We start from the raw sequence: 143,293 nt of genomic DNA, 5'->3' as shown, positions 1-143,293 counted from the left end.
CACACATCTGCAGATCCTCTGAACACATTCTTAGAGCTCACGCTGCTTGTATCCCTACACACTTTTCTTTGACGGCTGTCGTGCCCACAAATCCAGGCAGATAGCTTACATCTTGACACAAGCAGTTTTGAACAATTCTCCCTCTTTGCATTTTTGGCCAAAAGTTTGGGTCACAGGAGGGTGACTCATGGGCTCACAAGGAGGCCTTTGGGTCATCACTGATGTCGTGCAAGGCTGAGCGGGTAACCGGCTTCAGACATCAGTGGGTTAGGTTTTGACATCCACCCCTTCTGTCTCGTGCCAGGCTACAGGATCAGGAGTGCGCTGGCTTTTATCTCCTGTCTCCTGGCCCATTGCAGCCAGTGTGTGTGGAGCGTGGGGGGAAGCATGGCTTCATGGGACCATGGGATCTCTGGGGAGGGAGCATGAGGGAATTGGCAGGCCAGGCCTAGGAGAAAATCAGAATTGGGACGGGACGTGTACGGGACGCGTGGGGGAGAGGAATGCGAGGGCGCTGCTGGTAGAGCGGGCGGGACAAGGGGCGCCTCCACAGGCACCTCGTGAGTGGCGAGTGCTCACTGGCGCCTCGCAGGGCGGGACACTGGGCCTCGAGAGGCAGAGGCCAGGGAGAGCACAGACACTGCTAGCTGTGCTGGGCATGTCGGAGGGAGGAGGAAAACATTTGACAGGGCACCTCTACAGGAAGTGCCAGCTGTTATAGCAGCCACCTTGGCGCTCTTGGGGTCTAGGACTGTCCTTTCAACACAGTAACCACTGTCGTGTCTGATCAGGCTTGAAATATCTAGTCCACAGCTAGTCACCTAGAGAACATTACTTGAAAATTTATTTGTAGATAATAGTTTTCCTTTCATATGATACCTATATGTTCAGAAAGTATGATGAAGATTTCTGCAATATAAACAGGAGGCAAAGGCTTGTTGATCTGTACCCAGGAATCAAGTGCTACCTCAGAGGTTATTGTTTTAAAAAACTACCAAGTGACATATGAACATATTTGTTGCTTGAGATGACCATCCCAGATTTCTCGGGGGAGATTTCTGTGTCATGTTGGCTTCTAGAAGGACACACTTGGTGGCCCCACGCCAGGAATTGGGTCTGGAAGGTCATGCTTTCTGCTGAACTGTCATCATCAGTTGGACAACACTGAGTGTTATCCAAGATGAAATGTGGAAGCCAAGGTCTGGGCAACCCAGAAGAGCCCCGTGGGAGCTGCGGCACACTCCTCTGAGGCCCACGGTGCTCGCGTGGTCCTGGGTGAAGCCAACGGGGAGAGGGCAAGGTGGGGGCTGGATGCATGGCAGAGTGTGGGGTGGGACAGAGCCCCTTAGCAGGGCCCAGGGGAGCAGGCACTCATGTGTTTGGGGTATGGAACAGTGGGGTGCACCTGTCACCGTGTCCGTGCTTTGTCAGGGCCTGGCTCTCCTCTCCACAGAGTCCGCCCCACCCCTGGGTGACCGACTCCTCCTGGCTCCTCATGGCTGCTGTGTGCTGTACAGCAGTCCTCAGTGTTAGTCACCGTCTGTCTCTGGGGTTGTGAGTCGGCCTCGTCATGGGCCCCAGCCTGGGTGGCGGCGTGATGGAGGGGCGAGCCCAGCACACACTGGGGCCCCCATCAGGAGCCAGCATCTCACGTACTCTGTTCACAATAAATACTGATGGAGAGGACTAACCAGTGACACTTTGACTTCTCTGTCTAATTGACACAATAGTTGGCAATAACCAGCAGTCGGTAGTTTTACTGGTAATTTCCAAGACTCTCCACATGCAGGAAAGGAAGCCAAAGTACCAAGTGTCAGCATGTCAGGGCTCAGGGGTTATCGATTCAGCATTCCTCCATGAAGAGGACCAGAAAGGACCGTGAAAGGGTACAGAGTCTACTTCACTGTCACTGAAGGATCCAGTAATGAAGGTGGTACAAGTAATCAAAGTTAGAGATAATAACGGAGTAATGACTAGACACCATGGCTGTAGTGGAGAGAGCAAGGCCTTTCCCGAAGGGGTTGTGGCTGACCACGTCCGCTGCTCCCTCAGCGGGGCTGGAGAAAAGACAGGCGGGAACAGCTACCTCTTTTCACTTCTGAATGCTTTAACAAAGTTTGACATCAAAGCTACTGGGAAAAAATTGTGTCACTGTGGAGCTGGGGAAAATGTTTTGTCACCAAGAGGAAATTGGCTTAGAAATAGTCAAGGGTTGTGATAAATGGACATTTCTTTTTGTTGGAAAAGTTAAACAGTGGAGTTCCCAGGGACCAGGGCTGGAACAACTTTTGTTTCACACCTTAATGAATGGTCTGCAAAAGGAAAAGACTGCTGGGATTTTCACATCTCAGCTTGCACAGCCCCTTGGGTACAGAATTGTGACAGGCCAGTCGTCAGCATAAGTTGCATAGAGATCGCCCACTGTGTGGCGGCGCAAGACAGATTAGGAATGAAGGGCGTCTCGTGTTGTGTTGTTCTACAAGAGACCCCGAACGACGAAAGTGTGTACTAGAAAGCACATAAAGGGGGAAGGCCGCGGAGCTCCCGCTCGGCAGCCCTTCAGCCGTGCCCGTGGTTCCCGTCCACAGACGAGCGCCAAAGGCAGCCTCCAGGCTGGCCTTCCTGAGAGGTCAGAGCCCTCCAGCGTGCTCTCCAGCCGGCGAGCCCTGCACGCTGCGGCTGCGTGTCTGTTGCCTCCGTGGGAGCCACGATGCTGCCTGTCTTTGATGTGTGAATTTTGTCCTCCACCCCCCCCCCCCGAGAGTTTCTGTGCCTGTCTGTAGGGGTAGCACACACCTCCGGGAACATTCTAGAGATGGGGCTGCTGGCCCCCGTGCAGCTGCGGTTTGCTCTGCTCTCCCTTGTGGCAGCACTGCCGCGTCTACCCGTATTCCCAGCCGCAGGAGCCGAGCGAGGCCCGACGGGGCCGCAGGGGACACGCCTGGTTGTGCATGTGGTCGTTACGCTTCAGCACAATGGATTAGTACGTCTTTGCAATGACCTTTGCGTTGATTTTACCTTTACGCTGGGAGGTCACTGTATATTTTGCAATCATGTCTGTGGGGCGGGGGCCAGGGGCCGGGCGGGGGGCTGCCTGTCTTCTGTACTCCTCTTGTCTGGTTTGGTAGCGCAAATTTTGTGATTTTGCACTCTTTTTCAAAGAGCCTTTCCCCTGCTCAAATGTAAGAGTTTGAGTCCCCCAAAATTTGAATCCAGTGACGCTGAAGTTAGTGGGAAGAGCTGGATAGAGATGTTTCAGCCAGGAATTAAGGTGGGAAACAGTTCTTTACAGTCCATGAATTTTTTTGTTTTTTAAATAGAGCATCTGGATGTAGGGATCCTCCAGTGTCTTCAGCTTCATTTCTGGAAGAAGGGCTAGAGGCAGAGAGAGGCAAAGAGAAGCAGGGTCGAGGCTCGAGGCAGGAACAGCCCTTCACTGTTAGTGAATCAGCAGTGTGCCAGGAGGTGGAGAACCCATTTCCATAGTCCCACAGAGAGAAGCCAGGGCCTGCACGGCCCGCCCCAGAGACCACAGAAACTCTCGCTGTGGGCACAAAGCTCCAGATGGCCTGGTTCCAGGCTGGCCAGAGAAGGAACGCCGGCCAGCTCTCGGACCCTCCAGCTACATACCCACGTGGGGCAGCATTGCTGACCTGAACATCTTCACACAGACAGCTCACAGAGGCAGGCCAGGCCGCATGCCGAGACGGTGGCCTGAGCGCTCACATCCTTTCTGCCTGCAAGCTGCTGTCGGTCCCTGAGAGATGCTTGTGGTTGGTATCCAGCGTGGGAGAGTCATATGACCGGCCAAATCCCCGTGTGTTGTTAATGCTGGGACTTGATTTTGCGGAAGCAGTGAAGGTGAGATGTGTTTGATCACAGATGATTACTTCTTTAGAAAAACCTCCTGAAACAGAAGTTGCAAATGATAACTGCCATGTCATAAGCATAGACAGTTGACTAGACCTATTTGAATTTTATTACACATGCTTGAATGTTATGGGTGACTACACACACTTGCATTTATAAGTTGTTCCATGTATACACACTGAGCCTCAGCAAAAGCATTTCAGATACACTCTGTTTTATCTGCCACTTTGTGAGAGTCTCTCACATGTGCACACTTGTGTGCTCATCTGGGATTTACACAGATGAGTAAGATGCCTGATACCAGGGCCATCCACATAAAAAAACAAATACACTGCACTGAGAGAGAGTCTGGAGCCTTTTTCCATGGAGTTTTCTTAGAGTTTTGCCAAGGGCCTGGGGAATCTCGTGCTAATTGAGTTTGGAAGGAAGCTATCAAGGGGGCATCAGAATATTTTTATCAATTTATACTGGGATGCTTGGCTTCATTATGGGCAATCTTTCAAATGCCTGATTGAATTCATCGCAGGTCTTGTTTGTGAAAACATCTTACATCCTGGGAAAATATCCCCAAATATGTTGTTTTTCTTTGTTCTCCACTGAGCCATGCAAAGTTAAACAGAACTTACAAAGAGAAGAACAGGAAAACAACCAGTCTGAGTAAACCCCTCCTGGACATAGCGGGCCTCTGCTGGGCTCGCTCCGCGCCGGCCAGGGCCGACGGCCTTGCTGCTCCTGGCACGTTGCGTGGCCTTCCTCCTGGCTGTCCATCCTCTGACATAGCGTTCAAGTGCCACAGTAGTCAGAAACATGAATTCCAGCCCTTGGAAATGGCCTCCGTCTCAGTCTGGGCAGAGCCGCCTTCCTGCTCCCCACTCTCAGCCCGGGGCATGACTGCAGACCACCCAGGCACGGGGAGGCCGCCCCGCCGGGCAGCCCACTGGCCTGCCGCCTTCCACACCATGCACTCTGCCGCTGCTGGCCTGGGGAAATGCCCAGTCTGGAAAAAGAGTTTACTTTAGGTACTTAATCAAGTGGCAAGCTTTTCTTTTTACTCTTTAGATGTCAGAATAAAGATCTGACTTGAGAATGATGGAACTAGAACTAAGTTTCAGAGACTTTTCAGTTTACAGGTGACACCCCCAAGTCTCAGGCCCCTTTTGCCTCACCATGGCTTCCCAGTCCTGACAAAGGAAGTGGCTTTTCTTAGTGTGTCTTCAAAATGCCCCCGAAGTTCTGCTGTGGAAGGGGCCGGGGAAGGGTAGCAAAGAGAGGGTGCCCTCCGGGTCCCCATAGAGCAGACCCCTTTTGCAGACTTCATCCTCACACAGACATGTGGGCGGGGTGCATCAGGCTTGAGTCAGGGAAGCCACCCCACCTCCACCCTCCCCTCAGGGCGTTCAGATGGACACAGGGCTGTGAGAGTGGCCGGGCTCCGTGGGAGCACCCCTCACCACAGCTGGCTGGGACGTGACATGCGACATGCACATTCCAAGCTCACGTGCTCATGTAACTGGCACGAACACCGATCAGCCGGAACCTGGCCATCTAGTCGGGCTGTAGTGAAGGCTGCGTGCCTGGCAGGGAGGCTTCCCCACGCCGAGGGGTCACGGCCCCTGCTGAGTGCTGCTTCTCGCCGTCTCCCCTCCCCAACCCCACCGCGGTCATCACACGGGTCCAAGTGGTATTTTAAGTACTAAAGTGGCTATAGAACACTCACTGTGTGAGGTACCCGTCGTCCCCTGAAAGTCGCTTCACAGCCTTTCAGGGCAGTTAGGCCCCAGGCCCTGAAGCAGCCAGGCCTGGGGGAATTCTGTCTCGCCGTGTCTTCCTGCTGGTCAGTGGTGAGGCCACGCAGGATGCTTTGTGACGTGCGCTAAGTCACTTCCCCCGTGATGTCCTCTGTGTTTCTGGGCCGCAACTGCTGCTCAGTACCCACGTCCCGGAGGCCCACGGTAGTGGCGACGCACACCGCGGACTTCTTAGGGTGGAAATGCACCAGTGTTTTCTTGCCTGTGTCCACCATAGGTTCCTTTCCATTCTGACTCCTGCTGCATTTGTGCCAGTGAAGCCTGACCAGGGCCCAGATGCCCCCAAGGTGGGGTGGCGATGATGAAGGGCCACAGAGCTGCCCGCCTAGTAAACATTAAGTATGAAGTTAGTGCCCAGATACACTAACAGCTTGACATTCTCTTTATAATGTAAAATTTCGTAACAGTTAGGTGTAAGACATGGGTGAGGAAACCGTGTAGCAACAAAATAAGGGCCTAACAGAAAAGGACGGAAGACGGTGGCTCCTTGGCGGGGTGAGCAGAGCGTTGGGGTGTAGGGGGAGGCCTAACTGGCTTTCCTGCTGAACTCTGATTCCCTGTGTCGCTATTCCGTAATCGAAACTAACTGAAGAGAGATGCAAGGTCATGGCATACAGACAGCCAGCATGGCCCCGCGGCTCGTGAGCCATGCGGCAGGAGTGGGCTCAGCTCGCCTGTGGTCTGAGGTCCAAGCTAAAGCCACAGGTCGTGGCCAGTCAGGAGCCAGAGGTTGGGACTGAGTGAGAGGATCTGTGAGCGCTAGGATGAGGCCTCCGCTCCTGATTCAGATGGGACAAAATGGGGCTGCAATTCTTCACTTCCTCGCAATTGAAATTGGACTCCTGGCTGGAGGATTCAAGTTTGAGTGTCCGGTGGGATTTCTTCCTCCGTGTGACCTGCCTCTCCCCAGGGTGAACCGAGGTGCTCCAGCAGCAGGGCAGCCAGGAAGCTGCCTCCCCTGGCCGAGCGACACTGGCCGACCGTGCAGCATGCTGGATTCTTCAGGGGGTGGGGACAGGTGGACTTGGAAAACTGGAAACTGTCTCCCTTTGGAGGACCTGGGGTGGGGGGCATAGTCCTTCGTCTCAGAGGCTTTCCTCCCCCCCAATCAGTTACCCCAGCAGCCACGTCCTCACCCCAATTCCTAGGAATCCCATCTCTCTCCTGTTGACCAGTCATCCTGCCCCTGTGGAATACCTGGCCCATTTCTTCAGTAAATTAAAATCTTTCCAAAAGATAGAACCATGCTGACATCAAGGGGCTTCTGCTCTGTCACCTGCAGAGCTTTGTGGCCTGAGGCAAGGGCGCACTCTGGAGAGGGGGCTGGAAAACTGCCAGGAGGCGCCATAGAGCGAGGTGAATGTAGTGAGGCCAGTGTGAAGCAGTGGTCAGTGGCATCAGTGGCAGCTAGTTCTTGGCCTGCCAACCCACCTGAGTTCATGAGCGGGGCAGCGGGCGCAGGAAGGCTACCTGAGAGTCCGCCTGGACAGATGAGGGGATGCCAGGTGGCAGGGCAGAGACCTGGGCCTGGTTTCCTCTCCTCACTGATCCTCCCACAGAGGGGACCTCGGCCTGTGTGTTCTGTCAAGGTGGGGAAACAGTTTCCCAACTCTAGAACATGGTGTGAGAACTGTCACTTTCTTCGTGTAAAGGGGAAACCATCTTGGACTGAGGCCGTGTCCATGTGGGTCGTAAGGGTGGCTCTCTGTGGTTGGTCTACCAGCCCAGGGCCTGTCTCTGGTGGGGGGCTGGACATGGAGCTAGATGAAGAGCAAAACACACAGGCCTTGCTGGGGTCTGAGCTCAGGGCTCAGCTCCTCTTTGCGCCCCACTGTTGCCACAAGCCAGCAAAATCACGCCCCGCATTCCCCTGAGGGGGACGGTCATTGTGTCCAGGATGCTACAGAGCACGCTTTCTGCAGCACGCCAGCCATTCAGGGGCCTCTGGCAGCCCCACAGAGGCAAGCTGGTCATCGCAGGCCTCGCCTGAGGGGTCAGCAGATCCCGGCCAGCCTGTCCAGATGGTGTCCTATCCCTGAGTGTCGCAATGACATGAAAAGAAACCATGCTTTGTGTTGGCTGATCTGAAAGTGGAGCGCTGTTGTGGGGGTAAATATAGAAAACTTATCAGGTTACTAATCTGCCATTGAACGTAGGCCTCAAAGGAAAGTCACCATCAAGCTTGTCACACCTGTTTCCAAAGGCTGCCACAGATAGAGCTTATGACTGACAGACACACCTGCCTGCACCTGGTCACTCCCTGGGGTTTTGCCTTCTTTGTCTTTTGAGAATGATGTCGGCTGACTTCATCATAACTGATGATACAGAACACAGTCATGATTCCTGATCTGTTGTGTCACTGACATTATCCGTGCTTTAAAAAGTAATATGTACTAGGGCTATTGGAAATGATCTACTTTACCTGCAGCTGACTAGTCATGTTTTTAAATCGATAAATAAGAATAAGCATTCATTTATGTCAGACTGTCTCGCTTATGTAGAGCAATCTTTTTAAGCATGTTCCATTAAAAGTCCCTGAAGTGGCTTTGAGTAGTCCATCCCAGATTCTCTAAATAGCCTCAGCTTTACTGACAATGTGTGATTATTGTCTGCTACATAAAACTACGTACCATCATTTAAAAATATGAAATCACTTTCCAGACTTAGGAGCCGACCGTCTCCTTGCCTTCAGCCTTTACTTCTCAGTCTGTTTTGCAGACCTGGGTCTCAAATTCAAATGTGCTTTGTGGCTTGTAATTATTAAGCTTGATCTCATATGTCTGCCACTTACTAATGGTGCCAGGGCTGAGCACAGTAGAAAGACAAACAGTTACGAGTTTAGGGATTAGTCACCCTACAGATAGATTTTAATGAACATTTCTGGGTGATGAGCAATTGCTATATTTTGAACAGAACATTTACCTTAACACGTAAGTGTAGAGACTTGATTAAGTGTTCGAGACATTTGAACTAAATGGTTCTGCTTGCGGCACGTCGACCTTCGGCTGGTGCTGGCCTCAGTCATGGTGAAGTGTCCCTCACTGGTCAGTCTCACAGGATGCAGAGAATCACGTCACAGGCTTGCTGCGGCCCACGCTCAGCCTGGACGTGCTTGCCGGGAGCGTCCACTAGAAGGCTGCTGCCCTCGCAGCCCCTGGACACACACCCTGCGCTCTCAGGGGAGTCGTGTGCACGAGCCACCTTCGGAATGGAGCTCCTGCCTGAGTCCTGGGAACTCTGTGGGGGCCGGGGGACTCCCTGCTCTACCAAACGCCTCTTTATGTGATCCTTCGTGGGTAGCTGCGGCCTCCTGGCATTCGTCCTCACTTTGATGTGGAACTCAGTTCTGCTCTGTCTTGCTGCTCAGACCATCCCAGTGTGGACCACAGCACCAGAGCCCAGGGAGGCTGCCTGGCTTTACTCTCCTAAATCACCCAGCGTACTCATTTCCAGCCTCCTAGCGAGGACTTCCCTCCAGCCCTGCCTGCTGAGCAGTTAGACGACATTTGACACCGTCTGCATTCAACTCCAGGAGCCCCTGACCTCCTGAATGATTTTTCTTTTTTCACTTTGAATGCATTAAGGTTCATTCTTTGTGTAACAACACTCTGGGGGTGCACACGTGTGAAGCGTCACATGTCCCAAGTCACAGCACCCACAGAATAGCTCCCGTGCCCCGAGATGCGTACACACTGGGCTTCCCCTGTGGCTCGTCTGCGCAGCCCTCACGATCTCTCGCGGTCCCTGCGTTGTTGTCTAATGGCCGTAGATGGGCTGGTGGGTGCTTGCTGGCACTGAACAGCATGCGCGTGTCAGTCGTGTCTGCTCCATGGCTTCCCACCCGTTTCTTCTTGCTGATGAAGAACACGCTGTCGCGGGGCCGGCTCTCCACCGACTTACACGCTCACGGGGGAGGGACAGCCTGGCCCCTCCAGGGCAGACAGTCATGACGAGGGCTGCTGTAAACACTCGCGGGCAGATGTGTCCGTGGAACTTCTCAGATCTGTGGAGCAAATCCCTAGGAGAGGAACCACTGGCTCCTGTGGGCAGGGTGTGTTTAATTGGGCTGTGAGTGGCTGAGGCATCCTCCAAGTGGCCACGCCAGGTAGCACGTTGTCCAGCAGTGGCTGCTGTCCGCTTGCTAGGTGGTAGCCGTTCTGGGCAGAGTCTCTCAGTGGCTGTTTCCACCGGCAATTACTTAATGCCAGCTGACACCAAAACCCCTTCATGGGCCTAGTTGCCATCTGTCTTCTTTGATGAGGTCTCCATTCTTCTAGTTGACCATTTTCTAATTGGGCTTTTGGTTTTCTCTTTGCTCATTTGTTTCTGTGCAGAGTCCTTTGTATATTTTGGATAACAGTGCTTTATCTGATATATGTTTTGCTAAGATATTTTTGTCTCAGTCCGTGGCATATCTTTTCATTTCTTTTAGCAATGTCTTTACAGAGCGATGTTTCAGCAGAATCCAGCTTAGTAGCGTTTTGTTTTTTTTTTCATGTATTAGGCTTTTGGTGCAGCAGGTGATCTTCACCACACCCAGGGTCACCTAGCTTTTCTCCTGTGTTTTCTTTGTGAAGTTTTATCACTTGGCATTTTCCACTTCAGGTTATGATCTATCCTGAGTCAATGTTTGTGAAAAGTGGGAGGTCTGTTTCTAGGTTAAATATTTTTACAGATAGACATCCAACCTTTCCAGCATTGTTTGAAAAAATTATACTTTCTCCATTGAGTGCCCTTTGCTTTTTAGTCAGAGTTCACTTGACTGGACTTGTGGGGTCTAGCTCTGTGCTCTGCTTTTTGTTCTGTTCTACACAGGTATTTTCTTTCTTTGTGGATTCCCCCCCCCCCAAAGACCCTGTTTTCTTGATTACCTGATTAAAGCGGCTACTGTCAGCTCTTTGATTTTGTTGTTCTTAAGTGTTAACAGTGGATATTTTAGGCCCTTCGTTTTCCACACAGATGTTACAGTTCGTCAGTATGTACAGAGTGGCTTGCTGGGGTTTTGAATGACATCGATGAATTATGGGTCAGATTAGAAAGAATCGGCATCTTGACAACATCACTTCTAATCCTTGAACTCAGACTACCCCTCCATTTACCTACAGGGTCTTTCGTTAGCGGTCCAGTTTTGTGTTTAGATCTGGTCAGTGTATGACTAAGTATGTCTGTTTGTTTTGGTGTTGTTACAGATAGCATTACTTAAATTTATGTTCTGTTTTGCTGTGTGCATGTTGGATCTTAAGCCTAGACTTACTCACTGATTAGTCACATAAGAGTTTTTTTTTTTTTTGTCCACTCTTTGAGGTTTTCTACAGACAGTCGTGCGTTCTGTGAACACGGGCATTTTTATTTCTTCCTTGTCATCTGACCCTCTTTCCTTCCTGCCTTCATTGCTCAGTTCAGGCTGGTAGCAGGCCCATGGCTTGTAAACTGCACACCAGCCTCACAGTCAGGAGGCGGGATCTCAGATGCCAGCCTCCAGCCAAATCCCCACACGGTGGAAGAGATGAGTTGGTGGGACGAGATCGCGCTCTTGGGTCTGCTTTTCCTAAGTCTGCTAACTCCGTTATGACCATTATGGCCTGGTCATCTCCCAGGGGCCATGTGTCCTCATGCCACTAACCCAGGCATGAGGGTCAGCCTATAAATTGTGGGCTGTGCGAACATTCAGTCATAATGTTATAATCCAAAAAGTCCACATTGTGACTATCAATTAAATAGGTTAATTCCTCATAAGCATTGAGTGAGCACCTGTTCTATATAATTAAACACTGGATGTTATCATTGGACCTAATTTTCAAGTACTCTTTCAACTAGAGAGAAAGCAGAAGAAATCAGGAAGAAGGCCGTCACGTTTCCTTACTTGTTGACTCTCAGCACCGTTACTTCCAAGCTGTGTGAATAAAGCAGGTGCTTAGCCTCTGTCTATCCCAGTCTTCTAGCCTATGAAATGGGCATAAAAATCCCACCTATTGCTGGTGTTACTGTGAGATTCAAAGAGGTCTGTTGATGTAAGCGTCAGAAGAACACTGCACATAGCCACGCTTGGTGCGTCCTAGCTTCGTAACAGCTTCTGCTCGAGACTCAGAGGCAGGCAGTGTTGGCCTGGGCCTGGACGCGGCCATCTTGTTTCTTCCTCTGTGCACCTGCCATGCTGGGGCGTAGGAAGAGCGCACACAGGGCGAAGCTGCACTGGGCACAGCGCTACCAGAAGCCTCAGCTGCCCTCGGGACCCGGGATCAGTGGGTCAGGGCAGCTCAGTGCCTGCACCGGTGCTCTCATGACAGGGTGCAGTGTGTGGGGGCCACTAGGGGGAGGTTCATGGACGTATCTTGCTGCGCCCTGGGCTGTGCAGAGGTCAGCTCATTTGGGCCAGGCGCATTCTGTGTTCTCATCCTGCAGTGCTGGGCACGGTGCTCCTGGCTCCTGCTCTGGGGTGACGACTCCACCTCCCCGCCACAGTACAGCCAGCGGGGATCAGAGACCAGCGACGACACACACAGCTCACGGCTTCCTGACTGGAGGGTGTACTGGCCACCCCTGCTCAGACCACATGGGCCTACACCACAAGAGGCCCGGCCTCTGCTGTCAGACCTTGGGGAGCATAGTGGAAGCATGGTAACTGGTGGGGGGAGCTCCAGAGCTCTTTTTTCTGAGTCTTTTTGGCATGTAATTGTTCAAAGTACTTATAATGTTAATAGAGGTTTAGAAGGGGGCAGGCAGGAGAGAGGCAGCGGGATGTGGAGCCATTATTTTAGGAAGTACATGAGATGGGGCAATTATTGAAGAGGATTTGTACAGAGAGAGAGCCTTGCTGCGGCAGAGAAAGCCCAGGGAAGGAGTCAGTGTCACTGAGGAACACGGAGGGGCCCACAGTGTCACTGACACAAAGCAGTTAAGACGAGACCTGAAAAGAGGTCACGCTGTGTGTTAGTAAGACGCTAAAGCCTTGCCACAAATCTGGGTGGGAGTTCAGTATTTAGCAGGGTATTGTGCTATTCAGAATGATTACAAAGGGGGAAAAAACTTGTAATTTATCTTTAAAGTGAATTCAAAATCCTTATCAGAAGTTCAAGATTTTGATACTAAAAAATTCTATTTTATCACAGTTCCCTACTTATCTGCATGGCACAATTTACTTCCTCTCTGACTATTCAGGATAAATCTTGATTCTTTGGAAAGAAGAATAAACACAGACATGGTTATGTGCTTTGAAAAGAGTCAGTTCTGTTTCCAGCACACCCACTGACGCCCTGTGCCACACACCGGCTTCCATAGCTGACGCTCTCATTGTATCCAGTGAAAGTCAGGGTGGGCTCAAGGAAAGAGTGAAACTTTCAGAATGAACATTTGCTGTTGATTAGAATGTGTCAGATACATGTGAGGGGAGCAGGGAGGGTGAAGGGGTTGTTGGGCGATCTATTAATAAGAAACAGTTTAATGCAAGAGATCACTAAAGCTTGGCTAATTCGTGAGCCAAAACCCACACATTCTTAGCTTTCCCCCCGGCCTCGACCCACTCTCTACACACTCGGTGCAGGAACTGGAACATTATTCTTTGAAAGCAAAACCAGTGTTTAGAAAATCTGAAATGGAGCTAACAGCACAGCATCTAAAAGTCACACAGGATGTTATTTTAAGCTGTAATGCAGAAATGTCAGTTCATTTGATAGCTTTATTTGTTACATGTGGATTCCAGGAAAGAATGTTATATACATTTTTGCCTTACAGAGACTGTAACAGGGGATTTTCACTGTTGGGGAAGATTGAGGTCCATCAGAGACAGAACCACTGCATGTCAGTCACAGATTTAAATTTAACGAAAGAGCTGCGGTCTTGGGCCGTAAGGACCTTCATGTTTAGTTGACCGGACACTGGTCAAGGGCAGCCTGCAAATGCCAAGGTCCGCACTGCTCCCGCGGAAGTGTGTTACCTTTTCTCTTTGCACTTCATTACCAACTTTTGATTTCTTCCAAAAAGTCAAATCAGAAGGCTAATTGGTGACCTTCATCTAACTGTTTAGCCGCTATAGAAGGGGGATGGAATGTGAAGTTTTAGATCACTGCCACGTGCTTTCAGGTTCTCAGCAGCCTGCAGGTTATACACCTTGCTTGGTACAAAGTGGAGGGGAAGGAGGAAAATCAGTTGCATTTTGTGTTGGTCCCACAGATAAGCAGAAAACTCTTTTGGACACAACACTGTAAAACAAAACAGTCCTTTGCTCTTTTCTCGGATTGGTTTCCCAAGGAAAAAGCAAAGTGAGGAAGCCCTGCATTGTACCGGCTGAGAAATTAGGAAGGCCTGTGGCTCTCGCGTGGCGAGAGCTGATGTGCCCACAGGTGCCATCGGAGAGTGTGTGCTGGGGGCCCGACCCGACAGCACCGGCACTGGTGCCTGGCCCACACCTGGGGTGCTAGGCTGACTTAAGACACTTGGGTGATGGTTGAAATAACTAGACGTGCCGTCGGTGGGAGGAGGCTAGCAGCTTATTTAAAATAGAGCCACTTGTCACTAGATAAAATGTTCATCTAAAGAATCCTCGTGACGAGCGAACACAGGCTTGAAATGACAGTGAACTAGTTAGTAACAAATTTACTGTCCGGAGAGAGATTGTTTCTGTTGTGCTCATAAATCCAACTCCAGACAGACGAATTTCCAATCCTGTCTCGTGAAATGGTGGTGTCGGAGCCATAATTTACAGAGGGGGTGAAAGGCAGTGTGCTCGGGGAGCAGGCTGCCCTAGGGCCCGCGGCTGTGACCCCACCTGAGGGAGCACCCGTAAAACTGTCTTCCCTGGTTTGGAGTTGTGTTAAGGCAGCGGGGACTAATTTACGATAGGAATTTGGGAGAAGAGACAGTCTATCAAAATAAATGTATCTCTCCTATTTTTTTATTCTAAGAGGAAGCAAGCTGTTTTATGGATTTCCCTGGAATCCTTAAAAATAGCAGGAAGAGAACGTTTCCATCACTCGTGGCATGTGTTAGCCCTGCAGCTTGGACTGTCAGAGGCGCACAGAGGCCACACCCCGCAGGCTGGTGGGGGGCAAGGGGGAGCCACCATGCCTCTGCCCTTCTCCCCCGCTGGGCTCCTCTGGCTGGGGACTGAGCCCGTGTGGGTTCTGAGAGTCGCTCAGAGGGGGATGGCGCGCATGGCCACCTGCCGTCCTCCTCACACGGGAGGCGTGCGGCACAGTCCTCGGCCGCCCCGCTTCAACTGTCACCTCTGCCGGGGAAGCCCTGTCTTTCCTCTCCCCTCTCCTCGTCAAACTGAATCCTGTGCTCTGGGAAGCTTCAGAAGATAGCTAAGTCTGGAGTTCCAGCCCCTTCCCTGCTGAGGCACACGGTGGGAGAGCAGTCACCCATGTTTGATTCTGAGTGAATTTTGAACACTGAGGAGCGTGCAGGCCACTCGCCCCCTCACTCCCTCCCCATCCCTCGACCATCAGGGCTCACACCAACCATCTCACTCCACGGGAAGCAAGTGTGCTGGGTAAATTTGTGGACAGTATTTGGCAGATTTAGATCTTTTGGGAAAATAAGGAGGGAAAGCATGTTCATAGTGATGGTAAATTCACTTTGGGATGATTTGAGAATCTTTCTCATTGGTCATTAAGATCTTTTAAGTCCCAGCCCTCCCCGCTGATTACCGCAGGACAGCCCTCTGCGCCCCTTCCTTTATTTCTTGCCAAAGAACAAAATCAGACCCGCTGTGATCATCCTTTCTCATTTTCCCAAACAACCATTGTCTTTTCAGGAATATGGATCATGAAGGAGCGAAGAAAGCCTCTGTTCCGCTCAGAGTTCTCCTCCTCTGTGACTGAAATCTTAGTTCCACAGCTACAACTCCCTTTTCACACGGGATCTGTGGTCATGATTTGGCTCACTCGTGATTTTGAAAGTTTTTATGGGGGGGGGTGGTAATACGTTGATATTTTTAAGTGTCACTGGTGTCGCCGCTATGTTTTGCGATCCCTAAACTCTTGACCACGAATTCTTTCTGCTTCACACAACCCGTTCAGCTCCTGGTGAAGTTTCCTGTTTGTTCTGTGTTTTCTGATGAATGTTTTCCTGGTGGGTGTGTTTGAGTTCCTGGCTTTTCCTGCAAGGGCGCATTGTGTGCAGCAAGGAGAGGCTCCCTACCAACGTTGTGGTCCAGTGTCCAAGCGCCAACTTCCCCGAGGCAATTAGTGTGGTATTTAAAATACTCCCTTTCTCTCTGTCGAACCTCTGAGGAAAAGTTCAGTGAATATGGAAAAGATAACTGCTGGCATATTACATGACGTGTTTTTGTTTACTCTGGTCATTTGTTTTTCGTACAATGACAGTGAGATGATAGAAGAAAATGAATTCTGACTACTTCCTATTTTCAACTTCTCTGCTTTCAAGTTTTGCCTCATGAGCTTCCCCTTGCGGCCCCTTTGGAACATTCAGCCTGACTTTATCTTGAACTCAAACAAAAATTCATAAGTAATTACTAATTACTTATCAGTAATAACAGTAAAATAATTTGCTACCTGCAGTTAGGACAGGAGGGCAGAATTTCAATCTACAGAATCATATTATTTTCTGCCTAAATGCACACATAAAACATATCACTGCTTTTAGAGTATTTAAAATTACACATATTTACAGCAAAATGATCTTGGCACCCTAGTGCAGTGCAGAGGTTGCGGGGCCTGAACGCCGGTGGTCACGGAAGGGCTCGCCCTGCGTCAGTCGCACTGATTGACAGGACCCAAGTCATCCAGACCCACAGGTCAGGTCCTGCGATTTTCGGAGATGGGTCACATTAGGTCTTGACCTGTCAGCGTGGGAACTGCTGCAGCGTTGTGCTGTCAGGGTGCAAGACCGCTCTCGGCATCGCTGGGACCGCTCAGTCTGCTCAGCTGACAGGAGCACTCGATGACACCAGCACGTGCCGCCTGGTGTGGCACTGGGGTTCCTGGCCACTGAACCCCGGGTAGCAAAGGGACGAGGGCGCGCTAAAGGGCTTATGTGGGCGTTTGGTGGGAGCCACCTGTTGCCAGACCATGTGCTAGTCTCAGGGAGGCACCCCGGGGGCTTACGCAATACAGGGCAATGCTCTGTCAGCAAGACAGCATAGTTCCAAAAAAGAACAATTTTGCTTTCATTAGAGAGGCACACAATGAAGTTAAGAGCCCCTCTCAGTATTTGCTGGGTGTGCATTTGGACAAGGTCAGACGCATCCAGCCGAGACAGGCAGGGCCGGGCTGCCTGCAGGTCCTGGCACGGGCCAGGCCCACTGTGCAGGCGGGGCTGCTGGGCCTGATCCCCGCTGTCTTCTGTCCCGAGACCCACCCCCACCTCAATCTTACCTACTGTTTCCGCAACTCACTTCACATACCAGCTCTGCTTCAAGTATTTCTTCACCCTCCTGACTGAATTAGTGCCCTGTCATTTGAGACACCGAGTCTCGCTGCAGTGACCCCTGTTACTAGTGTGACCTCCATCCTGTGCACCACTGCAGGGAACCAGCGTGAAAGTGACACTCAGGCCTTCCTGTTCCCGGAGACGCCACAACCGCATCCTGCTCCCTTCCCTGGACAGTGGACTGCTGCAGCCCGCTCAGATCCTGGCTGTTTCCTGCGCTGCCTGTTTAACATTTGCCCATGAGTGTGGTGTGGTGGTGCATTGCAGTTGATAGGTCATCTCTCAACTTTCCTAACTCGACTCTATAGACGCGAGTCTATTCCCGCCTCTCGCTGTGGGTGAGGTGCAGCAAAGCCAGGATGTAGCCTGAGACGGGTTGTACTGACAGATTGGAACTTTGGAAGCTTCTATAACCATCCTTCTCGAAGTCGTTTTCTGACTTTAAGCATAAGACAGACACTTTGATGTTCAGATTGAATTGCCAAGTGGCTTGTTTATTGGCATCATCACCTTCGTGAATCTACACTACCAGACTCTGTGGAAACCTGCGCAGCCCGAGGCGAGCGGTCTCTCTCCACACGGCTTCTGGCACGGGTTCCACCTGTGTCATCCGCCTCTTTCATCCTGTGAGCTAATATCATTTGCCCCATTGCCTCATCAGGCCGCCTTTCGGTAGAGATTATTTCAATATGTCACACTTCACAAAAAATAACCGATCCTGGAAAGCTGGGGTTTTTTGCGTTAGTTTCCTCCAAAATTGCTTTGTAGATTAGGTCATAAAGATTTCCTAAAACTAAATCAGACACATTCGATTTTGTATGGTTATAATTTCTTTGTTTTAGATAAATATTATCTATAGCGAGATGAATGTTTTAAATTATTTTATGATGTCTTGAAAAATTATGTACACTGTAACATCAGAAACAATTTTGAGTTCTCCAACTGATCTCAGAGGTTAGGCCTTGATGTTTTCCCCCATTACTCCATTTTCCGCCTGAACTTTCCAGTGAGACCAACATCTCTAAGCAATTATCAGGGGGAATGTAATGTCTAGTTTGCTTCTAACGTCTTTCTTTAGTCCTGGTACATATTTATGCCACACACCTATGGAAGCTATAATGGCAATACTGTTGATTTTAAACTTTGAAATTATTCTCACAGGAGAATAATTTCAAGCATATTTACCGAATCTTCCAAGATGCTTACATTTGATGTTACCAAAAACAAGCCCAAATCTTTGCATGAAATGTAATTCATACAACAGTCATTCAACAATAGTCTAAGACTCATTACTGTTGCAGATAGCAAATAAGTACTCTCCACATCAGGTCTTACCCATTGGTAAGGCCAAAAGCCTGCTTCCCCGTGACCATTGCTCAGTTAACACCATCGACTTTCTGCCCCTGGCTCCACCCCCTCCCCCTGGTAACCATCATCTCCTTATCACACAGCTTAAAGTTTGTTTTTGGTTTTGTGTGTTAGTTTTTATTCTCCACATGTGAGTGAAGTAATACCGGATTTGCCTTTCTTTGTTTGACTTAATTCATTTAGCAAAGACCCCCATTTCCATCCACGTGGTTGCCAGTGGCAGAATTTCCTTTTCGTCATGTTGAGACGTAGCCCGTTGTCTGTGAACATCCCATCTCCCTTCTCCATCACCCATCTATGGTCCGTAGGTGCTTGGGTGGCTGCAGGCCTCGGTGCTCGTGCTCGTGCACTGAACACAGAACTGCCCATAGCTCCGTGAATTTGTTTGAAAAGGTGCATTGAATAATGGTTTTCACTACTGTCTTCTTACTTTTCAAATTCATACTCTTATTTAAAGTATGAATTCATAACTCCCATCATAATCCCATATGACTTTATCCCAGTTCCCCAACGAGAAAAATGTGTGTGTATTCCTGTGGTGATCAGATGCTGTGTACATTATTTTGGTGGCAGAAAAATTAATCATGGTGGCTCCCTTTCTGGCTAGAAACAGTTCCCACTCATGGGTGGTGAAGCCAGGCAGCTGTTGGTACCAAGTGATCTGGGATGCCCCTGCACAATGAGGTGGGAATTTGGAATTTAGGCTGGTGAAATGAGTGGCCCCTCCACCTATAGAAGCCATGTCCCAAGGTCGTAGACCTGCCAGAGATGAGTCTAAGGCAGCCAGACCCTGTTACAGAGAGGACAGCTCCGGCCAGCGAGGAGAGGGGATTCTCAGGAAGCAGCAGCAGCCGATGCACTGGCACAGAGACAGCAGCCCAGACAGAGGAGGGCGCCTGGCCACGCCCCCAGCCCCCAGAGCTGGCGCTTTGCTTTCTGACCCTGAGATGCTTGGGGCCTGCCCCTCCTGTCCATAAAAGAGTCTTCCACTCTCTGTCGAAGTTTCCTAGACAAGCTTGAATACATTTTGGTTCATTAAAACCTAGTAATCCTGAGAGGTATTTCATAGAAATCAAAAGAGTGAAAGAGATTCTTGTCAAAGTTTCATCTGAAATCACCAGATGCAAAGTTTGTGACTAACAAGACATACACACTTAAAGCTGAAAAGGAAATTTTCAACCTGAACCTGCATTGGCCTAGTAGAAAATCATGAGTCCCTTTCCCCACATGCCAGAGCGACTGCAGGAAACTCACAAACATCTTGCCATACTGAGGCCCAAACCAGAGCATGTATGAAGCTTGAGTTTGGTGGACAGCACACTTTTTCACTCGAGGTAAAAATTTCCTGTTTGTTCCTGGGCTGTAATGTTTCCTGCGCATGTTCTCATTCATTCAAAATTCAGAATATTTGTATGTGTTATGATCTTTCTGATTGTGAGGAACAAAAGCCCCACCCTTGAAATGGCGTAGACAGAAGAAGGGTCCGTGGCTCCCACGGAAGGCCCTCCAGCGCTAGCCCTAACACTCACCAGGCATCTCTCCCTCTCTCTCTGCTCTTCCCAGAATGCCACCTTGGGGAGCCTCTTATAGCTTGTGTCCTGCTGGTAAAATTGTTGGCAATAGGGAAACGTCTCAGTTTCAGTCTTTGCAGAACATTTCTTCCCCTGCTGGCCAAAGTTCAAGCTGTGTGGCCAGGCACAGAATTCTCTGAGTGGCTAATTATGGGTTCCCTGTCCACTAGTGGTGTCCCACAAAGTATAAATTGGGGGATGGGAGAGGTGGGTAGTTTCTGAGGAAAACCCGGGTGTTTTTACCATGAGGAGAAAGCAGAGTGTCGAGAGGCTGAGCAAAGTTAGTGCTTGTATTTACCCAGCAGCCTTAGGAAGCTCCATTAGCTTGTAGGACCTGGCTGGCGAGGGTGCGCTATGCCCAGCATGCGAGTAAGCGTGTCCTCTGTCCATGGGTCCACACGTTCAGGACTCACACTCTTGGAGTCTTAGAAACAGCGGCCTTTTGTGTGCTAGGATTCCGAGTGCAGAATATTTTCCAAAACCTCCTTCCCATCAGCTGACACAGAATTGAATATTTCAGGTCCCAGGGCTCCTGGAGTTTTCCCGTTTTATTTCCCTTGGAGTGGTAGCACCCTAAGCTGCTTAAGAGCTGATGCCCTTGCAGATTACTGGGTGGCTAGTGATGAAACAGTGTCTGAGGGGCAGTGGCAAGGGAGATGGAACATTAGATGATTGCTGTTGGCATGCCATCAAAGGGTTGCGTGGTCTAGCTTGCAGTCATCTCTGCTCTAACTCATCTTTTGTGAATCTCCAACGCCAGTGGAAAAATACAGAATTATTATGATGGATATAAGAAAAGACAAAAATGAATTTCTTACTCATAGATGTTGAAAGAAATTAAGGGATTTCAAGTGCCAAGCCACCAGGAAGACAAGATACGATAACTCTCCATCAGTGGGTGGGGGAAGACTGGACGTCAAACCAAGATAATGTTATTATCTCCGCAAGGCTTGCTGGTAGGAAATGCTCATTTCCATGACAGTTGTGAGATCGTGACAGATATTATTAGGTTTAAGTGCAAAGAAGCCATGTTTCATTGAAGGGAGTTGAATGAAAGCCTACAATGTACTGCGCCTGGTAGGGGCCAGGCACCGGTCCAGGTGAGACACTGGTGTAGAAGACACTAGCAGCTTCGCCGGCATTGCCCTGCTGCTAGTGGGGCCGGACGGTAACACGTACTTGAGTAAAATTTGTAGAAATTGCTAAATGCCAAGGGGGATAAGTGTGGAGTAAAGACCAGAGACACTGGGGGCTGAGGGATGGCCAGGCATTGCTTTAAATAGGGTTCACTTGCTTGGGAAGGTGACATTCAGGCAGACGCGTGAAACTGGTGTGGGAAGGGGGCGCCTGGGTGTGGGCGGGAACAGTGAGACGTGTCCAGCCAGGTGCATTGGGGGGGGTTCAGCAGTGGCCATGAGTCCGTGCGCTGGGCTGAAAACAGGGAGCAAACCACCATCTATTTTCTGCCAAAATATGCCACTACAAATTGGCGACTTCCTGGGCCATTCAAAATGTTTAGCTACAGCGGTTTATAAAACGTGATTTGCTTTGTAACTGTGAGTAGGTCCGCAGAGTCTGAGCTGTGAGGTAGTGGGGCTAGATTGTTTAACCGATTGCAAGTTCCTCCGACTAAGATTCGCATTTGTAAATACACGTGCGCTCTCTCCTCCGTGTGTGTTGGAGGCTTGTTAACCCGGCTGCTGGCAGGGCCACCCTGTGCAGCCATAGCAGCAGCAGCCTGGGGCCATGACTGAGGACAGGCCCGCAGCCCCGGGCAAACAAGCCACAGGTGGGTGTGGGGTTCAGCCTCTCGCTGTCACGCTCTTGCCCCCACGGCCTGAGCTCGATCCCCAGCCGGGGGGTGACCCACATGGCGCAGCGACCTCTCCTGTCTCCCGGCTGCTCCCCTCAGCAGTGCATTTCAGTAGACCCATCTGTCTCTGGTGAATCCTCTCACACCCACACCTTTGGCCTGTACCCCAGTTCCTGTATGCATGAATAAATCTGAAAAAAAAAAAAAATCCCAAATATACAGACTTCCCAGTGGAATTTGTTGAGAACATGTTGAAGTGAAGTCCAGGTCAGAAGGGATGGGGAAAGGTCCGTGTTGGTCTTGCTGCTCATTTGCGAGGCAGCCTCTGCCCAGCCAGGGTTCACACAGAGAAGAGGCTTGATCAGACCAGAGAACTTGCTTCTTACTGACAAACACATTGATTTGAGTTCACCGGACAGCTGTCATTATCTGCATGATCGTTTCTTTCCAAACATTCATCAGTCAACAAGCGTTGTGGACGGAGATCAGGTGTTTGGGGGGACTAATAATAGAAGCAGAAAATAAGAGTCTTCACCCCTGTAAACTGCAGAGCAGTTCCGGCTTTCTGCGCTGTGTATTCCCAGCCCTGCACCGCTAAGCGACACAGCGGCTTTCTTGAGGTGAAGCGAGCCCTCAGAGAAGGGCCCTGGCTCCGCGAGGGAGGTGGCACCAGACAGCAGGTGTGTGGAAGGGTGTGAGACATCCCACAGGGGCCTTCTGGGAGGTGAAAATGAGTAGCTTTTCATTCATGAAATTTCAATCGTCCACTGCCTGTTTCGAAGCCGTTATTTCCTTCTCGAGGTCTGAATATTTGCTCAGTCAGTGTTACCATTTTTAATTGTTTTTCTTTCTTATTATCCTGATATTTTACTACGTAAAACAAAAACAGCAATGAGCAGTACATATTTGAGTCATGCTAGAGTGTGTCACTAAGACGTAAAAATACCGCAATATAATGAAAGTGTGCAAGCCCCGCCCCAGCGCAGTCCTGAGCCCCGCGTCCCGGGTCACATCGGGACGTCGTGTGCCTGTGTGTATCCAGCTGTGCACATGCAACTCGGACACATGTGTCGTCGCTGCTAGCTGTACCATTTGGAGACACCTGCATGTGGTGCTGTTTCTTGGTCACCAGCTCACTTTCGCTGTTAACTGTTAACCCACACCCTCCTATTCAGTCTGTCGCTTCAACATGAAGGGGCTCCCTGGAGGCTTATCGGGTCAGCTGCCGCCCTGCCCATCTGCTGTGCCCAGGGAGGCAGGGGGTCTTGTGCAGCATGAGTAGCGGGACCTTTGCCCGTGCCTCTGCAAGTGCAGGGGGAGGCCGTTCTCAGAGAGACGCGTCTGACGGGGCGCCTGGGCTTCCAGTCCAGTGCCTGTCCGCTCAGGCAGACGTCCTCTTCATTGCGTTGTACAGCTGCCTCCTGAAGGTAGCTCTCACAGCGCTAACATTGTCCCAACACTTGCTCTACCCCTACATAGCCCTCCAGTGTCTGGACCCTGTCTCCACAACCCAGCGCACACCACAGACCCTGCACCTGGGTCTGAGGCAGCGCAGGCCCACGGGCTGGCGCTCCCTGTCCGAGCGTGATGGATGGACCAAAGGAGGGCAGTGCTGGCATTGGGAGCCCTGCAGAGATGGACACGTGCTTGTGCTATATGTCTTTCCCAGTAAGAGATACTGTGGGCACTGGAGCCAGCTGTCCTTGCAGGAGCGTTGAGGGACTGTTGCCTCCTGGGGCCTGAGGGAGGTGAGCAGCCCGTTGCCTCAGTGCATGGACGGTGGGACAGGAAGGGCTGTGTCCATATACAGGGAGGCACTGCCCCAGGGCACCTGTCTGCAGAATTGCAGGTTTTGCCTGAAAGTTATTGTTTTTAGTACTGCTGGTGTCACTGTGATTTATGGACATGTATAAAGCTATAAAAATAGCTGAATATAATGAATCCACATGGATCGACTCACGACCACCAGGTTTCCTTCACACAGCTCCTTCTGTCCCTCCTTGGTCATTGTGAAGCAACGCTAGCCATATATCCTGCAGTGTGTCCTTTAGAAGCAAAGGGCTCTTAGATATAATACCGCGGCGTATAATACTCTCAGTGAGTTTCTGTTCCTCAGATACTGCTATGTGAAGAAGGTGTCCTTGTCATTTATTTGTTTACCCTAAGGTACGATGACAATGGAAAAGAGAAGTAAATGTTTATTTTCTTCTCCTTTATATATTTTTTCAAAAGAATAAGGTGAATACTTTGTGTAGCCTCAAAGAGAGAGACATTGTGGCTATGTGCACTGATAATCTTTAAATATTGTTAGGAATGGATAGATACTAATCTGTTTTTTGAATTTCCATGTGATGCTGTTATTTCCCTTACATTGCAGTTTTTTCCCTTGTTTCCTGATTGATCAGACACATTCATTTGCCCAGAAAAGTAGTCTTTTATCCTTTCCCTGCCCTCTGACCTGTCCAGATAGTATCTGAGTATTCTGTACCAAGAAGTTACAGGTAGCCTTTTTTTTTTGGCAAAAATCCCTGAATCCTTTCAGGAGGAAGTTAGTAGTGATGCTGAGAACTTCAAGTCCAGCATAGAGGAGTGGTGTGTACACAGACTCATGGATTTTAGACTGGTTTCTTCTTTCTCCAACACTAAAAATCCTGGTCTCCCGCACAAATGCAGTGGACAATCCCATAGAAGCCATGGAATTGTCTCAGAATAATATTATCAACCCCATCACCAGCAATCTCATTCTTGGAAATGGTTAAACAGTAATTACTTCATTGTTATGTAAAATACTTCTATAATTGCATAATCATTGCTATAAAAAATGTAGTTGATATCCGTGGTCACTTCACAGGAATCCTATTCCCATTTCATTTTATGGATATATTTTCATTCTATTGAGTAATCTTTTACTTAAATAAATAATATTGTGTTATCAAATGCCTTTTCTCCCGTGTCTGGAGATCTTATTTTTCTTCTCCTTAGCTTCATTATACTGATTTTTACTTATTTTTCGGGGAAAAATAAGATGCAAAGGAAGGATATTAGTTAAACCAAAATTACTGATGCCCTAAGTTTATGCTTACAAATAAACCCCTCCTAGTCGTGGGGTTTATATGTTGCAGCATAATATGTCACTGCTCGTAGCCGCAATATCTCTCTTTGAAGACTATTATGTAGTCACTTTAGCAGGTAGTCCATGTTTAGTTCTCCTTTAACTATCTCCTAATCATAGTGATTATCTAAATCTCGTTTTCTGATACACTTCTAAGTGCTTATGTAATAATGCTCTTATTTATTGCTTCTCACAAACCATGTTGTCTGCCATCTTAGACCACACTTACCTCTAGACTGAAGGATTTTTTTCCCCATAATTCAGTAGACTATATTAGGGTTTCATCTATTGTAGGTCAGCTCTCTCCCCTGCATATAACTTTATAATCTGCAGCTTCAAAACTTTTTAGTTTGTTCAGGTTATTGTCAAACAGATTCTTAAATTATTTTTAGTATTTGTTCATAGCTTGGTTCCTTCTTTGGGGAAAACTATTATAAGTTTGTTGGATCTTCTTTCCCCTATCTTCTATATTGATCATTTTTCTTGATCTATTTTTATCTCTTCCCTTATTTATTTTTGATTTATTTAACATCCTTCCTTTGCATCTTATTTTTTCCCCTAAAATCCTTCATGCTGCTCTTCTTGTTACTTCCAGTTAAATCTTCATTTTTAAATGTTTTCTTTTAGTGCCTTTCTTTTCAAATATTTTTCTTTAAACGTATTAGAAGTTTTTCTATTGATAGTTTATGATATTTTATGACTTAATTTTAATTTTTATTTCCTTTGGCATGTTGTGAAATATTGCTACTATTTTTATGTGTTTACTGGGCAATGGTTTTTGGCTTGCTTATAGTGTTAATATTTTAGTCCTTTTTCTCTTTTTTCCCATATTGTGTTTAAATAGAATTGGGACACAGTGTTTTTGTTGCCCATTTTTACAGCAAATATGCCTTTTTTTTGGTACTAAAGAAATGGTTGGCCAAATGACTTTTCTATCTTCATTGTTCTTGACTCCCCTTGTATTGTGTTTCCAGAGTGATTTTCAAAATGATCTCATGTTTCTGAGACTGGCTTCCTCCCTTTACTCATTTTTAGCCAGACTTTTTCTCTCTGTGTCCCTGTTATTCCTGGACTGTTCACTTTGGATTCTGCTCCTGTGTCTTCTCACTGGGAAACTCTATTCTTTCATCTGGAGCCCGCAGAGCCCATCCCCTTCTGGTTCCTTCTACTATATTCTATTGGCTGTGTTCTCTCCAACAGAACCTGAGAGAAATTTGGAGCTGTCTTGTTCCAAGAGCCCTATTATTTTCCCTTAATGTCCTGTTTCAGAGACACTGATATTATGTAGGTCTTCAGCAATTCCATTCACCTTGTTGCCTAATTTTAGTACACATGTTTCTGTTTCCTGGTTTTGTTGTCCTAGTGTTTTCCTTTTGGTTTTGAGTAAAAGGGTTTTTAAAAGTATGCTGTCATTCTTTCTAGACTCTACCTTCAAATTTTTACCTCTGGCGTTTTTGAGTAACATTATACCCTTTTGTTGGAATTGCTTTGTTTAAAGTTCTATCTCAAGACATAGAACACAGGATAAAGTCAAAATAGAATGAGTGAGGAGGGAAGCACCTCGTTGCAACTGATTTAGAAAGAACCAGTGGTAATTGGTTATCTGTGTAACATTGTTAAGGCAGTGGACATTTACAATCACCAAAGGGGGGTTAAGTACTGAGATCCATAGATTTTGTTCTATGTGTTTTTCTTTTTGTTCAGATAACCAGACAACATTTGAGAATAAGATACGTAGTAAATGAGATTAAATGTTGTTCATTTCTATTCTTCCTGCTCATTCATTGAATCGTTTGCAACATCATGTACTTGCCTATGTTTGTGAGTGGCTTGTTACAGATTTTACAGTGGACTGAAAAGTCGCTTGGGCAACCTCTGCATAGACTCTGACAAAGAGGACTCCTTGGGTGTGGTTGGTAAAGGGGAGCATTTTGATTTTTTTGTTTTTGTTTTTGAGGAGGTGATACAATCTTAGTTGCAATTTGTAATTTGAAAAGTACTGCAACCTCTTCATGGAAAAAGTAGGTGATTTCTTTTGTTGTGTAGCGATTATCCAGTAACACTGATACAGGGAAAGTCTTTGACATTTTTCTCCGAAGTGGATTCTTTTGTACAAGTTTCTAGCACTTCCTCTTTTCTTAGCATTGGTCAGTGTGCATTACTGCCATCTACTGCAATAATGTGAAACTCTGCTCATCTTCCAGACTAATCATAACTGTAGAAGATGATCGATTAAAAAAAAATACTTGCAGTTAGTAGGAATTGTTCTCTGTTCAGAGAATATTATCACGGTATGTTGCAATTTCCATCCTCCATGTGTGGATTTCCTTAGAGGCATTCCTCGGAGTTATTTCCTTAGAGGTATTCTGACATTAATTGCCCACAGAAAAAGAGAAGTAGCTAACCAGTCTGCTATGTTTAGAAAGTGCTTTACAAATGAGGGATAGAGCATATACAAATTAACTAATAATTAGTGGCCTTAGGCTGTGTTTATACTCAGCTAAACAGAATGATGAGTATTGGAGGCTAATAATACAGCTTTCTATCAGAACTTGCAAGTGTAGGATTTGTTAGTGGATGACCTAGAATTACTCAAGCATAGGAGGACAACCGGGTAATTCAGTGAATTTATTCGCCCTTTCATGTTAGAAAGAGTCTGCTGGCAGACTCTTTCTAGTGAATTTATTCGCCCTTTCATGTTAGAAAGAGTCACTGGCCCCAGTGCTACATCTAGGGCTAAGTGGAGGGGACAATTATGTTCAATATTATAGAACAAAAGAGTAGTTTTCAAAATTTGAATAAAGTTATTAATGCTAAGATCACAGTCAAATACATTTTAATAAGTAAAAGGCAAATTGATGAAACTGTCAGATTTCATGTCTCGTGCATGAAGACACAGCACGGGCATAGGAGCACAAGGCTAACCGCCGTGGACTGCGGAGCAGCTCGTCTGTCCCGGGAGCCCACATTTCATCCTGGACACATGCAAATCTGCTCATACGTCCTTCACACTAATAACTAAAAATAGCATTGTGTGGATTTCAAAAACACCAATCAGCACAATACGAAACTCAATTGAGCCTACTTTTACTCAGATTTCTTGATAATTTAATAAGTGGCCAAAGTGTACATATACTTAAAAATGATTTCATGTCCAGTTTTCCTGGAATCAGATATCCCCTCAGCTCCCACATACTGAGCACTGCCTTGAACTAATTAGGGTTACTACTGTGATTCCAAGTGACTATTAATTTACTGAATAAATTGAACAAATCAAATTAAGTAAATGTCCAAATTAAGTTAGTAACAGGACAACTTGCTGATTGCTAGATCATTCTTTTTGTTTGCCACTTCCTTTTCTTTGATCCACAGTGATTGCATTTTTGTATCACATATTCCTGTATTTTATGGTTTCCATCTTTCATCAGCAAATTAACGTTGTAGAAGTGCCCATACCTTCTTGACAAACAGCATGTTTTCTGTTTCCAGGCCCTGTGGGATCTTAAGGATCACCTTCAGACTGTCGGTTGGGCTTCTCGTCACTGCAGTTCACACACAGGAGCAAGGTAGGCTATCAACATCACTAACTCAGCTGGGAAGAAAAGTGCCACCAGGAAGATTGGAAAGTTGCTTTCGTGTGGAGATGATGTTGTTTTGGAATGTGGCAGGGCACTGTTTAGTGTGTTCTTTGGTTCTCTGTTAAATAATCGTTCGCTTTCCAAGGAGCTTTGCTGTGTTAGGCAGAGCTGCAGTGTGTGTGCTCATGGCTTGTATTCTTGGGCTTCTTCGTGAGTCTTGGTGTGGCCAAGTCATTTTTCCTGTCTCCTCACGGAAGATAGTGTGAGGCCCTGGTGCATTCAGCAGAGGCACCTGGTTTTCTCTGCAGGTCTCTGCCTGTCCTGGGCGCTTCCCGCGGTGCCATCACTGAGCACCTGACAGCAGATGAGGTGGGCTGCCCCTCATGCAGGCTGATCTTGACATGAGGTTGTTGACTGCTTTGAGGGCATGAGTCATGAGATGGGAGTGAGAAGTAGTGGGTAATACAGGGAGAGAACCTAGTAAGCCTGGCACCTAGCAAGCATTCAATGGAGTCTAGCAATTGTCACTGTTATGATCGCCACATATTCCAACCGTTAACTGTGAAATTCCCAAGTGGACTGAAGTTTGATTTCGCGACTTTTCATACCTCCAAACTGGTTTTTTTTGTTTTTGTTTTTGTTTTGCCTTGTGTCCTGCTCCTGAAACATCAAAAGGTAAGATATACTTTAAATATATATATGTATATTTATTAATACATTGAAGAGCTGGGGTGCAGGCTACATGTGCAGGGGGCTAGAGGGGAGACACCAGAGACAGAGTGGGGGTCAAAACAGGCGAGCTAACTGAAATGCACTGCTGAGAGGAGCCTGGGGGCAGGAGAGGTCTGCTGTGCCAAGTGGGTCACTTCCTGACCTGGGATCAAACTCGTGCTGCAGCAGCTGCGGACAGCTTCACAGTGCTGAGACTTCAGCCCTGCGACACCAGGGAAGCCCCAGGTAAGATATACTTTTTTATTTTTTACTTTTTAATCTGTGCCACAGTTTGTGTTACCAAGTTTTCCCAAGTGCATTCGTCCGTTCGGATAGGAGTGAGTGCCGGTGTATGGCCGCCTCCGCTTGTGATGTCGCTGCTTTAAATGATCCCATCATTTCTGAGTGTTCAATCGCCAGACTTTCGATCATTTCCCCACTGGAGTAGTGTTTGTTTTGGAAATTGCAGTGGTAGCGGGGTGGAAGTCAGCCTTCCTGTTGCTGCAGGCTGGGGCTCCTAGAATATTTTGCCCAACTCCTGTGGCTTCCAAATCTTAGCAGTTCATAGTTAATTAAAACCAACAAGCCAGCCAACCACCACCCCCCTCCATAAAAATAACAGCCAAAAGAGGCATTTAAAAAATGCGCATTGCTGAAGAGCCTCCCTGTGAGGTTCTGTCAAGGCCAGCAGCCAGTCTCCAGCCTCCTGCTGGAGCATGTGGAGCAGTGCCCTGCTGCAGAGCTGGCTGGGCTGGCGGCAGGGTGGTAGCCACTGGTCCACAGGAGCTCAAGTTGCTTTGCTGCTTGTAATGAGATTTCTTGCAATGAACCTCACTCAAGAGCTGAACATACTACTGCCCTCGCTGCCAAGTGTAAGGCTCTCCGCAACGCTGAGCCTTGAGAGAGCTTGCAGACTTAGCAAGTGCCTGGAACCAGCAGCGGCCATGATCACACAGGGGAAGATCCAGTGCGACACCCTGGGAGTTAATTCCAGTTTCATTTCTACCTACATTTCTACCTACGGCTGCCCCCGTGCTCGGGCGGGGAACAGCTTGTCCGACCACACACATGCTTGTTATTCGCACGTGTCTTATGGGCTGGGTTCAAGCTGGAGGGATGGGATGACCAGTAACTCTCCCTCACTTGGGTGGCAGGTACCAAGAATTGGCAATGACCGACAAGTGTGATATTCTGGGAGCTGCCTGGAAGGTGCTGAGTGGGAGTGGGGAGCTCCTACTGCCTTCCTCTCATGGCTACTGTGTTGCCCGTGGGGTCAGGGCAGAAGGGAGAGGCTGAAACTCTGGCAGGGGTCAAAGAGAAGGTGCTGCTTTTCATGTCAAGAAATGCCTTAACATGCCCACAGCTCCAGTGCCGACTTCCATTTATTACAAATTGTTCACAGCATAATGGCCGTCGCTCACCGTTGCTCTAGGGCCGAGTGAGGCTCACCAGCAGCCCACACACCCACGGAGGTGTGGGAACAGGCAGAATGGAGGGCCAGTGAGCTGGCTGCTGTGGGGAGAGGAGGCCTGCATGCGTGTCTTTCCCAAGGGTGGAGGCTTTCTGTGTCCATGTACGGGACGAGACGATGTTGGGAGCTATAGTAACATCTCCTCAAGCTGACTGCCATGCTTGTGTTTCTCCTGGCCTAAACTGGGTTTCAAAGGCAGAGAGTCTTCCGACCTGCTTGTATACTGTTAAGTGTGCTTCTGAGGAAAGAAACGGACAGAAGTCGCCTCTAGAGTTGGTGTGCCCAGGGCGGTACATCTCACCAGTTCCGGCATCTGGGACTGGGGTGAGGCCTAGGTTGGTGGGATTCTGCAGCATCCGAGGACAGCGCAGTGGAGGGAGGCTCATCACAGTGAGTCCCTCCTGGCGGGAAGCTGGAGTCTGAGGGTTGAGGCCTGGCACTGGGCTGCCAGCCCCTCTGCGCAAGCCCCTGGGCCATCTCACACCCCCAGAGCACCTGCAGGCCTCGAAGGACACTGCTTTTAGTCGCTCTGGTGGCCTCAGAGGCCTGTTCCCTAGAGCCACGGGGACCTTGGTGTTCATGTGGGCATGCACCCTTTGCTGGGGCAGAGGGCGGGGTAATGTGTGAGCCTCGAGGGGCCCTCTCTCAGGATGCCCTTGGGCTGAGCACTCTGTGACAGGGTGATTGGAGAGGAGCTAGGGGTACTTGGCCCTGGGGTACTTCAGCACTGGTCTGCCTGCCCCTCACAGAGAGCTCTTGCTCTTCTGCCCACAGGACTCTAAGCCATGCTTTAAAGTAGCAGATTCAATATGTAAAATCTTAACTAGGAGAAAAGTCTTCCATTTTTCTGACCGGCAAATTGGAATAAAGCCCCTTCGGTACAATGCAACTCTGAGCCCCGCAGCCTGGTGAGAAGGCTCTGTGTGCGTGCCCTCCACGAGTGCCTGGGTGCTCCCTGTTTTGTGTGTTCCTCCATATCTACTCCAGGGAGCACTTTTAAAAGGCCCCCAAATTTCTTTGTGAAATGTCTTCCTTAGGGGAGCTCAGGAAACTCAAAGTCTGGCAAGCGTGCCAGAGGGTTCCAAAATACTTCTGAAAATGCAGAGTTTCATAGCAGACAGACTGACAGATGGGACGGAGAAAGACCTCGCTGCACATTCACACTAGGACCTGCCCTCTGTAGGGAAAAGGAAAGTGTCACTTGCAGTCTTCCACCTGGTGGGCGCAGGCGGTGCTGCTCAGGTGTGCAAGCTGAGGAACCTGGTACCATGGGCCTGGGGTGGTGCCCGCTGCCTGCTTTGCTTTAGCCCGGCCTTCGTGTGTGGGGGTGGGGAGAAATGCAATTGCTTGATCAGCCCGCACACCCGCCCCCTTGCTCTGGAAACCTCCACACGCTCGCTCGCTCGCAGTACAAACCTTTCCAAGCCTGGCGCCAGCCTGGGACAGCTGGTCTCCGCAGTCCTTCCCTGCTTCTCCAGCCACTGCCGCTGGCGCCCCCAAGCGCCCTGCGCCAGCGTGCCCCAGTCCCTGGCTCCCCCAGCTTCTTCCGACCTTCCCAAGGCGGACAGACCAGAGCAGCGCCCTCCGACTGGCTCACAGGAGGATTTCCCGGGAACTGCTGCAGGCTGGGAGGCTGGAGCCTGGCAGGACCTCTGGACTGCCGCCTGCACTATCAGCCTGGGGCTTTCTCCCCACCGGGCAGTCCAGACTCTCAGTGCAAAGCTCAGCGGGGTGTTCTGGTCCTTCCCTCCCTCCCTCCCGGGGGCTGCAGGCAGCTGCTGGGCTGGACTGTGGAGGCTGCAAAGTCACCTGGAGGGAGCACAGGACCCTTCCCCTGGCCTGCACTTCTCCCCACGTGCCCCCAGCCGGTCCAGGCAGCCTACCCAGCCGGTGCACTCCTCCTGCCAGTGGGAGCTCAGATGCTGGCTGGAACTCTCCAGGGCTTTCTCCAGCAGGCTGGGTGCAAGGACCGGGTGGCCAGAGTTCAGTCCACCTCTGGAGCCCTCCGAAATGGGAGCCGGAGTTCCTCTGGGCCAGTCCCATTTTCTGGGTGTTGTGAGGCAGAGGAAGGGCAGGGAAGGAAGGAGGGAGGGGGCTCTGCAGAAAGAGCGGCTGGAGGGGCGGGGGCGGGGCTGGGGGTGACAGGAACCTTTTCACTCTTTGTCGCTCTTGAATTGGGGGCGGAGGGAAAAAACTCACTTGGAAGCTATAAAAAGCAAAGGGGGCGGAGGTGAAGCGCAGAGGAGAGGGACGGTGTGCGGGCAGCCAGCATCTGCGGAGGGAGCTGCTGCCTGCGGGCAACCTGGAGCTCCGCTGCCTGCGCGGACCGACGCACGGGAGCGGGACCGCGGCTCACCTCCCCCGGCGCCAAGGGCCGGTCTGGGGGCGGTTCCTGGTCGCCTCGCTGGTGCCCCGTGAAGTTGAAGCAGAAGGAGCGGAGAAGGAGAGGAGAAAAGCCACTGCGGCCAGAGGAGAAAGGAGTGTGGACCCGGCCAGCCCAGCGGAGGAGCGGGCTTTGCGGAGCCGCGGGGCAGGACGCGGGGGGCAAGCGAGCGGGAAGCGCCGGCCCTGGGGCTGGGTCTTCTCGCCCCTCGGGTCACGCCTCCTTGGCGAGCAGGCGCCTGGCCTTTGATTGCTTCCAGGGACTGCAGAACTTCCTGCCCTGCCGGAGGCGCGGGTCTGAGGGCGCACTCCCTCCTGGGCTGAGGCTGAGACTGAGTCTGCGGGGTGCTGGGCCGAGGCCAAGTGGTCGGGGGACAGCCTGCGCCCACAGTCTGAGCGAGAGGCCCCAGTTGGGGTCCTGCCGTGGAACAGCACCCCTCCAGGCTGTGCGCCTCCCCCGGGACCCTCGCGGGCGATGGCGGTGCAGATGCGGAACAAGGACTCATCCCGCTGCCTGCTCCTACTGGCCGCGGTGCTGATGGTGGAGAGCTCCCAGCTCGGCAGCTCGCGGGCCAAGCTCAACTCCATCAAGGCCTCCCTGGGCGGGGAGACGCCTGCCCAGGCCGCCAATCGATCTGCGGGCTTATACCCAGGACTGGCTTTCAGCGGCAGTAAGAAGGGCAAAAACCTGGGGCAGGTAGGAAAACACCCCCAAAACTGGTCAGCCAGGACAGGTAGGGGACCCGCGCTCTGCTCCCCTCTGGCGCTCCGCATGTGGCTGTCTGCCTGCCTTTGCGAGCATCCCCAGGAGGGGCAGGGCTGCTGGGGCCTGGCAGAACTGAGGGCTGGGGGTGGTGGCCCAGGGGGTGCCAGTCAGGGCGGGAGGCGAGGGTTTCTTCTGTCCGGTGCTGGTGGGAAGGTGGCTGTCTCCACATTTGCCGATAGCTAACACCTCAGGGCTGAGACGCGCAGCGCTGAGGCAGGTGCTTTGTATTTATGTAAACTTCACAACCCAGAGTGAGGCTTTTACCCCCATTCTGCAAACAGAGAAATGGAGGCATTGGCAGAAGCACCATCTGGCGGCTGTGGCTGAGCAGGATCCAGTTCAGCCAGTTCGCCCCAGCTCTGGGGGTTTCAGAATTACATTCCTTTGCCTGGCAGAAAGTCCTGTCAGGTTCTCTCCTAGTCACTTCCTCCCTTCAGAAAAGGTCCTCAGAAAACTCCACAAGGCCCCCTGCCCACGCCTGTAGGCTGTCAGTAGGTCAGCAGAAGGAGCGAAGGAGCAAGATGAGGCAGCGACACTGGACACTGGGTGTCAGCTACCGGGGTGCAGGCCACTTAGCTGAGGGGATGCTGGCGGTTTGGAGAGGGCGCATTTCTTGGGAGTCCCTAGCAGCAAGCTCCGCTGTCAGCGGCCAGGAGAGGGGGCCTGCGGGCACCGGGAACCACCACAGCTCCCCCTTCTGCTCCCTGGTGGGAAACCAGTTTGCCAGAAGGCAGTGCAAGGAAGGCAGGGCACAGGGTGAGCCTGGGGGGCAGGCCGCTGTCCCTCACACGTGGCTTCCAGCCGTCCTCACACCTGGCCCCGGCCGTCCTCCACCCGCCCCGCGCCCTCGCAGACCGCACAGGGCAGGCTGGGGGCACTGCCGGTCCTGTCTGCTTGGCCCCTGCTGCCCTCGCAGGGGAAGAATTTTGCCACAGGGACGCCTAGACAGGTCCACTGTTGCCACTGGCCTCCAGAGAGCACCGGGGGCACTCGCAGGGCTCTCTGGGCTCTGAGCGCCTAGGCAGAGTGCTCACCCCCGCAGGCTCACACACTGGCGCTGCCCACACGTGCACGCCCACCACATCTGCGCGCCTCCGCACCCTTTCCTCTCCCTGGGCACAGCCTGGCATCTCCAGGAGAACGGACTTGACATGTCTGTCAGAAACCCTCCTGAGCGGGGCCGCCCAGGCCCATCGGGTTTTGCTCCGCTGCTTGGATCCCAGTTCCGCCTCGTCAGTTGTCACATCGCTCAGTGTTTTGTTTTGTCCTGGGCAGAGGGGTGGACTGGACGATTGTGAGGTTCCTTTCGATTCTGTTCTACAAGTTTCTGTAAAGGGCTTCCTATTTGTGTCACAACTGGGTCAGAATTCCACATGTCCCTCAGGCCATGGGTCTGCCGGCTCCTAGCTGCCAGGACCACCCGAGCCCCGACTGCCTCCATGGATGGCGGGCCGTGCGGGGCGACACGATTGAGCGCGCGCCTGTGTCCTCCCCAAGTACCTGCTCCCGAAAGAAGCTCCAGCTATTTGTCGCCTGCACGTTGGAAGTGCATTCATGTCGCATTACCCAGAGGTGAATTTTCTCTTTTGAAAGTTGAGTTTCTTGTGAGTTCTCAGTAAGTTGGTGCCCCTACGGAATTATTTCCTTCTGTTTACTTAACCGTAATACCAGGTGCTTAAAATCTGAGGGTGGGTTTGTGCGAGACCTGTAACGCTCAGAGGTCACAACCGTCAACTCCAGCAGCGAGTTGAGTCGCAGGCAGGCTGGGCCAGGAGGAGCCATCTTGTGTCTGTCCTGCCTTCTCGCCCGGTCAGCAGGGAGCTAAAATGGGTGCTGCTGTAAAGAAACAGAAGCATCGCCCTTCTCTGAAGTAGGAGTTGTTTGAATGTGTATGGGTTTCTTTATCTTTGTTCCACTCTTTGGGTGGGTCCCAGAAATTCTTAGTTCTCTGCTCAGTGATGGAATGGAAATGAGAAAGACTGTTCAGAAGAGGTCTCTTCCTTTCGTAGGGAGAACTCTGGAACTGAGATGTGGCACAGCTGAGTTTTTAGCCATCCTAATAGAAAGATAGGGTTGCTCGAGAAGACGGGAGCCAGCACCGGCCACCCCGACACGGCCGGGTCCAGCGGCCTCGGCTCCCCTTCCCAGTCCCCGGTGCTGCTGAAGCCGGCGCCTTCGGCGGCCGAGGAGCCCGAAACCATGGTGTACTTTCTGGCAGAGGGTTGGGACTGTGTTTTATTCTTCTGTGAAAATGCTACAATTCCTTCTGTTTCTTACTTACTTTTAAGCTAGAGAATTTAAATTAAAATGTGACTGCCATTGCAAAGAACCAACTGAAGAAGAATACACATTCATAAAAATCTACCACAGGGAGACTGGTCTAAGCGACCCAGTGCTCTGTGACGTGCCCGATTGGCTTGATTTCATTTCTTATGGGGGGACGATTCTTACACAGGGACGCTAGCTCTCTCTAGACAAAGTGGGTTATTTGAATTTCAGGGAAGATTTAGAGCCCCATAGAGAAAAGTGGTCTCGGAGCCGTGACGACCTCCATCTTTCGGCTTGCTTTGGGAAACCCGGTTGTGGGTTATGCCAGAAACCGACTTCCAAAGTTAAACGTGGTGGTGACTCCCCTGTGCGGGGGTCTGTACTGCAGCCCCTAGTGATTTTGCTCGCTTGCTCACATTCTAACTAGCGTTTGCAGCTTTGCGGTGGGTTTTAAATAGGCTGCGTGTACAAGTGCACACGGAAAAACTAAGTGGCGGGCTCATTCACATAGTTTTCAGTACACATATTTTTAGTATTTTAAAGACACTGTTTTAAACATAAATTATCTAAATCAGATTTAATTGTAAGCAAAACCTTCAGTATCACATGCACAGAAGTATTCCGAGTAAATGACCTGGTGTTTGAAATCATCTGGAATTTGAAGTCATGCTTCACGCACCACCTCAAAAACAAGTTTTATAAAACCCGAACAATTTATAAATCAGTCCACTTCTACAGTTCACACTAGTATGTGTGTGAATGAGAATCCTTTGGGCTTGCTTCTTCGATGGCTTCTCTGAGCCGTTGCTCCTTGCGTTGTCTCTGAGACAAGCAGATGAGTTTGAATGTGTTGCTGGAGGACTCTGAACAGTTTCTGTGAGTTGGCAGTATAGCAGCAGGTCAGCCTCCTGCCTTGTCTCCCAAAAGGAGCTGAGTGTTGCTTCACGCAAATTCAGGTTTCATGATTTTCTAATGCTTGGACCCTGAAGGACAGTGCTTGGGTGTTGCGACACTGTGTAAGAGGAATGCTTGCACAGATGAAGCGGCTGTGGCGGTCAGTGTACGCTTTTCCTTTCCTAAACGCGGGGTTCCGTTTGCACGCGCGCACCGTGAGCGTGCTCCTGGAATCAACCAGAAGCCCAGTTTCCTGGAGGCGATTTCTACACTTTATCTTAGATTATCCCTGAGTTCTCTGATGCCCCCAGCTCCCTCTGTTAGGGAGCACGTCTCTGCCACCTCCTCTACACAGCAGCCGTCACCACATGTCCCTGGGAGAGCGACTCATTTTTAATACTGACAGGTCCAAAATACAAAGGTTTTGAAACAGCTGACATAGAGGTTCCTTCTTCCTCACTGTGGCTAGTGGAGAAGTCACAGCTGACCCGAGTGCAAGGCCACCTTGTGAAGAGGGAGAAAAGTGTCGTCATGCTAATCTGAGGACTAGCACCCACTGGTTATTTGTAAAAAGGAGCACGAGCAGGGGACTTTATACTGGAAATCGCTCCAGCTGTGGCTTTGACCCTACAGCTCTTCAGCAGGCGCTCCCACACCAACTCCTTCCCAGGACGTTTCAAATGTTAGCGTTTAACGTTGAGAAAGCAGAGGAAGGGAGGGTAAGCGGCTCTGGCTTGCCGGGAGCGCCGTGGCGGGCCCGCTCTCCCCTGTCCAGCCACTGCACGTGGGCCCGAAAACAGTGTGTTCGTGACACAGGACTGCTGATCCTCGGTGCAGTCACCCCTCAGGCCGGGGGCTAGTCCTCCTGCAGTTCACACTAGTATGCCCATGCTTTGGGTTTGATGTAACAGCAGAATTAGAATCTTCTGTCTGGTTCCCTGGCTGCCCTTTCAAAAGTCATTTTACTTGATTAGACCTGTAGTCATTTGTTATCATTTATAAAAAGGAGATAAGTCTGCTCCTAATTATTTCTTTGATCACTGAAAAGATCTCTGCAGTATGTGTGTCTGTGTGTGCCGTCTACTGAGGCATTAAAAAAAAAATCTGAAGCAATGCCCAAAAGGAAACACAATAATAACAATAGATTTTTAGATTGTGTAGGGCTGCTTTACGACTGCAAAGAAAATTTCGATAAGAAATGTGGAAAGATAATGTACTGTTCAAGGGAGGAAAAAGTAAATTTTTCTTATTGGTTTCACTGTTGCTGGGACTAGAGAACAAAGATATATTTTTCTCTTACTTTGGGGTTTCTTTAAAACAAAAATAAATCAGTCTCACAAATGAAGACATCAAGTGATAACTGACGTCTGGGAGGTTTGGGGTTTTATTGTTCTGTTTGTTTCATAGAAGCATCTGTCCGTAAAAAGGCAGGTCACTGGCCAAATATTTTACCAAGTGGCTTCCCAGAGAGTCTCTGTGCTAGCAGTCTGGGGTCCCACCCCACTTCTTTGGGTACAAGTTCAGGTGGGAAGGGCAGAGTAATGCCGGCATCCGGTTGCTTGTCCGTAGAGAGGAGCTCACTCCGTAAGTGTTGTTTCTGTGATGGTGAAATGAATACTGAAGCTTTAAGGGTACTTTCCATATCCTGTCTAAATTCTTGTATTTTAACTCAATCAGTTTGTGTAGCACTTGAAAAATAGGTTTGTTATCCTAACACAGATTCTATAAGCATTGAAACTATATGGATAAGTTGTACTTATGGGATTTTAATACTAGTTTAGATTTATCTATGTATTTATCGAAATAAAATCAGCAAGAGCACAAAAGTAATAAATTAAGTCTTAATTCTTTCTCCTCCACAGTCAAGTAGGATGATTGTACATCAGGGGTACTTTTACCTAGATTACTTAACTATATCAAGTCTAATTAAATGGGTTGATTCTGTTTCTTTGTTAGAACTTGGTATACAGAGTAGCTTCAGTGCAGTATTTCATAATTAGAAATTTTAACTGCCTTACCGTGACTATCATGAAGGAGAATTGGAAAACCAAATTGGCAATCACGGTAAAGCACCAGTGAGGAGGGTGACGCGTGAAAGCGGGGAAGCCGCCCAGACAGCTCCCATGATGGCAGCAGCCCAGTCTTGGCCTCGTAAGGAACGGGCGCTCGCGCTGCCTGAGGCCCGCCAGGCCTGTTTTCCTGCACAGCTGCAGCAGTGAGAGGCAGGACCCCTGCCACGCCACACGCTTCCTTCCTTTGAGCGTAGTCTTTGACCCTCTTGACAGCCCCCCGAAGCAAGTCTCATTATCACCCTAATCTGTACAGACAGTGGTGTCTTTTCTACAAGCTCACACAGTAAGTTGCCTGAGACAGAGAGGTTAAGCAGTCTGTACAAAGTCACACAGCAGGAAGTGGGGGATTGCGGCCAATATCCAAGCCGGGAAGGCAGAGTCTGCGCAGACTGAGGAGACACCGGGGTCCCTCGTGTTCTCTGATGACGGGGTGTGCACTCTGCCTCCCTGTATACAACAAAGCCCAGGCCCCTGCACCTCTGAGCTGCCCGCCCAAGTGCGCTAGGATGTCGTGGATGCAGATGACCTTGTTGCCATCTCTGACTCAGCACGCCTTCCTGCCAGGCTGCTTTGTAATCATCGAGGAGAATGCATGCACACAGGCACGTGCACGAGCATACACTTCCTCCCCCTTAAAGCACAGTGTTGTCCCGTGTAGAAGAGAGGTGTGCTCTTGCGTGAATCTTGGCCCCCTCCCTGGCCCAGGCCCACCCCCTAGCTGAGTGCCACCCAGTGTCCACTACGGTAGTGAGACTCAGAGGCCCTCCCGGCGGCCTCTCCACCCTGGCTTTCGGTGGGTGGGCTAGAGTCCCTCACGCTGATGGTGTGAAGGAGACCGTGCAAGTTAATGGTAGCGCTCGCTCTTGCCTCTCCCTACTCTACCCCGTCTGCCTCTCTGGACCAGATCACCTGGAAGCAGCAGGAAAAAGCCCTAAATTTCTGCTTGCCGCAGATGTGACAGGTCCTTGGAACACTTAATCTTCTTTTTCTTCTTTTAATCTGTAAACTGGTATAACTATATTGAGAACAACCAAAAAAGTCCTGATACCCACCTGTTTTGTCAACAGGGAGGTAGGCCGCACCCCGGTCACACAAGAGAAGTGAGGTTGGTGGTCCAGGCTACCTCGGAAGTGGCACTGAGCCTTCCCACCACCCTGGGCCCCGGCCACTAAAGGGACGTGGCATGGACGGGGAAGGGAGTGACCCAGTGACAGCCAGGCCAGAAATGCAAGCCCAGGCCGGGCGTGGGAAACGAGCGTACATGCCAGTGCACGTTCGCTTTCCTTGAACTGGACGTTAGTGTCCAGGGGCCACAGGTCACTGCTGTCCTGCAGAAAGAAAGCCAGATGCATGAATTTGAATGAGAGTGAGGTTACACAGGATAGTGCCCCGGCATGGCCATCCTGGGAGTGGTCACGGTGGCCACGGCAACACCAGCGGTTGAACCGCGGACACCAAAAGCGCTGGGCACGTGCTGGGCCGCTGTCGGCTATGCCAGCTGGATGCCGCCGCGTTACGGGAGCCCGGGAAGCCAGGCTAGTGGTCGAAACGGCCTCCGGCTTCTCCCCTGGGGGCCTTGTTTGTTGCTCAAGCGCAGCCGTCTGATGAGAACCTGTGAGCATCTAGTGCGTTCGCTCACCAAACAGCACGTGTTAGTCTAGGACCATAGCAGGGCATTATTGGTGTGACGTGCTAGGTACCAGCAAGTAAAGTGGCTCTGCTCTTCCGAAATGAGCCTTTGTTGATCTTTCTGTGGAAAGTCCTTACTATTTACTATCAACCAGAAAGCGTTCAATATTTGAGTATTTGATTAAATATTCCACTTAATAACTGAGCGCGGTTATCCTTCCAGACACGGAGCTTTAGAGAGCCGAGCGCGCCTGTCTCGCCTGTAAGCTTCGGGATGGGTAGGGCAGCTGGCTGGCCAGGGCTGGAGGAGCGCCCGGGCGCGCTTCGCTGCCTCGGCTCCTGCCACTGCGCTTCCTCCACGGGCAGGTGCGGGGGCTTCCGCGGGCTGGCGCCTGCCTCTGCTTTTGGGGAGCCTCTAGACCACAGAGCTCGTCCGCTGTCACGTCTCTCCTAGCGGCGCCATCACCAAGACCCGCTGATGACAAAGCTGATAGGAGAGGCAGACCGCAGGAGGTGCCAGGGACACGTGGAGTGAGAGCTCCTTAGCCGGGCTGTCCAGACCTGATGCCGCAGAACCACGGTCACGCGACAGCAGTGTCCGGGTGACCAGAGCAGAGGAGCGCTCGCTCACTTGTCGGCCCTGATGCTTCCTGACCCAACTGGCAGGAAGCTGGGCTGGGGCTCCCAGGAGGGCGGGAGCACACGAGAAAGGGAGAGAGTCGTGTCCAGCCACTGGGAGTGCGGTGCGGACCTTGGTCCATTGCCGTCCAGGACAGCGGCCAACAGCTAAAGCAGCTGGAAAAGTCTCGAGCGGAGACTGTTCCACACTGTGACCGGCACACAGGCACGCACATGCGCACACAGCCCAAACGGTGTCAGAATGTGCTCCAGATACTTGGTGCGGCGCAGCCTTTTTGTTCTGTATGCTCCATTGCTCGCTTGTTCTCTGTTCTTTCTCCACTTTCCTCCTTCTGTCATGACATACTGAATCAGATTATCCAAGCCTGTGGTGTGGAGACCATGGCGGGTTAGGCCCCAGCCGAACGCAGCAGGGTCCCATGTGGGACTCAGACCCGCAGCCCAGCGTCCCATGGACTGGCCTTGGGGAAGGCGGCTGCTGCCCAGAGCCGCTCACCTGCAGGCGGGAGGCAGCCTGGCATGCCTCTCCCAGAATACAGCGGTGTTTATTTGCAGTGACTCTTCTGGAGGCCGTTTCATGGAAAACAAAAGACCTTTCCACCCTGAGTTGGAAGGGCCAGTCCACTTGGACACAAAGATGGGTTAATCTCCTTGAATGGGGTGATTCTGCAGTCACAGATTCACATTCTAATCTCCATAAATGGTCTTTCTGTATCGGCGGACAGACTGAAAGTGGAAGTATTTTTGTTTTGATTGTCTGAATTTCCCAAGGAATTTCGGTACCAGCAGTTAACGGCCACACTTCCGATGACAACTCGGTCTTTCAGGTCTCTCCAGGCCACAAGCCCACGCCCACCTGGGCCGGATGGTGCGGCCTCCCTGCTGCTGTGCAGCTTGCGCTGCCTGAATCAGCCGGGGGCGTAAGAGGCCCAGCGCAGAAGTCGGCGGCATAGATTCTAATGCCCTAAAACTGAACCTCGAGGTCCCATTCAGGACACGTCTTGGGTTATGGGGATCAGAGCAGCTAGCCCGGGGAAATGGTCAGTGGGAAAGCCAGGTTGTGTGGGCGAGACGCTCTTTGCAGTGGACAGTGGCAGAGGAACTCCTCCAGGGGAAGGTGGGTGTTTCCCCCGCGCTGAGAGCGTGTCCCCGGACAGCTCAGCAGGCATCTCCTGGTGGACACGTGTGCAGGAACCCTCGGGCCTCTGTCGGGCGGGCACGGCCCTACTTGCCATCCTTCTCCTGAGTGTTTGTCCTCTAGCTGGCCAGCTCTGGCTTCCGCCTGAGTACAATCTCTTGCACTGCTGACCGCCATCCCTGGTCACTGCCCTGCGTCAGCCAGGACTAGTAGTGCCTGGCAGTTGAACATGTGTCCAAATGAGCTGCCTGCTTGCTCCATAGCATCTCTGTCAGGCTCTTCTCTGTCCCAGCTGCATCCCTGGGCCCGGAGTCTCAGTCGCTGGGGCTGACGCACCCACTGCCCTGCTCGTTTGGGGCTGCTTGGTGCAGGCAGTGGTGCAGCCAGCCTTTCAAAGCTATCGGTCAGTGCTGGGCAGCGGCTCGAAGAAGCCAGTCCGAGGCTGTTCATGATCCATGGCAAGAGTCAGTCAGCTGTGCATAAACCCTTGGGTCAGCTGCTTGCCCCTGTGCACCCCCATGTTAGGTGGGCGCAGGCACACAGCTTAGAGTTAGGCCTTGCTGCAGACAGCCCCACGACAGGCACCACGCACCAGGGGTCACACTGAACCCGGAGTTTGGGAGGCCCAGCTGTCCCGGCACGCCTGTGTCCACTGTATGCTGGAGCTGGGGCGCTAAATGTCTGCCTTTCTGTGATGCAGACCAAGGAGCCGCACTTGCGTTGAGCCTCTCTTGGTCACCTTCACTTTGACCATGTGAAGAACGGAATGTTGTGTACGTGCTGGATGTGTGGCAGGAATACGAGTCACCAGTGCCTGTGTCACAACAGTCCTCATTACAGAGGGCAGGGTCGATCATTTTGGTCACTTCAGGGACTGGAGTCTGAGTCCTTCGGTGGATATTGGGCTGACTGGGTGAGGAAGACTTATCCATAAATAGTCAAGAAAGGTCTGGGACGCCCCATTCATCAGGATGTTCATGGGGTGAAGAAGCTCTACCTTTTCTAGTCCGTGTATTTTGGAAGGAATCGTCTTCCTGCTCAGCACGCGCTCCCTGTTCCCCAAGCAATTCTGGCCCCCCCAAAAAAACACTTTGTGTCAAGAGGCAAGCTGAGGAGAGTGAAAGCGGGCGGGCAAGGCTGTGCGGCCTCGCGGACTGGCGGCAGGCATGCCCCAGGCGGGCCAGGCCTTCCCCCAGGTAGGGCGAGGGACAGACAGGCGATTATGGCAAACAAAGGCGTCTGATAAGTTTAGACACCTGTTTGTAATTGTGTCCAGATTTTTTTCAACAGTGTTCCAAAATGAAATATTGTCATTGAGATTGAGCTTTGGAAACTAACTTCCCAACTACCTTACCTGTTTATTCGGAGATAAGTCAGTAACCCTATACAGTGCTAGCCACAGTGCCGAGCAAGCAACATTCAAAGTACGTGGTTTTGCGTTCACCCCTGTCAAAGAAATGCACCGTTGCTCCTTCACATATGCTGGAAATGTCTGAGAGCGCTTCTGAGCCCCGGAATCAGCACTGTAGCTAAGTTTTTAAGGTGGAAACCTTTCGTTGGGCTTATAGATTCACCACTAAAAAAAAAACTTGTCATTGGGTCTGTTCCATGAGAACCTGTTCAGAATTAGGAGCTTGGTTGCTGTCTCAGAGGCACAGTGCACAGGCAGCTGTTGGGAGGGAGATCCAGCAGACGTTCCCACCCAAAGCCACGCTCTTCCTGCAAGCAGAGGCGGGAGCGAGTTCTCCCCAGCGCCGCTCCCTAGGGTGCAGGCTGATGGCCCGGGGGTGCCACGTGCCACTCGTGGGCTAACGCGCAGGCAGCCCCGCCAGACCTTCTATACCGAAACAGAACATAGCCCATTAAAATTTCAGGCCAAGGGCTAAACTAGTAAAAATACTCTTGCGATTGCTGGAATTAATACAATGCTCCCAAGATGTTCTTCGGAAATCCCTTTACACTTCCCTGCTCTCTGGTGTCTCCTGCCCTTATCTTCCCAACACTTTTCTGGAGGAAATGACTTTTTAACAAAAAGAATCTGACAGTTATATTGGCCACAGGGCCTGGCCACACCAGCTGCCACGCATCGTGGCCAGGTTTTAGTCTCTGCTTGTTCTCGCTGTCCACAGTGCAGTGACCAGCACACAGGTCCCCGGCCAGACCATCCGCACTGCTGGGCAAAATTGGACTGTGTGTGCTGGGGGTTTTCTTGGTGGAAAACACAGCTTTCCATACAAAAAGAACTGTTTGATGGCCTGGCACTTAAATTAAGTGAGACCCAAAACTGCTCTAGTTTTTAGCAGACCTCAATAAACAGGGTAGCCCAACCTCACCAGTAATTTTTTTTTTTTTTTTTTTTTAAGTTCACTTCTGGAGAAAGAGACTAACTAGAGAGAATGTTCTGATGGGAGGGCCAAGATGTTCTGAATTTTCAAGGACTATTTCAAGTGTCCTAGGGAATCAAAGCACAGAGGGCGAGCAGAGGGCCCGTTGTTGATTTCAGGTCCACAGGATCAGACTGAAGAACTGGACGCCCAAAGGACAGCCCATGCCAACACTGCAATGCTCACTGTAGGGGTGGAAGGTGGGGAGCCCGCAGCAGGGGAGCTGATGGGGAGCCCTGTGACCCATCACAGCCCCAAAAGGGCCAGCGGGCCAGCCCCGTCGTGGCGCTCCCTGAACCCTGGAGGAAGCCAGCTGCGAGGCGCCCGAGGCCCCCAGCAGCGCTGGCCTAGAAGCATCAAGGCGCCGGGCCGAGGCCCCTGGCAGCGCCAGTGTAGTGGGATTTCTGCAAGGCGGGGTGCTTGACCCTCCTCGGGATTTCTGCCATGAACCTCACGTGCCATCTGTCTTCTGAGTATCCACGCACGGAGCTCTCGTGTGGTATTGGAGGGAGGGAGGCAGCAAAGACGCGCTAGGCCTCTCTGGGTCCCGACGGCGCAGCTTCTAGCTCAGGACTGGCTGGTGACACTGTGCGGGTGAGTCAAGTAGGAAGATCGCGAAGTTGCTTTTTCTTTCATTTGTAAAGGTGAATGAAATTGTTTGCCCCGTACTGGCATTTTATTTTGTTTGGCTGTAGGGATCTGCCAGCTTGTTAGAACTGTGCCTGCACTTTTTAGAAGCATTAGCAAAGTCCTTGCTTCATGTCTTGGAAAGAAACCCAGTTTCCATAGTCTCCAAGGGGAATAGACTATAAATGCCCATTGCTGGGCAATCAAACATGTAAGAGATCTGATCATCACTAATGGCCACTAAGGGGGACGGGGTGCACACAGGACTCAGGGAGAGTATGTGGGAGATGCAGCCTGACCCCACATAGCATAGGAGTGAGGGCTTACATTTCCCCAGATGTCAGTTTTAGGGGGACATAGAATGCAGATCCTCCTCATTGTCCAGCAGATCCGGGACTGCACCCCGCTTGCTGGAGCTAGCTTTCCACTCATGTCTAGCAGTCAAGGTGGGCCCGGCAGCTCATTGTGCGGCCACAAGAGAGAGGGGCAGCCTCCCCAGCCCCCCACCCCCGTGGTCTGACTGCGGCAGACCCAGCAGCGGGCCACAGAGCATGTCTGGAATGTCCACATGCTCAACACCTGGAATTTTCTGGGAGCGCTAGTCATACTTCATCAGTCACCAGCATGAAAAGCCAAATGCCGAACGGAGGGGAAACTTCTGAGGCAATTCTGGAGCGGGCAGTAGGCCCTACGTGTCATCTCTCAGACATAAGCCTTTAATCCCCTCTTCCTAAAATTGTTTATTTTAAAATGTGAGAATGGCTCAGGATGTCACAGTGGAGCTGTGAGCTTTCTCTTTAAAGAACCCATCCTTCAAACCATCTTCGGCCAACGACTGGCATAGCATGTGCAGCCCAGCTGTGCCCCGCTGCCCCGGCCAGCCTGCCGGTCTGGCCCCCAGGTGTCGGGCCTGGCCCTCGCTGAAACCCCAACACTGCCAGGCCCCCTCTGGGTGGTTAGCTGGGCGGGGAAGACAGGTACGGGTTGGCGTGAGGGTGCCCATGAGGGGCCCACAGCCCCCCACCCCTCACCGGGGCCAGGGTCTGGGAGTCCGGGCCACTCTGCTTTGGCGTCCTATTCACGTTTCCGTCCCTCACCCCTGCGAATCCTGGGTGCTTCTCTGAGACGTAAGCCGCAGGCCACAAGCGGGTGGGAAGGGCACCGTGGGCCCAAAGCCGGGCTGCGCCCTCAAGAGGGCAGCGGCTTCGAGTCCGGAGTCCTCGGAGCCTCAAGCCTGGGAGCCCAGACAGGCACAGGCACGTTGCAGCATTGACAAAAACTGTGAAAGTAAAAGGAGATTTCAGAAATGCAGGCACAGGGAAATCTAGTGGCCGTTCCTTCTGCATAGTCTTCTACATAATCACTTCAGTCTCACCAGAAGGATTTCTCGGTGCAGGCCCAGATGTTTTGAAGCAGCAGTCGTTCAGAGAGAGCTTCCCCATTCCTTTGCAAGCCAGTAACGCTGCCCTGTAGCTTGCGGCTGGTGAGGAGCCTGGCGAGGTAGCAGCAGTGCCACTGGGAATGAGGAGAAGTGGCTCAGTGAGAGCCTCAGGGTGCTTGCCCACGCCCCATGCGCCTGCCCCCGCTCCTTCTTTCCCAGCCCCGTGGCCTCTGGCGGCTCAGCCTGGCGGCCAGTGTCCTCCGGTCTGTTTTAGTTCGCTCTGGCACTTAGCTGCGTGGCTTCCTTCCAGTCCCTGTGATGTGAGTCTGAACTTCCAGCCTCTCTGACTTCCGGGTCCCCTCAGGGCCCTTCCATTTGCCCACGGGGCAGAATCTCCTCTCTCACTGCCCAGACAGGTCTCCCTGGTGCGACAGTGTGGCCGTCCTGAGTGTTCTCCAGGTCAGTGTCCAGAGCTCCTTCTACTTGTAGTCCTCAGGAGAAGGTCCAGGCTGCCTTCCAGAACGGCAGCAGAGCCCGCGGCCTGGCCAGCAGGCTCAGCTTTCCCTCGTGGGCGAGCCTCTGTGGGGGAGGCTGTCCGCGCGCATGCGCTGTGAGGTCGCAGTTTTAGCCGTGTCTCCTGCTAGTAGTGAAGGTGAGTGATATCTTTGCCCCATCTTCCATTTTCTCTTTCACGATCATGGTGTCAAAAAGTGTTTATGAAATCTACCCCTCATCACTGAAGGGCACCATGAAAAGGCCCGAGTGGGGCCTTGGGAGGAGCAGTCACGCTCAGCGACAGGGACCCACTGTATTGAGGTCTTTCTGCCAGCGCCATTCACCTCGATGGAAGACAGAGTGGGAGACAGGTTCTGGTTTTCAAAAAGGGAAGGCTTGCTCCATGGAATAACTGTGGCACTGATTTGGGACTTCATTCCAGAGCAAGGTCTGTTTCTCAGGAAAACAGACAATCTCAAGACACCATACAGCTTCACTCAGAATATGTGACGGTGAGAAAAGTAATTGTCAGCCACAGCCTCTGGAGTGGTCTCAGTACCAAACTTGGCCCTGGACACCTGCAGTCGGCCCCTCTGTGACGTTGGGGCCACGGCCTTACCCAGCACTACCGGCGGCAGCGCCACATTTACACGCCTGCCAGCGCGCACGCTCTAGCTCCGTAATGTCCCGAACGCCCACCTAGCATTCCTGCTAACGGATTCTTCTCACTGACTGGCCGGCTCAGAGCCTGCTCCTTCTCCAGCTCCATATTCTACATGCTCAACTGAAAAAGCCTTGGACTCTTCTTGGCCTCTTTCTCCCCCACTTTCACACTCAGCCCACGAGGAAGGAGCCTTACTTCAGTCTGCAGGACAGAGAGGGCCAGAAAAGACTTTAGTAAGGTGCCATTTCACAGCCTCACAGACAGTGACTTGGGAGTCAGCACAGAGCTGAGCGCCAGGCACGCCTGGCAGTGCAAAGCACCCTGGGGGGCCGTGCTTCGCCATGTGGGGAGTGCTGCTGTGGAGTCGAGGAGGCGGGGTCTCAGTGCGCATTCAGAGCAGTGGGATTTGGGCTTTCTGGAGACCAGTGCAATCACCAAGTCAGCCGCAGGAAAGTTGCTGGAGCGGCATCTATTGCACACACCCCATAAAAACAAAAACACTTTGTAAATCCTGTTCTTTGTTAGTAAGGCTGGGATTCCTCAAGCATTTTTTAAATGACTAGACAACATCAAAATCCATATTCTAGCCATGTTTTCTTGACACTTTCCAAATGTTTTTAAGGTCTCCTCTCTGTCTCTGCACACACAGCCAGCAGGAGGGCTGTGCAGACGGCGAGGAGGACCTGTCAGAGCCGACGAGATGTTCTCTCGCTTCTGGCACTGAGATGGGACTTAGCTCCCAGCTGAGATATCAGACAAGTTTGCTCTACCAGGACCCTTTCAAGAGCAAGAACTTTGCACCCATGCAATCTGATACAGTTCCCACTCTGTTGATCACAACCGCCCTTTTGTCACGAGGCCTAAGTGGTTCCCCTTTAATGTCACTCATGCCACCAATGTAATGCTGCACACAGACATCTGAAGATGAGTGCATTTTATGTTAGCAACTGAAAGTGTGTTCTAAATTGTACCTCAGTCTGTAATTCCACTTGCAGGAGGCAGTAATTATACCTCAACAGAAATGAAAAACACAAAGGTATATTAATTGATGCCATAGTACTGAAAAGTCAAACAGTAAAGCAGACCACTAGCCAGTGGAATTACAGACTGAGGTACAATTTAAATTGAGACATACCTCACTGAGGAGAGAAAATTTAAAAAACAGTATTGTAATAATGAAATACCCATGTGGGAGAAAAACTGATGCTACACCACCACCTTGCACATAGGAGAATTTGAATGGCTAGTGTATAAAAAAGGGAATATGTGAGTATGAGTATCTGTATAGATGTGTTATATATGAATTTGTATTATGCACACACACACACACAAGTTTAGTCTAAGACACAGTAACTGTTTTTCAAATCTTGGGTAAGAGTGTATTTTCAAAGCAAGGAACAAAACCAAGAGGAAAAAAAAGTTGGCGACATTAAAAGGCAGAGTGCTGGTCTACCAGTGACACCCCGAGGGAGGCGGCAAGTTCCGCTGGGAGCTGGATCCACACACAGCTGCCATCCCCACTGGGGTGAGGATCCAGAATGTTTAACATGTTCTTAACAGGGAGTAAAAGGGAGGTAAGCAATCCAGTAAAAGCGTGTCAAACACCCAAGCAGGCATTAGACCGAAGGGTAATTAAAGGGCCAATAAATATCTGAGATTCTTTTGCCTTGGTCTTACTAATAAAGAGAATGCAAATGAAGATGTTGACCTTCCATGTCATAACATTGGATCACCCGAAATTACCAACTTTGACAGTACAGCTGTGAAGAATCTACGGAAATGTAATACACTGCCAATGGCATTCCTGTTTTCTGGCAACATCTCGCGCTCACCTAGTCCTCTAGTCTGAGTGTAGCCCAGAAAGTGCCCGCTGGTGTGGACCAGATCGGTGCCTGCGTGCTGTGTGCACGTGTGCAGTATGGGTAGTTTCATGCACCCTGGAGAGTGGACCGTATACAAAATCCAGGATGTACAATTTTTACAGTATTTATTCTCCAGACTGTTCACATGAATGGACACAGCAGCATGTAATGTATGAAGAGGGCCATGGCAACACAGAGAAACAGCCAGAGAAACAGCCCAGTTCATCAACAAAGGAATCTCTATACAAATTAGGCAGTCACTACCTGGAGCGTGACAGGACAGTGATGAGAAATAAATGAACTGTAACTAGAAGTGAGGGAAGCTTTGAAATAGAATGCTGGTGATAGAATCTTCTGGATCCAGCTCTTAGTGTTGGTACAGCTTTCACCAGTTCCCCCACCATGCTTTCAGGCTGAGCCCAGCCCACTCGCATGCATCCATCCCTATGCGTATTTTAATCCCATTCACCAAAAATAAATAAATAAATAAATTGTTGCAGAATTGTTCTCCTGGGAATGCAGTAACCTTATTGGCTCCTTGGTTCCTTGCTGGTAAAATAGTTGCTAATTCTTAAACTGTAGTAAAATAGGTTGGGCTCTCTTTAAATCTGCATTTAAACGTTTCTTGCCACCATATTACTTAAAAGGGATGTGAGATTGTCAGCAGTTCAGCTTTGGGTGTGTTTTATGATTGGAGAATGTGGTAAAAGTGATTTTTGTTATTTAAAATGGTGCGTGATACTTGGCCAGCAGTTTCCTGTGATAAAGATGTTCCAGGTGGGTGATTTACTCTCCGCTTTAAGAGAATAATAGAAAATTACTATTGCTAATTTATAACATAAAAAGCTGCCTTCTGTCCACAGACTCCTGGGTAGGTGTAATGTCATTTTTGGAGTTAGTGGGTTTGGTGTGGGCTCACTCTGGGAAAGGTTTCCCCAGAGCTCCCCTTTCACGGCACGCGATGAGTTTCTCTACCAGATAGAGGTGTCAGTTACATTTAAAGAGCAGGTTTATTAGAAAAGGGACATAAAAATCAAAGACATTGGCATAGGCACAAGCGGGCAGAAAGAGCTACCCTCAAAGGGACAGTTTTGTTGCGAGGCCTACAAGGTCGCAGGCGGGCGGCCTGAGGAGAGCGGCCTCACTGAGGGGGCCAGTGAGAAGCCCCGGCAGGTGCAGGTAACGGCAGGAAGGAGGCTGGGATGCCCTGCAGAGGGAGAGCGATGGTGGGAAGGACACTCGCATAGACACAGGTGGGTGGCGGAGCGGAGACTGCGCTGATACCGGCTTCTTCTCTTTGGGAGGGCTCATCTCGTGAGCCTGGGTCTGTTGGCCTTGAATAAAGTGCGTAGAGTCCAGAGTGACAGGAGATGCCACCTGGGTTCAATCTCCATATCTTTTTTTTTTTAAGATTTATTTATTATGCATATAGAGTTGGGACACAGGCCAGAGGTGCAGGGGCAGTGAGAGGATTCGCCAGAGACAGGGCAGGGAGCAGAACAGGCCGACTGATGAAATACACTGCTGAGGGGAGCAGCGGGCGGGTCAGGAGAGGTCTGCCGCGCCATGTGGGTCACCTCCTGGGTGGGGATATAACTCATAATGAAGTGGCTCTAGCTTCTTAGTGCTGCGCTTTAACCTGCTGATTAAATATCCACATCTGTGCCTTCTGGTCTCAACTAGACAGTCCCAGCCACCTCTGATGCTGCTGGGGTCTTGCTCTTGGTGATGTGGGGCCTGCAGAGCCCAGTTCCTGCAGCGGGGTTACTGGTTGTTAATCGCTCCCTCCACCTCCAGCTCTGGGCATTGTGTGAGCCAGGGTTCTGGTCTCATGGTGCCTCCTTTCCGGTTTCTCTGTTCTTACCCTCCGTCAGGTTCAGAAAGCTTCAGAAGTCTAAAAGGTCAAAACTCTTTTCATAAAGACGTCACTTGCCTTTTTCCATGTGTTTACCTCATCACTGCTGCAGATGATTCTGATGCAGCTGCTGGTGCCTCGTCGGGGCTGTGGGGCTGTGGGGCTGTGCTGACCGGCAGCCGCCCCATCCGCACACGAGGCAGAAGGCAGACGCAGCCCCTGCAGCCAAAGGTGCCGCTTCCCCTGAGAGCACCCTTGGTGGCTGGGCGGCGAACGCAGTAAACCTGACTGCAGAACAGAGGCCCCCAGAGAGGGAGGACGGGCAGGGGACCAGTGTGCTGGCCCGGGCTTGGGGGGAGCCCATGGTACTGGGCCCGGGCTGGGGGGCACATGCTTTTGATGAGGTGTGAGCCTGTACCCCGAGTCACACGCAGTATCTTAAGGGGACCAACATGGGCCTCTGCCAAGTAGGAGGTAAGGACACAGCTGTCATCAGATTCTGTGTGCCGAGAGGGTGTGGGCCAAGCTCGCGCGGGTGTCTGGAGTGACTGCACACCGAGCTGGAGTTGAATGAACTGCTCTTTGTAAGGAACACTAGGACACTTTTTTTTTTTAAATTTAATCTGGTTCTTCTCTATAGGTCTAGATTTTCTAATTTCCCAAGATAAATTTGAGCGCAAGATAGGCTGTGTGTGGCCTGGATACAGAGATTTAATCACTTCCCCAATTTCAAAAGGGCGACCCTGGAGGAGAGGCTGGGAGGCTAGTGGGGTGAAAGGCTGGTCTCCCCTCAGGCCGCAGCTGTGCACCCAGCTACCTGCAGACCTTGAGTCCTGAGGGGCGGGTGGGGTGGGGATGCGAGTCCCGGAATACCTGAAATAGGTGTGCTTAACTTACCTGTCTTTTGACACCAGTCTGAGGTTTCGGTGTGCTTAGCTGAGTAATATTCACAGCGTAGAACAAAGCTGGCTAGCTGTCCCTCCCTTCAAGCTGCGCATCTATGTGAAAGCAGATTTTCTTTACTTCGCTGCAGTAACTGTCTGAAGAGACTACATGCAGAAGCAGGTAAGGCAGGCCAGCTGCCTAAGGCAGACGGACAGTTTCAGAAATGCAGAATACCGCCATTCTTCTGTGGTTTCCCTCTGTTTTTGAAAATAGTCATCTTTTCATGAACACAGAATAGAGTTACTATTTTCTAAGTGAGTCAAATAATTTGTTTTCTAAAGCTTACACCTCTCGAAGGTCAGTATGGAGAGACAACAGACGGCATCTTGGGGGCTCTCAGGCGCTAGACTCAACAGACTGAGAGTGAATGTCTAAGAAGCAAAGTCTTGGTCTTTTTCTTTCAGAGCTTAGGGGCAAAGTAAACAGGAAACTGTCAGCAGGTTGAGAAGCTAACAGAGGTGCAGAAGCAATTTGATTCTTTCTCTTTAGCTTAAGGTTAACCCTTCTCTCCTATTAAAGTTGGACCCCGCAAGCCTTTACATAGTGTTCATTGAGGACCTTCTGTGTGACACGCATTATGTTGGAACTGGGAATACAGAAAAAAAGACAAATGCTTCTGTCCTTGCAAAGGAAATTCAAATACTGGCTTTTTCTTCAGCTGCTCACAGTAAAAGACTGTGTGAGCTCAGATGTGTCCTTAGCAGGTTTCACCTTCAGAACAGGAATCAGTTTGTGACCTATTTTATTGCCTAACCCCTCGATGCATGGCTAGGTGACCAATGACTGACCTTCACTTTGCAGTGGCTTCACTAGCCATTTTATAGTTTTAAGTGGATGGCGCCTCAGTGTCAGCGCAGTAACCTAACCCCTGAGAGCAGCCTCCTTGCTTGTTCCTACCTTGAGGGGAGACAGCCTAATGGTAGATAAATCATTTACCATTTAGGGGGAGAAAAAACCCACAGGCATTTCAGGGTTTTTCTGTTTGTTTGTTTGTATGTATGAAAAGCAGCTAATTTAAGGCTATAAAGGGACGGTCAGTTTCACGGATGGCAAAATGCTCTGAGACCCTTAGAGGACAATAAATCCTTTTGAAGTACAAATTTGAGGAATTGAGAAACTGTCACCTGGGGCCAAATTCTTATTCCCTGTAACCGGAGAAGAATTCCCACAGAATCACAGAGGAACCTCCATTAGCCAAAGAGCCTAGAATTGCTTTTTGGGAAAGGAAAAATGCCTCATTCCACTTGGAGAGGGATGCAAGACTGTCCCTTCCAGTGCTGTCTCAGCAGGCCTCGCATATTTCATACAGTGACTTCCTAAAAACCATCCTGTCCCTGCGCCCTCCCCCAGCTGCAAGGCCCTTGTTGACACATGATTTCATACATTTTTTCTGAAACGAAATTTTGTTTTTCCCTTGCTCTGCCCCTTCCAGCTGCACGGCCCTACCCACTCTGTGTGGTAATTAATACATATGTTTAGAATAAGAGTCATCTTCTCCCTCCCCCTCAGCTGCCTGCTCCTGCCCTTTGTGGTTTTTCTCAGCTATTAACCACTTCGGTCACCCAGGCCTCTTTCCCAGCCGCGCTGTGGGCTGGCTCTCCTGCTCCTACATGGCCAGGCCGCCTTCCCTGGCCATGCTCCTTCCCCTGGGCTCTTCCTAGTCTGCTGCTTCGTCTTCAGTCCTCGGCACATGATACGGTGGGCGCTGGCACGTTGTGATGCTGTAGTGTGGAAACAGAAGGGCTTTAATTTTTTCCCTCTGTACTTGAAGCTGGCAGATAGCTGCCTCTTGCATGGATCCTTCCCTGGGTCACTCCCTGATGTTGAAAATCTAAATCTATGGGCCCTCCCTGGTGCCTCATCAGGTTAGGACACAGCGCTGCAAGCTGGCCATAGCCACTTCAGTGCAAGGTGGATCCCCAGCCCCGGAGGTGACCCACAGGGCCCAGCAGACCTCCCTGACCTGCCCGCTGCTCCCCTCAGCAGTGTACTTCGTCCATCTGCCTGTTCTGCTCCCCACTCTGTCACTGGTGAATCCTCTCACCACCCCTGCACCTCTGACCTGCACTCCAGTTTTGTATGCGCAAGTAAATAGACCTTTAAGAAAAGAAAAGCTAGGTCTGTGAAAGAGTTTCATTGTGAAGACATCTTGGTTCCTCTGTTAGCAACACCCACGAGATTCATGTTTGTTTCATTCATCAGGGTGACAACTTCCCTGTGATTTGGCAGTTTATGAAAAGACATTACAAATAACTATTTCTGATCAAAGAGTAATAGGCTGATGATTTCTGCCACACAAGTTTTAACACAGTCATTTCTACATACATTACAAAAATCTCTACTCGCTGAAAAATCAGGTCTAGGAAGCTCAGATTGCTGTTCCTGACTGGGGTGTCCTTATGTTACAGGGTACCCCAATGTGAATTGGGTTGCCTGTCTGTGGGTCTTCACCTGCGCGCTTACGATGCAGTCGTATTATGGACACACTCAAAAAGGTTAAATAATGGATTTATTTATAAGGAGAAAGGTAAAGGAATAACCCAGGGAAAGAGGGAGAGAAACACAGGTTAACTAGGATGTCCTACCAGTTCTGCTGACCTGGACTCCACCGGCAGCTGAAAACTGACTGAGCGCCAAAACGATCAGCTGCGAACCACCAGGTCCCCCCAGAGCCCACGTGTCCGGTTTTATCCCAACCTGGCTGCTCGGCTCCGCCCTCACGTCCCGGCGTGCTTCTCCTTGGTACCGATGGCATTTGGAGTTCCGCCATCTGGAGTGGGGGCGGAGTCCATGAAACCTGTACCTGTTACACCTGTTACAGGTCCTGGCCTCCTGTAAAAGAATTTGACGAGGCAGCAAAATAAAGTTCTTCATTTACGCAGAAGCACCAGGGAGGCAGTGCCAAAGTAGCGGTTTTCAGGTGGGTTTCCCAGGGGAGCAGGAAGGGCCCCTTAGGGGTTCCTTTATTGGGGTGTTGGCGGAGTTCTGTGGTCGTGGGCAGTCACAGGAGGCAGCAGGGGTACCAGGCGATGGCTACCGGCACGTGCCAGGATGGGCTCTGCAGCCGCCTCCTCAGGAAGGTCATCGGTTGGTCGATTTGGGGCTCTTGGTGCCTCAGCCGCTGGGCAGAGCAATCCGCTGCGAGAGGGGGAAGAACAAGCAGCTGTTGGTCAGGACCTGCTGAGGTTGGTCTGGTGAGATGGGCCCACAGGCGGCTCGGACGCTGGGGCCACGGGGCTTGGGGCCGGTACCGTAAGCTACCTCCGGCTGCTCAGGGCCGTTGCCTGGCGTGCCGTTTTCCCAGAACGTCAGAAGCAGTGCAGGCCTAACTGGATACTACTAGCCTGCAGCATAGAGAACGTGGTGTGCGTGCAGGTGTGGGCTTTCAAAACTGCAAGTCAGACACAGTGTACCACCGTGACTCACACGAGCACTGCTGGCTGGCACAACGGCTGCTGCTCCCGTACGTGACCTGACGTCATCCTGCAGGCCTCAGGCCTTCCTGGACTGGCCAGGACAACAATCTTCGCAGGGCTTCACCGGCTCCTGGGTTTTCTCTCATTTACTCTCCTGAATCCTGTGGTCAGTGTCGCCCCCGTCAACCTAAAAGATCATACACGTTTCACCCTTGCAGGCCCCGTGTCTACACAGCCACGGGCAGAAAGGAGGGTAATAAATTCCCCAGAATGAGTGAATACAGAACCATAAGTCCTTTAAAATCCCCCTCAGCCCTGAATTTAATTCTGTGTTGTTTCTCAACTTGTCAGCCTAACTTTTAGGGGGGAGTCCTGATTCGAGACCTATTTTCCTTTGATCCTTTTTATCAGCACTAAAACCTAAGTAGGGGAATAACTACTTTCCCACTTGAGAGGGCATCTGAGTGGGGTGCATCGGGTGAGGCGGGTCAGGAGATGATGCAGGGGTTGAGCGTGGGACCCCAGCTCTCGTTCTGATCATTGCTATTTCCATGCAACCCACAAACCTGCACAGCGACGCGCGGCCGCCTGCGCCAGCCATGGCCTGACGTGCCTCGTGTGTCGCTCTGTGTACTTGGCACGCAGCAAGACCTCCCCCACTCAACGCTGGCACTGCCGCTCAGCCACACACGGGGTTACCCAGTGCCCAGGCTGTACCTTCAAGCAATGAAGTCAACTTTCTCGGTGTAGACTCGCGGCATCATTAGCATTACAGGGGTCATCGTCTTCGGGATGGATCCGCTGCACTCGAAGACGATGACAGGATTAGTGCCGAATCCCATTCACAGCCACGGTGCGATACAGGCCGGCCTCTCTGAAACCTACTGGCACGCCAAAGTCACTTCATTTCTCTTTAAGACTCTTCTTGACTTTGAAAGTTTAGTAAAACTCATTAGTGCAACCGTTTGGTTCTGGCCTTTTCTTTCTTGGAAGACTCGAGTACGTTTCACTGTCCTTGTTTATAACCAGTCTGCTTAGGTCTTCTAAGAATCTGCCCGTTTCTTGTAGGCTGGCTCCTAGTTTGGCATGTAGGTATTTATAGCTGTCTCTTTTGATACTATATTCAGGAGGTGCTTCTTGTCACATCTTTTTCATTTCTGATTCTCTTGGTTTTCTCCCTCTTTGTGACTCCAGCTAGAGACTTGTCTTTTATTTATTATCTTTTCAAAGAACCAGCTTTTGGATTCATTGACCATTTTTTGTACTTTTTGATACCTATTTCATTTTTTCTATTCTAGTTTTTATTACGTCCCTCTGCTGATTTGGTTTTGTCTTTTCTTCTCTCGCCGAGCGGGGTGGGAGGGCCGATCCTTCGCCACGGTGCATCTGGCTGTGGCCTGCACTGCTGCACACATTGCCTTTGTTTCCTTTGCCGTGGTGTTTCCTTTGCCGTGGCCCGTAGATTGCCATAGTCTTGTTTGCTTCTTGTCTCCAGGTATTTGGAAAACTTCTTACTTGATTTCCTCACTACACCACTGTTTCTTTTGACTTTCCTAGCTTGATACCACTGTGATCAGAGAAGATGTCCGAGGTGGCTTTTCAATCTGTATGAATTCATGGGCACCTTTTCGGTGTCTCTCCTGGAGAACATTCCTTGTGCACTTGAGTGCGTGCCCCAGGCATTTGAGGTGTAGAGCCCTGTAGGGTCTGTGTACATGTGGCCTAATTCCTCATTCAAGGTGACCACGCCCCTACTGATTTTCTGTCCATTCATGAAAGCAATGTGCTGACATCCCGTGCTACTACTGTGTTACTGCCGAAATCTGCTTCTAGACCTGTTAATAATTGCCTTATAGATGTTGATGCGCCTCATTTGGTACATATATATTGGTGGGTGTTAATCTTCCTGGTGTATGATGAACTGATCCCTTAATTGGTAAATACCGTCCATCCTATCTCTTGCTATCTTTTAAAGCTTGTAGTGGCAAAACCTAGAATTATATTTTATAATGCCAGCAACTCTCTACTCTGTGTATACAGGGTCCCTCCATTTTCAGGCGTGCTGAAATAAATGGTTGCTTTGGCCAGGAAATACAATACGTATGGCAAAAAGAATAGAAATCTATTTCCTTATTGCCACCTTCCTTAAGCCCGTGCTGAAAGAAAACTAGTTTTATGACCACCTAAGCGAAAATAGAGCCTTGCCATTCCTGAGCGTAACGACACAGAAGGGATATTAAAGCTCTATGTTTCGACATAAGCACAAAATTAAAAACCACCAGAAATCTCCTATGTTTTAAATGAATGCAGGATCCTTCTACAGGGAAGGTGATTAATGTAAAAGAAAATAGTCAGTCACATTTGCCCTTTGATAGAGATGCATCCACTTGTTTCATTTGAAAATTTGAAGTGAAGTTTGAAGAATGTCTTCTTTTTCCAACATCTAAAACTCTATCCCTTTGAAAAGGTTTTCTGCATCCGGCAGTGTTTGACTTATTTGTCATATTGACACATCTTATTTTCCTTCCATATTCCCCCTCTAACATAGATGTTATTTTACAACCAGAGAAGGTTAAGATTTCATTTCATATTGCTCAGACATGCTCTGTACTTCACAATAGATTGACAACATTTTTGCCAACAGGTTCATAGTTAACTGTTCCGTACTTCCTTCCTTTTCACTTGATTTGCTTTGTACAGAAACAGGACAGAAGCCAGAGATCATCATCTGCCATTTCATCCCTTTCACTTAAGTCCAGTTTTACATAGTGGGGTAGGGGTAGGGTGACCCCAGAGCGAAGAGGAAAATAGAAACCACCTGTACTCCATTTCGCCTTAAAATGAATCACTGAGAATTTAACACTTGACAAACACCGCCACTTTGAATGGTCTTGCAGTCAGTAAAGATTTCAACCAGATCCTAGAACTTCCATCCAGACAAACAAACCTTCTTGGTACCAAAAGATTATTGGCTGACAGTAGTCTTTTCCCATCAGCAGGTGGTACCAAGCATGGGAAGAAGGTCTGAGGCCAGGGAAGACTCCCAGCCGGGGGTTCACTAAAGCATCTAGAAAACAGGCCTGCTTTGAGATTATCATCAAGATGTTGAAAGGCCTCTTTTGAATTGTAGCTACTTGCCCCATGTTACCAAAAGTGTATGTTCAAATGTGTTTAACACAGAAAAAGCACTGCTCGGGTTTTAGGAGTCACTTTCGTGTAAATGCCCAAACCATTACTTCTAGTCTGTTAATTTTTGTTTCTAGCATTTACCTTTTAGCTCACTAGCTGCATTCTTGGCTCTTTGGTTACCCTTTCAGCTCTTTGTGTTTGCCCTAACATTTTCTTAAAGATCAGAATTGCTCTCTGAACTCTGGCTGGTTTTTGTGCAGAGGGGCATTACTTTAACTTTCCACAGACCTTCCGGCTCTAGTTTTAGTATGAGATAGGTTGCTTTCAAAGAGGAGAAGAAACTCCCTCCCGAGGAGCTTCTCAGGGCTTCTGGCGACGCTCCCGAACTTGGGAACCCGTTGCTCTAGAAACAGTACTGTTTACTGGATGTCACTAAAAACTGTCTTGTAAGGGGGTGCAGCTTAATCAGCAAAAAAGTTACTTTGTGAAGATGATCATAAGAGAGAATAGCTAACTGAGAGCGAAAAGCGAAAACCAAAATAAAACTGGAATCTGCTGTTACCTTCCCACTTTCAACAATCTTCAGAAAAACTCTTTGCCTCTCACGTTGCAAGTTCAGAATAGCAATGTGGACAGGGTGCGTCGGCGCAAAGTGAGCTAAGAGTGAGGTGCCCACCCGGCACATACAAGGAAGGGAGAGCAGACCGACGCTTGAACACCATAAAATGCCTCCCGATATGTTGGGGAAACAGTGTTAGAGCATCAAGGAGGAAACATCTTCATAGTCTTCTTGCTGTTTCACATTTTTAAATCAACAGACATGGTGGTTGAAATCAGCAAGTTAGCAATCTTACAGATTGATAGTCAGAAGTTAGATGCTGGTCCCACTGGGTGAGAGCCCCGTTCCATGGGGTTGAGTTCCTTTTTGAAAGCTCTGGGGGGACCCAGACTCTTCACTTTCCCAGCATCTAGCGGCTTCCCGAATTCCTAGCTTCCTGGGCCCGGGGGACCCCTTCCTCCTCCTGAGCCGGCAATGGCGGTCAGGTCCGTTCACACTGCGTCTCTGACCTTTCTGTCCCGAACCCCAGGAGTCTGCCTTAGGTTGGGAGTCGTGTCCAGTTTTAAAGACCCCAGGACCAGGGTCCGCTTGCCCATATGTTCCAGTGTCCACTCCCCTCCCTGCAGCCCCGCTGTGGTGTGAGGCAACTTGCTGCAGTCAGGTTTCAGGTGTGGACAGCTGGTCTTGGCAGTTACTTTCTATGCCGCATGTTCTGTAATTTTAGTGAGCTATAGAATACTACAGTGAAGTCAGTTTTAGTTTTTCTTCTGGAAATAGCAGTGAGTTGTGATTAACATAGATGTTAATAGATTCCTAACTGGGGTCATGCGGGATGCATGTGTCTAAGCCCTGAGGGACAGTGCAGGCAGACACACTTTGGAACTGGGCAATTCTGTGGCACAGTCACCCCAGCCTGCCCTCGCGCCAAGGGCACAGTCTGGAAGGGGTGTTGGCCCAGATAGTCTGTCTTGCCCTCTGTAGCGTCTTCCTCTCTCTCTCTCCCAAGCCAGGCAGTGTTCGCAGTGAGGTGTGTGCAAGCAGATGGCTTTGTCAGTCCTGACTGTGATCACCCTCATGGGAACCACAGTCACCAAGCAGGGCATGAGGTCTACCCAAATGAGCCCCCCCCCCCCGCCCCCAGACAGTGCAAAGTCACGCCTCAGCGTCTACCTCACCCAGTGAGCCCCCCCCCCCCGCCCCCAGACAGTGCAAAGTCACGCCTCAGCGTCTAGGACATGCTTTCTGGAGCCCAGGCGCACCCTGGTTACCCTGGGATCGCATCATGGCCTGGAGTCTCACTTAGCACATCTGGGGCGGAGTCTAACATTTGCCCGTTTAAGAAGGTCACAGGCGATGGGACGGTGCCAGACCCAGGTAGACCCAACTGATGAAGTATTGTTGCCATGACAGCCACAGTGGCAGGAGAGGAAATGGAAGGCTGGCATCTGGCAAGGGCCCATGGAGCAGCTCCACGGGGGAGCGTCCATGGCAGGTGTCGTATGAGGGCCTCTAGGTCAGCATGCCAAGCCTGGGCCTAGCTGGATGGCAGTGGAGCCAGTAAGATCATTTGCCATAGTGGGTCCTTGAGTCTTCTCCCAAGGGCTGAGGGGTGCCTGGGATCTGGGGCGCTGAGCATGGTATTTGTCCTGGTGGTAACAGTGCTGGACAGTGATGCCAGAGGAAACTGTGTGGCGGTTGGGTGCTGCCTAGTGCTCTGAGTGGGTGTAGGAGAAGAAGGTGCCATCAAGTAGCTCCAGCGTCGCTGTCAGGACGAAGGAACATGTGGCGAAGCACACCTGGGGCGAGGGGGGGCGGGTGGCTGGCCGGCCAGGGTTGCTCAGGGTGCCCACCACTGCCTTCTACGTGGCCAGGTATTCGTGGACGCAACAGCAGGGGACTTCATTTATGGGCAGGGATAACTTGCCTGATGGTGGGGACTAAGCTCTTTGCCTCATTCAGCCCAAGCAACGATGCCGAGAGCTGGGCACTGTCAGCCGCTTCCAGAAAAGGGGGCAAAGCTGAGAAAAGTGAACTGCCGCATCCATGGTCTCACCCGTAGACGTGGCACACCGAGCTCACACACACCTGTGTGGCCCTCAGAGCCGGGGCGTGGGCCCTGTCTCCCTCTGTGTGTCTCTGGGGAGCAGGCCTAGAGGTGCAGGCCCAGGTAGGGCGATTGGGAGGACTGCCCAGTCCTGGCACTGGGAACTTGCCCAGGACTCCGTGTTAGTCCAGCAACTACTGCTTGGCACTCTGTCTTGCTTCCTTTCTGGGGCTAGAGATCACTGAGCCAGCAGAGTGGAGGCCTGGAAAGCCCTCCAGCAGATAAACATTTTCCATTCATATTTTGAAGAGAATAAAAAAGCCAAATAAAAAGACCCAAATGGCAAACACTGTAAAGCCGTGCCGTCATAAAAATAAATTTTGGTGAAGAGGCTTTATTTGGAAATTAGATCCAGCTTCTCGTGGAAACCCAAGGCAGAAGCAGAGGCAGCCAGTGGGTCTGCTCGCAGCGGCTGAGCCCGACCCGGCCCACGGCGGTCTGCGGAGCCTCGCTGCTGCTCACGGAGCTCGCGCTGCGGGGTCAGGCCGTGAAGAGGCCGTCGTGTAGCTACTTCAGGATGATATAATTCAGGACAGATTTCTTTTTTCTCCAACACATGGTTTTGAAATCAAAGATTTCTTTTCTTTGAAGGAAGATGGAAAAGTCATTATGGACCAAGTGCAAAAAATTAAGGGCAGAGTTAGATTTTCATGGCACGTAACATTCCACTTCCTGCTTATCTCTGATTGGGCGCGTGCATGTCTGGTCAGCAGAGACCAGCAGCTCTCCTGGGCGAGGTCCACAGTGGTCTGGCCCGAGGACGGTGACGTCATGAGGAGGCCTTCACATTCCAGAGGACAGTAGTTTGTCTCTGCTGTGAATTCAAAATGTTTCTCTTCACTAATTATTCCAGAAATTGTCTTTGATGCAGTGTTCTATGCCTGCCCTTACTGAAAACAAGTAGTCTTTCATTTAGGTTAAAACAGTTCATTCTCTTGTACACACAACACACTGTCCTCTGTGAGCCAGAAGGTGAACCCGAGAGTGGGAGAGGTGTAGGTCAGGCCCTTTGGTCCAGGGACCCTAAAACCTGCAGTGCTGGGGTCAGAGGAGAGAAAGGCGCTACTGTTGACCGAGCACGCGATGACCTTCAGAGCTTAAAACATAGTACTTAATCCTCACAACAGTCAGTACTAGTTGATTTAAACCCTGGTTCTGGTATTAAAAAGCTACTTCCTTCATATAGTCCCGAAAATGCAAATGCCCAATGTCATGTGTACTGAGAGAATTCTTAAAGACTTTCGGCCTACTGACATCTCTGAAGTGTCTTGGGCTCTAATAAAGCTCCAGCACGCAGGCTGGAAACCACGGCACTACTGCCCTCTCAGTTTGGAGGGAGTAGCTTGGCATCAAGGAGGTGAAGACCATACTCTGTGAGGGTCTGCGTACCTCTTGTCAGCTTCTTGTGGCCGCCAGCCACCTTTGGCAGCTCTGGCGGTTGTACACTGTGATGGGCGGTTCGTGCACCTGCTTCACTGGCCATCAGGGATCTCAGCAAGAGCAAGATTGTTGGTTTGCTTTTTAGCAGGGAAAAGAGCCTTGTCCTCCCAATACAGAGAGACATAACGAGAAGCCGATCCACAGGCCATGACCGCTGGTCCCAGGAGGCTGTGAATGGATGGTCTGAGCGCTGGTTGCAGATGGCACAGTTCAGGTGTCTGGGAAACCACTGAGCGCAGCACTAGCAGAATCTGGAAGCAGTGAGAGAAGCCGCCTGCCTGCCCCCCGCCCCCCAGCACAGGGGCCGAGGACAAGGACTGTTTCCAATTTCCACTGTCTTTTCCTGCAGAAAGTAAACGCTGGGTGAGGACTTGCTGAGCCAGTGCTCGGAGGGAGAGCGGCACACACCGAACAGTTGTAGTTTCTTTTCTTTGTCTTATAGGGTCATATATATCCCAAGGGGCTACAGCTGAGGAAATCTGGCCTAGGGCCCTCGATTCACATTCAGAAGAGAACTAGTGAGATGAAAGCCCAGGGCACAGCAGAGCACAGAGCGCTGCGAGCCCTGTGACCGTGCCTCCGTAGTGACCGTGCCTCCGTAGTGACCGTGCACCGTAGGCCCAGAGTGGCCAGTTGCACTGGCAGAAGCCTCCACTGTGAGGATCCAGGCACTGAAAATCGAGCAGTGTCTCCCCTATACAAAAGCAAGGGGCACATTCCACCTCAATGAAAGACCCATCATCATTTCGTCCAAATATTGTAAACCTTCTGCATTCTCGTTGAAGTGAGTGCTGTGTTGTCTCTATTAACATTCAGAATTGTTGCGGTGTGGCTTTTCAGCATCACATTAGCACAGGAAAATCTGTAATAGAAGCCAGCTTGCCATTCATCATGCACTGAGCTTCTTTTTTTAATATTTATGTAGATGAGATAAATATACAGGCATATCACACACTAATTTTAAGAGGCAGAATGTATTAGATGCACGGAGGACTTAGGTTCAGTGAGTAGGTTTCAGTGGGTTTTATTCTCTGATTATACAGCTAAGCATTGTTGAACGAGCCTGTGATTTTGTTTCTATTTTATCACCTTGACACTTTCCTTCCTCCCATTCTGTCTGCCCTTATCTCCTCTTCTGCATTTCTTTTCACACTATGCATTTCATTGTCAAGTTCCCTCATTTCTGCAAAGATAAGGTTTCAAAACAGTCCCCTTCCTTTCACAGAACAATACTTATGTAATTACTTGAGGAGTTGAAATCTCACCAACTTAAAATACTCCAGTTTACACCTAAAATGTATACTATAGATGGGTCTATAAAATAGTTAAGAAGATGAAAAATACAAAATCTTGAGTTAGATTTCCTTTACCTAGCTACTTACTACGTAACCATATCCTTTCTAAGTGAAGAAATAGATTGGTTAGATTGGTATATATATTATACACAATATACAAACACATGTACTGAACAGATGTATCTGTCCCAAACACCTGTATAAAGGGGGGGCACCCCTAGCTCGTTCTCAGGGCACTGCCGCCCAGAGGCCCTGGCTGTCTCAGGACCGTCGCGCTGGCCAAGGACAGTTGCCAGGAAGAAAGCAACTGTGGGCCGCACCGCACTGAGCTGGGGCCAGATCCGCGTTCTCATTCCGCATCTGTCGGCTTCTCCCTGAGGCGGCTTGAGGCAGATCCTGAAGGCGCCCTGTGTGTGCCCGTGGGCTGGGTCTATGACCCCAACTCCGATGCTTTCTTTGTTCCTCTGGAAGTTTTTCATCAGTGACGTACTTATGATATGATCCATGTGTGTGATGACAGTGACTTGGCGTTTTATTTCTAACAGCCTTCAATGTGACATACTATCTGAGGCTTTCTGGACTTAGCAAATAGACTGATTTCTGCTTCTAAATGGGGCACAGGGCAGGTTTTCTAACAGTTACAGCTATTCACATATGGCTCCTGTTAAGAAAATGTGACAACAAATTGATTAAACCTCCCCCTCTTGGGAGTATAGCCCATGCCATCTAGAGCTGCTACTCCTTTTCCAGAAGAATCCAGTGAAGCGTTAATATTGCTGTGCATTTTGAAATCACTTTTTACCAGAAGTGCTGAGTTGGCCGAGAGTGGATAGCATCCCCTCAGAGCTGGCTGCTGGAGGGAGCGCGTGCAGACCGGCCGGCTGAAGACAAATGTGCTGCCGTACCTTGGTGCCCTGGTATAACCCGAGTCATCCCGATCGTTCAACAGAAAAATGTGGCTACACTTTAGGCAATCTTCTAGAAGAAATGTAAGCACTCTAACCAGTTTGGGGGCCAGATGGAGGCTGCCACATTTTGAGATTGAAACAGAATGGACTAGAAAAATCCAGACCATTCAAAATAGATTAGAAAAACATGATTCATTCATGGAGTGGAAAAACAGGATGTCTCAGCAGCTGAGAAGCAAGCCCCGGCACCCCTCACCCCTCGGCCCCACGCCCCTCAGCCCCGGGCCCTCGCCCCTCACCGCCATTCTGGTGCTCCCTGTGCCCGTGTCCGGCAAGCACCTCCCTTGCGGCCGACCTGCCCCAGGAAGCCTGCCTCACCTGCCACGTGTGCCCCGGGTCACCTTGGTCCTGAACAATCCTGACAAGTCACAACTGTAATTCTAGCAGCAGGAGCCCGGCATTCGCTACGGCACATGTTCTCCATTACCGTCTCCAAGGAGCAGAAAGGCGGGCGCGACAGCTGCCCAATGGGGCCGCTTCACTAACTGGCACGTTCAGCCAGATGCAGTTCGCTAGACCGTAAAAGGAGGAGCAGGAGGGACCATCTGAAATGAAAGGACAAATCCAAGGCGCAGTGAAAGGTCTCAGATGAGCCGAGCACCGCTCCCCAGCTGATTGCAGGCCTGGAGTGTGTCTCAGTATTTCTGACACCCAAGATTGTGGAGAAAAGGTTCAGTATTTAAGTTACCAGGACTTTCCTCACGGATGCTTTGGTTTGTGGACAAAGTATGTTTCTATGTTCCCAGATCTTTATTTTGTATTAAATTGAAGAACGCTTTTCAGTCCAAGCAGCAGTGGAAAAACTGAACTGTGGGCAATGAGGAGATCTGTATCTCCTGGGGCGGGGGGTGGGGGGGTGAGGGAGCTTGCTGGGCCTGGTAACCTTGCTGATCCTCATGGTGATTTACTTGACCTCAGGAGGTGCTGAATTCATCAGCAGACTGGAGCGTCTGTGGCTGAAACCCTCACGGTTCCACAGGCACAGCCCTGGCCTGTTAGACCCTGGCGAGCACTTTGATGATAAACAAGCAACCGAAACCTTTTTCCAGAAGGAACAGCGAGCAGTGTTTGAAGGAGTCATTGTTCACCGAGCCAGTCACGTGCCGAGGTTAACCGGGCTGCACGCTCATGCGGACCCAGCTGGCCGTTGTTAGAGCACTGGCATTGCCAGCCTGGCCATTGGACATGGTCTCCGTGACGAGAAAGAATGGGGCTGTGGGTCGGCAAGGCAGAGCTTCAGACTCGATTGAGTCAAAGTTAGGCAACAGGTTCTGAAACAGCGATTTTATAAAAAGAAAGGGACAGTTTTATGGTCTGCAGGCCGCCCTCAGGTCACCAGCGAGTCCTTCCTGTGTGAACTTCCACTTGGCTCAGTGTGTGGTGAAGTTGTAGGTCACTTCCTGCAGGTAAAACTGAATCAGCTTCTCAGTTCACCTTGGCTCAGGCTGAGCTGACTGGTGGCCCATCGCAGCAGGTCAGCGCACACGTGGCCTGGCGAACTCCTGCCGCCCCACTTTCCAGAGGGGGCCCATCTTGTGCCACCTTCCTCCCCCTGCTAGCTCACAGAGGCGGGAAGGTCCCTAAGGGACCTTGGGGCCCACATCTGGGTCTTGAGTGTGTGTGCCTGGGGCGAGGAGGGAGAGTAGGGGCCACTGGGGTGACAGTCTCCACATGCTGCCCTATCTTGGCTGCTGGGAGGTGAGGGCGGCTCTGAGCGCAAAGGAATTTCATTCAGGAACCTTCCCTGTAGCACCCTAAGCTTGGGATCTGCTGTCTGTGAGAGGTATTCAGTGACCTTGCCTGAAAATAGCAGAATCCTGACCAGAACTTCGCTCAGCTCCTGTGGTTTTCCCTGCATATTCTATCCTGCAAACATCAAATCTTCTGTTTTGAAAAATTCCACTTGCAAGTCATTGTAGGTGGCACCAGGCTCAAACGTGACGCTCCCGGATTCAGATCTGATGAGGGACAAAGTTCCCAGCCACGTTTGGATGTTGCTCGGAACTCCGGTTTTGTTATTTCACTGAAGCTTCCGTTCCCGAGGCCCTGCTGTGTGGGTGAGAGTGGGATGCGTGTTTCCCAGGTAAAGCCAGCGCAGAGGTGGCTTCACGGGCCGTGGCAGCACCAGCTCGTGCACCTCCGAGAAGGCCAGGTGGCAGCCGTGCAGGGCCACGTGGGAAGTGTCTCCACCAGCTTTGTAATTCTCCCCGTCACTCCTGACCTTTATAGTGTCTCAGTGCTGCTCTGTAGAAGAGAAAAAAAAAACGCGCTCTAAGCCTCCAATTATTGCTTTCTTCTGTAACACTGGGTCACTCGTATGGCCCAGTCTGTACTTGAGAGTTACCATAAACATAAATGTGCGGCGGGATGGGAAATGTGCGTGTGTGCGTGGTGGTTTGGGAAGACTCTCTCGGGGAGGCAGGACGGCGCGTTTGCTTCCTGCCGGACTCAAGAGAGTCCGGGAAGGGCCTCCCGGGGGTGTCCGCAAGCCTCAGCTGTGCTGGGCCCGTGCACGGCTCTTCAGACTGGCAGCCATGCAGGGACAGCGCGTGGCCACTGGAGGAGCTGACCTCTGCTCGAGAGGCCTGGCCAGGCGGGAGAGTGGAGAGGGCGCGTGGACTTGGCGTGGACAGGCAGCGAGTGTGTCTGCTGGTGGTGTCTGTACACCACCGATGCTTTTTCTTTACCTGCCTCGAACCAAAGGACTTCAGTCGCTAGATAAGGTTTGGCTGCATGATATTGTGCCGTAGGCTTTTTCCCTTTCAAGTTAGCATCTTTGGACTCTGGCTGGGCACGTTCCTTTGTTGGTCAGCCACAGTGTTTCCATGAACTCACTAAATTCCTCATCCTACAGCTCTTGCCAGTGTTCTCCCCGCCCAAGCAGGATAGATAATGGTAACTGTGGTGCGTGAAACATCTCAAATGAAAATTACTTTCCCCACAGCTTCCGGCCACTGGCTGGTGAGTGCTGTGCTGTCACAGCCTTCCTAATGCAAGCCGTTAACCCTAGGAGCTAAATCTTCATGCCTTGGGTTAGAAATCGTTTATGGGTTTCAAAATATAAAGGCGACCCAGAGCAGTTTCCAAGATGACTTTCTGATCTTGTGAAATTCAGTCAGCGGTTGTAGCTGCCAGTGTGGTGGTGGCTGAGGCTGGTATGATGTCCCCTTCACCCTGTCACTCAGTTACCACTAGGCCTCGGGGCCTGGCCCATAGCCCAGTTAGCCTGCAGTCCAGTGACCAACGTGGTCACCAGGTAGCCATCTGCTGTGAAGCCCACTGGGCCCCATCAGTGAACGTTTCACCGGGAGTGTGGCCTGGGCTAACAGGTGCCCAGTACAGGCAGTGCCTTAAATTTCTGTCCACAGCCCAACGAGAGAGACGTTATTACTCAGGTGTACCCCGGGGCCTAGCTCCTCAGGCCACCCTCCCCAGGACGCTGTGAGGCAGCAGCTGCTATGCCAAATGGCCCACGATCGGCTCAGCACGTCTGGTCTGCGAGTCAGCGGCCCGGGCTGGTGAGGGGTGGGGCAAGGGAAACTTAACCACCCCCACCCCCACCCCCACAAGTCCCAAAAGAGGCCCGTCCAGCTACGGGCAACTGTCCTCCTCAGAGGCTGCAGCCACTGGGCCAGGCCAGGCCACAGTCAGCCTCAGGCAGGGAGACAGCAGTGCTGTCCGTCAGACCCCCTGCCTCACTCATTGGGTCTTACCCTTCCGAGGTAAATAAATTCTAGTATTTCCTTGGTGGGAGATTGTTTTTCTACACAGATTCATCTCATCCTGTGCATCTTCGTTTCACTCACCCAGACGGCCGTGTTTCTGATGTGGCCATGCAGTGGAGCAAAGCAGGAGCGCGGCGTCCAGTGCTGGCCATAGGCACTCCTGCACCCTCCCGTGGCCAAAGAGCCAGAGTGGGCCCCCACCAGGCTGCCCAGGGACTTGAGTCTTGCTTTTCCGGTGACTGGGGGGCTACTTGTGCCTACTAGCAGCCTCATCTCCCCTCTCACCTGCAGGAAGCTCACCACCTTTGTTACTACCCACTAGTTTTTTTTTTTTTTTTAAAGATTTATTTATTTGTTCATACAGAACTGGGGTACAGGCCAGAGGCTCAGGGGCAGCGAGAGGCTTCACCAGAGACAGAGTGGGGAGCAGAACAGGCAGATCGACCGAGTACACTGCTGAGGGGAGCAGCGGGCTGGTCAGGAGAGGTCTGCCGCGCCATGTGGTCTCCTCCGGGGCAGGCAGGAATCGAACTCATGCGGAAGTGGCTTTGGCTTCTCAGTGCTGTGCTTTAACCTGCTGCGCCACCAGGGAGGGCCCCCACTAGTTTTTAAAAGTCGTTTACTTTGTGGAACCATCTGCTACATGAATGTCCATTATTTGTTTTTGCCATTTTCACTTGCTTTACTACACATCAATCCCTCAAACTACTACCATTTTGCTAAAAATGGCAGGTCTCCAATCTTGTGGCTGAAAACACTGTGAAATGCCCTTTCTTGGATCGATGGCTTTACACTCTTTGAAGAGAGGCGCAGGAGGGGAATTTCTGGGTCCCATGGTACTTCTGTGGCGCATTGATTTAGGCCAATTCAGGTGGCCTTCTGCACCGGCCGTACAGCAGTACTGCGATAGGGCCCTCTTCCTCTGCATCCTCAGCACCTGGAGCTTTTAATGTCTGTCATTCTCTTGGGTGTGAGGTAGGTACCTCACGGCGGTTTTGACCTGCATCGCTTTTCCTGGACGTGATGTTGGACATGTGTTTCATGTCTCTTCTGCCGAATTGTCTGCTCAGAGCTGCTGCCCATTTATCAGGTGGTTTGTTTTCCTGTTTTTGAACGGTATGACTTTTTATATATCTTATACAACCTCTTGTCAGTTATATGATGAGTAAATATTCTCTCCCATTCGGTAGGATGTCTTTTTAATCAACTTATATTTTCTTTCCCCTTGGAAAGGCTTTGTAAATTGAGGTGATTCCAGTTCACTGTGGCATTTGTTTTCCTTGCCGTTGTGGTGGAATCTCAGAAGACAGCTATCATTGATGTCATGACAAGCATCACTAATATTTCTTGCAAGTCTTACATGTAGATAAGTAAGCCATTAGAATTTACTTTTGTGCATGGAATAAGCTGCCCTCCTCATTCCACGTGTGAACCTCCATTTCCAGCTCGTTAGAGCGGCTGTCCTTCCCCAGTGCATGGTCAAGGCTCTGTCCTTGTGCATTGTGTCAATGAGTGTGGATGTTTCTGGGCGTTCAGATTGTGCCATTGATCTGTGTATCCATGTTTCTACCAATGCCTTATTGCTTTATACTAATGTTGAAAATCAAGTAAGTTGATACTTGGTTTCCTTTTGTCTCAGTGTTGCGGTAGCTATTCAGAGCTCATTCTGTTTCCCTATTAATCTCATTATTTCTTGTTCAGTTTTTTAATGAATATCACTGTATTCTGAGGGGGTTGCGCTGAATTCATGTATTGCTATAGGAAGGCTAGTCATTCTGAGTATGTCAATTCTCCCTGTCATGACCTTGGGCTACCTGTCTCCTTGTGTCACACTGACCCTCTAATATGTTTCTGTAGTTCTCAATGTCTGGGGACTGTGCAACCCTGGTAAAGGTAATTCTGAGGTATCTGACTCTTTGAAATAATTCAGAGTGGAATTATTGTCTTGATTGTTTTTCTTCCTCATTTTTGGTTTCTATTTCATTTGTTTCTGGTCTTACATTTATCATTTCCTTCTTCCTACTAACTTTTTGCCTTGTTTATTTTTCTTTTTCAACTTGCTTTAGGTGTGACATTAAACTGATGATTTGGGGTTAGTTTTTCCTCTCACTGAGGTTCAGTATTATAATTATCTTTCCTTGTAGGGCCATTTATTTTCTGCATCTCAACCCCACACATTCTGTTTATATCCTTATTTTCATTAGATTCAAAGTATTTTCTTTTTTACTTATTAATTCCCTCTTATCCAATAACTATTAGGCAGCCAATTGTTTAATCTCCAGTTATTTGTTGATTTGTAGCTTGCTGGCATTGTGTCACACAGTACTTGGTGTGATTTCAGCTGTAGTAGATTTATTGATGATTGACTTCTATCCCAACATACGGTTTATTTTTTGAAAATAGTCTATGTGCACTTAAGAAAAAGTATATGCAGGATTTTGGGGGTGCAGTGTTTTGTAGTTACCTAGTAAGTCTATTTAAGACTTTTGTCCTTATTTACTCTCTCTTTGTTGATCTGTCCATGGCAGTGAGTTGGATATTAAAATATCCTTGTATTATATATCGGTTGCTAGCGGAAATTCTTAAGTTTCCCCGAACAAATTCTAATTGAGTCAGTGTTAAATTGCTGGCACTTCACACATTTTATTTTGTTCGAACATTACAACAATAGTTTCATTTTCGGGAGGCAGATATAATAGTACTTGCACACTCTCAACACCTCTATGACGCCCCCTTGCAACCACTCACCGCGGCTTGTCCTTTCCCATGAAGAAGCCCACCAGAAGCGGCCTTCACACTGGGGTGCGGCGGCTGCCTTCTGGAGTCTAAGGCTTCTTTCATGGAAGAGGAGGGTTTTCTGCCAGTTTGTTTCAGGACTCTGGGCCCGTTAGTCCACAGAGGTCTTGCCTTCCAAGGGTGGTGGGTAGAAAGTTGTTGCCCAGGCCACTTGGGTGAGTGCCATTGGCCAGCTGCCTGGACCACACAGGGGACTGGTAGGTGGGTGGCATCACTTTCGGGGTGCTTCTGGATCGCTCGAGTGGGTATGACAAAGTGAGCAAGCGTCAAATGAATCGCAAGGGTGTCTATACCTGAACCTGTCTTTCACATCACTCCTTCCTTACCCATTCTACCATGCACACACCGCATCATTTTGACATAAATATTCAGAACCATACATGTTCACTACACATTAGATCAGCACTTCACTCTAAAAATATGTCACTGCATAAATATTCATAGGCACCTCTCACTCTGGGAATCTGCAATAAATTGGTAATGATGGGGAACTCCACACCCGCCACTGTCTACCTGCTTTGACCTCTCACGTGATTCCCTTGTCATGCCTGGCAGTTACCTGTGTGCCTCCAGTGATCCCTCAGCTGGCTGCAGAGGCACGCTCTCGTTCCCAAACTACACACAGGTCTTTATTGGCGTGTGACAGGTATGCAGCTGCACTGGTCGCATACCGAATTGGGGCACTGTCGAGTTGCTCCTCCCAGTATGTTCCTTACACTATCCCTTTTCAGCTGTGCTTGGTGAGTCATCATTGGTGCCTGTGTGAGTGTTACTTCTTGTTGCCTTGGTCCGCTAACCAAAAATGTAATGTCTCTCTTATCTTTTTTAATTGGAAATTTATCTAAGTATTTTTTCCTGTCTGTTTTTTATTACCATTTGCTTTTAGGATTGTTTTCCAGCCTTTAACTCGAGTCTGTTGGTGAAATGGGCTCCCTGAAACCAGAAGGTTGGGCTTTGTCTGGTATCTGTTCACCCCTACGACCTTAGGCCTGGTAAATTCAAACTGCCTTTAAGGTCATTATTGGCACGTCTGTTTCAGATGGCTCCCTGCCGTCGTGTTTTACATGGGTGTCATGCCTGCTGTCTCATGCATTACTCCTGTTGCTGTTGGTGTGAAGTTTCTGCTGACCCTGGTATGTGATGGACTGTGTGGCCCTTGGCCAGTCTGATGGGTCACATTGTTAACGCTCTTTTTCCCTCCATGTTATGTAATTTAGGTCATCGTTACCTATATTTGCTGTTGTCTGACTTATGACAACCCCTTCCCCACTCCTTTCGTGTGGCTCGGTGTCAACTGTTTGCTTTTTCAGTACCGCTCCTCTCCTTTCTTCTGTCTTGAATTCAGCATTGCAGGACCAAGGATTCTAGGCTGGAGTTCTTTTTCTTTGTGTCTTTTACGTTTCTCCTGCCTGTAGGACTTTCCCTTCTTGCCTGCAGGGTTTCAGTTTGTGCTATGTCCCAGGGGTGTCCCCTGTAGGGCCGCTGTTGAGGACCTCTGCTGTATTTTTTTAATTCGGCCGTAATATTTCTTACATCAGCTGCTCTACTCGTAGCTGCCTCGTACTCAGCTATTCTGTCCTACCATGTCTGCTATAGGCCCTTCTGTTAGCACTCACCGCCCATGACGCCCCTCAGGCACCCCCAGTGTCCTCGGACATACTGGGCAGCATTCGCGATGTGTCCTGTTGCTTGCTGTTTTGTTTGTATACGTTGTAGTGGGGTGAAACTTAGAGGATGTTACCTTAGCACCTGTCCAGGGGATCGGAGACCTGGCAGCGGCAGGAGCAGCGGCTAGGAAAGAACTGAAGTAGCAGGGCCCCAAAGGTTGCCGACAAGGTTTCGGGGCTCAGGCTTCGCGCTGTTCAGGTACCAGAGCTGTGTGGGCGGGACCACAGCACCGCTTCCGGTCGGGTTCAGGCTCACACTAACTACCCACATGGCTTCATGCCAGCCTCACCTTCTGGTGGCACAAGCTGCATTCGAGACAGCACACGGCCCTCTGCTTTCCCAGCACGGAGCCTCAGTCTGCGGGGCCCACTCCATTGCTGTTACTCAGTTACCTGGTTCGTCATGGTTTGAGGCCCTGGGTGGTGGTAGTGGGTGGGTGTGTGGCACCTGGCCAGGAAGAACATCGGGCTGCAAGGAACAGCCTCTTGTGTGAGGGGCAGGGAGCCGGCCATTCTGTCTCGGGGCTGCAGGCCCAGCGGATAGCCACCCTTCTCCTGCCCGTCTCCAACAGCACACGCTCGGCCCTGAACGCCAACTCTGTGCACCCCCATCCCCAGTGAGTGCATGCCCAGTGGCGCCTCGTGGGGATGTCACCCTCGGCGCAGGCCCCCTCCCCCCGCCGCTGTCCTGCCAGTATCGCTGCACACTGGGTGGGAGCCCGCCCGTGGGAGCCCGCCCTACCTTCCCCTGCCCAGTGGCTGCTCCTGTGGTAGCTGCAGCGTCTTTCCACCTTCCATGCACCCCGAGGTTTCCCTCTTCACATACCGGTAGAAAGACAGTTTTCTTTTTAAAGACACCCTCTCACCATGGCCTTGTTAAAGCTCTGAGAAGTTCTGCAGTAAAGAAACTTACGTCTGTGTTAGCCAGTGTATCCTGAATTTATTTAAACAACAATTCCCATTTCCATTAACATCTAGTAACAGCTTATGAAGCGCAAGGTTGAAGATCGTGGGGCCAGACGGACCTTTGCTAATAGCCTGAATCCAGGAACAGACTTGGGCAGATGTTTCATGTCCAGGAGAGAACGGGAGGGCGTGGCTCCAGGACTTCAGAAGACACTGGAGATTGGGTTGGGGGCCACAGAGCCGCCTTCCATTGTCCCCCAACGGGCTCCAAGGCAGGTAGGAGTCCGGCCCTCAGCCACAGGGTAGGGACAACCCGGCGCCAGCACCCCACTGTCTCCTCAGGCGAAGCGCTGCCTCAGGAGGGGCTGACAATCCTGTGGCTGTCGTTGCCGCTCCTCAAACATGCATTCCAGCAGAGGGAATTTCGTAACATTGGCCTGTAGAAGCTGTTGGTATTTCACAGCCTGTTGTTTATCTCGGACTCTGCGGGGAGGCATTTGGATGATGTGCGTTCAAAATCTCATTTCTTTCTGGCTCTGCGGGAGTCATGTCAGCCTGGTGTTAGGACCACACTCAGGGAGTGCTACAGGGAGGCTGTGACCTTGACTGGGGAGGGCGCAGCACTGAGGTGGAGGCTGACTGTCAAGCAGGCTACAAAATGCTTGAGTTTTTTGGGTCTCGAAGATGGGGGGTTGGGAAAATGTGGACAAAGTCTGGTGTGCGTGTTCATACAGGCCGGCACGAGGGCGTGGAACAGATTGTAGCAGTGGGTCGGGGTGGGCTCTGCAGGGAACTGTGGGGTGGGCAGCAGCTGCGTGGAATGCAGGTCAGGTGTACGCTTGTTGCAGGTTATGCCAAGAACTGGCAATTTCAGAGTTAAACGATATGCATGTGCTGGGCTAAATCGAATCTCTTCTTGGCATTGACTTGACTTGTGGCCTTGAGCCTTTGTCTGTGGTTCCTGGACGGTTCTGGATGTCCATGTGACTCCCAGTGCTGCACAGCACTGCTCTGCGCTAGGCCTGATGGCGAGCAGCACCTTACCCGCCGTGCACATCTGTAGGTGCCGTCGGTCTCAGTGCAGGCCCCTGGCATGTGCACCGGGGGACGCAGCTCCCTCACCGGCCACGTGCCCACCACCATGCTGGCTTAAGGAGAGCGCCGTCTTGTCCCCAGTCCTCTCCGGACCTCCAGCCAGGCTTCCTCAGCAGGCTTCAGTGGTAGTCCTCCACGGCGTTTTCTGGGTGGAATGGATATGTCTAGTTACCACATGCAGGAGAACTTGGGCTAGGTGTTCCAATTCTTCTCCCATAGCGAGCAACAGGAAATTTTAAAGCCCCTCCTCTCACGGACCAGAGGCTGGGCCCAGAGGGGCTGCCACTGAGGGCACAGCCACCACCCTCATCGAGGCCAGGCGTGCTGACTGTCCCCCTGGCTCATCGGCGCGTGCCCGGCAACGACCGTGCCTTCTCAGGGCACTGGGCTAGACCTCGCGGGCAGGACTTGTAGACTACACACTGCTTTTAAGCCTTTCCTGGGCGGTCTGGCGCTCTCACACCACACTGTACTTCTTCTGTCCCAGGGTACCCACTGCAGACAGTCCCAGAACAGACTCACACGCCTCCGCGGGAAGGCAGCACGGGCTGGGTGCAGCGTGGGCAGGCTGCCTTCTGCTGCGCCCGGACCCCACCAGCTTCGTTCTCCTTCCCTGCTAAGTGGACACAAAGGAAACGCTTGTGAGGCCAGCAGAACCCAGCAGGGCCTGGCACTGTGCAGAGGGGTGCCCTGGGATGACCGCAGTCACTGCAGTCCTGGTCGGGGTTCTGTGCCCCGCATCTAGGGCAAGTGCACCTTGATCCCCATGTACGGGCGAGATGCACCAGAGTCAGGCACCGTCTCGTGTGGCCACATGCTGTTTCAGCTCTGTGCTCCAGCGGCTGGGCGGCCTGAAACGGACTGGCAGCGCCAGCTCCAGCCATGTTGCAGGCTGACTGTGTCTGGCTTCTGTCACTTTCCTGCCTCCATCTCCCCAGCTGCCAGAGAACAGGTGCAGCTGTCAGCTCAGGTGTATGCACAGAAACAAGTTCTCAACCGCTCACCCAAATTGGCTTTCTAAAAGCAATTTCTGTAAAGATAAGAAGCTAACTGGAAAAAGTCGAGTCAGACAGTGAGCTGGGCTTCAGAAGAGGTGACTGAACCCCTGAAACTCAGGGTTCCAGAAGATGAGACCCCTGACCACTGACAAGAATGCAGGTGTGCTAATCTAAGCCCATCCCTTCACCTCTGCCCTTGGGACACGAGACCCAACCCCTGTCGAGGCCCTGTGAGCAGGTGGCGGCCCCCTGACCAGCAAGCTCTGGGATGGGAGGAAGGCTGCTTCCAGGCCCACCCTTAGATTTCCTTAGAAAGGCGCTCTTGACCGACCCAGCACTGATAGCTGTTCAAATCATCACTGACCTTCCTTTGCACCGTCCCTGCAGGCGTCTTCACTGTGTGTGGGTGGCGTCTGCCCTGCGCTTCCGGGGGGCATTGTTGCTGGCGCCATCAGCTGTCCTTCCCCCAGAGGACCTCTTCTTAAAGAGCATGTGACACATGCACAGAGCACTGCGTTCGCTTTATAAAGGGGCGTTGTAACAGTTTGCTGTCTAACTAGATGGGGCTATATGGAAAACAAAGTAAGAAGTAATTATGTCCAAATAGTGAGCATACGATTATTTCATTCAATGTCTGCCTTTGCTATTTCAAACATAAGCCAGCAATAAATCCCACGCCATCTATTTTAGTTATGGTAAATCATAGTCGTATGTGGTCGTGATTATGGCTAATTGGGGGATTAAAGGATTTAATTTTAGAGGATGAATGAAATACACTCTTGTTGACATTTATGCATGACAGTCTGGGACAATCGGTGAAGAGCTGACAGCTATGCGATAGAAGCTACAGTAAGAACAATGAAGAGCATTGAAGTCAGGGGTTCTGATTCCTAAGGATGGTTCTGATGCTTCTAGAAGGCTGAGCTGTCCATATTTAGAATGTACCAGCTGCTTCCAATCAGGGCAACTGTGGACCCTTCTCACATGAGTTCGCTGCTGGGGGTGTGTGTGTTTGTGAATCAGCCTCTCCAGTTTTGTGCAAAAATATGTAGAGCGCCTCCGGCACTATTAGCTTCCGGAGCAATATATTCCTTAGTAAACTCCTCCTCCACACTAAAATCACCCTCTCTGCTGAAATGCAGAGCATGTCAAAGAACATCAAGAGCATCTACTTAACCCTGGGTCTGAGATTGCTTACAGTCTGCATGGCAACACCAGCAACTTAAAAGGAACTAACTCTGGATAGTTTTTAAACTTCTGCTTTCACTTCACAATAACTTCTTCCATTAAAATGAAGCAATTAGCACGTCAAAGCAAGTCCTCAAGCAATTAGCTTAAGGCCCAAAGTTATTTCCTTCATCGGAAATCTGTACTAAAAGGCAAAAAATTTTTAAGTTGTGAACAGGAACCAGAGGAGTAAGCCCTCTGCTTCCTTAATGCACCTCCAGCAAGAGGAACTCACATAGAGAGGCTGCCAAAACTTTTCATAGAGATTCTGTAAAAAAAAAAAAAAGAGCTGAAGAAAATTAAAGAAGTTAAACAGTACCATTTTTAATTATCCAGTGTGCAGTACACTGTAGGTATCCCAGGGAATCAGAGTTACCAGCTGTTCCCATCTGAACATACCTCAGCGGTGACACAGTATTTCTGGGTCACCTTTAGGGGTGACGTGGAGGCGTGACTGGCTGGTATCTAAACCACGAACCAGTCAGGTTCACCTTTACATGTGTTTGAGAAAGATGTATTTCCTCCCTCTCACCATGGTTTAAAATGAAAATGCTTCGAAACAATTGTAGAGTTACATGCATTCGTAATAAACAACATTGATCTGGCATGCCTCTTATTTTCCCCCAGGGGAAATCTTGGACAACTACAGCTTATTAATAGGATTGGGATATGGACAAAATAAGCTAAAATACAGACCATTCCCTTTCCATGGGGATCCAGCATGTTGGTGCTCACAGTTCCATTTACCTTACTTCTGTCCTTTCAAAAATGTTATTTAAGTGGAAGTGTATGGGATATAGTCTTTTGGAGCTGGCTTTTCTTACCCGAGTAAATCTCTAAAATGCCATATAAGCTGTTAGATGTAGTGACAGTTTATCCTTTTGGAATGTTGAGTAGTATTCCATTATATGGATATACCAGCTTGTTTAATTATTCAGCTATTAGAAAATACCTAAGCATTGCCCTCAACTTTTGGGGGATTAAAAATAAAGCACGACAAGATACTTGCACATCAATATTCGTAGCAACTCTCTTCACAGTAGTGAAGAGGTAAAGATAGCCCAACGTATGGAAATAAATGGATAAGCAGCGTGTGGTATGTAAATATCACGGAATATTACTCAGTCTTAAAAAGGAAGACATTCTAACACATGTCACAATATGGATGAGGCTTGAAGGCATTATGCGAAGTGAGATGAGCCAGAAACAAAAGTACCTAGGATGTGCAAATTCAAAAAGAAAATGAACAAAATGAAACAAGATGAAAAAGTATGCCAGCAGACTGTACTTCCTGCCTCCCTTTCCTTCTTCCCACTAACATTTAACAAATACTTGGAATAAATTTCGCTAGACAATTACTTGTGAAATAGGAAGCAATTCAGTAAACAAAATCATAAGCAAAGATTTGAATAAGCACAACTGGGCATCAACTTCCATTTCTCAACTTGCCTTTTACACTTTTAAGCTAAAGAAGGGACAGCATGTAATGTTTTTGAGAAAACAACACGTGCCCAAGGAATCACAGTCCTTCTATTTTCCGCTCAGGTCACCTGCTTTTGTTTGCAGAGGCCACTTCCTCCAGGGCCCACAGGGCGCAAAATCGCTTGCTCTGAGTCCGTCCTCCCCTGCAGACGCTGATCCTGTGGTAATCGCGGGTTCCGTGCACGCTTGGACTTTGGGCAATCCTGAGCTGCACAGGGAAATGAAGGGTGGATCCTGTCCCCAAGGCGCGTGTCCTGGGGCTGCAGTCCTGACCTGTATCGATCCTCAGCATGCATTATTACTTGTTCTCTGTGAGTGTGCAGATAAGAATGTTTACTGTGTATTGTCCTAGGGATAAAATGAGACCATGTTTGCCAGTGTCTTTAAAAACCAGGGGAGTGCTACTGTAATATTAGCGCTGGTCTGCAGCACCCTGAAACACCTACATGTGTTCAAGGGATCCTACAGTAGCCACTAGTTCTCACTGGTAGCACCCCTGAAAAGGGCCCCAGTACTTGTCCATGTGATTGCCTTTATACCTAGAATCCGTTCATCTTCTTGATGAATACATAAATGTTCTGTGTACACTAGTTTACAAAGAATTCAGCACATAATACCTCACGTCATCACAGAACATCATTCAGAACAGAAACAGCAGAATGTCTCAAAAAAACGAAATCGCCAAACCTTCACTGAATCACCAGCTGCTCTGCTTTGGTTGGAGGTCTCTAGCATAATGCTAGAGCAGCTTCACTTTGCTCTGGACAGTCCAGTATTTGATGCAGTGGCCACATCATAGCATGCACGAAAGTTAAGGTTAAAGTGGTTGAGCCAAAGCATCAGAACTTGATTTTTTGACAGCAGCTGGCTAGTTAGCGCGTGCACTCACCAGTGTCTCTGTGGACATAGCTCTGTTCTAAATCTACAGTGTGTAGCTGTGAGACGTGTCCCCAAAGTCTCCCGTGGAATTCACCGCATGCACGGGTGCCTCGGAATTGCAGAGCTGCAAACCGGAGATAGTGCGACAAAGCAGGGGGAGCCGCTACAGCCGGCTGCTAATACCGGCCTTCTGCGTGCTGACTCACCCTCGCCTGGAGGCTCTGTAGCACAAGCTGGCGCACTTGCATGGTGCCTGCCCCACACAAGGCCCCACTTGGAGGGCTGGGCGGGAATTTAGAGCTTATGCTGCCCAGAACAGGGGCCTGAGGAAATGCCCCAAGTATCTCCGCTGCAAAGGGCTGCACTGAATGACTGAGCGCAGGCGGGGGCGTGTCAGGAAGGCGCGGCGCCTCTGCAGGCTCACTCCACACGTGCGGCACTGCCGGGCTGACCTGCGCTGCGGCGAGGCTGGGTGGTGGTTGTGATTTCCAGAGAGTGGTCTACTCGCTGCACGCCCGAGAGTGCCTTGCTAGTTACTAAATCTCGATGGCAGTTAAATCCAAGCTGGTGTGTGACTTTGCTCAGGATACAGGATGCTGCCTGCACTTCTCCTATCTGAAAAAATGGCATTAAGTATTTTGATTAGAATGTAAGGCATAGGGAAGATGAGACTTTTAGAGCCAGATGAATTTACCTCCAAAGCCCGTGTATTTAACTTCCGTGGGCTATGTTTCATTTTTTTGAAAAGCAGGTACAAAAATATGCAACCTGTATGGCCACGATGCATGTTACATAAGCTAACAGTCACTCCCGACACCTCTTAGCTGCCTATACCCCCCTCACCCTCCAAAAACACTCTCCATCTCCTGCCCTTCTAAATGACTAAAAGTCTTAGAGTTTGTAAACTCTAACATTAATATCTTTGAATGTTTTCTTATTGAAAATTCTTCCCCGTTTGTACAAAAAGAAAGCAGTAAGTTCTGACTTATGGGTACCTATGGGAGAAGTCAAAACTATTCTAAGAAGTTTGCTATGACCTTAATCCTCAAATTAGCAAATAGCCCATCTGGCGGACACTGTTGCAAACACGGAGCAGGTGCTTTTCCTAACAACCGAAGGCCAACCGCACCCCTCCCCCACCGGCTTCATGGGAACGCGCGCCTCAGGTCACGGCCACCGGCCAGGCCGTACCTCTGTGCATGTAGTAAGTGATCGAGAAGCATCTGCTGCTTTTCCCGTGAGGTCTTTCATCGGTAAACTCAGATGACAACACAGAGGCTGCCTCTCAGCCAGAGCTGAGCCATAAGCTCTAGGAGGTGAGGGTCTGTCCAGACAGTTCTCCTTGGAGGGAGCAGGCCAAGTGCTGTTGAAGAGGTCCACCAGCCACACCCGTGCGGGGTTCACTAGCCCGAGGCCCTCGGTCCCCAGGCCCCCTCCCGCTCCTTGTCACACACAGGGGTTCCCCCCCCATCTCCCCAAGGCGCTCAGAGACTGGAGGCAGTGTCAGGTTGCTCCATCTGGATCATTTTCAGGGGTGGAAAAGAAAATAATGAGGATACAAACTGGGCCACCCACTGCAAAGTGTGGGTGACCAAGTGAGCCAGCGGAACCTCTAATGAGTATTTGCTCCACAGACTCTGCATGTAAACTGCTTCCAGACTGATGTGGTGCCAGGCTGAGGGGAGCAGCTCTCGCATGGCTTTGTTGGTGAGCGGCCAAGGCATCTAGGAACAAAGGAGGGGCTCCTATTAAACATATCAAGAACATTGCTTTCAGACAAGAAGAATGCGAAGAATTGATCAAAGAGCACTATAAAATAGATGGAAGGCTCTGGAAATAAGCAACACCAGTGTCACTCACGTCGTGGCTGGGGGGTCTTGCCTCCTTTCGCATTCTCTCCTCTCAGAAGCCCAGGCGGCTCCTTCTCACGTGCATGGTCTGGCGACCCGCAGGTCGCTGTCATCTACGTGTGCTTTTGCTGACCTCAGCAGGAGCCCTCCGCCCATGTCCTCAGCGCATTCACCCTCAGGTCCTTTCTCCTGCACTAAGCAGGGCATGATATTTGTCGAATAGGTTTGAAACACGTGCACCTGAGTTGTGCGGTGAGGGCTGCGTTAACAACCTAGACAGCAAAAGGGAGATGCGGCATGGTTTCCTTTTAGGAGAAAGGGGTCTGTCCTGTGCAGACATCTCCTGTTGGTTTCCGTGTTTATCCTGACTGGAGACCTTGCGAATCCAGACAGAGCAACCCGCCAGCCCCCGTGACCCTGCAGAGTATATCCCCCAAACCCTGTTCTGTGTGTGTAGTTTACCCAAGAAAATGACAAAACAAGAAAAGACCCTCACGAATGCTAATGCTGGACAGGGCCTAGTGGCGATGCCGTCCGAACAGATGGCCACTCCAAAAGGCAGCGCAGAGCCAAGCGCCCACTGATCTGGCACGGGCACATCTGAAGCCTACCGACAGTGACTTGGTTCCTTCCTCAGTTTCCAAATAGCAGCATGCAGAGTTCGGGAACTTCTCTCCATCCACAGAGTCGCATCGCAGATTCCCGTGATTGTGTGAGGGTGGCTGTGGCCGGGCAGCTCTGGCCCAGGCGCCCTACTGGAGGCCCAAGGTGGCCTTCTGGGGTTGGCACGGTCACCCGCCGTTCTGAAACCGCACATCCTGGTGCGGTGGGGCCGCTCGGCAGCAGTGCCAGCGTGGGCGCAGAAGGCCTCTGAGCGTCAGCCCTTCAGATGCTAGGCCACAGCCCTGGACATGAGCTGGGGCTCAGCTGAACCCCCGCCGAGGCGCGAGACCACAGTGTGACATGGCACAACTGTGCTATGGGACAGAGGTCTTGTCATGGCGACAGTGCAGTGACAGTGTCGGCATAGCTCAGCTCTGAGAACCCACTCGAGGCCGCTCACAGCATCTCCAGGCCTTCAGAGTGAACACAGCTGCCCAGCGCCTTCCCCACGCGGTGCATGCTGGCACCCCATGTCCTCAGGGCTCCGACCGCCTTGCTTCCTCCCTGTGGAATGCCACCCGGCTCTAGCCTTCGACGTGGGCAGCAGTGGCTCCCGCTGCTGTGACTGTGACGGCTGCGAGTAAGCGGTGGGAGGTAACCCAGCTCAAAAGTGGTAGAACCTTGAGTCGCGCCCAGGCTGTCTGCTGTGAGCACCCTAGTTTGACCCAAATCCCTGAAATATTTCTGATAAAAATAATGAACACAGTTGGGTTTTCTTCATCCAGGCCTTTCCCTGATATCCTTGCAGCTCCAGGAAGCAGTCTCCCTTGCCTTGTCCAGCCCTGCATAGACAGTGGGGGCCTTCTCCCGGGGCCCCACTATAGGGCATGCCGGGAAGGACAGCTGCAGGGCGGGGAGGTTGAGACTCGGGGGGTCCATCTGGCGCTCCAGGGGCCCCGTGCTTTCGCCAGCCTCCCATGTCAATTCCTTGCCTTTGCCACTGCCAGCCAGCTCCGAGTGGGCTTTCTCCCCCCCGCTCTTCAGAAAGGTGTAGAACAGCAAAATGGCACAAGCTTTCGACAGTTCGATTTCAGGGAAGTAAAAAGGACCAAAGAGGAGTGAAGGCTTCCTGAAGGTCAAGAAGACCACAGCTGCCACCAGTGCCAAAGTAGTCACCTGGGGGCTTCTGACGTCCGCACAGGCTGTTTCTGGGGAGGCTAAGGAGTGTGGGCAGTGAGGTGTGAGGCCCACTGAGAGAGCAAGGCAGGATAAGGACTAGGGGACTGGGGGCCATCTTCACAGGGTCCACATCCCTGCCCCGCCTCCCAGGGCTGGTGTAGAGGGACTGGGGAGGGACCTGGAGGAGACACAGAGCAGGGCTGATGAGGAAGGAGGTGAGGGAAAAGGGTGCATGTGCTTCTCAGCTCTGCACCTGCATGAGAGGCTCGGAGAACATGAAAGGACACATGTGGGGCCAGATGTACAGACAGATGAGATGTGGGCGAGAGCCCAAGAGGGGGCTGGCAGCAGCTGCTGCCACTGTGACTTGTGCTGTGATCGCGTGTCTTTCCTTCCAGCGGTTTCCTTTCTGCCCCTTTCCTTTGGGCCCTGCTAGAAGGTGCCTTTGACTTGTAGAAAGCTTTTGGGCAGAACCTGCCTGGCTGGGCATTTACCCACAAAGCCATGGGTAGCTCAGTGTGGAACTGTATCCTTCCTCTTCTGTCTGCTGCACACAATCTGTTCTTTCCTATTGAAGATCTGGGCACTAAGAGAGTGTATGTGGTCAATAGCAGAACCCACTTAAAGCATGCAAGTTTGGGGGGCTCTGGGTGCCTTCAGTCTACCAGCTAAGAGAGGGAGCATCTAGAAGGACCCCAGCTCTCTGACATGAACAGAGGAAAGTGGACCACGGTGGAGCCAACAGGTTTAAGCAAAGGCAGACTAAGAGCGGCCCAGCTTCCATCTCAGCAAACTGACTTATTAGCATAACTGACTTATTCCTCAATTAAGAAAGAAAAAAGCATCAAATGCTAAGATGTGACCCTGAGTACTTGTCTCTTACCCTGGGAGTATCTCTGAGGGGACCGGTTATGCTTCTGTGAAGGCTCAGTTAGCAGCGTGGGAAGGGGAGGAAGAAGAGGACCACTGTCTTGAGGGAGTGTCTTTTTATGTCTTCTCACAGGGAAGTTGGTAGCATTAATGCCACTGCTTTAAGCCTGAGGGACTAGAACTGGTGCCAACTCTTTAGTTTTCTGGAGCCCCATGGGTGAGCGATGGGGAACCTTGCCAGCACACTCAAAAAAACGCCAGTGCCTTGGTGGAAGGGAGGCTGCCCCCCCCCCACATCCACCTCAGAGCCCATGCCAAGGCACCTCAGGCACAGATGCCGTCAGCCTCCTCCCTCCCCACCCTGCTGTCACCTCTGGGTTTTTGGGTGCTCATTTCCACTGTTCCTCAGCATGGCTTTCCGTCTACAATGTCCAAGTTATCTTCTAGGTAGCCACTGGAGCTCTTGGTTAGGGGACACATTTTCTCTGACCCTTCTTTACGGCCAGGCCCTCCTGCCACCTGTGCTGGAAGAACAGTCTAAGCTCAGCCGAGGTGCACACCGTCTGCTGCACTGGACGGCAGGTCCTGGCGAGCTGGCCTGGTCGTCTTCTCACGCAGCAGGAAGCCAGACTGCCCTAGCCAGGGCCTGCAAGAGGAGAGTAGGATCTCTCCTCAGAGGGGCCAGTGAGCGGCCTGGTGGAGGAACTTTCTCGCCATCAGAGATGGTAACACTGGAGATAAAGCAGTCCCCTTCTAAGTGAAATCAAGCATGGCGGCCTTCTGTAATACGCACAGGGATGACACAGAGTGATGGACATGGTACTCTGTGGACAGTTCCTCCTTGTGAGCCAGGAATAGAAACCTAAGGCTGAAAGCCTACTAGTTGGAGACAGCCTCCAGAGATGATGACTTCCAGGCTCTTCATTAGCATGAGTATTGTTTAAAAGAAAGAACCCAAGGCTCATAATATGCGTCTCAAACAAGCTTAGTTGTGAACAATGGTCAGGACATTTAGTTTACTTCCCAGCAGATGAGATTTAAATAAAAAACACACGAACATTCTTGGGAAAATCAGAATGGTTGAAATTAGAAGGGATGGAGTTGGCCACTAATGAGAAGCCCCCAGGAAACTGATGAGGTTGTGATTGAGCTGCAGTATTTGTGACTAGGTTAATGCTCCATACAGCTTGGCCTGCAGTGCATATCCCCACATAAATTCCACCGTGCAAAGGTATGTGAAAACAATGAGTTTCTTTAAACTCATTCTGTGATTCAGTTTGAAAATGGTTGTCATTATGCTGCAGTGAAAGAATTTTATGCCACAAAGCCAGTATTTTATTAGTGACTACATTAGCTAATGGTTTTTGTTAGTTTTTTGCCTATTAAGTTGCTATTTGGTCATTATCTCATAATTTTAGTCACCTTACAATATAAAGGATGAGCCATATCTTATTACATTCAATTCTAAGTTCTTGAAATAGGCACTTAGAATTCTTCACTTTGCCACAAACTATTATTCAATTTTAAATGACTGTACATGCCACAGCACTTTTCACAGGGCTTCGGATACACAGAGGATGTCTCAGATATTAATACTCTTACAAGAGAACTGAAAGAGTAATATAAAAGTTAAACTAAAAGCTAGTGAAGCAGGTTACCTGGGGCACCTGGGGCTTATTGCTTTTTCCTTGGCTTATTGCTTTTTCCTTGGCTTATTGCTTTTTCCTGCATAAGTTGGCTTTGACATCTTTGGGAAACCTATTCCTGCCAAACCTTCAGAAGTAATTTATTAGCTGCATAAAGTAATGTGCTGCTATAGTTTGCCAAAATGGCTGATTATTAGATATTCCAAAAAACAAATACTGATTAAGTAGATATTAACAAAACAGATAAAAATGTATTCACATTTTGTGTCTTCAAAACTGCTTCTTGGTGGTAGTCAAATGTCAAGAAACAAATTTCTAAGACATAGACGGGGTAAAAAGGACATGGGGTATGAGAAGAACTGGAAGAAAAGAGAGTTCTTTTCCCTTTAGACTGTGAGATCAAGTATGCTGCGTAGTGATAAACACTCTCGGGAATTTCAAAGAACCAGACCGGGAGAGTTACATAGACACACCTGTAGTTCTGTCTCCCTACCTATCTACCTGTCCTGTAAATAACTGGCTCACATGACTGTGGGCAGGCAAGCTTGAAGTCGTTGGGCTGGAAATTCAGATACAGTTGGCACTGTAGTCTTTTTAAAAAAAAGTTGTATTCCATCTTCAGGGAATGGTGGCTTGTAAAACCTATGCTTTAGGGCTGTGGGTTCAGACTGCCCCAGATGCACATAACACATCGCATCTACCCCAAGGCCCCCAGAAACTGCCATAACCCAGTAGACACCCCGCCCTCTCTATCCCACCCCCCACTCTCTCCCGCTAGGACCCTCAATTCCATAGAAAGACTTTTAGGGTTTGTTTGGTTTCACTTTGTTTGTTTCTTTGCTTTATTTCCTCATATCATCCTGTATGGGTGAAACCATCTGGTATTCTCCTTCTGCCTCACTTTGCTTAGCGTTATCCGCCTAGAGTTCTATCCATGTTGTTACAAATAGCAGTATTTCTTCTTTTTAATCTACTCATCTGTCAGTGAGCACTCAGAGTTCCCATAGCTTGGCTATGGTTAAATAGTGCTGCAGTGGCCCCAGGAGAGACTGCTCTGGATTGGTATTTTGCCATCTTCAGGTAGATTCCCCGGGAGTGGACATGCTGGAGCATGTGCTAGGTCTCTTTTCAGCATTTGGAGAAACAGTCTGCATTCCCACCCGCAGCGTGGGAGTCCTCTCTCTCCACACCCGCACAGGCCTCCTGCTGCTCTCACGAGGTGCACCATTGTCACTGGGTGAGCTGGTGTCTCACTGTGGTTTTGGCTTGCATTTCCCTGATGATATGATGATTAGCACTCTTTCATTGCCTCTGGCCATCTGTGTCTTGCTTGTAAAGTGTCTATTTAGCGTCTATCAGTGTAATTTACTATATCAGCAAGGCAATGTAAAAAATACTATGCTCCTGTCAATAGGTGCATAAAAGGCACTTGACAAGACTCAGCATCCATTTGTGATATTAAAAAACTCTCAAAAAATGGTGACAGGAAGATACTGCAACTTAAGAAAGACCATATATGAGAGCTCAGAGCTAACAGTCAGTGTTGTCGCCTTCATCTCTACCTCTAACCCTATACATTCTAGTAAAAAACTACTAAGAGTAAGTTAATACAGTGAAGTGGCAGCTACAAAATCAATACACAAAAATTGTTTGTTTACACATAGGAACACAAACTAGAAGTAAATCAGGAAAACAATTCCATTTATAATATTACAAAGTATCAACTACTTAAAGGTAGACTTAGCAAAGTAGATTAAGAGATCTGTATAATGCAAGCTGTAAGAAATTTACACAACATAAGCTAGAAAGAAAAGGGTAAATAATTCCTTGCTCATGGAATGGAAGAATTATTCTTCCATTCTAATTCCTCATTCCAAAGTAACATACGTATCTTACCCAAAGTAACATACGTATTCAAAGCAGTCCCTATCCAAGTTTCAATGGCATTCTTCAAAGACACAGGGAAAACATTGACACTGATATCGAACCACAAAAGACCTTTAACAGCCAAAGCAATCCTTGCCCCAAAAATGGACTATACTGCAAAGCTAGTAATCAAAACAGTATAGTACTAGGATAAAAATAAACACACAAACCAAAGGAATAAAATTAATCCAGAAATAATCCCATACTTCTATGGGCATTTATAAGAAAGGAGAAAAAGCACCTTCAACAAAGTCTTAAGAAAGATAGCCACATGCAAAAGGATTAACCAGGCCAGTATCTCACATCACTCACAGCCATTAACCACAAATGCCTTAAAGACCCACATGTAAGACCCATACCGCAAAGTACACAGAAGAAAGCAAAGAGGTCTTTGGCGATTTTAGGCCGGTGGCAAATGAAACAAAAGAAAAACTATGGATTCATCAAACTCAAAGGTTCTTGACAGCAGAAGAAACTGTCATTAAAATGAAGACAGCCTACCGAGTGGCAGAAGACCTCGCGCATCACACACCTGAGCAGGAGTCAACATTCAGGGCCTGCAGCGAACTCATACAACTCAACAACAAGAAAACCGATGAGGAGGCAATCTTGAGGAAGAAGGCCCTCTTCTCTGGGAAACCCCTAAGTTATTCTCTTATGGTCTTTCAAGTGACTGTACAAGGCCCGCCGCCTCACAGAGGGCCACCTCACAGAGGGCCGTCTCTGCTTCCAGTCAGAAGGTTAGATGGTGCCCACCTCTACAAAGGGCCTGCACAGCAGCCTGGGGAGGTGTGTCGTTGACTAAAGGACTGAGAATATCGGCTCACCAAAGCTGCCTATGAGTCTCGTTTTCAGAGTCTTTCTATTGCTGGAAATGAAGTCACATTCAAACTTAAATTTCAAACTTTTGGGTGTTCTGGGGCTTGTGATCTTTTCTTCCATAAGCCACTCTTCATTCTTTAGTCATTTTGTGGGATGTTGTACATTCATGTGAGCATCAGAAAGAGAGTACAGTTCACTCCCCACCCACCTACTACTGGGTGAGGGGAGATTATGTAGACAAGATCCTACCCACACAGCCCAGGGAGCTGAGGCAGCCCTTTCCCAGAAATGCTGTGGTAATGGAGCTAAAGGGACACCATTTATACCAAAAGGGGAATAAATCAGTGTGTGGTGCAGCCATGACTCTGTTTATATGTTAAATAACATGGTCTAGCTGTAACTTTAGCAATTACTACAATTTTTATGTGACGATGACTGGAAATAGTTTTTTTGATACTCAGATACAACTAATGCGACACACACTGATCTGGGATTCCTGTTGCTGACAGAATCAAAGGCATTGCTAATACTGCCATAATCCGGGGGTTACATACACAACTAAGGGTGTGCAGTAGGAGGAGTCAAGAAAATAAACTTATTTCCCAACTTAATGCAGACAGGAAGGAAAAAGACGGCTTAACCAACCGAGACTCAGAGTTCAGGGTACATGCAAAGTGTCCAGCTAACCATGATGTCCATTCTGAGGGACTCGGAACTCACATTTTAAAAATTATTCCAGTCTTACTGTGTCAGAGCTCAGTCTACACAGACAGGAGTGGGAGGCCCTGCTGTCTCACACGGGCAGAAGGTGCCCACTGCTGCTGGGTGACTGCGTGAGAGAGGGGCGTGGAGCCCTGCCAGCCCGGCATGCTCAGTTCTCCTTTACCTGGGCAAGTTACTTACTGTTGCCAGGGATTGGTTCAGATTTCAGATTTTTCCCTTATTCTTCATCAAACATAGTTCATAGCATTTAAGTTTTTGAAATCCCTATTCCAACAGACCATTCTATTTTGGATGGTGGGTCTAGATCACACTTGAGCTCTCGAGCTTCTTTAACGCTTGAAGCCATAGGCGAGCACTCCAGCTAGAAGAGGACACTTCCAGGAAGACCGTCTTCTCATTGAGCACTTCCAGCCAGCCGTCCTAGCGGCACATAAGACCAGTCTTCTAGAGTCCCTGAGAAAGAAGGATGAGATCAATCAGGAACATCAACTGCTGTGAGGCCAGAGGCACTCTTATAAAACAGCTTAATGGCATGAATGCTGTGATGTGGAGACTTGGGACGTTTCATTCCTAATCCACCAGGAAAAACCCCTTTTATATGTTTGCAGTATTTTCCCTCACAGGCAAATAAAATCTTTTTTTAGACATCTTGTTATTTTAGAAAGTCAAATACAATAATTGGGCTTGTATTTTTAGCTTTCCAAAATATCTCCTGCTGGAAAGATACACCATTACAGAAGGAAATGTAATGTCCTTTAAAAATCTTACATTCTTAATAACCATTCTGGTCAGCAGTTTAAGGCAGGGTGTGGGCACTCGGACAGTGACTGTCAGGCAGGAGGGCACTGGTTGGTTGTAGGAGATGCCAGAAACCAAAAGCAGCTGTGCTCAAACACGTACTCTTTGCCCTCCATGGTTAATTAAAAGTTTACCAAAAATGCCCATTAAAACTGTTGCTAGACACACGCCCACGAAGGTAGGCGCCTCCGTGGGGCCTGCCACTCTGCCCAGCGGGCCGCGTCTGTCCATTTGCGTGAGTCGTCCTGGGTAAGTGACCCACGCAACGTCAGCCACCACAGCCACCAGTGACAGCATGGCAGCTGCCTTCAGTCCAGGCCCAGTCACTTCTGCCTGTACTTACCTTGGGTCCTTCTTGGTAGAATGGTGGTTCGTATCAAGACTTGATGTTGGGATAATGAGCATCTTATTCATGAAGCTCTTCACAAAGGTAAAAGAGGATGAGACAGTCTGTCCCACAAGCTGCGTGTACTGTAGCTTATCTTTGTAGAATTTATATCTATATCACTTGCCCATCAGTTAGAGCCTGCTGCTAGAAAAGGAAATAAAAAGGCCTGCAATACAGACAATACTGAACAAACACTTTAGTAGAAGCAATCAGCTTAGTTTTCTCGGCAGCCTTACTCTGTGAAAAATGCCAGTGGACTGTCCTCTCAATTGTCTCAACCCTCACAGAATTCTCCTGGGAGGTGAGAACTGTCACCCAGCAATCTGCTTGGGGGCTTCTGAGCAGGAGCGCAGACTGGGCTCAGTGCTGCGGAGGCAGAGTGGTCCCGCGGGAGCAGGCAGCAGGGGAGTCTGGGAAGAGCCGTCAAGGAGCCTGCCAGCCGCCGCCCAAGCTGGCCCCCGAGTCTTTCGGGTTCCTGGCAGTAGCTCACCACTGAGGAACATTTGTGTTGCTCTGAACTTCGTGTCGCGGCAGAGAAAAGCGTTTCCCCCTCTAGTTGAACTGCGGTTGCACCAACTGGGCCACGGAGTATTTGTTGACCTGTGTTGGATAAATGTGATACTTTGCTTTGTGTTTGCACTGGGAAGTGTGAAAAACAACTGTGCCGGCTTTGTGGGTGAAGGGCTTGCGTGTGTCCCTGGGAAGAAAAGGGGGCCAGCAGCACGCAGGTGTGGCCTGCTGTGGCTGTGAGGCCGTGTGTGGAATGTGTTCACCTCCAAGTCACCTTCCGAGAGTCGTAGCTGTAGATGTGATGTTTCTGGAAGGGTGGGTGGGTGCATGTGAGCGAGGACGAGGGAGCGGAGTGTCCCCTCCACTGGCAGTTCGATGAGGGCATCGGGGAACATTGCAGGGGAGAACAACAGCCTTCCCGTGTCCAGCCTTCACTACAGGGTGAGCGCTGGAGCCCAGCACAGCACTCGGCATTCCTGCCCCTGACTGGGAGGGAGAGGCCATGCTCCCTGGGAGTCCCCCTTCCACAGGAGACGTCCCATCCCAGCTCAGAGGGCGCACGGCCTCCTGTTGGACACAGACTGCACTTCTGTGTACCTCGAAAGGCCTGAGACCTGTCATTCTGTCACATAAAAATGGGCATTTCCCGAATGTCATGAAGAAACAGAGGGGAATGAGGGAACATAACCCCAAAATGCAGTGTTACTACCCTCTCTGTGGCCTGTTGTCCTACGATTAAAACAGACTTTGCTCAGCTGAGACAGAAACCACAAGGGGAACATACTAAGTCAGGGAAACTTGCTGAACCAACAAGGCACTAACTCCAAACCTTTGGGTCCACGAGCTCAGTCCAGGCCCTGGGTAGGAGGCCACTTTCCAGGCCTCGTGTCTGTGGAACTGTCGTGGTGCAGGGGGGGCCAGCATTCAGGCGAGGAGCGCCCTTTCCATCACATCAGTTTCGCCGTGTTCATGCGGAATAAGGGCAGAAGACACAGCACGCACAGGGCATTTTGAACATCCTCCCTCTCTGGGCCACTCATGGGTGCAGCGAGTAGAAGGTTCTCACCATCCTCCTGGGTGTTTGTGGAGCTGCGTTTGGCTGATCATTTACAGGACGGGACTCACGCTCCACCGCTGGTCTTTCCCGCCACCTGCACAGCAGGGTTTTCAGCTGGCAAGAAAATGAGCTGTCAGCACTTAAGATGAAAGGGTTTAGAATAAAAATCAGTGAGCAGTGAGCAGAAGTGAGTTTGATTTCGTTATCTGAAGTGATGTGACTGGGTGACGAGGCGAGCCCCACCAACCCTGCTCCTCCAGGCGGCACTGGTTAGAGCTTTGCTGCCCCCACTTTCCTTGACTCGGCAACACTCACCACTCTGCCTTTGCCTGTTGGCAGAATGGCCGGGAAGGTGGGAATAGCAGCACCCAAGGGGTCCGACCAGCTCCTGAGCTCCGCTACAAACAGTTCAGCAGCACCCAAGGGGTCCGACCAGCTCCTGAGCTCCGCTACAAACAGTTCTGGCGGTTTCATTTCCACTGAGGAGGGTGGCGCTCTGGCCCCTGGACGGTTGTGGGCTGGGGGGGTTTGAGGCACCCTGCTGCTTGCCCTCGCCACTGTGCCTCAAACCTCCCACTGACATCTGGCATGCTTCTGCTTAACAGCTTGCTGTCCGCAGAGAAAAAATGAACGAGTATTTGAAACACAAATGAGAGACCACAAAATAAAAGTGGTTACCTAGGAGGAATACCAAGAAACAACTGCGGGCAAGCGGAAATTAGATGCGGCTTGTGTAAGCCGGAGAGTAGGTATCAGGGACTCGGTCAGAGGTGATGGCCTCCCTCTGCCTGACCGCTGCCTGCCAGCTTTCTACCTGAAGGCCACGGCTTCTGCTTTGCTGTCTGCCGGCCCTGAGCCGTGCTGTTTGAAGCCGTCACCTCCCGCAGAGGGCGCTGGCCTAGGGCTGCTCTTCCCTGGAAGGCGCAAGCCAGGGCAGAGCCGCCTCCCCACGTCCCTGCCACCCAGGCGCCACAGAGAACGGTTCCTGTAGAACTGCTTGCTAGCCTGCTGCTGTTTGGGAACAGGAAACAGAAATAGGCCCTGCCCACGAGAAAGTGACCGGAGCTAAGTGGGGGGCCCGGGGTGTCAGCAGAGCCACAGACAGCTGAAGCAAGCATGGGCCTGGCACCGGCAGGCACTGTTCTGTGGGCAGTGCTGGCAGCACCAGGAAGCGGGGCGGGCACGGAGACAGGGTGGCCTTTTCCTGGTCGCGGACAGAGCAGTTGGGGGGGTCACTGCTAGAGAATGGGGCAGTGCCCCCCCCCGCCCTGCCCCTTCCCAGGCCCTCGGCTCCTCACTGGCCCCAGCCGCCGGCCACGTGTATCACAGCCGTGGAAGGGTTCATGGAGGGAAACTCAGAGGCGCCCACATGGATTTGGGTTTCTGGCCACTGACTGCGTACCAACATGCAGTCATTTCCAGACTGTTTCTCCTCAGGTGCATTTTGGGGAAAACAGCTGGTAATCAACTGCGTTATTTTTAATTTTCTGCAAATGCATTACATGACACACCAATTCATAGCACCAGTTTTTTCTTAGCAGGCATTTTTCATAAGAATTTGAAGCACTAGACTCTACTTCAGTGAACGTTCGCCATAACTTCCAATACCTGGAATTCAGGGCTTCTGTTTCTCCCCGTCGATTTGCAAACGCTGTTAGAGTTGCCTGTGTCTCACTACGGCAGGAGGCCCCTGTGCGCCCCCGGACGCGCCCCTGCTCCCTCACTCAGTAAGGCGCACACCTTTCAAATCACTCTACATATTTCCTTTCACCTTTTAGGGAGAAATGATTAAGAAGGAACAAAAAGACGGTGAGGAAGACGTGGCTTTAACCACATCCGAGTGGGCCCAATGCGAGCGGTGGCCTGCGGGGCGCGGGGGCGTGTGCTGCAGGGTCTGCGTACGCCGCTCGTGCCTACAGAGCGTCCGCGTGAGGTTCTTGAAGTCTTGCAAGTGAGTCTAAGATTCTGTAGAAAAATGCGAACGCCAAGAATGGGGCTGATTGAAGGTGAGAGGACAAGGAGGGCCCGTATGGAGCAAGGGAAGAGCCACATACCTGGGCCAGGGGCCGAGGGTGCTTGCTCTTCGTGGTCCCAGCAGAGAACAAGGGCGCCGGGGGTGGACCAGAATGCCCGGCAGGGGGTCTGTGCGCCGGTCCCGTCACAGTTCCGTTCCTGGGTGGGGTGACGGCCAGTTTTGCAGCCAGGCATTCTCAAGAGGCAGCATGCGTAAACTACTCTTTTGAGAAATTCCCCAAGAGCCCCGAGCAGGGGTTGGGGTCTTGTGCTTCGTAAGAGTTTTGCAGACCAAAGGAAAATATACGGATTGGAAGAAAATTTGAAAGTTGTCTCTTTCTAAGTAAACCGTCTGTCTTCAAACTCAGGAAAACCACTTATTCGGGGAGCAGGATAAACTGTGAAAGTGAGAGGAAGAGGAGTTAGCAGTCTACAGAGAGAGGGAAAAGGCATCTCCAGCCGCTACTAGCCCTACTGGTGCTACTCGATGCTTGGCACAGGCTCTCTTTAGAGAGCTACTTTTTCGGCTCAGTGGAAATGGCCCTTAGAAGGAGGCGGCGTTACATTATTTAGGGCAGAAGTAAAGCAGATCACTGACAAACAGCTTCAGGGAAATTGGTCAGTTTTCCAGTAGTGCAACAGTTTGTCAAAAACTGTTTTCAGGTGAGCTTACTCCCTCTTGTAGCGGCCAAACCAGCAGCCCACAGGGGTGGTGGGGAGAGCTGGCATCAGCCCGCCAGGCCTCACCCCTCAGCCTGCAGGCTGTGACCCCGCTGTTTGCACCAGGGAGCGTGGCCGGGAAGCCCTTGCGCTCAAGTGGCCGCTTTGTGTTCGTCTGCAGCATAAAGCTCCCCCCACACTTCCTCCCCCCCCGCCCCAAGAGCCCACACGCCCCCATCCCAGGAGCAGGTGTGGGACACGCCCGCCGGTGCTCCACGGAGCCCAGGTCCCACGGAGAAGACACTGTAGACATCAAAGGCAGAGGGAAGATGAAAGCGCCTTGGAAGCAAGGCCCTGTCAGCCCCTCGCCCTCCACACCCTCTGCGCCAGTGACCAGGAGGCGCCAGTCTGGCGGGCAGATGTCGGCTGCATGGGGAACCAGCTGCCATCTCTGCGCAGGACTGTGCAGGGTGGGGGAGCAGAGGGGCTGGACCCTGGCAGCCACCTCCAGAGAGGGAGAAGGTGCCCTCATGGTGACTTTAAGGCCCTCGGGGCAGTGACCTGCGAGAGGACTGACAGTCAGGTCAGTCACCTCCAGAGACACGTAGCAAATGTCCTCACTTGTTGGCTGCTGAGCGCAAAGTCAGGGCACGGTAGGGCATCTCCGCCAGCCTACAGCCAGCCCTGCACATAGTGTGGGCTCCGCAGTGTGGACTGAGCCTGGGTGATCGTCTCCTCAGATGTGTAGAAGAGACACAGAGAACTGGTGACGGCAGGCATGGCTGTTTTTAGTCGACAGAGGGCTTTGGCCGGCTCCATTTTGACGAGGATTAGACTGACCAGTCCACAGGCTGGCTAGGTGGAGAGCAGACCCTGCTGCCCACATATGGGACCCTACACACTGGGGCCACACAGACTCCACGGTGCCAAAGCAGCAGCCTCACAACTGCAGATCCAGCCCTGCTCCACTACCTCAAATGGAGCCGCCTGCCCATTGCCTCTGGGAGTCCTGACCAGGCTGCCACTTACTCACTGGCCACTCCAGGCTGGGTGGGCAGGGGGGAGAGGAGAAAGTGAAGGCCTGAGGGGACCACACCCACCTGAGGCTGAGGGCCTGGAGCTTCACTGAGCTTCACTTCCCAGTGCCAAGTGGAGTCACATAGAAGTTGCGCTGTCGTGTACCCCGCAGCAAGGCCTCGAGCCTCAGGGGAGAGTTCCTGCAGCGGGACTGATGTGGAGCGGGTACCAGGGTGGCGCCAGGTCCTGTAGAGGTCGCCTGGGGCTGCCTTCCTTGAGATGCAGAGCTGTCATCCTAGCTGGCCAGACCTTGCACAGAACAAACGATCATTTGGGTATAGGGAACAGACACAGACACAAACCCAAACCTCAGTTTTGCAAAAGCAGCAGCAGCAATTCAGATGCTCCCTCTGGCTCCGGGGTGTCTGCCTCCCACGGGGTGTCCCTGCTCTTGCCCTCTTTCACTGTTTGGGGATACCACATCTCTGGGCGGCCCTGGGCACCTTTGGGCATCTTCAAGGCCCCAGGAGGTGCACTCGAGGTGGCCTTGGCACACTGTGGTGGGGGTGTCCCTGTGGGCTCCTGGGTTATTTGTACATCGGGGATCTGAGGTATAGAGGGTGGAGTCTGGCTCGCGTGTCCTAGTGGTCCAGTGCGGGTCCCCCAGCCTCAGGGGCTGACCCCGCCTCTTAGTGGCGATGGAGTCAGGGGTCAAGGACTCACAATCAACTGTCAGCAGCCAGGTGTGGAAGCAGGTGATACGGGGGTTAGCTGCAGAATTCTGACTGTGTTGCAGAATCCTGGGTGGTTTGAATGGCGACTTCAGACACACACAAGGCAGATGGAGGGGCACACACAAAGGCCCCTACCCCGCACGCCGCCTGCAGCACTTTCTAACTAACCTTTCCCACCTGCACGCCCCACTCACGCCCACTGTCCACAGAACATTCTGCGCATCTCCTGGGCATCCCATTGGTTCATGCAAAGTGTTCCCTAAATGTCCAGGGAGCAGAATTCTTGAATGCTCGATACTGGCATTTAGCAAGGAAACCGACTACCATGAAAATACATCGTAATGGTAAAGGCCTGTGTTCTCGATTCTCCTGTAGCGTGCCGAGGAGCGAAGAGCCGACTGAGGCTGTGTCTTAGACACAGCTGTCCGTTGTGTGCATTTCCAGGGGCCTGTCACTTCAGGGTGCCATGACAATATGTGCGGCACTGCGGTGGATGGGCCTCTGTTTGCAGGAGGCTTTTGGCTGGTGAGATGTGATTCAGGGGTCCAGGGCCGCGCCAAGGTTCTGTGGGGAGGGACCAAAGTGTGTGGAGGACGAGCAAAGCTCATGCTCACCACACCCAGGTTATGCACCCCAATTCCCAGACAATTTTTTTTTTATTATTTTCGGTAAAGTCTGTCCTCAATGAAAACCATCCTGCTGTATCACTGGAAACACATTTCCGCCTTTGATTGGGTGTGGGTTGAGGACTCAGCAGCAAGCCCGCCAGACAGGCGTGGGTGTGGATTACACCCCATCTCTGCACCCGACAGCAGAGAGAGCCCAGGCAGGCAGTGTGGACGCCACGTTCTGCCAGGCTCTCCACACAGGCATGCGGTCGTGAGACAATGAATTTGTTAAGACTTAAAACTCTGATGGTTAAAAGTTTGATGAGCAGTTGCTGAAAAATATCAGTGCTCATTATTACAGAATCAGTTACTGTTGATTACTCTTGTAACTGATTCACTCTGTGAAATTGTGCTATTAAGATTTGTGATTTCTTTCTGGAAGGCTTCCAATGAGCAGGACTGGACTTTTTAGTTTGTGCAAGCTTTCTGTTATATATTAATGTCTTTCTATAAGAGATGCATTCAAATACTTCTCAGAATCATCATTTGCAAGTTATTCACAGCCTGCCGCATGGCGTCTGTTAAAAGTTCCACTCCATTCTTCTGGCTGTGGGGTACTCGTTCAAGGGCTCAGGCTTGGCTTTTCTGACCACCTTGGCCAGTGTCTCCCAGGGGGACTGGGCTTGAAGGGGAGCGCTAGATAGCCTCACTCTCTACAGCCTGGGGCTCTGCTCTGTCCTCAGCAAGGAGCCTGCTCAGTGCCGGCTTCACAACATCGATCTCCTCATCCGGTGTCAGTGTGGAAACCACGTGACTTTCTTCGGTGGTTCCGGTGATCTCATTTCAAATCAGAACATGTCACCATGACACTGCCTGGTCCCCTGCAGTGCCACGGTTGGCCGTGCCTCTTCCTGCAAGGGGACCCAATCCACCTTCTCCGGGCTATGTGTTCCCCCTGTGCAGAGGCTGAGGGACACAGTCCCTCAGATGCATGGTGACGTCCTCATCTGGACTAAAATCTTGGCGCCAACACGTAGCTTAGGAATGTGACCTGAAGGCCAGAGTCCTTATTTTCTGGCCTCTTTGCCCACAACAGGCATAAATCACCTTTTTACTAATGCGAGATATGAACATACCTCAGGCTGCTACTTGCTTTAAGTTCTTGAACAGGGGGCAGGACCTTATGTATCTAACGAGTGGCCTTGCACAGATGAGGGCAGGGTGGTCACCACACTCTTACGTGAGTCTGATTCCAGCCCAGAACCCTGGCCACTTTCGTGGGTCATGCGGAAAAGGAACTTTAAGCGACTGAAGACATGGCTGGTGAGGATGTGATGAACTCACTGTTATGCTCATCAACGAGTGAGACCTCAAACAACTGTCCTGGTTGGTGCATCCACGGGGGTGATACAGTTGACATGTCCTGTCACAAAGGACTGAGCTACGATGGGCAGTTGCTGGCCAACAATGAGTTCCTTCCTGTTCCAGCCTCACGTTTCCCAGCCCTGTCAAGGAAGCCGCTGGCGCTGCTCACCCTTCCCCTTCCTTGCAAGAGCATCTCACAGTGATGAGGGTTAGCTAGGACTACAGGACAGGACCCCCCATCAGGAAGGGGCTGATGGGGGTCCTGATGGGGCTGAGGGACCTGGCAGAGGGGCTGGCTGGCATCCTTTGGCATGCAGCGCTACTGGGAGTGCGGGCCCCACCTGCCACAGACCCCAGCATACAACCACAGGCAGCAAGGGGGCGCACGGTCCCTGCGGGGCCTCCGAGCTGCGAGACAGCAGAAGCAACTCCTCACTTTAGATTTCACACGCGTAGAAAGCACAACCAGCAAGTAACAGGAAGCAACTGGCGGTAGCCGCAAAGGTGGGAATTGAGGTTCAGCAGCAAACACTTGCAGACAAGCGGCTGGCCAGACAGTTACTCGGCAGCAGCGTGTACTGCAACGTTATCTGCTGTCCCTGGTGGGAGTTGTGGATCACTTAGCTGATTTTTTTTATTCATACAGAACTGGGGTACAGGCCAGAGATGCGGAGGGCGAGAGGCTTCACCAGAGACAGAGTGGGGAGCAGAACAGGCAGATCGACGAAGTACACTGCTGAGGGGAGCAGCGGGCGGGTCAGGAGAGGTCTGCCGCGCCATGTGGATCTCCTCCGGGGCAGGCGGGAATCGAACTCATGCAGAAGTGTCTTAAGCTTCTTAGTGCTGTGCTTTAACCCGCTGCGCCACCAGGGAGGGCCCACACTTAGCTGATTTTTTAGAAAAATGATTTCACAACATCTGCACATTCACCTGCTGACTTGCCCCATCCATTCACCATCATGTTAGGATGGGTGATTGCACGGCCCTTGTGATAATTCAGCGGCACACACTTCCGAGCACCCCGCCACAACGACCTGTTTACCGCACAGAACGGGGAATGCTGACGTCTCGAGCTTATGTGATGCTGACGTCTCGAGCTTATGTGAGCACTGGAGGTGTGGGCACAAAGATGACCCCATGCCCACAAAGAGCACAGAGGGTGAACAGGTGCTGTGCCGAGGGCAGAGAGGCATTAAGTATGAGTGGTGCGGGCTAATGGTACATCCAGCCAGTCCAGAAGTTTCCCCAGCAGTGAACTCACCGGATGCAACCTCTGAGTGATGAATTGGACTAACTCCGGAGGTGAAGTGACTGGAGCAAATATGTTCTTGGTGGAGGAAAATGTTTTCAGATGCACATTGGTGAGGGAGCATGGCTGACACCCCACTCACCGCTCCCCTCCCCCTGGAGGGGCTGATAGGAGCCATGTTACTAATATGCCTATTCTGTAAGATCACTGCTTTTTGGTTAAAACAAACACACTCCAAATAGCCCTCCAATCACACATAGTTCCAGACACGCACTGCTGTGGGATGGGAGGGAAAGCCATTTTTTTTCTGGAAAGTATAGGATTACAGGTTGACCAGCAAACATGTGCACAGTTGTATGACCCACATGGCAAATGATGCTGTCTTTGGAATTTTTTACCTAGACTTCCCATGAACCTACACAGCCCTGAGCGTGTGGGGGAGGACATACTTACCCAACCCCTGGGGTCTCCTTGCTTTGAGGCTATACACCACTTGTCTTTCCAACCATCCCACCTCCATGTCACATTTCAAAGCCCCGTATTTGCTGCAAAAGCTGCTGGCATGTGCGGCAGACATAGAGGTGCTAAAAAGAGTGCGATGCTAGCGCATCTGGGAGCCTCAGTCCTGAGCGAGGCCAAGAAGAGCAGTGCAGACACTGGCGCATGCGCTGTGCAGGCGGCACAGACCGGGTTGAGGGGAAGTGACTCCAGCCCAACACAAGACTGTGTTCTTTGTCTTCATCTAGTAAAAGGTCACCTGACGTCTCCTGCACTGGCGAGATGGCTGGGGCTGTGGTGGGGCAGGGATGGGCCCTCAGCGTGTTGTCCTCGGACTACTGACATGTTGAGTGTGTCACCGAGAGATGTGCCATACTACTGCATGTGAGTGCTAGGGTCACACAAATCGAGAACTCTGTCATTTGGCTCAGAATCTCTCCCTTTCCCTTCCTCTTGCGTAGCAGTTCAGTAGGGCTTTGTGGTGGACGATTGCGAGCCAGGGGGTGGTATCCAGCTGGCCCACACCTTGGTGGCTGACGACAAGCCACTTCTGCCCCGCCAGGCTCCCTCCCTGCCTCCACACAGAAGCGTCACTGGGCTGAGGGGGGTAGGAGGCCGAGAGTGAAACCTAATACTGATTGTTTTGGGGAGAAGCATCACCACAAACAACATGTGCCCTCGTATTGCTGTTATCAGACACTGAAAGTAAATACACCCTCCGAGCTGGGCCTTTTCAATCCACCTGTTAAGTGTCTGTGTCAGTGAGGCGCCTTGGCGATGGCAGTTGCGCTGTCTGGAAGGCAGCCACAGTCCCACCCAGGGGCTGCCACTGAGCATCACGTATGCGTCCGCCCCTTGGGGTCAGCCTCCCCTGCGCCATGCACAGGCCCGAACCCAGAGCGCCCGCCAGTGGGTCTGCAGAGTGCCCTGGTGTGACCCATGGGATGTGCCATAGCCCCAGAGCTGCAGATCAACCCAAACCCAACACAGAGGGCCCCGCGCAGTCCTCACCTGGCCCGACAAGACCCGCGAGGATCGTGGGGAACAGCCGAGCCGGGCTGTCATCATTCATGGCCAGCCTGTCTCCTCACAGCGCCCACTTGCTGCAGCTCAGGAGTTAGTCCCTGTAGCTCGGAGCTGAGTCCTACCAGGGTGGCTCCGGCTGGAGACCCTGCCAGGCCTCCTACTCATGTCCCTCTTCCTGGCAGGAAGAGGCGGCTTGGGAGAATTCTGGGCTGGGCCTGTGACACCATCCTGTGCTACTTTTTAATCGGGATGCTCGTCTCTTCCATCTGTGGCTATCACTACAGAGCAGACATTTGGCTCCAAGCTGCCCAGCGGCCATCTGAGTCTGGCTTCTCCCCCATGTCGTATTTGTTCTCTCAGTACTCCCCAGGGATGCAAGGTAGCTGGCCTTCTTGTCTACTGCTCTACGTTTGAATGCTAACACTTTCTATTTTCAAGCAGTATTTACACCAGGCTAAACATACATGTTAAACAGAGACTAAGCGTCTTTTCACTGCAAAGTGGATATTGTGATTTTACTCTCCTGTAAGAGAGCTGCCTTTTTAAGTTTGTTGGCTTTCAAATACTGTCAGGCTAGTCTAGTTCCTCGTGGAAATGAAAGAATTAAATGAGATTAGAGAAGCATGAAGTTGGCATATTCTATGCTAAATGAAATCAGTCAGGACAATAAACATTAGCTCAGTTAAATAATTGTTGAAACAGCGGGTTGTTTATACATACACATATGATTTGAATCTTGCCTTGATGGTCTGAATCTGCTAATAAGGTCACATTTGTGACATGAAAAGGAAAGTTTTCATCAGGAAACTGCAGTCATGCTACCTGACACTCCCGCAGGAATCCCTGGCCCTGGGCAAGCTAGTTGAAGTCTTCCACAGTGGAAAGCAGAAGGGATTAATTAGCAAGGAATAAGAAATTTCACGGAGTCTTTTAATTCTACCTATTTTGGAAATGGTATCATTTTAATGTATTGAAAATGAATTAGTGCAAGTTATGAAGTATCTGAAAGGCTCACACGAATGCTAAATTTTCCTCTCTTCTGTTCCACAAATAAGGCTAAAAAACTCTGTACAGCAAAAGAGACCACTGTTCAAACAGAAAGGTGACTACTGGGTGCGAGAAGGTATTTGCCACAAACAAGGGAACTTGTACAACTCAACAACAAAGGAGACGGCGCCAGTGGGTAGAGGCTCTCAGGAGTCATGTCGCCACAGCAGAGGCGCAGATGCCAGCAGCACAGGGGTGCTCTGTGTGTCACCTCTGTGGAGGCACATGGCTTCCCGCTCACACGGGCGGCGATGAGTACCATCAGAAAGTCAAGAGCGAGCGAGTGTTGGCGAGCATGGGGGGCGCCCTCCCCCATCACTGAGGGGATATGAGCTGCACAGCCTCTCTGGGAGACAGCACTGAAGTTCCACCACGATTCTGTAACCCCATTTCCCGGTATTTGCCCCAAGAATATGAAAACGCTGATCTGGAAAGACACTTGCAGCCCTGTGTTCACACTAGCCAAGGTATGGGAAGAGCGAGTGCGCGGCCGCAGAGGAGAATTCAGAGGTTACGCTCCCTAGACACAGTGAAATCCTATTCAGCCCGGAAACAGTGGCAAGATCCTGCTGTTTGAAGCCACAGGAGTGGCCCTTCAGGGGGTTATGCTAAGAAAGTAGAAAGAGAAAGGTAAATACTCTGATCTCACTCATTCATGGATGATAAAGAAGACAAAAAGGGCACTAATTTTTGTTTTTTTGGTTTTTCTTTTCTTTAAGATTTATGTATTTATGCTTACAAGAACTGGGGTGCAGGCCAGAGGTGCAGGGGATGAGAGGATTTCCCAGAGACAGGGTAAAAGTAGAACAGGCGGATCCATTGAAATTCACTGCTGAGGGGAGCAGCGGGCAAGACAGGAGAGGTCTGCTGCGCCATGAGGGTCAGCTCCCTGGCCGGGATCCAACTCGTGCTGCAGTGGCTGTAACAGCTTTAGAGTCCCATGCTTTAACCCCTTGTGCCACCAGGGAAGCCCCAAATTCACTAATCTTTAGACTCTAAGAATGGGGGTTACCAGAGGGAAAAGGAGGGAATATGGGAAGGTCAGAAGGGGCCAATTGGCTCATGGTGGGTGGCAAATGGACATTTGATGGTAGTTGTGGTGAAATGTAATCTTGAAACCTATGTGGCATCGTAAATGAATGTTCCCTCAATTAAAAGTAACCATGAGTAATCAACCTGCTACGCTTCCCCGGGAAAGTTGTCACACCTTCCTTGAGGAAACTTGGAGATAGCCTGAGATAACCTCATGCACGCGCCCTCCTTCCCAGGATGCTCATACCCTCCTTTCTCAACTGAAGATGCAGCGAGTGAAGAACTACTAAAACCCAGCATTCCAAAATTGAGCATGGCCTGCCATTTGGGTACAGAAGGATTACCACTGTTGACCTACATCGTAACAATCAAGAATATAGTTTGTAATCAAATCAGTAATTTGTAAGTATGTCACATTTCAGATCACCCTGCTGTCACTCATTGTCACTACAAAGGGGAATTGGATGCCGCACAAACACTAGAAAACACCAAGGCGCACATCTGCCACTCCTCACGCTGGTTTGGCGATTGCAGGAGACACCTGTAAGGAAAACCACTAAGCTGCCTGCTGCCAGCTCCAGAACTTTGTCCAACAGCCGAGCTCAAAACACCTCAGTCCTCCAGGCTTCCTGCCCTGGGACCCTTGGAGCCATCTCGCAGTGTCCTCCACAGGTTGTGTGGACACAGGAGGGAAAGAGCGTAGGCCTGTGGTGGCAGAACACAAGGCGCCCCTGAGGCTGGACCAGGGGGCCACCCCGGCCTGCTCCAAGGTCCCAGGCCCTGCCAATGGAACAATGGTGTGCAGGAAACAACCTTTTTGGGGAGGCCAACCACTTTGGTTTCTCAGCTGTCACTACTGACCTCCATCACACCGAGCGCCCCCGCATCGTGCCTTGTTCCCACAGCTGGCTGACTCCCACCCCGCCTCTCCCGCTGATGACACGTTTCTGGCTCCAGACAACTTGTGAGAGGCAACAAAGTGTTGTTCCCATCAGAACAGCAGCAAAACTAGGTCAGTCTCTCTCTCAAGAAGCAGGACGGTGGCCTCCCACATGGACAGTGTGATGTTCCTGTCCTCTCTGCCCACCCTCCCCCATCACAACAGGAATAGAAACTCAAGAGATAACTCACATTTGGGTTGTGGCCAAAACAGGTTGATAGGTTAGTGCAGCAGAGCGCGCCAGGACCCTTTCTTGTCTCAGGACACATGCGTGTGGGGTGTGGGGATACCTTTTTGGCCTTGTTGCATGTTCTAGTGGATGGGTAGTAATCAGCAGGAGAGAATCAATGCAACCTAAGTTGAAGTCTCAAGTTAATAGGCATTTTCTCCCTGCAGTTTGGGACTTAAACGAAAGAAAATCTCAGTTAGCTGAAGTAGGGCACAGTCGGTTTCATTTTGTTTCTGCAGGTTAGATAGGATTTGGCATTTTCTGGCCGTAGCCCTTCACCTGTAAGGCCGCTCACACGAAGTCCGAGCAGACCAAACTGAGATGAGAAAGGGTGGCTTCCTGAGCTCGTGTCCTGCCACTGTCCTGTCCCTGCAACAGCTGTGAGCCGAGCTGGCTCTTGGAATTTGGAGGCTTCTAGAAGTGGCCACGTTCATTTTTCTCATCTCTGAACCAAGCCCACCGTCAGATGCCTTCTCCATGTGTCTGTCAAGCGTTACCATCCAATGCTGCCGCACACCCACCCATGACTTGTAGAGGCCTGGCCAGGCTCTGTGGCTGAGAATCTCTCCTTACCTCATTCCCAAAACTCTAAACACGGATTCCAAATTAGCACAGAGGAAATGGGCTTAGAAAAATCCTTCCTACTGAAAGAAATGCTCATGTCTGATAGGCTTTATTTTCAAGCTGTGTCCAATGTGCTCACTCTTTTTTTTTTTAAGTTTCTGTCCTGGTTGTCCTGACAACTAGCATGGCTATTTATGGAAACCATTCTATTTTTAGCCCAAAAAGGGGGTTGGGCAATGCAACTTTGTTTCGTGGCTGATCACAGACATTGCTCACACATTCTTAATCTGTGACCCAGCTCTGCTATTATTAGGTGAGCCCCCGTCATGAACAGCTCTCTCCGTGAGGAGGGTGATCCCCGGCCACTTGCAGCCACACTTCTGCATTCAGCGTGGGTCTTTTTTTTTTTTTTTTTTTCCATTGCAGGCCTCTGCAGTCTCTCTTCATCCGTTTACCTCCTTTCTAGCCTGCGCAGATGGCCCACTCAAGTGAAGTAAATGGAGAGCCTCCATATGTCCGGTTCTTGATAACTTTCATAGTGGGTAGAAGAAAACATCTTAGGATTCAGTTGTAAAATCAACACCAGGGAAAGATATCATTGTTTGCATTAAATGGAAATGGACACTAAGATACTGGAATTCTACTCACTTTCTACTTGTCACAAGGTAACACATTTGCGCGAGACCTGGGACAGCCTTGAGGTTGGGAGAGCCCCAGCAGCACCTAGACAAGTATGTGATTCTCCCTGCTCCCCCGCCATGCTCTGATCACTTTCTCGAGACCTTCCATCACTACCTTAGTCATGTCTGTCCCCTACCCTGATCCCATTTCCAGACACTGTGGGGTTAATGTAGGAAGAGCTTCAGAAGAAAGTAACAACATCCTCATGGCCTCGAAAATGCTTTGTTTGAAACTCTTCACTGAGTAAGACGCCTTAGGCTGGAAACAGGGGACTCGCTATTCATGGGCTACACCCATGTTTCTTCCCATTCTCATGTTCTCACTAATAGTTACGCAAGAAAAAAGCATGGCTGAGTAGGTCTGTGCTGAGGACGCAGACTGTGGAAGGGAAGGCATACCCCAATGCCATTTCCCTTCCCGACACCTGATTCAGCCGCGTTATCTCATACTTTCTTAATTTTATTCATGGATACGCGCCGTTTATTGGAACCAGGAGTTTCATGCGTGCACTGTAGTACACCCTTGCATTTCAACTATTAAAACTTACGTATTCAGTTGTCAAAGAATTCCTCTAAATGTGTATGCTCTGGAACTCCACTCCAGGGACAAGGCACATCAGCAGTAACCTACCATTAAAAAACGTTCACTGCATACTTTTTCTTCCTACGTCATTTCTATTTCAAACTAATGCTAACTTGGAGCCTAATAAAACTACAAGTTCACTCCTGTATTTCCTCTTGGACAAACTGAGTTTCTTTCTGTAAAAACAGAATTTGTGGTGACAGTATTCAAGTAGAGGACCTCTGTGCCTCTGACGATCTGTATCGTCACCACTGTATCAAGCACTTCCCATATCATGGATTATGCTTTCAGCTGCTGAAAGTGGAAGAGGGTGACAATGCCTGCCTCCGTTTTCTGCATAAATTGTTACTTTAACAAACCACTAACTTTCTACTGCATAGACTTGTTTTTTTTTCAGGGATGGAATCAAGTCTTCCTTTATATTCAGGATCCCTTAAGACTTGTTATTTGAATTGTGAATTGCACATGATATTTCCGGGCACGTGTTTATTTCCGTTGAAAGAACATGTCCTATTTTTGAGGAAGGAAAACTTTTAAGACATCAAATGTTTCTTGCGAAACAATTTGATGAAATAGATGTAAATGAATCAGAAACATGTGAATTGTGTTTCTATTAAAATTAATAGCTTTTAATGTGAGGGAGTAAGTGCTTCGGGGGAAGAATGTGGCAAGGAGGGAAGTGACATTTGTTTTGTTTTCATCAGCCTTGGGTGCTTGAAAAATGGCCTAAGACTCTGGACTCAACCTCACCGAGATCCTTTTTAAGCCTTCCGATGAGGTTCCCGGATGGGACAAGAAGGCCCATGTTCACCTGAGGGATCGGCGTGGCTCCATGACAGTCCAGGCACGGTGCGGCCTTCAGGAGCAATGTAGCGTTGAGCTCGCGCCTGCTTGGGTTTCCTTGGAGCCTAGGCAGCACCTGACAGCCCTGCTCTGAGTGATTTCCTCTTTCTAGACAAAGGCGCCCGGGTTCAGTGCTGAGCACGGGCAGCTGCGTGTCCACGCGGTGTAGGAGAGGGGTGTGGGAGGAGGCATGTGTGCAGTCAGGTCTGGACCCTACTTCAGAAGCGAAGCATTCAAGCCACACTGGCAGTGTAGGCGCAGAAATTCTACCCTACGTTCCTATTCTCACCTCATGTACTTGCTTCCTATCCATGGCCTGGCTTCTTTTGGTTTCATGCACTTTTCTATTTAAAAAGGTAAGCATCTTTTCTCTGACAATTCAGGGATAAAGAACCACAGAGAAACCGAGGCCCCAGGAAGCCGTTGCTCTCGACTGCACACAGCACAAGGCCTGCTATGTGCTGTCGGCTGGGGGGTGGGGGGGGAGGGCGGCACGGTCTGCCTCCCAGCTCCAGGGTCTGCGCACAGGGAACGTGTAGTTCTCTGGCCACTTCCGGGAGGCCAGGCCAGGGTCACGTCACCGGGGAACAGAAGTGGACACTGAGAGCTGACAGGTCACATGGCTGACAACCTCAGGTCTCACAGGGTGAGAGGACTCAAGTCCTGCTCTAAGTGCGAGGCACTGCCTGGTGTCACAATGGAGCAACCCTCACCAAGCTGGAAGGAGGACGCAGCTCCTCTGTCTGTGCCAGAGAGATCCCTGCTTCGGCCGTCTGGCAACGGCTCCCCGCTGCTCCTCACAGGCTGAACTGAGGAGTCACTAGTAAAATATGTGTCCATCCCTGTGCAGGAGATGCGGTACACTTCAGCAGAGGCCATTCTCTGTTGTTTAACCTTTTTTTCACCCGGCTCGGTAGACAGATCCAGCAGCTTAGGGGACTGAGCTGGTCCACCTCCACCAGCTGGCCACCTCCACCGACTGCCCCCCACCCCCATCAGACTAGCCCCCCATCATGTGTGCAGGCCCGCCTAAGCAGCGCAGTCTAATCCTGTGTGCCCAGCAGTGCCAGTGAACCGTATACCTTCAGCACCTCTGTCCCAGCCACCTCTCCGCATCCGTCAGGCTGAGGTCACTGCAGCGGCCTCCCCCGCCCACCCTGCAGAGCGGCCTGGGCACTCACCCTCTGTTTGGTGCCCCACAGGCCTACCCCTGCAGCAGCGACAAGGAGTGTGAGGTGGGCAGGTACTGCCACAGCCCGCACCAGGGCCCCTCGGCCTGCACGGCGTGCCGCAGGAAGAAGAAGCGCTGCCACCGCGACGGCATGTGCTGCCCTGGCACCCGCTGCAACAACGGTGAGTGGCGCTGCCGGCACCCACTGGACGGTGACTGTGCTGCCAGGCCCCATGGGCTCCGGGGGGCAGAGCTGGTTTAGATTTAGGCGAGAAGGCCTAAATGTCCCAAATCCTAGCGCTCCGGGGTATGAGCCTTGGGTGACCCCGGCAGTCTGTGCTGGCCCGGGATTGTCCAGGTCAGTTCCACTTGACTGACACACAGATCCGTGCAAATTGCCGAAGAATCCTGTCCGCCAGTCTCAGCCTCGGCCCTTACAGGCAGCATGTCCTCTCAGCCCTCCCCACATCCCGCCGGGCCCTACCGCACACTCCGATGTAGTCGAGGGACATCTCCCCGAAGGCAACCCAGATATCTACGGCAGCCGGCCCGGGCGCCTCACCCCACCCCAGTAAAATCCCAGACAACTCAGGATTAGTGATGAGCTGAGCACTTGCTAAATGCCGCCCATCATGGCAGAAGGTCACAGAATCATGCACTCGGCATATAAAATGCTCCAACACACGTCCACTCATCTGTCCTGGACTTCCACACCTGGCTTCGTGGCAGTGGGCAGGAGACGCTGGCGGTGGGGCTGCCTGGCATCATCTCACATGCCCATGACATGGCTCAACCTTCACAGCTAGTTATGACTTAATGACAGGAATTCTGTTTCTACTCCTACTTTTGCCCAAAGTCACTTAGTCTTGACAGACATTATTTCAATCAAGGCAGCCTGGCCAAACTACGCAGTACTCTGTCCCAGGTAGGTAGACGATGCCAGTGATTGGTAACATGACCAACAGACTGACAGGTTGCCAGGTGATTAGCAGGCATAAGATCAGTAGGCTGACAGAGAGGTGGACAGGGCAAGTTGTCTATGGAGACGTGGCCAACAGACTGATGGGGAGCTGGGCAGGTGGATAAATGCTTCACCCCTCGCATCAGGAGCATATCTGGGCTAAGCCTGCACCCCACGGGCTGACTGACCGCTTACTGGCCATCTGCAGGCATCTGCATCCCAGTGACAGAGAGCATCCTGACGCCTCATATCCCGGCCCTGGATGGCACCCGGCACCGAGAGCGGAACCACGGCCACTACTCGAACCACGACCTGGGCTGGCAGAACCTAGGAAGACCACACACGAAAATGTCACACATGAAAGGTAGGCCCGCCTGTCGCTACGGCTTTGCTTTGTCCGTGTTTCAAAGAAAACATGGACGATTCTGTATGAGCTAGAAAAAAGACAAGTCGCTTTCTCTCACTTCAGTGCTAATATCCAGCTATGTTTATTAATGCCGAGGGCTGTAGACATCTTCCATGGCTAGAAAACAGCCATGGGCATCTCACCGCTCCAACCACTCACCGGCTTTTGGGGGAGTCTGTCTCACAGGGAGCTGAGGACGCTCCAGACTAGCACTTCTGTCTGAGGGTCCCTGAGTGAACAGGGTGTTGCTGTCACATGACTGCTCACGAGGCTCCAGCATCTTTTTCTCATCTCTGCAGATTCAGGAACTTTATTCCACTCAACCACCAGATAATACACTTTTCCTAATTGGAAAATTTTTTCTCAGCTTCTGAAACTATTTCACTAAGTAACTATTAAAACATTATTTGTAAACCGACTTCCATGGGGAGAAAAAGGAAAATGTCCTGGTGGGTTTCTGCAGGGCCACCACCCCCTTCCTTACTGGGCCATTTGACCTGCTCACGATGCTGCGCACCTGCCTGGCCGAAGGAGGCCCAAGGAGGTGCGCTGGGGGCACTCTCCCCAGCATGCAGGCGCGTGTCCAGATCAGCTGTGAGCGCGTCGCCCAGGCTGGGGAGTCCATGAACACTGCTCAAGTGCCGCGGCCTGAGCAGCCTCGACTACCTGTTGCAGCAGCCCTGGGGTAGGCTGCAGCCACCTGGCTGGAGGCGAGCCGTGGCCACAGCTCAGAGTTTCCTGTGAATGAGCTGGCCAGGTGCCTGCTCTCCCAAGGCCAGTAACCCCTTTCGGTGAGCCAGGCCTGGCTGCTCTCCCTCAGCTCCTCTCTGTCTTGCGACTGTCCATGCCCCCCCCCCACTCCTTGGCCGGGGTTCACCAGCGGTGCAGACAGGGAGGAGAAGCAGGAGGGCCCTCTTTGCCCAGGCAGGGCCTTGCTGGCTTCTGAGCCCTGGCCCGGGCTTTGGCTCCTGCCTGTGCGCCCGGAGTCCCCAGTCTGTGCACAAGGGCCCTCAGCCTCAGGCAGGGTGGCTTTCCAGCCCTGTGCCCACCACCCCTGTCCTGGCTCAGCGTCCCCTCCAGGCACAGCACTGACTGATGCTCTACCAGGGCCTAGGTACAGCCTTCCCTTCAAATCTGCTGATTTTGCTTTCCCTGAGCTTAAACTGATTCACTGGGAAGCAGCCCTTTGTTTACTATCCGCTCACCTTGTTAAACCGAAAGTCAACAAGGGCAGAAAGGTCCACGAACAGACTGCAACCCAGTGGAGGAAGACAGAGCATGGACCTGGCGATGCACGACGCCTGGCGTCTGCACGGCCGCTAATAGAAGCGGATAGTAGGTTTCTGCTTTTCAACAGAGCCAGTGGGTAGGAAGCTCAAGTTTTCCCGTGAGCGGGCCCCAGGGAAGACAGTGCATGTGAGAGCAGATCACTGAGTGTCGGGTCCGGTCTCTTGGTCTCCGCAGGGCATGAGGGAGACCCCTGCCTCCGCTCCTCGGACTGCACGGAAGGGTTTTGCTGCGCCCGCCACTTCTGGACCAAGATCTGCAAGCCCGTGCTGCACCAGGGGGAGGTCTGCACCAAGCAGCGCAAGAAGGGCGCACACGGGCTGGAGATCTTCCAGCGCTGCGACTGCGCCAAGGGGCTGGCGTGCAGAGTGTGGAAGGACGCCAGCTACCCCTCCAAGGCCAGGCTCCACGTGTGCCAGAACGTCTGACCGCCGCCCGCGGGCCACCCGCGCACCCGAGCGGCGTGCCCAGTGTGTTACACACAGCGGGGGCCAGAGGAGCTCAGCGGGACGGCAGCGTCAGAGCTGGCCAGAACGGGAGGAAGAGAGAAGCGGGGGTGGAAGGGGCCAGGACGTCGCCGGCCGACACGTTTCTGTGACGCAGGCCACTTATGTAAATAGCGTACATGCTCGTGGCAGTGACATTACTGGAGGAAAGAGCACATGGTGGAAAGCATGAGAGCATGGCAGTGACTTCCCAGGGGCTGGTGGTCCTGGGGACATGGCCCTTCAGGTTGGTGACTGCCTCTGAAAATAGCCAAAAAGCCATATTTCTAGTTTGTTACAGCGTCACACAAAGAGCCCCACACCCTGGCATCTGAGAGGCTCTGGACCAGGACGCCCAGTGCCAAAGCACGCATGGCACCGTCCATGTGCCACCGGCAGCAGCCTGCCGTTTCTCCTGTGGAACCCTCCTCTGCTGCCCACTCAAAAAAAAAAAAAAAAAAGCACCCTGGTAAGCCCCTCTAACCCCCTGAATAAAAAGAAGCCAAGGCCTATAGAAAATCTGGTTTGCCCTCCAACTGCCCACTCACATTTCTCAAGAATTTAGGTTGCCCGCTGGCAGAGCACCCACTCGGGCTGACAGTAGTGAGCTGTCTCGGCGCGGCCCAGTGCGCCTGCGCTTGTCCACGCACGGCGCCCCATGCGGTGTGCAGTGTGGAGGCGGCACAGCTTGTGACAGGAAGACCGTGTTGTTGAAGTCCTGGCATCCCCTTGGCTACAACTAGCAGCTGCACGTGTCCTCACAGCCCTGCAGGCTGGCAGGGAGGGCTGGCACAGCGAGACGCAGTCCCAAGCGACGGCACAGGGGCATGGGAGCTCAGGCAGCAGGCACGTCTCCTGAGGGAGCAGGTCGCCTTCTCTATGGCAGCCTGCCAGCCGGCTGCAAAAAACTCTCTGCGGGATTGGCGTTACACATTTACCACGCAGAGGAGCGCAGTGTGAGGTCCCATGACCTCAGACAGCTGTTACGGGTGAGGCCCTAAGCAGAGCTCGCTGTGAGGCACAACCCAGGGCCGTGGGACAGTCAGGCCCCACAGCCTCCGTCAGCCCAGCTGTCAGCCTCAGACCATCCCCGCAGCAGCTACTTACTGCCAAAGACACAGTTTGTTCCTGCAGCCACTCTGATTGAAAATACAAATGAAGTGACTTACGAAGTCTACATATGTCACTCTGTAGAAGTCACAGGTTCTAAATTCCTTGACACCAACTTATTATCTTTTAATTTACTCAGTTTGAAATATTATGTCTAGAGCATAAAGAAAAGGTCTCTTGCAGTTATCACTTTTCCTACTTTCCTTTTAGGCTGCAAGACACCCCTTAACGTTCTTCTAACCCATCTGCTGTGTCCAACTCGAGTCCCCCAAGTAGAAACTGGACCTGGGCCCGCAGGCCTGTTGGGTCCAGCTTCCCGCACACACCGAGGGTGGAGTAGACTGACCGTGTCCCCACACGCCTGCTCAGCGAGTCACAAGCTGACTGAGCAAGGTCCAAGTCTGCCCTGATAGGTCTCGCTTGGCTTGGCGACGTGAACATGGGCATTTCAGCCCGCTGCTTCCTACGTAGCGGTTCCATGTACAGTCTGGTTTCTGCATTTTCTTCCTTATGTACATCCCTTCCAAAGTTATTATTTGAAGTAATTTATTTACAGGAAATGTTAATGAGATGTATTTTCTTATAGAGATATTTCTTACAGAAAGCTTTGTAGCAGAATATATTTGCAGCTATTGATGTTGTAATTTAGGGGAAATGTATAATAAGATAAAATATATTAAATTTTTTTCCTCTAAAAACTGAATTAATATTTGTGATTTGCTGATGGGAAGAATTTCTGTAGAAGCCTGTCTTGCCCAGGCTGAAGCTAGAGGGCTGCAGCATGTGCTCCCACCCATGGTTGTGTATTCCACCTCCTAGAACATCTCAAGGCAAATGCTTTTCACAGACTTTTCAAGACACGAGGCCATCTAATCTCACTCCTGTGTTTCTCCAGAGCAAACTTTTCCAGGTTAGAGATGGCAACACACGGAGTTACTGACTGCTCTTTCTCTTTAGGATAAGAGTTCCAAGGAAACAAATCCTAACCCATGACTGTGGGTTCCTGGCTCATCCCCCCCATAGGACCTCAGCCAGGGGAGTCTGGAATGCCGTGCTCCAACTTACATGTTCCCCACCTAGGATGCAGACCCACTGTGTGGGTGCACAGCAGCCACCCTTGGGCCGCCCGTCATCAGTACTTGGGGGTAGGAGAAACCGAAGGAGATGCATGCTCACATTCACACACGTTCTCTGCAACACACGGAGGAGCAGCAGCAGCACAGAGGGGTCTGCTCGCCCATGTGGGTCACTCCCAGCTGGGAGGAAGCAGCCTGCACGCCAAGGTTACCTTATGGAGCTACAGAGAGACCCTGAGTGAGTAAGACCCGCTCCCCAGGGCCAGACGCACCTCATCAGCTAGCTACGAAGTCAAGCATTTCACTAACCCTTTACTTCTAACTTCAGGGTGTAAGTCACAAAAAGGGGTGCTAATACTTTTAATTACTCAATGTAGGCTTAGCTTGGAAAATGCAATTGCTAGTACCTCAAGTTTCTTTCCAATGATCTGAGATGCCAATGATTTGAAGTACCCTAACTTTTGTGAAAGTTCCTTGCATGTATACAAAAATGAATCAGGGCGGTGCATGCAAAGGGAAGACTGGCTGCAGAACTGCGGTGAGGGTGTACAGGCAGGTAGGCAATAGTGCGCGTGTCTGTGTCTGTGGTGTCTGTGCACAAGTATATGCAAATACCTGTGCAAAGGCCCCACTTTTCCCACTAGAAGGCCTGAGAACAGGAACACTAGCAGTTGGCATTCCTAGCACCTGGATCTGACTTCTAAACATCGTTTGCTAGAGGAAAATGAGGTTCCTTAAATGGCAAATCCAAGGCTCAGACGGTGAGCACAACAAGCATGGAACATCTCATGCAAGGACACAGGAAAAAGATCAGATATTACGGAGGCAGTCAAAAGGCCAGTCCAGGCGGGCTCTCAAGGGGCTGTGGGAGGACCTCTGACAGGGCTCAGGTAAAATCGGGCCACACTAGGAAGACTCGTCAGTCAGAAGGAAATGTGAGGTGTCACATGGCAAAGGCGTGGTGGGCGGTCCGAAAAGCAAAGTGCTTACAGAAACAGGCAGACACTAATAAAACGCGGTGGCTTTCTGAGGCTCGTGGAGGACGAGGGAGATGGGGCAAGGGAGGCAGTGGGGGAGAAGTTGTGATAATGTGGATGATTCCTACAGGAGTAGGCACGAGCAGGGTACGAGACCTATGAAAACACGCAAGCAAATCAGATCCTATGGCCCCCAGCCCCCCAGTACCCCCACAATGCCATTCCACGCCTAAGGCAGATCTTACTGTGTGTCAGGATCCCTACCTGCCTGTTTCCACTCCACAGCAACTCCACTCCACTCCAGCAAATCCAGAATTCATGTCGACCAGAGCCCCACCTCTGCAGGCCGTGACCCGGCTCTAGGACTAAGGGCGTGACACCCTGCGGTGTCAGACCCCTTGCGGGTCTCAACGGGGTCACCCTCAGCCAGCAAATGCGCACGCAGCCATGTGGGGCCACTCGACCACTTAGAAGGCCCCCGACTATCACCCTGTTCCCACTTTAGGGTCTGCTTGGCATGTCCTTGGCATGTTTTCTGGAGAAATCTCTCTGTCCATCACCATGGACTTGTGAGCCTTTCCAAAATGCCTCCCTTGACCTTTCCTATATTTTTTAAAATTATTTCAAGGAAGAGAAGAAAAGTGGAAATGTCTCCATGGGGCATAACTGGCCTCTGGGCTTTCTGTGGCGCTGTGGGAGTAGTGTGTGTGTTTTCTGTGAGCCTAGGTATGTTTTCCTCAGAAATGAGTCATGTAAAAGACAAATCCTCCCTCTCAAACCATCAACCACAGAAAAGTCCTATGAGAAAAGTAAAATTCAGTTTGGGAGGACTGAACAGAACAGCGTGGTCCCGGAAGCAGTGAATATACTTTACTCCACTCCAGCCCTTCAACAGCCCAACCCATCACAGCGCCCCAGGGCGCCCACAGTGCCCCAGCCTACCCATGCTGTGTTTCAGCGCCTCTCCATAGTCTCGGGGGCCAGCGAATGCTCCATGTTTCTAACATGCATGGGGTTGATCCTCACCCCTGCATTAGAAGTGAAATTTATGGCGCACCAAGAACGTTAGAGCTCCTTGCTACACTTAGTTGCCCTGCAGCTGAAGCTGAACCCCTTTGCGAACTCTGCCTAGACCCCCCCACCCTGGGGAGCGTCACCCCGTTGAGCATCCCCATCTGAATTCACACTGCACTCTGGGAGCACATGGCCGCTGCGCGTCTGCTGCCACCATGCTGCAGGCCCCTCCCGGCCTGGGCATCAGAGCGTCTGCGTGCCACTTCCCAGGCCGTGAGGACATACCCGCCCTGCGCCTTTCAGGAACAGCCACTGTCCTCCCAGGTTTCTGAGACACAAACCTCTTCCTACAGCCTCCTTCAAACATGCTGAGCAAGTCACCGTCTCCCGCGTAGGGGTCCAGCGCTGAGGAGCTGAGTCCTTCACTAGCTGAGTCTCAGCCATATGTCCCCTGGGGCTCAAACAGCCCCTATGGGCCGCTCTGTACCATGGAGGCATCGGGTGCGGCATCTGGGGCTGTAGCTGGACCCAGTCGCCTGAATCTCCACAGCCCTCCATCAGTCCACTGACGGCACGCAGTCAACTTTTCTAGTGTCAGTACAATTCCAACCTTTCTGTTTTTGAGATCATCAGAAAGTTCAAGGAAGTAGACTTATATGTGTGAGGTTATTGTTCCGGTTATACTCTATGACCTTATTAAGTGTCTAAGGAAAAGGCTGAGTCACCAACATTCTTCTTCTCTTATGCTCTCACTGTGTCGTCCACTAGTGCACCCCCACCAGCGCAACCCTGGTCCACCAGCACACCCCCGGTCCACCAGCACAGTTCACTGGGCCCTCACTCTGCGCCTCGTCCCGTCCAGGTTCTCCAGGTCTTCATTCTCCTGAGCACATGTGAGGCTGGGACAAGGTGCTATGCGACATGGCCCCCGGGCACTGCGGGGAGGCGTTGCCCTGGGCACTGTGACAGCAGAAGCGCTGCACGGGCCTCGCCTGCCCCAGACTGGCCTCTCCTGGCCGTTGGGAGCCAGCCCGTCCCGGTTTGTCAATATTGCATCACGCACAAGCCAGCGTTAGAGGTGCAGTATCTGGACAGGGAACAGAGAACAGCGCGAAGGCCAGCCCCGGAAACCGGACTGTGGGGCTGAGGCTGGGGTGAAGAGGGGCTGGGAGCGGCATGTGCGGGCCCTCCTGTGTGTGGTGTGGGACACGCCTGTGCAGGTATGGGCCTGAACTCCTAAGTCTCACCCAGCGTGTGACCCAGCACCGTCTGAAAACACAAGTAAAGAAACCCGACAGTAGTCTGCCGAGGTGGCCACCAGCAGCTCTGCAAATAGAGTCCAGACTGGGGCGTTTTATCACTGGGAAGTGCACACTGGACTTTGAAGTCTTACTATGGATGAAAAACATAAAATACCTTAGTGACCGTTCAGTGATTATGTATTGCGTGATATATTTGTGCATTAGGTTAAACAAAATTATTAAACTAATTCCATCGTTTGAAACCATTAGTGTGGTTACCAGAATATTTAAAATTACAGATGTGGCCTGCACTGGTTTTTGACAGCCACAGCCCAGATGATCACAGAAGACAGCGTTCGCGGCATGTTCTGCGTAAAGCCCTCACTTCCAGTCTGCAGAGCACTTGGTCAAGCTGAACCAGGCAGGGGCCTGGGGCCTAGGGCCTGGGGGCCAGTGGCATTGGATCAGCACTGTATTCGCGGTTCCTGACTTTGACAATGACATTTGCTTTAATGTATGTGCAAAAAGATTAGTAATCAATGCTGCTGGCCATCACTGTACCAACGCTGGGCAAAGGGTGGAGGGGAAGCCGGCGACCCTCCTCATGTGAAAGCCACTTTCTGGAGCTTCTAGCTGGAAAGGGCACCTAAGCTAGCCTGGGGGCGACCCAGAAGTGAGTGTCAGGGACTTTAGCTTCCAGAAGCAGAGCCTGTGACCCACACACGGTGTGCTCGGCGGCCTGCACCCCACGCCCCATCCCAGCATCAGGCTGCACTGCAGAATCCTGAAGTCACACTTCATGCCCGAAGGAAGTCCTTAAATCCACTTACTACACTTTGGCTGCAGAGACTCATGGGAAGATTGTAAATGGAATTAGTTTCTTCAAACCCAGTACAGAGCAGTAATTGTCCGAGGGCCCTAGAAGCAGATGGACTTGGGTTTTCATGTGGCTTTACCAAATTCTACCTACAGGTACAGAAACAGGGTCTTGCTACCTCTCTGACACTCATTTTCCTCTGGCAAAATGCGGAAGAACGCAAAAGCTGCAAGAACAAAGATTCGAAGGAACAAAGATTCAGGCGACTGGTAGCATTACTGAATGACTGATAAACACTGCGGCTGACAGCCCAGGAGACAAAGGAATGAAATACTATTTATGTCCAGTTAACAGTTTTACTTTGGACAAAAGCTAGACGTAGCAGACAGAAAACATCACATCAGAAACTTACTGTCCACCGCTCATATGTTAACAGAAGGCCCATATATACTCAGCACTCTGGAAATTTGCTCCTATTAAAAAGTTCCATAAGATACATTTCAGCCAATTCCATCATTTTAGGTGCCGTGGCACACAGGATGGTCTGAATGATAAAGATCTCAGCAACATCCGAAGGCAAGGGCAGTGCGTGTGTCGTGTGATCGGTGGCTGACCACCCGGGGCCTGACCACCCAGAGGCCGTTTACAGGCAGCACCGCTTATTCCAGTAAAAACTTCCTCAGCCCCCGCCCTTACACAACTTGTTTATTTCCTCTTTTATTGTTTTTTCATTACTTTATTCTTTCCATACTTTTACTTCTAGGAAATGGGTTTTACTGGACACAGCCTGCTCAGGGAGGGCGGGATGCGCGGCAGCTGGGGAGAAGCCGCTGATGGCAAGGCGCAGAGTTGTCGCCACACTTCAGCAGCAGCGGGCTGGGACCGAGAGGCCGCCGTGGCCGGCCCGGGAAGAAGCCAGGCAAGCTGTCCTGGGGTGCGGCTGACTCCTCGGAGGACTGGCTGGACTTGCTATCTCAGCACACAGGCCAGAAGGACGCGCTCTCACTCACCAACTCCTGTGCTGACACAAGGCAGCCTCTGCCCGCACAAAGACCACCCTCTGCGCAGTGGGCAGGGTTTTTCATCTGCTCAATAAATGACCCCCAGTATGTCGTGGTTTAAATCTGCACGACCCCACAGGTGCACACACCCATCTTGGGGATGCTGCACACCTGGCACTGTGCTGCAGGAGGGGTGCACAGAGCCAGCACCCAGGACAGAGGTGCGCAGTGCAGACTGGGAGCAGGGTGCAGAGTGAGGAGCTGAGCTCTGGCTGAGGCTCAGTACAGAACAGCTGGCGCCGAGCCGGGGGAACCAAGCCGGACCCCGTCTCTCCTCATGGGAGGGCCGCTTTCAGGGCAAGTGAGCTCACTTCCAGGGGAATTCTAACCAGTCATTACACAGTAACTTAGGACAGTCTTGCTTGAATTGTTTCTAAAAATCCTACAAAAGGAATGCCTTGCAATATATCTTATGATGCCAACATTCCTTTAACGCCAAAACCAAGTAAGGCAGCACAAGAAAAGTACAGACCGATACCTATATGAACATCAATGTAAAAATCTTCAAAGAAGCACTATCAAGTAGGAATCAACAATAAACCACAAGCATTATGCATCGTGATCAAGTGGGGTTTACCCCAGGGGTGTTTGAATATACATAAGTCAATATAATAGAGCAACAAAATTAAAGACAAAACATACTATTAATGGCTTGAGACAAAAGCATTTCTATCTCTGCTTGACTGACAGAAACTCTAAACAAGAAGGGAACAGAAGGAACCTACTTTAATATAATAAAGGCCATGCATTATAAACCAACAGATAATATAATCACTACTGTTAAAAACTGAAAGCATCCCCTTCAAGGCCAGAAAGAAAACATAGATCCCCACTGTCACTACTCTATTTAATTGAGTAAAACATTTTGGCTAGAGTCATCAGACAACAGGAAATAAAGGGGCTCCATATAGGGAAAGCAGCAGAATTCTCAATATGTGCATGTGGTACGGCACCCTGTAGAGAAAACCCTGTAGACAATCAAAAACCCATGAATACAGCAAAGAGGCAGGTTATAGAACCAACGTAAAAAAGAAAACAGCATTTTCTATATAAAAGAATACGAACAAAAATAAACTAATAACATAATTCCATTTGCAACAACTTCAAACAGAATCGTCTACCTCAAAGGGAATCTAACCAGGGAGCTAAAGGACTCAGACCACAAGCCTTACTAAACATTATCAAATGTGTTACGTGTTGATAGGAGGCAGCGAGGCGTTTCACGCTCATGGAAGGGGAAGAACTAATATAACCTAAGTGATTAGCCTATCTAATGTGACATACAAATTTAACACAATTCCCATCAAAGTACCGATAATACCCTGTAAAAAACTTGTACAAAAATATTGAAATGTATAGTGGAAACATAAAGGTATTAAATAGCAAGAGGAATCCTGGAAAGAAAAAAAAAAATCACAGAATCAACAAAAGGTTAATATCATTGATTATGTGATTTTTTTCTCCCATTAAGTAGTATATCTTCTTAATGTATTTTATTTTCCTTCAATATGTAGAAGCTTTTAATTCAAGTCAACCCCGATTGCTTATGGTTGCTTTAGGAATTGAGTTTCCAAACACATCTTTATCATTGGCATATATACATATATACATATGTATGTATGTGCATATATGTATACATATACATACGTGTGCATACATGCATGTGTGTATATACACATGTGTGTGTGTGCATGCATACACACACACACATATAAAGAACTTATACAACTCAATAAAAGAAAACAAACAGGGGCTCTCCCTGGTGGCACAAGGAGTTAAAGCACCACATCATGAAGCTCTCTGAAGCCACTGCAGCATGAGTTTGCTCCCTGGCCAGGGAGCTGACCCACATGGTGCAGCAGACCTCTCCTGATCCGCCCGCCGCGTATCCCCCTCAGCAGTGTATTTTGTCCATCTGCCTGTTCTGCTCCCCACTCTGTCTCTGGTGAAGCCTCTCACCGCCTCTGAGCCTCTGGCCTGTACCCCAGTTCTGTCTGCCTAAATAAAAAAATCTTTAAAAAAAAGAAAAGAAAACCAAACAGCCCAAATAATAAACAGACAACAGGGCTGAACAATCCATTAAAGAGGATATCAAGAGGGCAACAGACAGATGGAAAAATGTTCATCATTGTTTCCAATAAGAGAGATGCTGCTAAAATATCATCCTTGGGAGGATGGTACACATTATAAAGACCACCAGTAAGAAATGCTGTGCAAGATGCAGGGAAGGAAGAATCCTAGAACACTGTTGAAGTGAATGAAAAACCAGTACGGAAAGTAATCCGGGTTTACCTTCAATAACAGGAGCTGAAATACCACACAACCCTGCAGTGCTTGTCTTGGGCAACTACCCAAAACATGTGAAACCACTAACTAAAAAAAATTACACCCAATGCAATGTTTACTACAGCGTGATGTGCAATCATTAGGACACGGAAGCAGCCTAAACAGCAGTCACAGAAGACTGGGTCAAGAGGAGGTCTAGCCATACTACAGAAGTCTTCAGCCACAAGATTAAGATGAAATTTGCCATTTCCAGCAATATGGAAGGCATGCAAGGGAATCATATATAGTAAAGCAAGTCAGAGTGACATTTATACAGAGCAGTATTTGATAAGGATACTGCTTACGAAATCAAGCAGAGGTGAGTAAGTGAGTCTTCTGACGCTGAGTGGGAGGGAGGAGAAATGCAGTAACGGCAAGAAAGTGGTGTGAAAGGTGTAAATCATTTTTTAAAGTTTAATCAAAGAAATGGGGAGAATATACTAGAGAAGCTAACAACAATATCTGCATTTTAAAGATTGTGTTGAGGATTAATCTTTGAAAATTGTCATGTAATTCAAATAGTTCTTACATTTCCTCAGGTATGAAGTATCTCAAAGTGATGATCCTTGTGGAATCACAGTAAACATTAGTGTGATAAATTGCATTAAAGAAACTATTTCAGTGGTCCAAGAACAAAGACCTAAGAGATCAAACAAACACACACACACTAAACTTAGCACGATGACTCCTTCATAACCTCCTCCGTTATTATTCTAAGGGTAAAATGGGTCCCTAATATCTGACAGTGTATGTGCACCCTCAGTGGCTTCACAAAACACACACTTGTTCTGGCGCAGTTTCTGTAGGTCAGAAGCCTGGCCACTGCTGCCTGGGGTCTCGGTCAGGGCCTGCCAGGCTGCATGCCAGCTGCCAGTAGGCTGTGATCTCATCAGAGGCTCAGATGGGGAAGACCTGCTTCCAAACTCACTCTGATTGCTAGCAGAATTCATTTCTCTGTAGCCTCCAGACTGAGGAATTTGGCTCCTTTCTGAAAGACAGCCCAGTGGGTAGAAGCCATGAGTCACTGAGTAGCTTATTTGAGATCGCCACTTATGGTGGTTTGCTCTTCCAAACTAGCAACAGAGTCTCCAGCTGGGAGGAAAGAGGAGTGGGCTTGTTCTGCACTGAGAGACAAGGAGGGAGCCTCACCCCATTTCTGAAGCCCTTTCTTAAGCTGCTGGCTGCCTGGACAGTGTAACATTCCTTAGTATCCTCAGAGCAGAATGTAACGAGTCCTGGGGTGAGCTCCTGCCACTTTGCCCAGTGTCTCTATGGGGAAGTGGCAGACTCATCCCAGACTCAGGTGTGAATTCAAGAGCTGATGGATTGTTGGGGTCCAGAAGTGTTCACCCAACACCCTTTGCTCCCTGACTGCCAACGATTCACATCTCTCTCATGTGAGAATGGCTGTTTTCATATGTTATTAGTGAGAATATTAAAATCTCCTCACCTTGAGTAGGGGATCATAAATCATTTAAACTTCCCTAGTGGAACATTTGGCGGTAGGTCCATTTCACATTAATTTCTCTTTGGGGAAACATATTAAGGCAATAATTAGTGATTAGGTACATAAATTTAGCTATGATGGATGGTCTCCTTTTTATTTAATAGCAAAACTGGGAGAAACTAAACATTAACACAGGTAGGTGGAAATGCCTAGCCATTGACTGGAATACCGCAAAGCTTCTGAAAATATCAAGGAAGCATTTACATTTGCATAGGCCAATGTGTAAAACACATTACTATGTAGATTACTACATAGTATTTAGTCTGTCTCATTTCTGAAAAATCTGGTATACTATATCCACAAGCAAAAACTGCAAGTTGAGAGATGTATTTCAGGGCACTGAAAGTTATTTTTACTTTTTATTTTCTTCTAAATACATGTTTTAAAATGTGTAATTTAATGATGGATATATGAGTTTTAAGAATACTCTAGTTAAAAATTTTACTAGTTTAAGATATATAACACTTAAAAAAACCAAATTCTTTGAAGTATTAAAAATTATAGCCAATGACAGCTATAAAACTGTTTTTAAAACCACCAACTTACTAACATGCAAAAAATTTTCAATTTGACTGTAACTTCAGAAATAAGGGATATTCCCCAAACATTTATCCAGCTTGAGACTGTGTAACTAAGAAATAATTGTGAAATATATTCACACCAATTTTTCATGTGGATTTTGGCGTAATTTTTTTTTCTACTGCACACACTCAATTGCTCCTTTTCCTCTTTCCTCTCACCAAATTCTCTCTTTCCACTTCTTTTTTCAATTCACCTAAATGGGGCAGGGAATCAGAGCCTGGAATTTCTTTATAAAGTAAAACAACTGCTTCCCCTTTGGAATTTCTATATTTAAAACCTCTTCTAAATTATTCTCAAATTTTCTCCATTTTTTTTCTGTTTTCCATAGACCCAAGACTCGCTTTGCTTTTTCTGTTTCTGTGTATTTTTAGCTTCTGCTCTCTAGCTGCCAAGGCATTTCTGGTCATTGTTCCTCTGCCACCTTCCCCTTCCTTGTCACTGGGGAGCTGGCATGGGCTGTCCGTTAGCCTCAGCTGACTCGGACACATGGTTTCCATTGAGCCAACAAGCAACGCTTTTTGGGGAACAGAGGTGCAGACAGAGTAATGTGAAACTCAGTGGCAGCCTTCACATAGGTAACAGGCAAAGTCTTTCCTGAATTATTTTTTAACTGAGTATGATGTCACGGCTTGCTACGCGCTAAGACACAAGAAGGGAACCTCATCCCCTTGCTGAAGGCCTCTCTTAAGCTTCTGGCTGCTTGTCCAGTGTGACATTTCTTACTCATCAGAGTGTGGCTCGGGGCTGAGAAGAGGAGCACGCCATGTGTGTGGTGGGGAGCGCTAAGCATCGCCTTCCTTCTCTCAAGCCTTCTTCTGGTGACCAAGAACTCAAAGAGACATTTCCCAGCAGTGACTCTGGGGCCATAAAGAAAGAAAAAGCAAAGTGGGAGCATCGTTTACTCTCCCTGCCACAGAAAGACTCTTCTTTAGGTGGGGATCATCAGTGCCATTCAAGGTGGTGAACATGGCTCCTGGCTTTGTGTCCTTCCTGGGTGGCCCTAATTCTGGTGAGTGGGCCCTGGGGTTCGCAAGGGTCTTCTGATGTTAAAACCTTTCTTCTTGAGGGTTTTCATTCCAAACATGCCTCCAGGCACCGTTTCACTGATTCCTATTGACTTTGATCATAGATCAATCAAGTGTGTGTGTGTTCCTGCCACTCAGGAAAGGGGTGCACTGGACAGGCCCAGCAATGCCCTGCCAGGGGCCAGCTCCGCTTGGGCGGGGTACAGCCTGTGACACTGGACAATGGCTTTTCCTTATCGCAGATCCTCTCTGGACACCAAGGGCAACCCTGCCCGCACAAGCTATTGGGAGGGCGAAGCCTCTGAATCCTGTGACACTGGTAGTTCTGGCATGCCAGGCCACACACTCTCAGGGAGCATTACCTGTGGTCATGTCCCCCAACACCCATGTGGCAGTGTGTGTGTGCTGCGTCCCATATAGGCGCCCGCTTCACACTCAGGTTAGACGCCCAGGCTGGCTAGTTTTCATGGCCTGATCTTTCCCCAATGTTTGCTGCGAGCAGAAACAAATGTGAATCACTAAGAGAAAGCACCACATTCTGGTGCTTGACAGACAGTAAAGCTAAAAACAAAATCCTTTGGGAAAATAGAACATCATGGTGACGGAGGGGGTTAAGTCTCAGCACTGTGAAGCTATCTGCAACACGAGTTCGATCCCCGGCCAGGGAGTGACCCACACGGCGCAGCAGACCTCTCCCATCTCCCGCTGCTCCCCTTAGCAGTGTGTTTCAATACATCTGCCTGTTAAGCTCCCCACTCTGTTGCTGGTGAATCCTCTCACCCCCACCCCCATACCTGTGACCTGTACCCCAGCTATTGCATATATAAATAGTTAAAAATTATTTTACTTTCCCCAAAAAGTCCTTTGGAAAATAAATTACAAATCATCAGTATAAAGAGCAACCAGGACACACGGGAACCCCTCAAGGTGACCTGAACGTGGATAATGCAAATAGCGGGCTGATTCAACAAGCCAAGTGCCTTTTTCAAATGTATGAGCGTTTAAAAAAGCCGACTGAAACAGCAACTCACCCGGCCCACTGCCCTTCCACGTCTGACTTCTCAGCGCCTCACCCCAAGGGGCCGGACCACATGCACAAGGCCAGGCGCTGTCCTTGTTCTTCCGAGAGCACCTCCCCGCCCGTGCGATGCCTCACATAGCGGCCGCTGTGCCCACGCAGCCCAGCCTCTGAGCCCAGGCTTTCTCCTCCACTGACCCTGCCCCCAAAGGCCCAGAGAGGCCCACACCCACTGGGCTTTCCTTTTGGCCCGGGGTCAGATGCAGAGCTTTTCTTACTGCTGGCTGCTGCATAGCTGATCCAGGGCTCCCTAGTGGACATGATCGAGATGCCTGTTTAACTTCTGTCCTCAGCAATTCAGAAGTATTAGTCAGAACCTGGCCTAGGGCCAAAAGAATATGAATATTTTCAGATGCATGGCTCCTCACACTCTCTCGCCCCCCCGCATCTGGAAGACAGATAATGACTCCCCCAGAGTCTCACTTATCCATACCCCATATCCCTTTTAGTGATGATCCAAAGTTCATGGCCACTCTGGCCATTAAGTGTAGAAAGACTGGAGCAGATCTGGGGCCCGGGGCATGTGGCGTGACCGCCAGTAGCTGTTCTTGCACAGGGTGCGCCCTGTTCACGGCCGGTGCCTCTGCAGAGCCTGGCAGTCCCTTACATGCGGGACACCGGCACCTGCCTTCCAGTAGGTCAGGCCCAGGCAGTCAGGGTTACCTGTCAGGTGAGCAGTCCCCACTAGCTTTCCTGGCCTGCTGGATCCAGCTGGACCCTGACTGTGGCACCACAGCTGAGCTCATCAGACCCAAGGCAGTCTCTTATTCTGCTGAGCAAAAGTTCTTTGTCTCTCAGGCAAGATAAACTTCTCCCTGGAGAGAAGCTGAGTCAAATTCAGCCAGGGTAGCTGGCAGCACCTCTTCTGCCAGGAACTGGCTCACGGGCCTGGAACCTTCATGCGTGTCCTGGCATCCCTCACCACAGCAGTGTGCCCCTTACCCCCCACCCCCAATCCTCTCTGCTCCCTGGTCAAGTCTTGATATTCCCGTAACCAGCTACTTCTGCTGTTGCTGCTTTCCTTTGTCGCATGCTTTCCTTTCCCTCCCTGTCATTAGTCTTAAGAGAAGATGGCTCCCTCTGTACACAAGCACCTGCTGTCACTGCCCATCTCAGCAAGGTCAGCCAGGAAAGCTAAGGGCTGCTTTACTCTGAGGTGAAACAGCAGAAGTGGATGTGGAGACTGAGCTCCTGGCCAGAGCTGCCTGAACAACTGGGCCGTGGGGGCGGGGCCCGTCTGCTGCGCCAGGTCCCCCTGCGCGGATGTCCAGGACACCCAGTGCTGGAGGCCTTGCCACGCCGCCCCACGGCTCTGTGCTCCCCGGTATCCTTTTCCATTGTGACTCTTCCAAGGGGGACACGCCTGTGTCACTGTCACTTTCTCAGAGTACTGCTACGATCCCGGCCCTATTTTTTGAAAGGCTTGCACTCTCCTCTAATTTGTTGATCAAATTGCCTTAGATTGCTCCTGGCATACATTTCCTCAGTTAGGTCATTTTTTGTTTAACCTCAGAGTGGCTTAGAGGGATTCACATGTGCTCTGTGGCAGGCATAGAGGCCAGAGAAGGGAACAGATACCAAGGTAGCTCAAGTGTCATTTGCCAAAGCTGTAAGTGGAGCTTCCTACCAAGCCGGAGAAGCCTTGAGAGACAATCAATTACTTTAAATTCAATGGCATTTTTAGCTTATAAAATACCAAGTCCCAGATTATACATTAAATTCTTAGTTTTCAGAGCTGACCTCTACTTCCTGGTAACAGATCTCAAGATCACCGTGAACAAGTGCAGGCTTGGAAAGACAGCCACAAAACTGCCTGAGCAGGCGAGGTCAGGAGCGTCAGGCCACTCTCCCAGACAGCCCCTGCGGCTGCACAGGGTCGCACAAAAGCAACAGAGAACGGCAGACATCAGTGGAGGGCAATTCTAACACTTACTAAAAACGGGAAATCTTCAGTGGCTTTTGATGACCGCTAACAACAAAAAGGTCCTGGAAAGATGTCAGAGAATCAAGTGAAATAGGCAACCGTGACATTTCTAAAATAGCTAAACCTCTTTGTTCTGTCATCTTGTCCCCATAAACAGCACCCTGCTACCCTGGCCAAAAACTAAGTGAATAATAATAATAAAACCTGGTGACCTCAAGAGGAACGGGGGCATGGTCAATGTGTCCCCATGACAAGGATTTTGACCGCATTTCAAATACACCACAGCACCATGAGCAAGAGGCAGCGTGGCAGGGGAGGGTCACGGAGGTCCCGTCCCAGCATGGACAGCAGCCACTGCCTCTATGCAAGTGACTCAGCCGGCAAGTAGAGCAGAAGTTTAACAAAACGTAAGTTCTTAAACCACCAAAAGGTCACGAGTGCTTGCGTTAGCCAAAAAGGCAACTGCATGACGGGCGGGAGCATCAGGCTACCCTTTCCCAGGTGGGGTCTGGGGCGTGCGGCTGCACGGGGCAACACGAACACAACAGAGGAGAATGGACTGTGTGTGCACTGTGGCCTGTCTACCACTAAGAAAACACCCACTTTGTCAGATGGAACCCATAAACAGGAAGGAAGTGACCCCCGACACGGAAAGTGCTATTTGGAGATGTCCACCTGGTGGGGTGTCACCACCTTAAATGTGGCCTTGGACCCTCCCTGGTGGCACAGCGGGTTAAAGCACAGCACTACGGAGCTAAAGCCTTTTCAGCACGAGTTCGCTCCCTGGCCAGGGAGCTGACCCACAGGGCACAGCAGACCTCTGCTGGGCCGCCCGCTTCTCCCCTCAGCAGTATACTTCATCAGTCAGCCTGTTCTGCTCCACACTCTGTCTCCGGTGAATCTTCTCACCACCTCTGGCCTGTACCCCAGTTCTGTATGCATCAATAAATAAATCTGTAAAATAAATACATGTGGCCTCACACTCTCTACCATTACATGTGTAACTCCACCCACCTATGTGCGTGTCTCACTGCCATGACCAAGGAAGAGGTTGGGGTAAAGTCACTGGCCTAAGACTCGGAGAAGATCATCAGGGCTCAGGCCAAAACCTCCCAAGCGGCCCCTCCTTGCCCTGGCCCCCAGTCACTCGGGCACCACAACTAGAATGGCCGTGCTGACGTGAGCCAGAGTTCACACCAGCCTACACTGTCTGCTTCTCATAACCCGTTAGGAAAGGAGGCACAGTATCTCCTCTTCAAACGCAGCCAGAGCTTTCTGGGCCTGATGTCCAGTGCCCCTAAGCGGTCATTTATCTGACTGCTCCCAGGCCTCTGCCTTTGATAACACGTCATTCCTTTCAGAGCCAGGATTTCTCTTCCCACTAACATCCTCATTTTCTCGTTAAACAAGCATCTTCTGCTTACTCACAAACTCCTCTTTCAAAGCTCAAGGACAATGCAGACTTTGTAAAAACATTCTGAAGGACAATGAAGAACTGTATTTACCGTGTCATAACAGAAATGGTTTCACAGTTCTAAAATCCAATCGCCTGTAAGTTATGGCTAGTCTTTCCTTCAAAGAGTCTTTTCTGGGGTATAAGTGAAGTACAATAAAATTGACACTATTTTACTATGCGGTTGTTTCACTTTTGACAAGGACACACAGTTGTAAAACTGTAACTACAATCAGGATACAGGAAAGTGAAGTCATCCCCCAAATACTTGCGGCAGGGAGTATTAATCACTTCTGATACCCATGTTGCCAGAACCCCTACTTTCTGTCCCATCCATTTTGTCATTTCCACAGTATTGAAAAAATGAGCCAAGGCTCTGTCACTCCCCCAGTACACCGCCCCCTCTCCATCCTCATCTGCTCTCTCCCTCAGCCTACACTCTTCCTGAGAACACCGCAGGACGTGTGGGAGGTTGTGAACTCCCTCAGTCCCTGACCTGAGCCCTGAGGTCAGCAGGCCTCTGGCTGTTCATCCTCTTCGGGACTTTTCTGGCATCCAGCACCTGGCCCCGTGAGCCATGACAGGTCCTCCCTCTTCTATCTGGGGTGCATTCCACCCTCAGGCACCGGGGAGCTCAGCTGTCCTGAGGGCTCAGCTTCCTCATGAGCAGAAGCCTCGTGTTTCTGCAGGCCATCCATGTGGCTTCTCTTTTTCTGAGGAAGTGTATGCTGGTCCTGCCAGCTTTCACACCTTAAGTACGAACCCGAAACCTAAAGATTTTGTTGTAAAGAATTCGTTAAATCGGTGGTACGTTTTAAAGTTATAGTTGGAGAGAATGGGGCTGAGTCAAATAACCACTGGTGCTCTGGAAGGCAGCTGCAGAGCTGTCTCACATCCAGCCTGCACATTTGCATTCTGTCCTTGCTGAGTGAGTGTGTGTGTGTATGTGTGTGGGTGTGTGTATGTGGGTGTGTGTGTTGTGGGGGGGGAGGGGGGGGGGGGGGGGAAGGGGGGTTGTTTATTTTTCCACAGGCCCAGGCCCAAACCATTCTTTTAGGCCATTAGCCAGTAGTGGAGAGTCTGAATTGAGGAAACCTAGTAAATTCATATGCAATTCTGTTTGATGCTGCCAATTACAAACAAGCCTCTTACAGGGATCATCATTCTAATAGTAGGAACAGATACTATCTACAACAGGGTTAAGCTGTCTGAGGAAAGGATAACTATTTCCTCACTTATTTTCTGACTACTATTGTAAGATACAAACTAATGTCCAAAATGTGTTTTGAATTGAGAAATTATAGCATTCTCCCCTTTTAGTACTTTAATAAAAGTGCCTTGATTCTCTCTGTAAAACTAAAACAGGCAGAGTTTCAAAGAAACTTCAAAGAAAATGAAAAAAAAAATGGAGTAAACACATACAAAAATACAGGCTTTAGTTTCTTCCCCAGCTAGCGTTGTCTCTGAGAACTCCGGGTCATGGCCCAGTAAGTCTGGCCTTGCTGCCTTGCTTTCTTCACTCTTTCCCTCACACCTGACACTCATTTAAGGACCCTCTCATCAAGGGATGAAGCACCTTAAATTTTCAAGGTTCACACAATGTGAGAAAGTTTGACCTACACTCTTGCTTCTTTTTGGTTCCAAAGCGAGGACGAAGCTCGCTTTTCCCAGGCAAGTGATGGGCTGGGGAGGGTCGCGCATCCCACACTAGAAGGCTGTGGCTGTTGAACAGACCAGCAGGCGGATGGAGGAGTAAGTGAGATGCTGCCTGTGCACCACAGAGCACAGAGCTGGAACAACACAAGAAACATCAACTGCTTTCCTTCTGGCTAGTCCTATTAGTATTAAGAAAGTAGGGAAGAATAAGCATTCTACAGCAAAATAGGATCTCTGCTTTTTCAACCCAGTAGTGTCAACTACCTGGAGATGACAAATTAGCACAGATCAGTACGTAAGAATTGTTAATCTTGGTGGTATTTTTTTAAAGTGATAATAAATTGATAAGCCACAAATGGGGAGAATTTTTTTTACAAAATGTGTGTTCATTTGGACCTAAGATACACCCAGGCTTTTTCCTCAATAACGAGGAAATGAACAACCCAGTTAAAAAGGGACAAAAGATCTGAAAAGGTGCTTCTGTAGAGAAGATTTATATAGAGATGGAAAATCTCTATATAAGAAGATTCCAGACACCTTATGTCACCAGGGACTAGAAAATTAAGGCAACAGAGATACAACTATAGGCCTACTAGAATGGGCAGAACCAAGAGCACTGACACAACCAAACGCTGGTGAGGGTGTGGAGTAACAGGAGTGTTCACATTGCTGATGGCAAAGCAAAGTGCCACACACTTGGAAGACAGTTTGCAAGTTGTTTCTGAAGATGAGCATAAGGCTCTTCCTGTGAATCAGCAATTATGCTTCCTAGTTTAGCTTCCAAAGGAGCTGAAAACATTTGTCCACAGTAAGACCTTCCATGGATGCCTAGAGAACGTTTATTCAGAATTGTCAAGACCTAAAAGCAACCGAATAATAAATGTGTTCCATCCAGAAAACAGAATTATTCATCAGCAAAATATGAAGTAGCAGGAACTGAAAGACACAGAATGACCTAAAACACAGACTGTGATGTGAAGGGAGCCAGCCTGGTAGGTCTACATATTGTCTGACTCCAGCTAGATAGCATCTCAGGAGGGGTAAAAGGCCTCTGTGTGTCACGCCCAAGCATGTGTGACATTATGCATGTAGCATTATGCCTCTACTCAAACCCAGGTAACTGTAAAGAGTGAGGGACTGGTGGAAATTTAGAGTCAGTACCCATGAATATAGCCCATCAATGCAAGATGAACATAATAGGAAAACTAAATATAGGTCAGGTGACAGGAGAAGAGGGGATTTAGATCAATTTTTCTGCTAAACTAAAACCAACTTAAAAGTAGTTATCAAAATTTTAAAGAACAACCAATTATAAAGATGATGAAATTAATTAAACTCATGCTATATGTCTAAAAATATTTTGGTTTTTTTTAAAGGCATTTTCATATTTAAGAACTATGACATGTTTGTCTAATGATTTTGAGCTGAAAGTTATACAGAACTTTGGAAAATAATTAAAAATTAATTTGGCTTTCATTTATTTTGTGATACTTAATTTTAATATCATGAACATGTTAATATTCTAAGTTTATTTTATCAAATATTTAGAGTGCTTAAAAATAACTTTGGCTACATATTTCAAAAATGTGTAAATTCCATTAAATTTATTATAACTAAATCTGAAAATGTGGATTTAATGTGTTCAACCTGATTCAAAAGAACATAATTGTTCAGTGACATGATCTTATTTAATAAATTGTTTAAGTTGAATTAAAGACTCACGAAAATAAAGCTAAGGAATTTTAATTTGTAGAAATCATTATAAAGCATAAATAATCATAGAAAATTCTATAAAAATGATACTCGGGCATTATAAGAACTTATCTCCTAAGTTGCATGAATAAAATTTAAACAGATTTCTTTATTTAAAATGTATCAGAGCCTTCCTTATGCTAATGTAAAATTTGAATTTCTAAGAGTTATTGTCACATTCAATGTTAACTTAGCTATTTGTCCATGGTAAACATCTGACTTGTACATCACTAACAATATCATGATCTATTACAACTGCTTTTTAGAAACATGGGATTTTATCAGAGGCTCTCACTACAGAAAAACACAGATAAAAAAATGATCCAAATATGTTTTACTTTTTGCTGTTTGAAAGCACAATGGATATAAACAGTAAAATAGGATGAAATTCAAAATGAAAAACGTCTTTAAATTTTCACTGAAAGCAATAACACAAGTAACACTTATGTTAATAATCCAATGTAGATGATTCTATAAAATGTTATCAACTTATACACCCAAGATGAAATTGGTTAAATATTGATATGCATGTATACATGTGAGAATATACTTAGTTTCTTATAAATAATAAATGTGTAAAATTTCCCTGTAAATAGAACTTGACTTTTGAATGCACATTTCCATATTACTTATTTTGATAAATTGCCATCAGGTTAGGAAAGATACTAGAGTTCAGAAAACTACAAACAAAATTTTCTCATCTGTAGCCAGGGATATACATAATACAGGATTAATGATACAATAAATAAAATTTATTTAATTGCTTTATATATTATACTTTGACTCCCACAAAGAACACACTTTCAATTCCCATGGAACCTATAAAACTTATTATACATTAGACCAGAATGAATTTCTTTCAAGTTCTCAGAAACAGAAATTGCACAAGCTATATTCTCTATCCACAGTGAAATAAAATTAGGAAATAATGGGAAGAGTTAAAAGAAAAAAATTTCACTTGGAAATTTAATAGTATCCTCCTAAATAAGTCCAATATCATTAAGAAAATAAAAAAAAAACTTCAAGTGCACACTGGATAGATACCGTATCTGGACTACAAGTTATGGGGCACAGTCCAAGAGGGGGGAATGTAGCCTTAAATGCTCTTCGTAGTAATCAAGAAAGAATGAAAACAAATTGAATATTCAAGTCAAAAAATTAGTAAAAGCACCCCACCCTACAGTGCCAAACTTAAGAAACCCATGAGGAAATAATAAAAAGAGCAGAAGCTAACAGACAAGAAAACAGAAATACAGCAGAATTACTAATTGTATTTTAAAGCTGGTTCCTTGAACAGACCTAGGAAATAAACAAGCCTCTGGAATGGCTAACATATGAAAGACAGAGCCACAGGCCTAACTTAAGTGATAAAGGGTGTGTGATCAGAGGTGGAGGGCTTAATATTAAAAATGTATGAAAAGATACAGCTGTGCTGTAAGCTGTGAACCTGCAGGCTGCCCTTAGGGCTCAGCAATATATTGGGGGGACATCGAACCAGGACATGCCTGGACCATCTATCACATGGGAAATGCTTTTCTGACAGAACAACCTCTACTGGTTAGCTTTCATGATTGCTTCTTTTCTGTCGGATCTAATGCCTTCTCCAGAAGTATCAAGTTTCAATTTACACCTTTTTAAACGCATCATGTATTACTGGTTAAGTTGTGTACAGTATGAGTACTCTGTAGATTACAGATTAAAACCCTGCTGTGAGTCGCTTCCCTTCCTCCCCCCTACCCCTGGCCAGCCCTTTGTTCCCACGCTGAGGTCAGGCTTTCTGCTCTCCCCTGACTCCAAGCTAAGGGTTCCAGAGAACTTCCTGATCTTTCTTCTGGGTTTCACGGGATCATTTTCAAAGGTAGCCCTTCCTCTGGTTCCTCAAGGTATTTCTGGGCTCCTGTTTTCCCTTGACTCCAGCGTCACCCCCCCACACACACACAGAGCTTGAGTGGCCAGGCTCTGGGGAGGACCCACTTGGGCCTGCTGTTCTGTGCTGCCCTCGGGGATGGGGATGCTGGACACCCAGTGCAGCCAGCCTGGTGCAAAGCCTGGTGAGCCTCACTTACCCCTGCTTCTGCTGTTTATGTAGAATGCGGAGGATAACAGGAGGCAGCACACCTCTCATAGGTTTCTAGGAGTACTAAGTATGGCAATTTATGTGAAGGAGTTACAACATCTGTGCTTACTAAGAGGCAGGACTTCTGACTTAGTTGAAGAGTGACCTCAGATGGAGACAAGTTCAGGGCTCATCCTCAAAATTCTCCACTTAGCTCACTTCTGGCAAGAGGGCCTGCCAGATAGACACTATTTCTTCTCTTCCCATAATTCAGTTCTCCAATACTCTGAAATTTTAAAAAGAATAATAGTCCCAGCAATAATTACTTTCTCACTCTCAGACCATAACTTCCATGTGATGCCACTCACACTTTCTCTTCTTCCTGTCCCGTGTTTGCTTGGACTTGCCATTTCAGCATGTACATTTAAAAAAGAAAGAAAAAGTAAGTGTCTGTAGATAAGGGTTGTAAGAGGAAGCAGGATTCTCTCCTCAAAGTGAGGAGAAGGCCCCCCTCAGCCTCTTATTCTGCTGGGGTGGAGTTACGAGGTCTCCAGCCTCCGTGGAGCTCCCGGGAGGAGTACTGCATACGGTCAGGGTGCACTGAACTCCTCCTGGCTCTGTCTGCACGATAGTGGGCATGTTGAACATGGCCTGGCCACCTCATCTTGGTGGCTGTTAGCCTGTGTGTGTGTGTGTGAATGAAAGAGGCAAAGACAGAAGAAGCCTGACGACCGTTAGAACAGAGCATGCCGTTGTTGCCTATGTCTCCATTCTGTAACTAGAGTGCAAAAACTTATTCTGCAGAACAAAAATGCTGGACCCTTTGCAACACTTCCCCCACTTCCCTCACCTCCCCCCCAAAACCACTGTCCTACTCCCTGCCTCTGATTTTTCTTTCTTTCTTTTTTTTTTTTTAGATTCTACAAATAAGTGAGATCATGCAGCAATTTTCTTTCTGTGTCTGGAGTATTTCACCTAGCAAATCTGTATCTTTTTGAGATTTTATAGTATTTTATAGGGAATTTGAAGGATGATACATCTGTGACTGTGCTGCTGATGCAATTTTAAATTTTATACACTGTTCAGGGAATGAGATGATACACGGAAGGTTTCTAGCTTCAAGACTTTCATATCAGAGTAAATATTCTCCTTCCTCCAATGTCTTGGCCACTTCATTTCTTTCAAATGGGATAATTGCAAGTTTATGCATAATGTACTTCTTCGAATGAGGAGAAACATCTCTTTGTTCTGCATTTTCTTCAAGAGAGTAACAAAACAACCCGAGCTAAGAATATAGGTAACTTATAAACAACCACATACAACATAAAATTCATTGAGAAAAGCAACTGCCAGCTGACATCACCATGTTTCCTATGATTAAGACTAGTTAATACTCTGTCCAAGGAAATCTCCTTCATGTACTACTTGTACTAAGTTATCCATGCTTTTTCATTATTTTCCAGCCTTTAAAAAAGAGAACCTCCCACTCTCCCAAATTCCAATGTCATTTAGTGTAATTTACCTCTTTCTCACATGTGGTATTCACTTGATTTTGGGATATTTAACAGATTTTCTCTTGGGAAAATAAAATTAATTGAAGTCAATTGAAACAAATGATACAGCGTTTGAAAATGCATGACATCTGCTATCCTTTTTGGTCAAAAGTCCTCTCTAACCATCCTATTTTAGCTTCTATTTTCTCACTAAATAGAGAGAGGCTAAGAAAACAAAAGAATGTGATTTCTTGGCCACTTTGGTCAAGTCATTTAAATTCAAACTAAAACCATGTGCAGATGGACCCTGACATCAGGCAGGTGCAAGACAAAGTGACGGGGAAAGTGGCCCTTTCTGGAGCGAGCGGGCCCCTTTCTCCCGCTGGTTGAACTTTGAGCATTCTTCTCCTTGGGTCTACCAAATATTTTCCCAACTCCAGTAGTTGGGTTGCTTGCTAATTAGAAAGCAATGCTGCTGTGGCTGCCTGGTCTTGCAGTCAGGACGCAGATGGCTGTAGGATTCACAGCGGGGACAGCCACAGTATAGCAGAGTCAGGCCCAGACTTCCTGCGTCCAGCGCCATAATCAAATCGGTTTTTTTTTAGGAAAACACTGAAGATAACTGGTGTTGATAGCCCCTCACGCAGACCAAGAAAGGTCTTGGTTGCATGTGTTGCTCATGTTTCTAAGTAGTTGCGAAGCAAAGTATTTTGTTTATAAAGATCCCTGCACATATGGTCCACAACTGGATTTCATACAGCAGAGCCATCAGTGTAAACAATCACTGAAATAATGAAATTGGCTATTTTGGTCCTCTGGGCTGCTTTGTGAATCAGAACAGCAATTAATCATTTCCACCATTCTCATTAAGAAAAATGGACTCAAGTATGGACTCTTAAGAGATGCGCACCGCCCCATGTGTCCTCAGCAGAGCTGTTGCGCTTACACTGTGAAGAACAGTCTTTGAAACGTCTGTGTGTAGCACACGAGGGCCTGTGCTACGCTGGGCTACCTCCCTGCAGAGACAATTCAGGTGGTTTTTCAGGAGACTGCATGCTTGATGGTTTCACATCCAAGCTACTGCGTCAGGCATAGCCTCCGAACAATTCAGAAGTGAGAGAAAAGTACTGGCGACATCCAGCAAGACAGGCAAAGGAAAGTTTCTTCTCCTTCAGGAATATGGAAACTAAATTTTTAGGGCAACCAAATGTATGTGTCTGTTTTCCACCCAGATTCCAAAGCACACAGGCAGACTGGAAAAGGCTGCAAAACATCTGAGGCAGGCACAAATATGCACAAAGGAAAAGGCAGCAGCGAGAAGACCCGCGGAAACAGCAGTCTGCCCACTAACCTGCCAGTACACGTACCGGAAAAGCATGGCTATGGAGAAGCTGGAAAGCTGATGATTTCCAACTCAAAATGAAAATGAAGCAATTTGCTGTAAAAAGCGTTAAAGCTGGGAGACCTCAGGGAAGAGCTGGGACGTCAATAGGATTGGCCAAGGCAGAGAAGGTGGGCGGGAGAGACCCAGGAAGAAGATGGGGGAGCACAGCTGACCGTGGAATGACGGTGGTGGCCACGGCCGGATAGCGAAGGGAGCCAGAAGTAAGAGACAGAACCAAGGCCTTGGAGGGAGGGGAGAGGAAAGTGACTTCTAAAGAAGTGAGAATAAAGGACTGGAGAGGAAACAGAGGCTGCAGGGAGACTGAGCCCGCGACTGTTGTTCACCAAAGGGACACACATTTACAGGTGCAAATTGAAAGACTTAACTAAAATGAAAGAACTTCAATTTACTAATCGAAAGGCGCGATGTGTAAAGGCCCTCGAGCTTAATAACGAGAAACACGGGCCAGCAGGGCTGTCTGAGAGGGAGGGAAAACAGTCGGGCTGCGAAACAGTGAAAGACAAACCCACAAAACAAAATAGAGAAATTATGACCGGGAGATTTTATGTCCAGTCAAGCTGACATCCAAGTAAAAAGATTACGGTTTTGAAAACATGAGAATGCAGAAAATGTTTTTTTTTTTTCTTGGCTTCTTCTTGAAGAAACTTTTAAAGGATAAACTTCAACTCACTGAAAAATAATTGCGAAAAGAAGGCAAAGGGTTGTGATGAGCATTTAACGTGTTTAACTGTAGAGCTAAGGGCATGCCAGGCAGGGAGGGGCTGTATGTGGGAAGGAAACTGACAGGAATGCACTACTCCTCAGAAGATCAAAATAAAACACAAGAACAAAACTGTTTTTGGTAGCTGGACATATTTCCATGAGTGGGATGCTGTCAGACTTGGTTTCCGCCGTTACCCAAGGTCAGCCTGCTAACTCGGCCACAAGCTCTTCTGCCAGCTTCAGGCCTTGCGTTTTCCTCAAACTGAACACATGCCCTGAAAGCCTATCGCCTTTCCTCTAGTCTCCCGGCTTTATGCATCACCTTCTCGGTGGTGTCTTCCACCACCCTCCAGGGAAGGAGCTGGGCGCGGAGGCGGATGCACGCATCTCGCGTCCCCGTGCCACACAGAACCCGCAGGGCCGGCACTCACATCCCGGGGGTGGCACGACGTGGTGGTGGCCGCAGTTCTTTGGCCTGTCCTCGGGCGCAGAGGCAAGGCCAGCCACTGCGGCTGCGGAGGATTAATGAGCGTGCCCGTGGGCCCACGCAGAAGGAACCAGGTTCCTCGGCCTGAAGCGGTCAGGGCCCGCGGTGGAACAGTGGCCTGTCTGGTCACCCAAGCCTGCCCGCTGCTGATCAGGCACAGCAGTGGCGGCACCGCCACACGGGCCCTTCCTCCTCAGCGGAGTGCTGCGTCCTTGCCGCCCTGACCAGAGGCCTCTGCACCACTGCTGGAGCCTCCCAGCTCCCGGGGCTATGCTCCATAGTGGGAGAATTGAGAATGGGGCTGCAGTGATGTGAGGTAGAGAGCAGGAAAGCACACATCTGTGACACAAAGGGACACACGAGACATGTTTCTAGACCAAAATGTCTGCAGCCAGATGACCAACGCTCATGTGTCAATCATAAGGAAGCTGGACGGGCCTGGACTCTTCTTAAGGCAATGGAGTGTCAGTGACTTGCTCGCGCTATCAAATGCAACCACACAGACATGACCTTTAGGCTCTTCCTGGGTTATATATACTCATCTTTAAAATCCTGGGAGAATATGTTGGCTTTCTTGTTTTTGGTGGCCGCAGTTTACTCTTCCTCTTGAAACTGCCACTTCAAAGTAGATCTTTAATTCACATATATTCTGAGGTTTGACAGTCCAAATTTAGACTATTTGAAATTTTTAGAGTATCTGAGTATCTTCACAAAAGTATGAGTATCTTCACAAAAGTATGATTTAATTATCTTCAAAGAGCCTTCCAGTTATCTATTCCTGTGGTTCCTTTACACTGACCAGACCTGGTAAACGAGAAATCTGCAGGGTCGTATTGCAGCTGCACAACCCCCAGTCTGAGCAGGGCACTTGCTCTTTCCCGAGCCAGTCCGCAGTGCCCCATGCCTGGAATTTGCTCTCAACGCGCAAACACACAGTCTTAGGGTCACTACGGGCCTGATTGGGAGATCTCTGAGAACATTACTTGTCAAAAGGCTTGGACTTAAGTCCCTCAGTAAATGCTGTGAAAAATGAAAATTCTTCCAAACATTCCACAAATGCTGATATTTGGGTCATCCTGATCATTTCGGTGCATACCATGCAGAGAACATGACGTTTCAAGCTCACACGAGGTCTCCCTAATATTCACACAATGAAAACACTGCCTTTGCACTCAGTAGGTATTTCAAAGCTTCCTTTACCCCATTTGTATCAAGTTCCTTACCTATGATTCAGTTAGTGATTTTAGACAAAGAGATCAGGAAGGGATGTTATTAATTTGCCTTGGTTGCACAGAAATTGGATGATACGTGATAGCTATGAGCTCAGAAACAGGCCGATTCGCAGGAATACAAGAAAATCAGATATTTCAAACATTCCAACACTTTCTGAACTAATAAAAGGTGCAATTTCACTTTGTCAAGTCAAATAAAAGTGAGAATCCCACGAGCCACATAAACTCATTAAAACCCCTAATTGGCAGTGGGTGGCTTCCTGGTGGCACAAGGGGTTAAACACAGCACTGTGAAGCTAGCTGCAGCCTCTGTAGCATGAGTTCGATCCCCGCCCAGGGAGCTGACTCACGGTGTGGCAGACCTCTCCTGTCTCACCCTCAGCGGTATATTTCAGTACACCTGCCTGTCTGCTCCCTACTCTGTCGTTGGTGAATACTCTCATCCCCCACACCTCTGGCCTGTACCCTGGTTCTTGTATGAATAAATAAATCTTTAAAAAAAAAAAAAAGCCTACTGGGGGGCCAGGATCACATCAAGGTAGGTAGCCACACTTACCAGGACTGGTCACCTGGGCTGGACTGGGCTGTGTCTGTGGTCGCACAAATGGGGTGTCCAGTCTAACTTAGTGTGGTGGCTTTGTTGGCAGGGCCTGATTAGTCAGGAGGGTGAATCCTCAGCAGGGACTGGGGACCTTAAAAGAAGGCCAGGGGGCCAGCTGATGACCATGTGATGACATGGTGAAAATCAGCCCCTAAAGCCCAGGACAGAGCTAGAACCTGACTCTGCTGGTACCGTGATCTCAAAACTCCAGCTTCCAGAACAGTGGGAAGTAAATTTCTGTTGCTGACACCATGCAGTCTATGATATTCTGGGATGGCAGCTCTAAGACAACACATTTACTAAAATCTTGCAGTCATTAGGTAGTACTGAGTTAAATATTTTAGTTGGACAAAGTGGCTCAAGAGAAAAGAAGAATCACTCTCCCAGGTAAGACTGATCACCTTAAGTGAACGTGAGAGAAGAGACTGTCTCAGAAAAAAAAAAAAAAATTGTGGGTGTGGCTCTCGGCACACAGGAGGGAAAAACTGAGCAGACAGCAACTCAGGCTACACATGACTGGCATCAGAGGTCTGTCGCCTAGAACTCCAAAGTCCACTATGAAACAGTTTCCTTTCACCTGTAAGCTCAGGTTAAAAAGGCACACTATCCAGGTATAGCAGTAACATCCGTCTTGACACTTAAATTCTCCCTGGAGAGGGTCTCTTGGTGAATGTGAATTTCTTCTTTTTCAAAGACAAGTGTCTCCAATCACACATCAGAGTCGATTTTGGACAGTAAGACTGCCGCCGCTGAGCTGTGCTTCGGCTCCGAGCATGTCAGAGTGAAGTCCCGTGAGTAGGTCATCACATCCAAATAGTACTGAGGAAATCATGGAGGTCTCGGAGCTCATCAGGGTTCTTCACACAACAGTTGAACCCACTGAATGTGGAGGCCTCCCTAAGTGTCAATCTTTTCAGTTAAGGAAAAACAGCAAGCTTTTCAGAGCAGTGTGGGGGAAACCCCTTCCCCCACTATAGTAAAAATAATATTTAAGCTACAAAATTATATATTACCTTTTGCCCAAATTGTAAAAACATTTAGGCACTAATTATATACAACTACAGCTAACAGACAAATTCAGCAAAGCTGCAGGTTACATAATCAACACACCAAAATCATCTATGTTTCTATACAACAGCAATGAGAAACCCAAAGTAGGAAAACAGACTGATTTACAATAGCATCTGAAAGAATAAAATAGCTAGCAATAAATTTGGCCAAAGAGGTAAATGAGGTACATAGTGAAAACTATAACTACTGCTGAAACTATGACAAAATTACAGGTCTCTATAAAAGGGGGGGGGATCATGTTCTCATAGATGAGAAAATTTAATATTGTTAAATTGGCAATACAACTAAAAGCAATGTACAGATTAAAATTCCAATGGATTAAAATTCCAATGGACTTTTATTCACAAAGATGGAAAATCCATTTCTCAAATTTATGTGGAATACAGAGGACCACAAATTGGCCATACAATTCTGGAAGGGAACAAAGCCATAGTATTCATATTTCCCAGTTTCAAAAGTTCCTCCAAAGCTATAGTGTTCAAGACATTATGGTACTGACATAAGAGTGTATACAGACCATGGGAATATGAGTCCCAAGTGTTGACAAATCCATGCGTCTATGCTCAATTCCTTTTTTGACAAAGAATACAAGATCATTCAATAGGAGAGAATAATCTATTCAACAAGTGTTGCAGGGCAAATTGCAAGGGCACATGGAGAGGAATAAAGTTGGGTCTCTACCTCACAACATATACATAAAAGTAATTAAAAAATCAGCTACAGACTAAAATGCAAGGGCTCAAACAATTAAACGCTTAGAAGGAAACAGATGGATAAATCTTCATGACCTTTCTTTCATTTGGCAAGATTCTTAGATAAAACTCCAAAGTCATGAACCACAAAAGAAAAATAAACTGGATTTCATGAGAGTAATAAAAAACTTCAGAGCATCACAGCACATCACCCAGAAAGTGAAGAAACAGCCCAGAGAATGGGAGAAAGATGTGCCAATCACATGTCTGATTAGAACACATGAACACTCTTACAACGCTCATTTGCATTTGCAAATGGCCCTGGCACATGAATATACATTTCCGCAAGAAGATATACACAAATGGCAAGTGAAAAGTCAGACAACAGGCAGGTAAGACATGCGTGCTGCCAGTAGCCATAGTGAAAACCAACCCAAACCACACAGGTGTACACCCTCTGCCCAGCTAAGACCAGTACAGACACAATGTCTGTTATCAAAAAAGATTGAAAATAATAAGAGTTTGGAGGTGGCAGGAATGCAATTTAGGAAGGCAAGTAATGGTGTGGCTGCAGTGGGTGAGTCTGGGGCTAAGCATAGTTACCAGGAGCCCAGCAAGCCCCTCCTTTGGGGCATATAAGACGTGTGCTGGGGAGATGCTGGGCCATGTGGGGCGACAAAGATGTAGGCTCCAAAGAGCTGAAAACAGGTGCTCCGGTGGCCTGCCAGGTGCAGCAGGACTAGCCACAGGGGCCAAGAGGGAGAACAGGCAAAGGCCCGCGTTTTATCAGTACTGATAAAATAATT

At 49.7% G+C, this 143,293-nt stretch overlaps 1 protein-coding gene across 1 annotated transcript; it reads left to right on the top strand.

The window, feature by feature from the left end:
* The first annotated feature begins 33,478 nt into the window (after window positions 1-33,478).
* Window positions 33,479-113,811, top strand: DKK2 (dickkopf WNT signaling pathway inhibitor 2). Its single transcript, XM_004686465.2, has 4 exons — window positions 33,479-33,772; window positions 109,043-109,193; window positions 110,181-110,336; window positions 111,843-113,811. Exons 1-4 carry the CDS (start codon window positions 33,551-33,553, stop codon window positions 112,091-112,093), a joined length of 780 nt encoding a protein of 259 aa, XP_004686522.1. The 5' UTR covers window positions 33,479-33,550; the 3' UTR covers window positions 112,094-113,811.
* The last annotated feature ends 29,482 nt before the right edge of the window (window positions 113,812-143,293 follow it).

This window comes from Condylura cristata, unplaced genomic scaffold (assembly GCF_000260355.1).
Source record: "Condylura cristata isolate star-nosed mole 26May11 unplaced genomic scaffold, ConCri1.0 scaffold00021, whole genome shotgun sequence".
NCBI classification, from domain to species: Eukaryota; Metazoa; Chordata; class Mammalia; order Eulipotyphla; family Talpidae; genus Condylura; species Condylura cristata.
The sequence above is the reverse complement of the archived record's forward strand: the minus strand, read 5'-3'. Positions and strand labels throughout refer to the sequence as shown.

What these genes read in the sequence shown, in the direction of transcription:
- DKK2 (XM_004686465.2), top strand. Translation starts at nt 33,551, where the DNA reads ATGGCGGTGCAGATGCGGAACAAGGACTCATCCCGCTGCCTGCTCCTA. An exon ending in AGGGCAAAAACCTGGGGCAG is followed by an intron (nt 33,773 to 109,042) that starts GTAGGAAAACAC and finishes GGTGCCCCACAG; the next exon opens with GCCTACCCCTGCAGCAGCGA. An exon ending in GAAAATGTCACACATGAAAG is followed by an intron (nt 110,337 to 111,842) that starts GTAGGCCCGCCT and finishes TGGTCTCCGCAG; the next exon opens with GGCATGAGGGAGACCCCTGC.